We start from the raw sequence: 113,836 nt of genomic DNA, 5'->3' as shown, positions 1-113,836 counted from the left end.
TCCGTCCCCTCTGGAAGACGGGCCACCCACACAGATTCTGTCCACCTCCCAGGGGAGGCTCAGACAGGAGAGTGCCACCGTCACACATTAGCGCGCCTGTCGTCCGTTTGCAAGCGGAAGAGGGGATCACATAGTCTGCTCAGCCGTCGGAGCCGCTGAAGGGCGCTGGGCCACGGGGCCCCACGCTGGCGTGCCAGGCGCCCCTCCCAGGCCACGGCCTTGTCACTCACCAGCTGGAAATAATACGGAAATGGAAGCAAGAGGGGCGCCCGGGGGGCTCAGTCAGTGAAGCGTCCGCCTTCGGCTCAGGTCACGATCTCACGGTTCGTGGGTTCGAGCCCCGTGTCGGGCTCTGTGCTGACGGCTCGGAGCCTGGAGCCCGCTTCGGATTCCATGTCTCCCTCTCTCTCTGATCTTCCCTGCTTGCTCTGTCTCTCTCTCAAAAATAAACATTAGAAAAAGATTTTTTAATGGAAGCGAGAAATTCATGGAAGGAAAACCACAAATAGCTAAGGAACGTGTGAATATCATTTTTTTTAATTCAATAAAAAATAAAAATAGGAATAGCACGTTGCTAGTCAGGGTTGCCTTCTCTAACTCTCTGTGCTCATTGTATCCCCCTCAATTTCGGATTTTCCAAGTCTTGACCTCTTTTATTCCTCTGGAAAGAGATTATCCGTAGTGGCTTTTGAAGCTTTGACTACGAGCTACGGTAAGAAATGCATTCATCGTGTGCCGGGGTGCGCCCACACACATACAGTTAAACCTTGGTTTGCAAGCATAATTCATTCCGGAAACACGCTTGTCATCCAAATCACTTGTAAATCAAAGCGAATTTCCAGAAGCAGTGGCTCAGTTGTGATCATGTGGCGTTCGGTGTCACATGCGACCCGTGTTGCAAGACATCGCTCGTTTATCAAGTTAAAATGTTTACTCCTCTTGCAGAACCCTCGCAGAACAAGTTTGTCGCAGTCCGAGGTTTTACTGTAATTGAAACAGAAGTTTTGGAAAATAGTGTTTCCTGTTTCCCTTCTCCGGTGCAACACCTCTCTTTCTGATTGGATTCTACTTCATCTTTTAAAATGCTGGCCATGACACCTTCAAGAGTGATTTCGGGATCCAACAGTGATTTGAAAACCTGGGCTGGAGAAAAGTACAGAGTTGAAGGATGTACACCACCCATGTCCGACCCCTACTTTGAAGTTACAGCAAATCAAGACTGTATTATTGGGGAAAGAACAGAGAGATCGATGGAACACAACAGAGCACCCAGAAGTAGACCCCCCCCATCAATATCATCAACTGATCTTGGGGCGCCTGGGGGTGCTCAGTGGGTTGAGCGTCCAACTATGGCTCAGGTCATGATCTCGCGGTTTGTGGGTTCGAGCCCCGTGTCGGGCTCTGTGCTGACAGCTCAGAGCCTGGAGCCTGCTTCAGATTCTGTGTTTCTCTCTCTCTGCACCTCCTCTGCTCACACTCTCTCTCTCTCTCAAAAATAAATAAAAAATTAAAAATTAAAAAAAATATATATATATAATCAACTGATCTTTGACAAAGGAACAAAAGCAACACAGTAGAGCAAAGATGGTCCCTTCAACTGTTCTTGATGGAACAAGCAGACGTCCATGTGCAAAACAGCAAATCTAGACCCAGTCCCCACACCCTTCCCAAGCGCTAACTCACGGGGACCACAGACCTGAATATAAAATGCAAAACTATAAAACCCCTGAAAGGTAGCATAGGAGAAAATCCAGATGAATATAGAATTTGGTAATGACTTCCTAGCTACGGCAGCAAAGGTGAGATCCGTGAAGGTAAGAATCGACAAGCTAGACTTCAATGACATTTAAAACACTTTTGGAGCGCCTGGGTGGCTCAGCTGGTTGAGAGTCTGACTCCTGACTTTGGCTCAGGTCATGATCTCAGGGTTGTGAGATCAAGCCCTGCGTTGGGCTCCACACAGTGTGGAGCCTGCTTGGGATTCTCTCTCCCTCTGCCCCTGCATCTCTGTCTCTCTCTCTCTCTCTCTCTCTCTCTCTCTCAAGAAATATAAATAAAAAACCCTCTGCTCTGCAAAAAAACACAAAACTGATCTTCTCACCAGCTCCTAAGCTAAGTGGCTTTTCCAGGAAAACTCAACATTGGTTCTGACATTGTAACTCTTCCTATCAGAGGGTCACCTGGGACCCAGACAACCATAACCCTAACTCGAAAGGCCAAACATTGGCGATGTGGAACTGCATCACCCAAGGAGCTCATCCACTGGGGAGACTGGCGTGGGTCTGCTGCCCTATCTCATCAGGAGATGGCAGTGGCCAACTGCTCTCTACATGTAGCTCGGCCACTTCTGGGCTTAGAATTTGATGGTCATGCCTCAAACCACTCATGCTAGAGGGGCGGGAAGCTGTGCGTCGCAGAAATGTCACAGAGCTGCCCAAGTGGACGTGCGTGCCTGGTTCCGTCTGGAAGCAGCAGCTGAAAGCTTGTGGGCATCGTGGCGGCCTTGGACAAGTGTGCCTGAACTCAACTGAGTAGCACAAGGTTCTTGCTGGGATAGAATCAGCCCGCGATCCTGGCGGGACGATCTCTGGAGCCAGTACCCCCACCATATGCAGCTCTTAACAACGATGGTGACTCATGAGCCACTGGACCAGGCCCTCCAGCTGCAGGGTCAGAGCACCCGTTCCCCGCCCCACCCCCCGTAGGTGGGTCCTCTGCCAACACACATTCTGACTGGTTACTTTGTGCTCCCTTGCCAGGCAAGCTTTCCTTTGACAGACACCTTTCTTCGGATGCGTGTTTTCTTTTACCAAGTCAGGCGTCTTGTTAAAGGTGCTTCTCCATGTCAATGCACACCTGTGCGCTCACTTCAAGGACACTGTCACTCTGTAGCGAACGTCACAGTGGACACGCGACTTGCCACTCACTGGGAGAGGGCTGCCTCGCCTGAACGGGCTCTTGAGCTCCGAGCTGCGGCGTGAAGTTGAAAACGCGTTCTCTTGAAACGCGTGAGTTCGGGTGGCAGAATGACAACTACCTGAGATTTACATCCTCCTGTGAACACACCTCCAAAGCAGACACGTAAATACAAGACTTCGTGGAGGGACGATGCCAGATGCCGTCCACGACTTAGTACCTCTCTCAGCACACAGCTGCCGACGCCCGTGACTCTGCCATGGGCTGTCCCCGATCACCAGCGCTGGCTCTGCAGATGTGAGGGGTGTTCAGGGGGAACGACCCCCCCCCCACCAGGGGAATGTCTTGTACCGACTTCTGGAGTCCCAAAGGCACATTTCAGCTCGAGCTGTGCACACTGGTGACCGGTGTGAAAACGGGCCCTGTACTGACCTCCTTTGCCCTTCCCGGGGCTCTATATGGTCACCCACAAAATAAACTGGTGCTGGAGGGACTCCAGACTCACACGAGACAGGATCGAAGTTAGTCTGGACAGGAAGACTTCCATTCCCGGGGGCCAGTTCTCCACAACATTAGGTGTTAATATTCTTCCAACCCGCATCTCACCGTGATGTTTCTTAGTGTAAGTTTTTAAAATTTATTTTGAGAGAGATAGAGAGCAGGCAGGAGAGGGGGAGAGAGAGAGAGAGAGAGAGAGAGAGAGGGAGGGAGACGGAGAGAAAGATAATCCCAAGCAGTCTTTGCTCTGTCAGCACAAAGCCTGCTGCGGAACCCACGATTCGTGAGATCATGACCTGAGCCGAAATAAGGAGTCAGACACTTAACCAACTGAGCCACCCAGGCGCCCCTCACCATGATTTTTTAGTGTACCAACAAATGATTTGAGAGTTCCTCTCCAAAGAGAAATATGTGAAAGCACGGAATTTTTTTTTTTTTTTAGGGGAAACTGATAAGGGAACTCTTGTCCTTCGAATTATCCCAATTCTTTATTAAGCGAGAACGTTTACATAGTGAGGCACCACCATGTAACTGAATGGACGATTCAGAACAGCAACAAGCTCAAGAGACAGCAAGATGAGAGGAGATGATGATTTCAAAAATAATGTCGGGAGAACTGGTTTCACGTGGTTATGGTATCTTGTCAAGTGGCGGAAAGCAGGTTGCGAAAAGCATACGCGGTTTTGCCGCCCTCCGGTTAACACATTTGCAGACACCGAAAACTCGAAGGCTAATGTCGACTCCCCATGTTGACATCAGCGCTCTGTCTGCAGTAGGATTATGGACGAAAGTGTTCGTTTTTGCTCTCGTTTCCTCGAGGGACGTTCGCCAGTTTGGGGAGCATCGTCAGATGACTTCTGTATGGAGAACTGACGTGCCCTGTGTACGGAGATCAGTAGAATGTCCTTAGGATGTAGAAGGTTCTGCCACCCGGCTAAGACACACATCTGAAGAGAGATATTGATCAAGGGAAGGGACGGTGTCCCATGAAAGAAAATCATATGCAGATTTCCTTAAGCTGAAGGAGCCTTGAGACCAAGGGAAAAGGCCATCCGGTCCAGTATGACCAGAAATGGTCTAAGAGGGAGGCTTACAGACCAAAGTATGTCCTGGGTGGGTGCAAGATGAGTAGATCTCTGCAGCCCACCTCCCATGAGACCGGCTTCTGTAGCCCTAGAGGCGGTGGGGGTGGTGGTGCTGGGGGACCCCCCGGAGGAGGTGTTGGAGAATAGGGGTGAGTCATAGCCATGTATCCAGAACAGATCACAGACGTTCTGTCCCCAGGGACTACCAAGTGAAATTGCTTGTGTGGTTAAACAAAAATCAAGAATGGGGGGGGTCTGTGCCCAAGGAGTCTTCAGGTCACAGAGTGATCATCATGGCAGATTTGTCCGAGATGATGGCTGGCCGGTTGGTCAGGTCGGCCAGCAGGAAGGCACAAAATAAACCCCAGGGTTGTGTGTTGGCAGGTAGGCACCGGTGGGGAAGGAGGTGCCCTGAGGTCATCTGACCAAAATTCTGGGCTGATCCCTGCTCAACAAGAATTTTTCACCTGTCACCTAAATCCCTTGTACGTTTGTCTCCTGGTGGAGAAGCTTGCTGAAAGTGACATTGCCACATCTCTGTCTTCCTGTAACGTGGGAACTTGTGCACCCTTCTCCCTCACGTGTGTGCGTGTGCGTGTGCGTGCGCTCTCTCTTTGGGTGCTTTTATCCAGTCTTGTTGCTTCAAGTACCGTTTAAACCACTCTGTCCACTCGTAACTACATGTCCTGTCTGGACTGCTTCTGTGACATCAGACCCCTACCTGGAAAAGTTCCCTGGACATCTCCACCGAATGCTCTGTGTCTGTGTGTGAGTGTGTGTGTGTGTGTGTGTGTGTGTGTGTGTGTGTGTGAGGTGTCTAGAATTTAATTCCCAAGCCAAACTCTGTCTCTGGCCGGCTAAGCTGGCCCCCCACTGGGCACTTTTTCCCAGTCCACGAGAATCACCGTCCACCCAGTGGCCTCAGGTCTGTGAACTCATCCTGATTCCTGACGCGTCCTCTTCCCAGCAGCCTCCTGACACCCACGCGTGCATGTGCACATGTGCACACACACATGTAGATGCACATGAACACACACATGCACACACATGCACAGGCACACGCACGCACGCATGCACAAGTACACACATATGCACACACATGCAGGTGCACGTGAACACGCACACACACACATGCACAAGTGCACACAGACACACACAGACACATGCACAAGCACACGTGCAGATGCACGTGAACACATGGACAAGTCCACGCGCACATGGACGAATACGCATGCACGCACGCACACACACATACACTTGCACAAGTACATGTGCACAAGCATGCACATGCACAAGCACGCACGCACAAGAACACACTTGCACAAGCACACATGCACATGTGTGCACACACACAACTCCCTTCCCTCCCCCAGCCCACCCCAACTCCCACCGTGTTCCTTGGGTTTCTGCTCCTTCCTGCAAATCAGGAGCGTAGAGACAGGTTTTACTCTCGTCCCGCTGGTCCATTTTGCACACGAGGGCCAGAGTGATCTTAACTCAGATGTACACAAGCTAAGGTCAGACTTTCCAGAAACGCTTCAGTGCCTTCTGTCGCAGTTGGAGGAAGTACAAATTATGAACCGTGGCTCAAAAGACCCCCTGCTTTATGTGATCCTTGCGGGGTGGGGGCGGAGGGACTTCTTTCAGGGCTCGAGATACTCTTTCTAGCCTCAGCACCTTCACAGATGCCGTTCCCCAGAGGGAGCCCTTCCCTCACTCTTCCCCTACAAAGACGGTTACTTCTACGGTGTCAGCTGACGTCAGGCTGCACATGAAGCAGTGAGTGGGCGTCCCTGTAGGACCCACGTGGCCCCTCCCTCTCCTTCCTTTCCTCCAGTGGCTCTTGTACCGGTTTGGAATCTTCTCAGTGTCACTCTGCTGAGCCTCACTGACCACGAACAGAATGCTGGGTCCCCGCCCCCCTCCACCCCGCCCCGGGCTGGCCCTGCCTCCAGGGACGGGACACGGAGACCTCTTCCCTTCTCCAGCCTGTGACAAGCGCCTCGAGCCACAACCGTCCTGTCCTCCCTGTGTGTGCCCAGTCCTCGACGAACGGCCCAAAACGCGGCCTCACACCCCCTCGGCCCTTTGTACCTGCCGGAGCCCCGAGCCCAGAGCACCTGCAGGGTGGCCACCAAGGTCAGCCCCCACGCTCCTTGCAGACCTTCTCTGCATGTTCTCCGTGCCTCCTCTCAGCCCTGCTCTCTGTCCCAAGAAAATCCTCTCGCCTGGGGTTTTTCTGTACGTCCGCCGCAATCTCGGCCGTGGCATTATTCTCCTCCGCATCGTCACCATCGTTTCAGCAGTTGGGGAAGGAAGAGCTAGGGCATGCAGGCTCCATGTGGGGGCCCCCGAGAAGGCTTCCTGTGCTGCAAGGCTGGACCTTACGGGACGACCTGATGAGGCGAAATCTTGAAACTGGGGCTCTTGGGGATAATGGAGGGATCTGGCGACTGGGCTAAGTCGGTGGTGAGAGGGATCCAAGCTGTTCAGGGCTGTAGAGGAAGGGAGCCCTCCCTGGAGGTTTCTCAAGACTTCTGTGACCTTTATCACCAGCAGGAATTAATGTTTAACCAGCACAGCAGGCTGAACAAGGAAGGACAGGGAACCTGTGGATTTCAAGCTACACGGAGTGATCTGTCCCAGAGCCAGCGGGTCTCATGAAGAATAAGCCCAGAAGGAAGTAGGATTCTCAGCAAGTAAGTCCCTGGCTTCATACTTCACTGGATTATTATTGTTGGAAACGGCGACATCTGTACCTCGACTCTTGGTCCCCAGGTGCTGACCGCTTGCCCGAGGTTAACTCCCCTGAGGACTGGAAGTCACTGTTGGTCCAATGCTCTTAGGCTGGCGTCTCGTGGGGCTGTCGGTGACACGGGGGCTGACAGGAGGTGCTCACGCGTGCACGGTCACTTGTGCGGCTCCTGTGTGACGAGGGAGGTGCCGGGGATGATTTGCTGCCTGTCACTCGGGAGCCAAAGCAGGACAGATGTGGGCAACGTCCTGTCCTTACCCCCTGCTTCCCATGTGCTTTGGGACCCCTCATTCCCCTGAGCCTCTGTTGAGCCTCTGTTTCTTCGTCTCTACAATGGGGATTTTAATAGTACCTACCTTGTTAGGCAACTGGGATGATTAAATCCCATAATGCACTGGGTGTTGTATGGAAACCAATTTGACATTAAATTATATTTAAATTTTTTAAAAATAAATCCCATGGGGCGCCTGGGTGGCTCAGTCGGTCGAGCGTCCAGTTCTTGATTTCTGCTCAGGTCATGATCTCACGGCCATGGGATCGAGCCCTGAGTCCAGTTATGATTACAGAGTCTGGTTGGGATTGTCTCTCTCCTTGCCCCTTCCCCCGCTTACACGAGCCCTCTCTCTCTCTCTCTCTCTCTCTCTCTCTCTCTCAAAAATAAATAAAAATACACACTAAAGGGGCGCCTGGGTGGCGCAGTCGGTTAAGCGTCCGACTTCAGCCAGGTCACGATCTCGCGGTCCGTGAGTTCGAGCCCCGCGTCGGGCTCTGGGCTGATGGCTCAGAGCCTGGAGCCTGTTTCCGATTCTGTGTCTCCCTCTCTCTCTGCCCCTCCCCCGTTCATGCTCTGTCTCTCTCTGTCCCAAAAATAAATAAACGTTGAAAAAAAAAATTAAAAAAAAAATACACACTAAAAAATCATCATAAGAAGATACCATCCTTGAGAAGATTGCTCTTCTCCATCGGGCCTGAGTTAATGCTTCTGAGAGTTTAGCATGTGCTGTGGTTAACCTTCGTCTTTAATCGTATCCTCGTTTGACACGTGTGAAACCATGTCGGGAGAGGTGAGGACGGTCAGGCAAGACCTCCTAGCCTGTGAGCATGAAATCAGCACTTAGATGTTGTTATGTCACAGCCCGGCACCTGGCCCCCTGCCATTCTGGGAAAACGCCACGTTTTCAAAGCACTTACCATGTCCCAGGCACTAGAGTAGTCACACGAGCCCTTGGAGAGCCCCTGTCTGGAGGGACAGGACTGGAGATTCGGGACCGTTGGCAGGAGGGGGATGGGGAGGGTGGAGATGGGGAGTGTCAGGGCACAGCTGGAAAGTGGCAAGTGCAGGACTGGGCACAGGGAGGAAGGCTCTGGGCTTCCAAGGTGGTGTGAGGGCACAGGAGGCATTGTCTAGACAGGTCTCCCCATGCACGACCTTGGGGGACCCAGTGCTCCCACTCCTGAGTGTCTCTTAGCAGAGCAGGCTGAACCCGGGCTGGCACTCTGCCCTGTTCTCGGACAGCCTAGCAATCCAGTGTGTTGGGCCCAGGAGGTGAGAGGTGGTGCTCTTGTTGCTGGGGGAAGTCCTTCCAGGGGTCAACCTTGTAGGTGCTCTTAGGGCTCATGTGCGCGGAAGTCTGGGACAGGGGGGCACCCTAGAACTTTCACTCTGGCTGTCCTCACCGACTGGATTTTGAAACGAGGAACATGTTGGGGCTCCTCAAAATGTAAATCATAACTTCCAGGCTTCTAAAAGTCACTAAATGGCGTGTGAAGAGACATCGCCATCTGCACGGGATGCCATCCCCGAGTTTTGCTGCACCCCGGCCTCTGGTGGCAGGGGGCGGGCTCGAAAACACCGACGGTAGGCGAGACTGACAAAGAACGACAGTGTGTCCACGCTGAACCAGGTCATCAACAAGTGATCTATTTATGTAGTTTGCTACTGTATAAACCTGATGGAAGAACGCAAGTATACCTGAAGTATAATAAGCAAATCTTGGCACAAGTGTGAGGACGGATCAACAAATTCACCATCATGATGGAAAGTTCTAACACACCATTAGTAATGATAGTAAACTGAAAGGCTCATCAAGGCAACAAAAATAGTAGAGATTTGGAAAATCTCAACAAGTAACCATCTTGGTTTATTGGGCATAACTAGAGCCCCGCGCCGGATAGTTAGAAAATGCTTTCTTTGGGGCGCCTGGGTGGCGCAGTCGGTTAAGCGTCCGACTTCAGCCAGGTCACGATCTAGCGGTCCGTGAGTTCGAGCCCCGCGTCGGGCTCTGGGCTGATGGCTCAGAGCCTGGAGCCTGTTTCCGATTCTGTGTCTCCCTCTCTCTCTGCCCCTCCCCCGTTCATGCTCTGTCTCTCTCTGTTCCAAAAATAAATAAAAACGTTGAAAAGAAGAAAAAAGAAAAAAAAAAAAAAGAAAATGCTTTCTTCTCAAGTGCACCTGAAACGTTACAAAAATTGAGGATGTATCAGTAGCAGACTTAAGTCTGAACACCTGTCACAGAATCGCTATCAAACCAGCGTGTCCTCTCCCCAGTTCAGTTCTATTCCGTTCAATTCCATTCCATTCAAGTCAATTCAAGTCAATTCAGTTCAGTTCAATTCAATTCAATTCAATTTATATTAAAAAAAAAAAGTGAAAATTGCTATACATGTCTGGAGTTCTTTTAAGTTTATTTATTTTGAGGGAGAGAGAGCGCTGACACATGAGCAGGCTACAGGAAGAGAGAGATGGAGAGAGAGAGAGAGAGAGAGAGAGAGAGAGAAAGGGAGCAGGGGAGGGGCAGAGAGAGAAGGAGAGAGAGAATCCCAAGCAGGCTCTGAGCTGTCAGTGCCGAGTCCGACGCAGAAAGGGATCCCACAAACCCTGTAATCGTGGCCTGAGCTGAAACCAAGAGTAGGACACCTAACCAACTAAGCCAGCCCGGTGCCCCGAAAGCATCTAGTTTTAAATGCTGATATTGGATGTTGAAAAAGGACAGAAATCGAGCCAATCACTCAGCTAAAGGTGGTAGAAACATCACAACAGAATGAAGATAAGTTGAACGCAGGCAATAATTCAGCTTAAGAGGAAAAATCAACGAAAAAGAAAATAAAGGTAGATTGGGACAGACCAACAAAGCCGCAAGTTTTTTTTTAAGACTAATAAACTAAAAGCAACTCTGCGAACCTTAACCAACGAAGAAAAGGGAGGGAAATAAATAAATAAATAAATAAATAAATAAATAAATAATATTGTAAGGAAAGGGGACCTCATTGTAGATTCAACCAAGCAAAATGGTAACGCGTGTATTATTAAAACAGACAAACCCTTGTCCTGAAATTTAAAAATTTGCTGACATAGCACGAAGGGGAAATAGAAATCTTACTGAATGGTCCCAAATGATAAATAAATTGATTTGTTAAAAATATTTCCTCAAACATAGGAGGAGGGGCAAGTAATTTTTACATGTGACTTGTCACACTGTGATTGGATAATGCCAAATTTCAGAATTATACAAACTGCTTCAGAGAATTTAAAAAAAGAAGGGATTATCCCCAATCTGTGTGACCACAGAATCTGACCCTAAAACCAGAGAAAATCCACGTTAGCAGGAAAAATTACAGTGTTATTCGTGAGAAAGAAGTACAAATTCATGCAAACAGTTAACTCGCCATAGTTTTATCCCAAGAATAAATGGATGTTTGAAAATTAGAAAACTTGTTAATGACATTTATCATATTAACAATTTAGAGGAGGAAAACCATGTGAGTTTCTCTTTAGATGCAGAAACTATTTTGATACAACTGAACATCAATTTATTATAATAAAAGTAGGAATAGAAGAAACCTCCTAATAATGAATTTCCAATAAAACCCTGTCATTTAGTGAAATGTTAGAAGCATTCTTTTTAAAGCCCACAAGGTGAGGACATTCACCACAACTGCTTCTGTTCAACAGTGTCACAGAGGGACATCTAGGAAATAGGGCCAGCCACATATAGAACCTGAAATTTTAAGTTTTCCAGTAGTCACATTTAAAATTTTTTAAAAATCCAAAAAAAAAATTAAAAAAAAATCTACATGCACTGCAGTAGAATGAAAGATTTTATGTAACACAACAAAGTGAAATGTAGTCCTACATTCAAATCGTGTAACAGGGAACATTTTTACACTGCTTCGGTTTTGAGATTTGAATGTAAATGATTACATAAAATTAAATGAAACATTTGTTTTCTCAGTGGCACTGGCTGTGTTTCAAGGGGCCCTTAGGCAGGTGCGGCTTGTGCCTATGACACTGGAGAGCACAGTCCTAGGCAGTGTAATCAGGCAAGAAAAATAAATAAGAAAAAGGACTCGAAAGAACGTTATCACAGTTCACAGATGATATGGTCCTTTGCAATGAAATCCACCTTGAATTAACAGACAAATTATTACAACTTTTTTTTAAATTTTTTTAACGTTTATTTATTTTTGAGACAGAGAGAGACAGAATATGAATGGGGGAGGGACAGAGAGAGAGGGAGACACAGAATGGGAAGCAGGCTCCAGGTTCTGAGCCATCAGCCCAGAGCCCGACGCGGGGCTCGAACTCACGGACCGCGAGATCTTGACCTGAGCTGAAGTCGGACGCTTAACCGACTGAGCCACCCAGGCGCCCCAAATTATTACAACTTTTAAGAGAATGTCGTTAGGTGGCCGGAAAAAGGATGAAACATACAAAATCAATTGTAACTCTATACTTTACCAATAAACAGTTACCTTCTTTTCTCACTAACAAGAAAGATCATCTTTCTACATATTTAGGAGACATTTCCTTTACGTTGCAGATATGTGCTTGTATTTCTATTGAGTTGTCTTTCTTTTATTGAAATGTCTTCTTAATTTTATGAAGCCTAACCCGTAATTAGCAATATGCATCTTAAATGCCTCCCTCCTCTTTCTAATTTATACAGTTTGCAGAATAGATATTCTCAACAGCAATGTAGTGACCCTTGGTGATCTTTTATGGTTAGCTGGCTAAGTGAATCATTTATGAAATCGTTCCCCTCCAAGGCCATAAATATATATTTCTGTTGTCCTAAAAATTTTGCCTTTCACAGGCTTTAATCTATCAGAAACCCATTTTTTGTATATGGATTGAGGAGCAGGTTTAATTTCATTTTTTCCAAGTAGTTGACCAGTTGCCCGGCACCGTTTCATAACGTGTTCTCTATCAATCTACAATACCACGTTTGTCAATTCTCCATTATCTTTCCGGGATTTTTTTTTCCAGGCTGTCTATTCTGTTTAATTGGTCAGGTGTCTACCTTTGCAATCAAAACCATGACATTTTTCCAGCTTCCTCAGTCATAAGTGTAGAGCAAGACTGTAATGTCCTTTCTCGACAGTGTGCTGGCCGTTCTTAGACCTTTGCTTTTGCATTTATATACCTTTTAAATTTTTCTGATGTTTATTTATTATTGAGAGAGAGAGAGAGAGAGACATAGAATCCAAAGCAGGCTCTAGGCTCCGAGCTGTCAGCACAGAGCCCGACGCGGGGCTCGAACCCACGAACTGCAAGACCATGACCTGAGCTGAAGTCGGACGCTTACCCGACTGAACCACCCAGGCGCCCCTTGCATTTATATTTTGTCGTCAGATATCTGTGTTGGGATTTAGATTCTGATGGCATCGAATCTGCAAATCGGTTTGAGGAAAGTGGATGTTTCTATGCGTGAACAGACATCAGTTCCCATCTGTTTAGATCTACTGTAATGGCTCCTGTCGATTTTTATAAGTTTCTTCATCCGGTTTTGCACGTCTTTTGTTAGGTTTTGTTAGATTTTCTCCTGTCTTCCGATTCCTACTGTAAGTCCTGTCTCGCCACGATCACTGTGGACGGGCGAAGAAGCTGGCCGCCGAGAATACCTCACAGGCGGTGGAGACAGGTGCAAGCCCAGTGTAGCCCGTGGGCAACGATGTTTTGAAGCCAGGGCCCTGCCTTAAACCTTCGGGCGACTGCTTTCTCTGCAAACGTTGGCTGGGTCCCCGGCTTCCAGCCTCCTGTCTGGGCTGTGCCCTCTTCTCGAGCTTTGTAGCGCTGGTCACCATTGATTGACAACTATGGATTTCTCCCTCTGTCTATTCTTTCACGGTCTGCCTCCCAGCAAGTAGGTTTGCCGTGTCCAGCATGAGGGCAGGCTGGCCCGCTGGCAAGGAAGATGCTTGCTGGGTGACCCTGCCTCATGGCCTAACCTCTCTGGGCCTCAGCTTCTCCATCCATGCAATGGCGATGAGAATGTCTACCTTGTAAAGTAGTTGAGAGGGAATGAATGATTTTCTGTAGAAATCCCTGTAACGAAGCCTTTATAAGTGCTAGGTGTTATGAGGGTGACTCTTTACGGAATGGAAGATTTCACTCGATTCTCACACCCCCTTGGCCAGAGGTCCGTGCTGGGGTCAGCCCCTCACCATACCTGTATCCTTCTCTGCATCGCCTCCTGTCTTCACCCAGGGTTTACCAAGCAGGGTGCTGGGAGTGGCCCTCTCTAGACCCCTTGCTGGGTCTCCAGACCCCAGGCCCCTTGCTGGAGCCCCTGTGCGTGAAGCCACCTGCCGTGGGCCCGGCCAGCTTTGTCCAGCTTGCCGCTCCCTCTGCCCGCAGAGCGCCGGGTCCCGCCTGCCTCTTGTCTGCAGGGGCACATCTCAGTGCCGGGGGATGAACAGCCTCCTGTCCTCACCGAGCCACCGAGGGAGGGTGGGAGCCTCGCACCGGGCACGGAGCTCCTCGCCAGCCCCCCACAGCCCCGCTGCCCTCCTGCCGCAGGCTTCAAGGCCTCTGCCCCTGACCGTGAGCTGTATGTATATGCGTGCGGTGGACGCATGTGCATGCACGCATGTGTCGTAGGAGCAGACAGTCCTGCCTGCCCCTCCTGATCTGAGTGAGCTCTGCCAGGCCCCTTTCCAAGGTTCCCAGGGCTCTGCGCACACCGCGATAGAGAAACGAACCCTGTTCCTCGTGTTTCACTGACCAGCCTGCCTGAGGGGGCGGAGAAGAAAGGGAGCCCGAGAACTCTTGCCTCTTGTAACAGCGTGGATGGACCTTAAGGCGTTATGCTAAGTGAAATAAGCCGCGCAGAGAAAGATAAATAACCACATGATCTCATTAACATGTGGAATCTGGAAACCAAGCCAAACAGAACGCAGACTCATAGATACAGAGAGCAGACTGGCATTTCCAGAAGGGAGGGGGTGCTGGAGGAGGGAGCATGGACGAAGGGGGTCCGGAAATGCAAACTCTGAGCTGCGCATAGGGATGTAACTCACCGCGTGGGGGCTCACAGTCGGTTGCATTGTAGCAACTTGGTGTGCGACACCCGTAACTAGACTCATCCCTGGTGGTCATTTCACAATGGCTGCAAATGTCCCATCGCTACATGGTACACCTGAAAGGATCATATACTTTGGGATGTCAACTATACCTCAATTTTTAAAAAAAGCCAAGTGCATTACTCTACACCATGACAAAGCATTAGAAAATATATCTTGGGGTGCCTGGGTGGCTCAGTCGGTTAAGGGTCCGACTTCGGCTCAGGTTATGCTCTCAAGGTTGGTGGGTTCGAGCCCCGCGTCGGACTCTGTGCTGACAGCTCGGAGCCTGGAGCCTGCTTCGGATTCTGTGTCTCCCTCTCTCTCTGCCTCTCCCCGGCTCACGCTCCGTCTCTCTCTCTCAAAAGTAAATAAACATTAAAAAAATTTAAAAAAAAAATACAGAGAGAGAATGAGAGAGAACAGGGTTTTGAATCCCAGGAACCTGGCTCAAATCCTCACCTCCCCGGCTTCTCTCTGATCTGGACTACACTGATGGCCCAGGGCTGGCCTGAAAGCATCCTCCTGACTCATCTTGCCTACCCTGGGTCTTTCCTCGCCCCGAGAAAGAGCCAGGGAGCCTGCAGTTTCCCAGGGGGTTGCCTTGAGGGTGTGCGGGAGTCCGGGTCGAACACAGAGCACTGGGAACATAGAGCCCTTTCCCTGTGGCCTCTCGCCGCTGGCCCCTGCAAGGTTCCGCTGTGTCCTTTGGCCCTGGTCCGCCCCCACCCAGCCCTCGAGTCTGGGGTGGAGAGCAGGAGGGCGGGAGGGGTTGCAAGATGTTGCTGCCGGGTAAATAGGCAGAGCAAGCCGCTCTGATTGGCTTTGGGGAGGCGGACACTGTCTATATAAATGGTGATTGCATCCTCTGTGCCTTTTAACTGTCACGGAGGAGAGGAGAGAGAAGGCTGCCTGTGAGTACTGCTCTTTGTCCTTAGAGCCTGGGGTCACCAGAGCCCCTGGAGAATTCCAGCTCCTGGATGGCTGTGACCCTGGGGTGGGGTGGGGGTGGGGGGCTGGACGTGGCTTGTTCATTCCAGCCTGGTTGATTTCCTCTGGCCGGGACGGCTTGGCATCGGGCGGTGAGCCGGTGGGGCACACCAGAGGGACTTTTTCTTGAAATGGGTGCCAACCTAAGTCACCTGCCTTTTCGTGTGTCTCCGAGCAACAGGTCAGGTAAAGAGACAGAAACTTCGGATGGTTTTTTTAGCCGGTGTTCTCTGAGCCGTAACAAAGTGAGTGGAAATGAGTTTCCGGGCTGGTTCGTGGTGTATGTGGAGCCCACGGAGGCTCGGGTGGGGTGGGGTGGGGAAGGAGGACCCTGTCTGCATGGCAGGCAAAACACGTCCCCCCCACCCCCAGGCTCCTGCCCTCAGTGCCAAGGACCGCTAACAGTCCTCCCTCAAAATGCTTATAAACACCGGCTCTGATGTTTGTCAGCGGCCCCTGGGGAATACAGTAGGCGGTCAATAATGAGAGCTATAGAATTAATCAGCACGCCAACTGCAGGTGGGAATGCCCCTGCCCGGGATGTATTATTTTCTCCGGTTTCCGAGGGACATCCGAGCAAAGGATATGAGTCCCCCCCGCCCAATCCTATTCCTCTCTTAAAGGCTTCAAGCCCTGGGTGCTTGTGCTTGGTTTCTCATTCATATCAGTAGGATCTCGCCTCCGGAAGAGAACGAAGGCTAAGGTCCCATTGCGACATCAAAGCTGGTCTCTGTGGGTTTCCAGGGTGCCAACGAGACACAGGCTCTTTCTGCCCGAGGGTGGCCCGTGAGGCCCCCGGGCAAAGACAGGTGACATCTAGGACAGTTAACATGGAGGCAAGCTGAGGAGGGCGGTTCTGAAAGGGAAAAAATCGTGTCCTTGACTGTGGCCGCTCCCTCTCTTCTGGGCACGCGGTGAGTCTGCCTCCGGCAGCAGCCAGTTTGATGATAATAATTACAAAAAAAACCCCCACAAAAACCAAAAAACCAAGATCCTGCCAACCCCCTACAAATTCAAATAAACGGGTGGGGGGTGGTTATTTATGTTTCCCCCTCTTCAAGGTGTTGATCCTTCTGAAGGTTTTCCCCTGTGACGTTTGGAAACTCCGTTTACGTCTGGTGGCGAGTTTGGGGAAAGACTCCAGGAAAATTAAGAGTCTGTGGATATCTTATTTATTTGTTTATTTATTTATTTTCAGAGAGAGAAAGCACAAGTAGGGGAGGGGCAGAGAGGGAAGGAGGGGGAGAGAGAGAGAGAGAGAGAGAGAGAGAGATAGAACCAGGCAGACTCTGAGCTGTCAGCACGGGCACGGAGCCCAGCGCAGGGCTTGAACCCACAAACCGTGAGATCATGACCTGAGCTGAAGTCAGACGCTTAACCGACTGAGCCCCCCAGGCGCCCCACGACTCTGTGGATATTTGAGGAGAGAGGTCCTGAAATTTTCAAGGTGCTCATCCACGTTTCTGGACGGGCAGGCTCGGGCCACGAGGGGGCCGTCAGAGGGACCCGTCCGGGCTTCTGAGTGCACACACCCACGAGTAAAACTACCTGTGAGCCATGTGGGCTTCCCTGAGCCCTCTTCCTCCTTTCCAGAGCAGGGATAGTCTTGCTACTTTGCAAAGCCATCGTGAGGATTGAGAGCACAGAGTTTCAGTGCTCACGCCAGTGCCCTGTGTGTAGTGACAGTCTCAGCATTTGCTCGGGGGCACGGGGGACCGCAGATCTGGTACAGCCTCTGCCCGTTTCTGTCTCAGCTGGGCTGAGCCCAGCTGGGGGCTCAGGTCAGACACCGCCTATCACACGTGGTGAACGGGGAACACCCAGACCACACTCTGGGGGGGGGGGGGCAGGCGCCGCCTCCCCAGCCTGGCCCAGAGCCCCCTCTGGGTGGGCACAGGGAGGGGGCCGTGCAGGAGCCTATGGCCACCCGGCCACAGAGGTCAGGGGAGGAGGCTGGCTTCAGCATCAGAAACGCCAGCACCCGCTGCTCCCGTGATGGGTTGTTTGGCCGTGATCAGGGGCACCAGCCCCCCTGAGCCTTGGTCACACAGCAGCAGTAACACTCTGGGCAGGATCATCGACATTGCTAAATGACATAAGGCATATGACAAATTGAGCAGAACTTAGGCAACAGAGATTCATCTGGTTTCTCTGAACATAGGATGTGGCAACTGAGGGGCAGCATTTTCTGGGCTTTGAACTCGGGGTAACCTCAAACACAGGTTTCTTAGCAACACCGGGGACAGGCCAGCGGCCACCCCCCAGGAGTAATGGGGAGTTCACAGTGAATTGAGGACTCAGGATTTACCACTGAACTGATTTGTGAGGGGTGGGGGGACGGAATGGAGGCTTCCCAAACTGTGCCAAAACATACTGAATCGACTCACAGTGGCAGGTGTCATATATTTGGAATAGATGATAAATCAATATGTGATGTGGCCACGGGATGCGACCGCTGTAATGAAAAGAAGCAACCAGCTAGAATGGCACTGAATAGTCTCAGGTCTATGGAAAAGGGCAGATGGCTGTGGCCTTTTGTGAACTGCTAATGTGGCTGCAAGAGAGTAAGAGGAAAGGGGGTGAGGATTTTAAGGGGGAGGAGAGGCGCTTTCCCTTAAGGAAGAGTTTCTTCTGGAATTGCACTGAAATAAAATGGAAAACGAGGGGAGGTAGTTAAAGTGGGACTCACTGGCTCTTTCTTGCATAAAACCGTTTGATAGCAAACACAGAGGGTATTATGCTAAGTGAAATAAGTCAGGGAGAAGACAGAGATCATATGATTTTACTCAGATGTGGGATTTAAGAAGCACCACGGATGAACACGGGGAAGGGATGGAAAAATAAGATTAAAGAGAGGAGACAAACCATACGAGACTCTTAAAAAGAACAAATGGGGGGGTGCTGCTGGAGGGGAGGTGGGGGCATGGGCTAAGTGGGGGACGGGCATTAAGGAGGGCACTTGTCGGGATGAGCGCTGGGCGTTGCATGTAAGTGATGCATGACCGGGTTCTACCCCTGAAATCATTATGACATTATGTAATGACATTATATATTAACTAACTTGGAGTTAAATTTAAAAAAAACAAAAAGTTGGAAGCAGAAACAGACGTGAACAAATGAGAAAAGCTAGCGGAGATGGGGTGTTCGTGCTTGCCAAGGCTGATGGCAGGTGGGTGACGTTTCTGTGTCATCCTGGGTCTTCCGGAAAGAAATGGACAATGTGCAAAAGATCCGAACGCGTTACACCTCCTGATTTCCATTCGGGGATTGACATCTCTGGGGGACAAATTCAGTAGGAAAAGGAAGCGACATGCCATTTTTCACGGCAATGCCACCTTCACGCAGACAAGGGACAGAGCACGTGGGAGGTGGGACAGTGTTCGGGGACACCGTGAGCCCTGCCCGGCAGGTGTTACTAAGAGGAGAGTGTGCGCTTTTTTTTTTCTTTTTGTATTATGACCAAATAATACACGTACCTTGATGACAACTGTACGAATTATCTGAGGTCAGGACACTGTAATAATATCAACAGGTTTGTGGCCAACATGTTTTTTCCCTCTGAAGTCGCGTAGGGTATTCGATTTCTCAGTTGGCTGTTTATTACGTCGCGATACGTTTGCACAGGTGTAGGTGGAAGCAGCAGTGTCTGACCACGGGACTAAAAGTGAAATCGTGGCATGCATGGCTGCTATCCGTACAGAACTGGCAGGCCAGGAAAACACTTGGACAGGTGTTCTTTAGCCAGCGCATGATCGAGAAGCCGCTCAAAGTTCCCTCCTCTTTCCCGTCCAAGGAGCGAGGCCGTCCCCGCAGCTGGATCTGTCCCGGGTGGGGATTTCCTCCCATTTCTCCCACGCTGCGCTGGGGTTCTGTCACCGCCAGATATTCCGAACGGGCCGGGACTCCTTTCACACGTGCTGATTTCCCACCATCAGTGGCAACAGATGGCAGACGCAGACAGCCTTAGAGACTGCCCGCAGCGTCCCGTGGCCCTGCCCGGTTGACAGGGGAGGGAGCAGGTGCAGAGAGACCAGGAATCTGGTGTCAGTGGCGCAGCCTCTTTACAGCAGAACCAGGATTCAAGCCCGTCTACTCTGATCCCGGATGCACGTTCTTTCTCCTGCCCACGGCTGCTAGGGAGGAAGGGCACAGCCCGTGGAATTGCAAGTTGAAAAACCCGATTCTGCACAGTGTAGCAGGGCAAGTCTCTAAGGCGGGCCGCGCTGGCCAGACAGGAGGAAGAGGCTTCCTGGGCATCCGAACTGACCTGGTAGAAAGCCCCCTGCCCGCCAGCTCAGGGCCCTTGCCAGATTAATGATTATGCAGCCTGCTTAGAATTCTCAGGATCACTGCCATCCAATAAACTGAAGATGCGGGGGGTGGGGGGGGAGGGTCAGCCTCCAGCAGAGAGCCGCGATGAGTGTGTGTCCTGTCATGACCACCAGCTAAGCCGGGGAGGCCCCGTGCGAGCTGCCTTGATCCCTACGGCCTCTGGGAAATCTTTATCGGGAGCTCAGAGAGAGGAGACGGGTTTCCTGAATTTTAGTCCCACGTGTTTCCGGGTTTGTCAAGCCCTACTCTGGCCCAAGCCCTACTCTGGCCAGGGCTGTGGGGGACAGGCCGAGCCCGAGTCCGAATCCACTACATTCATTAGGGACCAGGTCAGAGTGCAGGGCCCAGCTGTGTCCCTAGCCTCTCGGTGCCAAGGCCTGGCCATGTGCTCCAGGCATGGTCATGGTCCCAACGAGGTTATTGAGAAGATTAAGAAGAGAATAGACGCTAAGAGCTTCCCACGGTGCTTGGTACCCGTGAGCTAATATAGATGCTGACCATTCTCTAAACCAGGGAGAGTCCCGGGCACCTGGTTGAGCGTCCGACTTCAGCTCAGGTCACGATCTCACGGTCTGTGGGTTCGAGCCCCGTGTCGGGCTCTGTGCTGACAGCTCGGAGCCTGGAGCCTGCTACGGATTCTGTGTCTCCCTCTCGCTCTGTCCCTCCCCTGCTTGTGCTCTCTTTCTCTCTCTCTCTCAAAAATAAATGTTAAAAACAATTAAACCAGCGCGAGTCCCTCTTTCAACAAGGACACCCCAATTTACATGGAAGTAACTGCACGTGTGGAAGACAGAGGTGTGTGTGTAATAGGGAGTACCGGACTTCATTCCTGGAACCGCAGGGAAGGGCGCTTTGGCGTGAAGGACGGAGTGCTTGGAAGGACACGGCTTTGTGCCTGAGCTTTGCCACCACTAGTTTCACATCTGGGAAGGGCCCTGACACCTCTGAGCCCTGACCTTTCACATTTCCCACCTGCAAAACTAGGGCGGCTCTGAGCACGGAGCCTGACATGGGGCTCGATCCCGTGAACCATGAGATCGTGACCTAAATCGAAACCAAGAGGCGGATGCTTCATGGACTGAGCCACCCGGACGAGCCCCCACCCAAACCCCTATTTTTTTAAGAAAAAGTTTTACCTGAGCGCCAGCTCCATATGGGGCGTGTATCTCCCAGGGGCGCTCCGAGGTGGGCATTTTCACCCGGCTCCTTTGTGCCGGGCTGAGAGGGAGCCTCGGGAAGGGCAAGGAGATACCGCGGCATCTTTGTGACAGAAGAGGTGACCTCGGGGCCTCTCAGGGGCTGTTGGGATGCTTCATGTGCTGCATAGTCCCTGAAGAAGACGCTAATTTAAAGGACGTAAAGCTCCCACATGGCTTGTTAACTAGAGTCCTGAGTTACAGAGGCGCGTTCGGGGTCTCTTTTAAGGCAAATTGAGAGCTAGTCGCCCTTATTGCTGGAAGGCTCTCATCGCTAGGAACTTCCTCATGCTCTCGGCTAGAAGCGTTCCTCTTGTTGGCTGGATGTATGCTCTTGTGCCCACAGAGAAAACATTCGTCAAGAAACCAGGTGACTCGGGAAAATCTGCCCAATTACTTTTGTGCCCACATTGATAGTGATGTACTTGGGGGAAAAGAGACAAAACCTCATGGGCCCGGAGGCAGAAGGGTTTGTTTGTTCTTCATCATAATTATGGTTCGTTTTCCCTAGAATAGTATAAAAAAAGTGTAAACCCTTCATTGTATCAAGTTTCCTGGAAGGTCAGGAAAGGTTGACTGAGTGCCCAGCCCCCCCGGGGTTTGAAAAGACCATGGCTTGGGAGCACCAGCAGGTAGGACCACGGACAGACACAGAGCACCTTGTCCCGGCCCGTCTCCAGCCCTCCCAGAGGGACAGGCACCCCCCGGCACCCCAACTGCCGACTTGGTTGGTCCTGTCAGTTCAAGTGCATCATCACTGCAGTCCCACGGGTGCCCGGCCACCCTACCCTGTACCTGTGAGACACCGCCTAGGGCCTGGCTTGGGTTCTGGCCAAACCACCATGGCCAAGGCTGATCCGTGGTCTGCGGGGGCTGCTGGGGCCAGAGGAGAGGGAAGCTGAAGTCCAAGGTGAAAAGTCAGGGTCTAGGCTGGGGAAATAGAGTCGTTATTGAGGCTGGAGGGCCCGAGGCTAGGCATGACCTGGACATTAGGGACGAAGGTGGGGGTGGGTCAGGGTTTCTCGGGGGAGGGGCCCGTTGTTCCTGAGCAATTGTCTCTTGTGGCAGATACGTGGTCATGGGCTCATGGTTACAGCTGTCTTAAAGGTAGAGAGTAGGGTACCATATATCATATTTCAAAACCCAAATGTTTAGAGGGCCAGAAGATTTTCCATTCATCTGCTCATGTATTCCTTCATTCATTCCTCACTCAGCAAGCATTTGAGGCCAGGTCACTGGCCCTGGGTCAGTGATTGGTCCTGAGAAAGCAAAAAATCAACAGCTGAGGACTGTGCGTGGAGAAGCCCCAGTTAGCAGCGGATGTCAGGGGAATGAGAAATCACAAAACCAAGCAACCCCTGGCTCAGGCAGGAGGCATGAGGGGCAGCAGGGGGCTCATATCTTCCTGAGTGTGTGGGGCCGGAGATGGGCACTGACCCAGGGGCTGGGGAGTCAGAAGTTCAGGGATAGGCCGGGCTTGTCCGCACACAACACAGCAGGGACGGAGGCAGCCGGCCAGCCCTATGATCGGCTTATGTCCACGGAAGAGCTTCCGAGGGCCAGGAAAGACATGAGACACAAACTCTGTCATTGTCTACACCTCCCAGCCAATATTTGCCCGGCTTGGGGGCATGAAATATCAAACCGCTTCAAAACAAGCACAAGATTCTCTGTGGCTTTGCACTAAGAGCCTTCTGGAGAGATCTCAGGGGGACACAGTTGGCAAGTAAGTGGCAAAACGGCTGGAAAATAGCGACTGGCTCTCATCTTATAGGTGGAAGAGGACGATTTCTTTTGGGGGCGAGCCGGGGTGTGTGTGTCTGTTTTTCCTGAGGCATCTCTTGTTGGCCGTCCGTCTGTGCCATTTCGTTCCCACTGGAAAGGAGCAGCCGATTCTCTGAGAACCGAAGCATCTTTCCCCATCCTTCCCAGGTCCCCGTGCTGGGTCTCCAGCTTGTGCACGTGCCTCCGCTCAGCAGTGCAAGTTCCCCGAACATTTACTTCGCAAGGCGTTTTTCGTAGTCATTCGCCCAGGACGAATCATAAAGGCAAAGATACTGAGATTTGATTACCTAAAAAGTGAAATCCTCATAGTCAGAAGAAAATTACTAGCAAAATTAGGTCAGACAAAAAATGAAGAGAATGTCTGCAAAAGGTATCACCGACCTGAGGCCGAGCCAATTATAGTAGAGCTTTTGCGATGAAATGAACAGGGGTGCCTGGACGGCTCAGTCGGTTACGTGTCTGACTTCAGCTCCATGAGCCGGTCCATGAGTTCGAGGCCCGCATCGGGCTCTGTGCTCACAGCTCGGAGCCTGGAGCCTGCTTCGGATCCTGTGTCTCCCTCTCTCTCTGCCCCTCCCATGCTCATGCTCTGTCTCTCTCTCTCTCCTCAAAAGGAATAAACTGTTGAAAAACAGTCCTTTGAGGTAGTGCTGTTACTGTCACGATTTTTTTTTTAGATGACATTTGCCACTGTGGCACTTTCCACCAGGTAGTGCAGCCAATGACACCTGAGTCAGAGGCCTTTGGCTCTCAATCCTGCCATGTTGGCCAATGGGTTGCACCAACTCTTTCTCCTAAGTCAGGGGAAAATGGGAGCGACCCAAATGTTCACGGTGGAAGTGCATTGTGAATGTAGCACAGACAAGCTGTGAACTACGATACAAGCGTGAGAAATCACATGGTAGAAAAACATGTATCTACATGGGGCATGCGCTCATAATTGCTCAGCAAGAAAGCAAGCTGGCAGAAAGGTCTGCAAATCCATACAGTTTTAGTTGAATTCAAATCATGTCAAGCTGAACTCCTTTGATCCGGGGTAAAAACCAAGTTTTATTCTCTGTGCAGTATTTGAGATAATCAGCCGCTCCCAACGAAAAATGAAGTTCAAAGCCTGCAGGGCCAGGGAATGATAAACCGGAAGATGAAGCTTTGTGGCTTTGCACTCAGAGCCGTTGGAAAGTCTGGCCATGATATTCTGGATGATAAGCAGAACCTTCCTTGGCCCTGAGCTTATGAAACGCAAAGGTGTGCTGGGACTTTGGGCGATCACTGTGGTTTGTTCGCATTCACTCTTGCTAGAACTTGGAACCTTACTTTATATCGCAGTCACTGCCACTCGTTCATTAAGGTAAAAAATATATCCCCAAATGATAACACAGATGAGGGTTTGTTCTAACAATCCATCTTGAAGGGAGCTGGAAACTTCCAACGACATCCGTTGGGCCGCTCACACAGTGGGGAGCACCGTGGAGAGAGCACCAAGGAATGGAAAGGCACCCTCAGACTGACTCACCTCTGCTAAGATGCCCTCCTGGCGCGAACTTTCGTCAGGCCTCTGTGGGCGTCTTCGTTCGTGCTCACTTCGGCTTGCTGAGCCCAGGTTTATCGAGGAATCCTGCTAGCTAGCTCGTCGAGGAATGCTCCACCCTCCATATCTTCTTCCCCCACCCTGGACACCATGCCAACGTGTTCTGAGGAACGTTCCATCTACTTCCTACCTCCCTGTCGGCTGTGAGTCCCCACGTGTCCTGGTGCATTACGAGCTAAGCTCTGTCTCCCTCCCCTGTTGCAGTAGTCTTGAAAAAAATCTTCTTGCGTTTAACAAGTGTCCAGGGAATCATTTCTCTTTACCACCTTTTACCTCATACAAATTGTCAAAAAATAAAAAAAAATAAAAAAAAAATCCACAGACACCCAGCATGGACTGCGGGCAACAATGGAAGAAGTTCTGGAGTTGTGACCCCAGGTTCACCGCTGTGCCGTGTGCAGAGGGCCTAGAATCACCCCCCATCCAGCACTTACTCCCCTGGGCAAGTCAGTCGTGAATTATAAAGCTTTCAACTATGGACGGGATTCAGAAATGCACCCCTTGCTCAGCACACAGTGGTCTCTTGGAAATACAGGGAACGTTCTGGAAGGACATGCATCAGAATTCCGAGCGGCGGGATTCCAGGTGAATAGTTTGCTCTGTGTCATCCCAGTTTCCTGCTTTGATCTCACGTGTGCAAATTCACCTACTTGCTAAAACCCGTCTGTAGTCCCCAAATCAACGCTCCTGGCACTTTTCTGACCGCTCCGAATGCGCATGCGTGTAGCCCGATGACACACTTGAGGTGCTCGGTGTGGTCGTTTCCCGCTGGGGTGACCCGCCCTCCACCTTCGTGTGTCAACCAGGGGTCTGTGTTGTGCGAAACCTTTCGTGTTATTAATGCTTCTGTGTTATTCTTGGTAGTGCCACCGTTTACGAAATGGCTCAGAGAGAAGGTGCTGGAGCTGGGCGTAGGGGTTCTCCATGTGCAAGGTGCCGTGCGCCTTCGGGAGAAAACGCCTGTGTTAGGGAAGCTTCGTTCAGGTATGAGTTACAGAGCAGCTGGCCATGAGTCCAAACTTAGCGAATCAATCAATGTCAAATCCAGTGTCTCTAAGAAACACATAAAGGTGCGTCTGGGTGGCTCAGTTGGTCGAGCGTCCAACTCTTGGTTTCTGCTCAGGTCACGATCCCAGGGTTGTGGGAAGGAGCCAAGAGGAGCCTGCTTAAGATTTCCTCTCTCTCCCTGCTCTCTCTAATAATATATATATATTATATATATATATAATATATATATATATATATATTTCTTATAACATAATTATATAACGTGATGTATTGATTGGTTGACAAATGTGACCCGAGACGCAAGACCCTCACCCTGCGTTTCCCCTCAGGAACGGTCCCGTGTTCTCTAATTCAGTGTCCACGGAGACTTTGTGGAACCTAACTACCACGAGTACCCAGAATCGCCCGCGTTTTACTGACATGGTGAGGGAGGACAGCACTGTGTTTGAGAAGCAGGTTGCATACAGGAGTGCGGTCCCTGCTGGGCTGGCATCGTAAGGAAGCAGACACTAGCTGATGGGAACTTGAGCCCCCTGGGCTCCGGGCCGAGGGCCTGATGTGTGCCGGGAGTGCACCTCCACGCCTTCCTGAGGGGTCGGCATTGCCATGTGTGTCTCTCGTGCAGGCAGAGAGGCTCAGAAGGTTACGCTCGCTTGTCCCTGTCCGCTGGCTCGCAAGGGTCGAGGCCGGACTCGGTGGGTCAGTGGTCGTCATCAAGGTTGGGATGGGCCAGGAAAACGGTGTGTACTTCCCGCCCCTTTCACTGCCGCAGACGATGAAAAGTCGGGAGTGGCTGGCGAGTGGTAGAACCAGCGGTCTGCCGCCGTGTCCAAATCTGGTGGTGCGTCCACCCATCTGGACATGGAGGGAGGTGCTCCCGACCCGGGATCTGGGGGTTTCCATCGCTGCCCAGGCGGTCCTAGCAGTCAGCTTGCTGGTAACTGCCCGACCCCAGTTGAGAGGCCGTCCTGTTTGCTAACTGATTTATTTTCTCTCGCGGTGAAGGTCCTGCCCCTGGCGGAGACCACGCACCATGAACTCAAGCGAATTCCGGAGGAGAGGAAAGGAGATGACGGACTTCGTGGCGGACTACTTGGACGGCATCGAGGGACGCCAGGTCTACCCCGACGTGCAGCCTGGCTACCTTCGGTCGCTGGTCCCCTCTACTGCCCCTGAGGAGCCAGATGCGTTTGAGGACATCATCAATGATGTTGAGAGGATAATCATGCCAGGGGTAAGTGTGTCCCCAAGGCTGGAAGAAGGGAGGGCTAGCCGTGAGGTAGCACCTACTGGGCACGGGGCAGGTCACACGTGCTATCCTCCCCGGTCCTCACAGCCCCCTTGCTGGAGAGAGACTTATCATTTCTACTTTGTAGCTGAGGCAACTGACGCCCAGTGAGGTTAGGCGATCAGCCTGAGGTCACACCGCTAGTAAGCCGTGGAGCCAGGACCGCCACCCAGATGGTGTGGGCTCCGAGGGCAGTGAGTATTCTTCCCCCCCCCCATCCCCCTGTAAGCCCCAGGTCAGGTCCCACCCCGGGCCCCTGGTACGTGCGTGTGAGTCATCCGACCTTTGGAGGACACAGGGCCCTGGTGGCTGTTTTCAAGGAAGTTCAGATTGAAGCATATTCCTAATATTCTTGTGTTTAGCAGACGGCACATATTTATTTCACTGGAGATGTGGGAGGCATCTGTTTCTGTGCAGACCCCTGTCCCCTGAAGCCAGTGCGTCCCAGGGCCACTGACCCGGGGCAGGGCTGCTCCTCAAGACCGAGAGCGCCTCTTTCAGACCTGCTGCTCACTTCTCATTCTCCCAGGGGTTTCCTTTGATATTTGTGCTTGGAGGCAAGTGCAGGATCCCAGATCTCGCCCTGAGGTTGTGCAAACACGCTGAGCCCCTCCAGGGGAGGTGTGGTTAAATGTCAGGCCGAGAGGGCGCTCCTGCCAAATGTGCAAACACCCGGGGGCTGAGCGGCTCAGACAACAGAGGTTTGCTTCTAGGGCTGGGCCAGCGGATTTGATTCTTGGGGGGGATTCTCCCCCAGGCTTGCGGATGGCCGCCTTCTGGGCACATTTTCACCTGGCCTTTCCTCCTTGCCCAGGCCCCGCCTCGGGGTCCAATGGAGCCCTAATTGCGCTCCAGAGGCCCCACTCCTAAGACCATCACAGTGCGTGTTAGGGCTTTGGCACAGGAATCTGGGGGCACAAACATGCCATCCATGGGGAAGGTGGGAGACAGCGGAACGTGAAGTCTTGGTATGAAGGGGGGCGGTCAGTGTGCAGAGCCGCGCTGGGCAGTGCAAGGTCCTGGGTCCCTGGGTGGGATTCCAGCCCTCCCAGTGCTCTGTGCGGTTGCAGGGAAAGGAGGTGAGGTCCGGCGGGGTGGGGGTGGGGGGGACTCCGTCTGCAGGTCTGCAGAGCGAGTGCAGGAACATCCATCTCGGGCGTGGGTGCGAGCTTGAGCTGGGAGGCAAAACAAAGTCATTCCTGTCCTTGGCCAGGTGTCCGGGCCGGCAGGGAGGGCACCCAGGGAGGGGCCTCCATGGGGCACTTATCAGTTGCAAAGGCATTGACTTAAAAGAGAACATAGTAGCATTAGGTTAATTTCTTTCCTGGCCCGGAGTGTTTCCTTCTTCTGATTCTTCAAAGAAATGAAAATGTTTTCCGGGCCCCTAAAATTTTCGTGGAGCCTGGACACTGGGCCCGTCTCAGCACCACCACCAGCCTCGGTCGCCTGACCGCCACCACCCACCCCCAGGCTGGGGCTGTGCTCAGCTTCTCACTCGCTCCAGACCATCCACCGTCTTTCACCGTCCCGCCGGCTGGCTTCTCCGTGGCTCTGCTGAGAGCCCCCGGCCACCCCTGCCCCCACCCCAGGCTGAATCGCCTCGTTCTCCCCGGGCTCCTGCTGCTCGTGTCCATCCCTCCACCCCTCAGCGCTCCAGGCGCGTCCCCGCTGCCCCCTCGTCCTCCTCAGGTGCTTGCCTGCGCTCAGCATGCAGACGTGGGGTGGCCTTGGTGGCTGTGGGACCGGTCTTAAGTCCCCAGGAGTCTGCACAAATCCTGTCGGCCGCTCCCAGTTCTCTGAGAGCTCCTGGGCAGCGACCTGCCCGATCAGGGGGTCTCTTGTGTCACGGGGGACCCTGTGGCCAGTTAGTAACTAGTTCCTTAAGGAAACGGGGTTTGCATTTTGCCTCAGACCACGAAAGTGACTCGTGTTGACAGAACACCTCCTCCACCTTTGGGGGTTCGGAGGCAGGCCACGAGAAGGGTAGAGGCGGAAACGCCCCGGTACTCCTTTTGTTTCCACCTGAGGGGGTGTTGGGGGCTCTGAGAGGGGCGGTCACCGGCCTGGGGTAACCCAGAAAATCCGACCGGCCGCCCGATTTGCAGTCCTGGGCACTTTCAACATCCCTGCATTTGCCGCGGGCTGGATGGGGCGGTGCTGGGGTTGGGGGCGGCTGGGGGGCTGGGTCATGTCTCCTGGACACTGATAAAGAGGTGACAACCCCAAGTAGAGACTCCGTGACAATCCCTAGGGGTACAGGGCGTCTTGAGGGCTTTATTCTTTCTGTTGTCGCATGACAGGCATGTCAGCAACAAGAACAAATTAAAGATGCAAGAAGGGCCCCTCCCCCATCTTCTTCCCAAACTCTGGGGTATTCCCAGCCAGTCCTGCACGCCCGCCCCTAGATGTCCCCACTCCCAGTGGCCTTGCTGAGCCCCGGCTCCCCTGATGGGACGTGCCCTTGCACATCTGCTCCCCTCTCCCTGACACCTCGGCCCCGGGCCCCCCCAGCAAGGCTGGAACAGAAGAGACGAGGGGTACAGGGGTGATGGAGCCATGGCTGCTGGAGGGGGCGGCTTGCGTCGGAGACGGAGGAGGAGGGGGGCCAGCTGAAGAATCCTGGAAATGAGGGGCCCTGGGTCCTCCTCACGCGGGGCTGGGCTCTGTCTCCACGCAGGTGACGCACTGGCACAGCCCCTACTTCTTTGCCTACTTCCCCTCGGCCAACTCGTACCCGGCCATGCTCGCGGACATGCTGTGCGGGGCCATCGGCTGCATCGGCTTCTCCTGGGTGAGCTCGGGGGGCTCCTGGGGGCCTCCTGGCAGTGGTGAGGGATCTGCCGTGGGGACCAGCCACCTGTGGGGAGCGGAGAAGGATCCAGCCCTGGACAGAGTGACCCCTAAGGGACTTAGGGACACAGGGAGATACAGCCTCTTTTCCCGGAAGGGTGGCTGTAGGAATTCAAACTGCAACCCAGACCCTGGAAGTGTCTGCAGCCCAAGCCTGGGAATCTGCATTCTGCCAAGCATCCCAGAGCATTTCCGTGAACTCTGCAGCCGCCGGGGTCCTGGCCCATCTGTTGGCAGCCAGGGCTGCCGTGCCTGGAGACGGCCCCTCCAGCCCATCACAAGTGGGCAGCGACACAGGCAGGTGGCCCTGGAAATGGGGCCAGCCCCGGCCTCCATGCCAGCTGTCCCAAGGCCCCCATATCTGGGGACAGAATGCCAGCAGAGCGGCGGGGCCGGCTCTTGCCTGTGGCTCCCTGCCCCCAGCCCCGGAGCTGCTGGAAGGATTCAGCTAGAGCCGTGCGCTGACTGCCTCAGGGGCCCCGGGCTGCCCACACCAGGCTGACATCTTCCAAGGTCAGGGTCTTCCGTTGGCCTTCTGGGTCCAGAGTGCCACCTGGCTCGTGCCTTGCAGCTGAGTGGACACATGGGCGCTGACTCGTGCCGGACTTGGCCTTGAGCATGTGAAGGAGGTGTTAGTTTGCGAATGAGCCGGGCCAAGCAGCAGGACCCAGCACCTGCCGGCTCGCCACTCCGGCAGGCTTGCTGTTTAGACAGGGGCGTCCGTCCATCCGGAGTTGCTGGGGGAGGAAGTCAGCCGCCCAGGAAGGATTGCGGGGGAGCCATCCCTGGCTCCCCTGCCGGGGGTCTCTGGACCGTCCCTCCGCAGGTGCCCCGAGGCCTTCCTCTGCCCCCGGGACAGCAGCCTGGGCACTGACAGGGTGGCCTCGGTGCCCTCCCTGTATCTCTGCCGAGCACACCCCCTTCTGAGGGACGCCTTCTCTTATTAGATGCTGCAGCAGATTTCATTTCCCTCTGCCAGTCCAGAGTCATCGTGTCCCTTCTGGGTGACTCGGCATCTAGCCCATTGCGTGTGCTCTTTCTGAGGACACTCTGGTTTCTCTGGAAGCTTGGAGAACCGCCTCCCTGTCCCTCGCCTGTACTGGCCAGGACACGGGTTCCTCAGTGAGTGCAGGTTCCCAAGCCTGGAGCTGGTCGTAGCTGGGATGGGGTAGGACCTCCCCCGGGGCTGACCAGCTGGCTGTCACCAGCCGTGCATCATGGTGTGCACGTGGCCCTGGCACCCCAGTGAGACCCACCTGGCGAGAGGTGCTCCGTGCATCCTCGGTGGAAACCAGGCCAACCTGCCCCATCCCCTGTGCAATGACAGGGGACAGTCCGGAATAGTAGAGCACCAGCTCGAGCTCCTAAAAGGCAAGGTCAGCGACCTGCCCCCAGGGGCTCCCAGAGGACACGGGCCACCTAGAACCCACCTCCCCGACTCCGTCCAGTCTCACCGCACTCACTTGTGACTACGGAGGAGGGTCCACCGGTGCATCTTTCTAGATCCTTCTGTAAATACACAGATAACTAAACGGGGACACACGAGGTGCTGGTGGAATGCAGCACAGGACGGTAGGGGCATTATGGGCTCTGCCTTCCTTCCCGGCCATTCTCCCAGGAGTCCTGGGCAGAGAGCACATGTTTGACGCTCATCCAGGCTTTTGAATAGCATCTGGGACTGGACCTTTTTTTTTAATGTTTATTTCTTTTTGACAGAGAGAGAGAGGGGGGGGGAGAGAGAGGGAGAGCGTGTGTGCACGAGCGGGGGAGGGGCAGAGAGAGAGGGAGACACAGAATCCGAAGCAGGCTCGAGGCTCTAGGCTCTGAGCTGTCAGCACAAAGCCCGACTCGGGGCTTGAACCCATGAGCCATGAGATCATGACCTGAGCCGAAGTCGGACGCTCAACCAATTGAGCCACCCAGGTGCCCCCGGGGCAGGGGCACTAAACCCATCTGCTCCCGAAATTCTGCAAGACTGGGCCCCTTGCTCTGACGCCAGCCTCTAGAGATTTGTGGCAGAGAAGGGTGGGTGAGAGGGGGTGACGTCCCCAGGGAGCCGAGTCTGTGGGTGGAGGACGGTGAGGTCACCGAGAGGGCCACGCAAACCCTTGTCCCTCCTGGGGCACCTCTGGGATCTGGGGAGCGTGGCTGCGTCCGTCCTTCCAGGGCGAGACAGAACAGGGGTGTGGCGTGTGACGTGGCCAGGGTGGCCCTCGGTGGTGCTTCAGAGCTGGCAGCGTGAGGGGTCCCGCTGTGGTGCTCACTCCGGGGGTCCCCGTCTCGGCTGGGCTGCCTCTTCTGCCCGGAACTGCCAGCGGGGAGAGCACAGTAATCCCGCCCAGAGACGGGCCTTTTGAAAATGCTGAAGGCTGTTGTGAAACCGATAGCGTCCAAGGGACAGAAGTGAGGAAGCGGGCCGCCTCGCGTCCCCATGGGTCACGGGCCGGCCGGTGGCTGATTCCTTTCCTCCCGCCCCGCTAGGCCGCGAGTCCGGCGTGCACGGAGCTGGAGACGGTGATGATGGACTGGCTGGGGAAGATGCTGAAGCTGCCAGAGGCATTTTTGGCCGGGGAAGCGGGCGAAGGGGGTGGAGTGATCCAGGTAAGGCGGCGGGGGAGGGGCGTCCAGCGTTCCGGGGGGGCTTGGGCTCCACGCCGGGGCCACAGCTGCAGGTGGACGAGAGAGGCCCTTGAACTTCCCGTGCGTCCTCGGACGCCTCCTGGAGAACCAGCATGGCTGAGCCCTTAGGAGCCCTCTGGATCTGGATTTGGGTCCCGGCGGTGTCTGTCACTCCCTCCCCCAGGCTCGGTGGATGGAACAGGGGCGGCCCCTGAACACGAGCGGAGGCTCGCGCAGCGTTCCAGGTGCCTGTCACCAGGCCTGAGCCCTCTGCGGGCATCAGCTCGTCTGATCCTACAAAAGCCTGGGAATCGGGCTGTTTTAACGCCCTTTTACAGGCCGGGGGACTGAGGCGTAGACCCGCAGGTGACTTGCCCGCCGGCCCCTGCCGGGAAGTCCCGGAGCCGGGGTCTGAGCCCACGTCTGCCGTGGAGCCGTGACCTCCACCACCGCTGAGCGCCGTCCTCCGGGCGGTGAGTGCAGCCGTGACCACGTCCTTCCAAGGCTCCTAGAAACCACTACATCAGTGAGAGCCGAGGTTCCCCGAAGATGCTGCCTTTGTTCCGTACCCTCTAATTCGTTCTCCCCATTGGACAAGTACCACTGACAGCGACCATGTGCCGGGGCGTGCCTCGAGGACATGACGGGTGCAAGTGACAGTCAGAGGTCTGTCCCACCAGGAGCCTCAGGGCAGATGCCACAGAGGAGACATGGGTTTTGGGCTTTTCTTATTTCCTAGCCTGGACCATGGACTCTGTGGAAGCCACCACCCTCCCTGACTTCATTTTCCTCCGGTCAAGTGCCCGGTCGTGAGATTGAGAATTGAGAGTCAGTTATGGCAGCTGCTATTCTGCCCAGCGGCCCACGGAGACACGGAGACACGGGGGCATGTGTGGGCAGTCAGCCGCTCACGTGGCCAAAGTCGCGTAGGAAGCAAGGGGTCCTGGGACCGCCCACCCAGATGGGGGCTTCTGACCTTCCGCGTGTCAGTTTTCGTTTGCTGCTGTAAATTTTGTTAGCTCCAAACGGCACAGACCTATTATCTTACAATTCTTTTTTTTTTTTAATGTTGATTTATTTTTTGAGAGAGATAGAGCATGAGCGGGGGAGGGGCAGAGAGAGAGGGAGACACAGAATCTGAAACAGGCTCCAGGCTCTGAGCTGTCAGCACCGAGCCCGACGCGGGGCTCGAACTCACAGACGGCGAGATCATGACCTGAGCCGAAGTCGGGCTTTGTGCTGACAGCGCAGAGCCTGCTTGGGGTTCTCCTCTCTCTCTCTCTCTCTCTCTCTCTCTCTGCCCCTCCCCGACTCCCTCTGTCTCTGTCTCTCTCAAACTTAACAAACTTAACAAAATAATAATACTGTACATGACTTACATTGTATCAAATCGTTCCCTTTATCAATAACACGTCAGAAAATACTCTTTTAGGTCAAGGGGTGACAATATTCTAAAAAGATTATCAGCTTCCTCCTGGGGCTGTCCGGGCTGAGTCCAAATTCAGGATTCATGCTCCACCAAAAAAATCAAAATAAAACAAAAATAAAGAGTGTTTCTGGGGTGTCAGATCTTACAACCAAAGCCATTTCTCATTCCCCTCCTTTCAGCTGTCCAAGATGATTCTCGTAATTTGATACTTCTCACCAAGCTTACAAATACCCCGTAATCTCAGGCGTGCCCTTCACACTAATAGCAGCTTTTTGCCAAATGCCCACTATGACCTATACTTATTCCTTGGGCTTCATGTGATCTTTTTTCAACCTCCAAGGGGTGGTGAGGGTTGCTTGCTTTGTTTACTGCAGACATTACTTTTTTGAACGTTTCTTTCTTTTGAGAGAGAGAAAGAGAGGGCGAGCAGGGGAGGGGCAGAGGGAGGGAGAGAGAGAGAATCCCGAGCAGGCTCCACGCTGTCAGCACGGAGCCTGTTCGAGCAGAGCTCGAACTAGCAAACTGTGAGCCGAAATCAAGAGTCAGATGCGTGAAGGACTGAGCCACCCAGGCGCCCCAGAGCGTGGATGGCTTTAGTGATGACTTTTTTCATAGGCGAGGAAGCTGGGGCCAAGAATGGGGGCGTGTGGTGTCCTAGGGCACAAGCTCGCCAGAGACAAGGCTAGGATAATGGCGGGCTGGACCGTTTGCTTGGGTCAGAGTCTCCAGAGGTGTGCATGCTGGCCTGGGTTCAGTCTTTCCATGATCTCTACTTTAAAGACCGTGAGACCCTGGCAATCCCAACATTGCTTGGGGCTAATCCCGGCATCTCTCTGCCCTTGGAGTCAAGTCCTCTTTGGAGCCCAAGTTTTGCAGAATGGAAGCAGACACCCGCGTGTGTTTGCAGCAGGAGGCAACTGACAAGGTTGATTGTCTGTAATTTGTGAGGCCCCGGGGAGCACCCTAGCTTGGTGACAGCCGTGGGGCTGGGCTGCGGGGGGAGGCTGCACCCAGCCCCCCCCCCCCCCCCCACCGAGCCACAATCCCAGCTACTAGATGTCCACGCGGTGACAGGCAACAGAGTCAGACGGCAAGTCGTCATGTGAGCTGCCCAAACCGGGCTGGAAAATGGTCTCTTAATTGGGTTTGAAAGCTCTTGTGGAAGAAAAGCCAATGCCTCGCCGTGTGCGGGGTGACACTTGAAAGGACATTTCTGGTCCCAGCGTCGGCTGTCACAGCATCTCTCTCTGCCGCGTAGCCGGCTTGCCATGGCAACTTTTGTCCGCTGCAGGGAAGAGGTGTCATTACGCGGCCCGAGCCCCGGAACAGACCCCCGGCTTTCTGCCCGCTCCTCCCTCCGTTGGCTTCCCACAAAGGGCCAGAAATCTGCTCGAATTCCTGATCCACGGCAGGAGCTGGAACATGTGGGCTGCCCTGGGCCTCTGAGCTCGGGACTCCTCACTGGCAATTTCTCCCGTTGGGCAATTTGTGTGTTCAGTCACTTTCGGCAGCGTGGAGGGGGGGACTTTTGTCTCAGCGCAAGGACGGAGAAGAAAGGCGACCCCAGGAGGAATCCGGTTGGTGATTCAAAGCCTTTCATTAGCATGTGGCTCAGGGGAGAACAGAGGTTGCGGGGAAGGTGCGTTTCAAGGCCTCAGGCAGAGGGTGGCACACAGGGAGGGGGCTGTGATCCCACGTGAGTGTTGGGGACAGAACCAGGCAGATGGATTCCAGCACCCGGACGCCGTGCCTTTCAAAAAGCTTTGCGCGGTCCACTTCGGACGCAGAGTAGACACTGGACCCAGGAGACACACGCCGTGGGGCACAGGAGGAAGCCCCCCACCCTGGAGCGGGAGACCCCGTGCCTGCTTTCAGGGAGCTTGGATTCCCTGCTTCTGCTGATCTAGCATCGCCAGCCCATGTTGACTGTTGATTTCGGCTCAGGTCAGGATCTCACGGTTCGTGAGTTCGAGCCCTGCGTCCTGCCCTGCACTGACAGCATGGAGCCTGCTTCAAATTCTCTGTCTCCCTCTCTCTCTGCCCCTCCTCCCCCCTCTCAAAATAAATAAACAAACTTAAAAAAATACTACAATAAAATGACCGCTGGTGACAATATGGCCCGAAGAAATGTAAAACCCACCCGAGAGGCCGGGTTAAGAAGATTGTATGTGTATATTTGAGTCCATGCATTTGAGCGGCAAAACTCCGAGTAAATGTATTTATGTTCGAACTTCACCTGTCTCCCCGGAGGATCTGAATTGGCTTAAAAGAATAAGTAAAAGCATTGAAATGGTAAAATAGAACAGGAAATCGGGTCAGCGAAGGGAAATGAGGATAAAAGGAAGTTAGCGGGGGAAGTTGGCCTAATTATTTTATTGTGTATTTCTCTGCAAAATTCTCAAATCTTACAAATCTCTCATAGTCGACCCAGATCTACCTTCTTTTATTTTTTTTTCCTTTCTAACATTAATACTGTTCAATTTGTTGGTTTCCTCTAGGATTTACTTAAGAGGTGGAGATTATGAGCAGTAGATGGGGAGGCATCGCTTCTAAATGTGGGGAGGCCCCCGTCCCCCTGCCACTTGCTAGAAGTTAGTTCCCCTCTTTCTTAGCATCCATTGTCCCACCTGACAATGACTGAATTTAAAAACAAGGTTCTACCAGGGCACCTGGGTGGCTCAGTCGGCTAAGCGTCTGACATTGGCTCAGATCATGATCTCACAGTTCGTGGGTTCGAGCCCCACGTCGGTCTCTCTGCTGTCAGCAGGGAGCCCACTTCAGATCTTCCGTCTCCCTGTCTCTCTGCCTCTCCCCCACTCACGCTCTCTGCCTCTCAAACATTAAAAAAATTTTTTTTAAATACATAAAAATAAAAACAGGGTTATTTTGCAAATTCTGCGGAACAGCATGGCGGGTGCTGAGTCCGTGTTATCTTTAACCCACTTGCAGCCCCCAAGGAGTGAAGACTGAGCCTTTCTTTAGTTCTTTGCCAGGGTAAGTTGTTGCATTAGTCCGCTGGGCCGCCCTAACACAACACCACGGACCGGCAGCTTTAACAATAGACATTTATTGTGTCCCAGTCCCGCAGGCTGGAAGTCGCCATCAGCGAGTGGGGAGCCATGGTGCCTCCTGATGCCTCTCTCCCTGGCTTGTAGAAGGCCGTCTCCTCCCCGTGTCCTCCCATGGCCTTTTCTCTGTGTGCGTGAATGTCTGGTGGCCTATGAGGACACCAGTCGGACCTTTCAACCTAACGACATCTTCAGATGCCTTATCTCCAAATACGGTTACATTCTGGCGGACTCGGGGTGAGGGCTTCAGCGTGCTGGATTGGGAAGGACGTAACGAACCCTGTGACATTAGTAACCAAGGGAGCACCTCCGAGGGCATTTCTGAATCTGGAGGGAAAGGCATCCCATTTTGTAAACCAATACAAGTTTCTCTGCGTGAGTGGTTGTGAGTGGCTGGGCTGAGTGGCCGGTACCCTGAGTCCCGGTCTCCTCCTCTGGTGGACGTAGGACCAGCCCTCATTGGCCAGCCTGGGAGAACTCCATGGAAAAATGCATGCAAAGTGGGTCTTGCACTTGCTGCGAGCTGAGTGCTCGGAAGGGCCGGCCAACAGATTACATAAAATAGACAAAGCAATGAATGATAAAGCTGAATGAATCTTAAGACCTGCGGGCTGGGGGCATCTGGGTGGCTCAGTCGGTTAAGCGTCCGACTTCGGCTCAGGTCATGATCTCACAGTCTGTGAGTTCAAGCCCCGCGTAGGGCTCTGTGCTGACAGCCCAGAGCCCGGAGCCTGCTTCAGATTCTGTGTCTCCCTCTCCCTCTCTCTGCCCCTCCCGGCTCACGCTCTGTCTCTCTCTCTCTCTCTCAAATGTAAATAAAAAAATAAAAAAAGAACTGAAATGATTGTCACAGGTTGTTCCGATCTTTCCTGGGCGAAGGAGGATAAGCTTTGCAATTTCAGACTCCTCTTTTAAGAACAGTATGGACAATAATGTCTCCCAGCAGTTTAGAGATTGATTTCTTAGCTGCACTTTGAAGCTCATTTCGACCCTTTCTTTGATCTAGGGAAGTGCCAGTGAGGCCACTCTGATGGCCCTGCTGGCCGCTCGAACCAAAGTGACCCGCCGCCTGCAGGCCGCCTCCCCCGGGCTGACGCAGGGCGCCATCACGGAAAAGCTAGTGGCTTACTCATCGGATCAGGTGAGTGTGTTGGCTGAGCGTGTTGGTCCAAAGGCCCCCTGAGTCTCCAAGATCTGAATGTCTTGTTGAAGGTCAAATCAGATCAAAACAATACCGTGCAACCTGTCAGTCATTTTTATAACTGTGCTTGGAAGTGGACGTTCGTTATTTTCTCAGTGTGCACGTGAGGTCTTGGAGGTCCACTGAGGTCACGGGGGAAGGGCCTGGAGTCCCCCCAGGCCCTCAGGTCTAGCGATCCTGCAACTGCTGTCGCCAACTGGGAGCTGGGTCCCCATACCGCAGAGGTCCAGACCCCAGGATGGAGTCAAGTAGGAGACGGTGGAGGTGGGGGCCGCAGGGCAGCGAGGGGGAGCTGTCAGTAAGAACTGGCCTTCCTGGGGGCTCCTGAGACCCACCATCCAGGAACGATGCTGTGTCGTTGGCTTCTTCGCTCCAGACACCACGCACTGAACTTGGCCCCCGAGCTGCCCAAAGCCCCATGGTAAGAGGAACCCCCAGACAAGAAGCCGGGTGTGCTACCTCTACTTCAGACTTTATTTTGCTGCTCGTTCACTAAACCACAAAGCGAGATTCCAGAATCAGGTGCAGGGTGGGGGGGGCGCTGTGCAGCCCTGGAAGCTCTCTGCAGAGCCAGGGGCTCTGTCTCCCACACAGAACACGCACGCAAGAATCTAACTCTGCCGCTTTCTTTCCAGGCACACTCCTCAGTGGAAAGAGCCGGATTAATTGGAGGAGTGAAAATGAAAGCCATCCCTTCTGACGGCAAGTTTGCTATGCGTGGTTCTGCCCTGCAGGAAGCTATGGAGAGAGACAAGGCGGAGGGCCTGATTCCTTTCTTTGTAAGTCAACTATGCCTCTCGGGTAGGGCCCCCTGGGGGTCTCAGAGCCCTGCTTGGGTCTGGGGCAGGGTGCCATGCTGGTCACAAGGTAGGCGGTTCATGCATCATCAGCTGACTGCTCCTTGAGGAACGCTGGAGCATGACTCCATTTACATTTTTTTAATGTTTATTCATTTTTGACAGAGAGAGAGAGAGCAAGCAGGGGAGGGGCAGAGAGGGGGTGGGGGACAGAGGATCCATAGCAGGTTCTGTGCTGACAGCAACGGAGCCCGATGTGGGGCTCAAACTCATGAACTGTGAGATCATGACCCTAGCTCCAGTTGGACGCTCAACCGACTGAGCCACCGAGGCACCCCAGGAGCGTGACTCCCATTTATTTGTGCCTCCGCCTGCCTAGTCTCAGAAAGAAGTAAGCAGAGCACCCAGCCTGGAGGATCCTGGTTAAGCCAACAAGCCTTGTTTCTGCTCCTGTTAAATGCGACACCGTATGGTTGTCCCTTGACAGCACTCTGTGCCTTGGTAGGTGCTCTGTCGTGAGGAGGGCATGATGGACCCAGTGAACCACGTTAACAATAAAACACAGAAAGCCTTGGCCACCCAGACCGGTATTCTTAGCAGATACCAAGATGCATCACAAGCGATAGGTTGCAAACCAGCACTGACTAATTCTAGGTAAAATACATAACTGGCCAAATAGCACCAGGTTTTCTTGTGCACAGATGGGCATTTTCTAGCAGGGAAGAAATAGGTAGTGTTACAGCGAGAGCCTGGAGTTGTCACATCCGACACGGCCATGGCAGCGTGCAGAGCTGAGGACTGACGCGTCACGCATGATGACAATTAAGACATGATCGTGGCCCCAGGCTGGTGGTGTCCAACCTGGCTGTATACTGGAGTTACCGGGGGAGCTCTGAAAACACGGTCACACCTTGGTTTGCGAGCATAATTCGTTCCGGAAACACGCTCGTCATCCAAAGCGCTCGTATATCAAAGCGAATTTCAAGAACCTTTAGCTCAGTTGTGATCATGTGACGTTCGGCATCACGTACGACTTGTATTGCAAGGCATCGCTCATTCATCAAGTTAAAATTTGCTAGAAACGTTTGCTCGTCTTGTGGAACATTCGCAGAACGAGTTACGCGCAGTCCGGGGTGTTACCGTATACTGATGCCCAGGCCCTGCCCCAGTTACTTTTACCAGAAGTTCTGGGAAGGGAGCTTTTCGAACAAACTGGGGAGATTTTAGAAACAAATCAAGATCCTCAGGTACCTCTTGAACATATCTGAGCATCTCCTACTTGTTAGAACAATCTAGGTGCGACAGACTTTATGGACCTCGTGTGAATCATGCCCACTCTTTTTTATTTAAGAATTAATCTTCGAGACAAGCTTTTATTCTCAAAAAAAAAAAAAATTGTTTTCATCGATTTGAATCAACCACCACTCGTTGAATACCTAACGTGTGACCTGGGGAAGGCACGGAAGGCATGATTTGATACAAACTTGGATCCCCACTTGTGGAGTTTCCACGGGAATCACTGTAGGAGTGAGCAGATTCAGACGTAGCTGGTGGGAGGGACTGACGGCCAAGGCAGCTGTCAGCCTGCAATAGGCTGAGCCAGAGGTCACCTTAGTCACCCCGTCCTGCTTCATTTTCCCATCTTGCATGAAATACACGTTTATTTGTATAGTTGTTACTGCCTCCCTCCTCCCGCCACACTGTGAGCTACACGGAGGGCGGGTCTGGTTAATAGTCGCTTTATCCAGCTCCTTGAACCTGACCTGCCCCTTAGCAGAAGCACAATAAATATTTGTCATATAAAGATTTGGAAGGAAGATCCTTCTAGTTAGAAGGAAAGACTACCTTTAAAATTCCGACAGACAATCCCCTGATGGTCTGAAAGCATTCCTTTTACACAAGGTAAACTTTTATGCACCTATGCCGTCACTAAGACTCACCAGAATATCCTATCTCGGGAAAAATAAATACATTAAAACCCACTCTTGCAGATTTGAAGAACGAAGGCAATGGAATACACCACATAAAACGATGAGAAGATTTCATTTCATGAAAACCACAGGACTCGTAAACAAAACAAAAGGGCAAACGCTGGCAGGAAATACAGTACATATTATAAAGCAAATCTTAAAAGAAGGCTCAGATTTTCGAGAAGTCAAAGGACAACATTCCATTGGGAAAACAGACAAAATAGAAAAACAGTTGGTTCCCAGGTCAAGCCCAAGAAAGTGAGGACACAAAATCAATTTCAATCTTGTAACGACCAGGGCAATGCAACTTGTCTCCTTAGGGACGACTGGGAACATCTCAGCTGTGGCTTATAGACCTGCCCATGGCTTGTTTTATGTTTGACCCGGGTGTAGTTGACAGATTTTGAAGTTTCCGTACCCAGCTGCACACGCGTCTAGAATCGTCAAACCTTCCCGCCGAACGACCCATTCGTCACTGCAAAATGCTCTCTTTATCTCTATGAAATCTGCATACAGTGAGGTCACTGCAGTTACATCCGGTTTCTATGGGTTAGTGGTCAGGGGATACGTTTTCCCAGTGTCTTCCTTTCCTTTTCTGTTCTCTTACACCTAAAATGAGTCTCCTGTGTGCAGGCTACAGTTGCTGCTCGTTTCTTTTTTTTTTCTTTTTCATTTGTTTATAAGTCCAACATGATAATTTTTCTCAAATTTGTCCATTTACTTAAAGTAATTGTTGACACACTGAAGTGCATAGCTGTCTATCTGGTCCGCCTCTTATATTATGGTTTTTCTCTGCTTTCTTGTCTTTTTTTTTTTTAATGTTTATTCATTTTTGGAGAGAGACAGCATGGGACAGGGGCAGGGAGAGAGGGAGAGACAGAATCTGAAGCAGGATCCAGGCTCTGAGCCGTCAGCACAGAGCCTGACGTGGGGCTCAAATCCATGAACCGTGAGATCATGACCTGAGCTGAAGTCGGACTGAGCCACTGAGGCACCCTGGTATTAACTCTCCTTTAAATGTTTAGTAGAACTCACGTGTGATGTCATCTGGTCTTGACTTTTACTTGTTGGGCATTTTTTGATTACGGATTCAATTTTGTTACTAGTAATCAGTCTATTCAAATTTTCTATTTCCTTCTAAGTTAGTTTTGGAAGATTGTGTGTTTCTAGGAATTTGCCCATTTCTTCTAGGTTGTCCAATTTGTTGGCATGTCATTTTTCATAGCATTCCAATACAATCCTTTTTATTTCTGTGGTATAGTTGTTACTTCTCTCTAATTTATGATGTATTTGGGTTTTCTCCCTTTTTTTACTTATGGGTCTGGCTAAAAGGTTATCAATTTTGTTCATGTTTTCAAAGAACCAGCTCCTAGTTTTATTGATCCTTTCTTTCCTATTTTCTTTTTTTTTGGGGGGGGAGGTCTCTATTTCATTTATTTCTACTTTAATCTTTATTATTTCCTTCCTTCCACTAACTTTACATTTTGTTTTTTTCTTTTTCTAGATCTTTTAGGTGTTAGATGGTTTGAGTTTTTCTTATTTCCTTTTTTTAATTATTATTTTTAATGTTTGTTTTGAGAGAGGGATAGAGTGTGGGTGGGGGAGGGGCAGGGAGAGAGAGAGAGAGAGAGAGAGAGAGAGACAGAATCCGAAGCAGGATCCAGGCTCTGAGCCATCAGCACAGAGCCTGATGAGGGGCTTAAACCCACAAACCATGAGATCATGACCTGAGCTGAAGTCGGACACCCAACCGACTGAGCCACCCAGGCGCCCTGCCATTGATCTTTCTTTCCTATGTTTTCTTATTTTCACCTGGAATCATTTTTTTTTTCTGTCTGAAAAACTATCTTTATAATTTCTTTCCTATTTTGATACAATTCCCTCTGTTCTTGTTTCTCTGAAAACGTCTTTATGTTGCCTTCCCCTTTCAATATTTTTGCTGGGTCTAGAGTTCCAGGCTAGACGTTCTCTTCCTTTGGCAGATTAAATGCATAAGCCCATTGGCATCCTTCTCCCATCACCTCTGGTGGGATGTCACTCATCAGTCTCACTGTGACTTTTAGAGGTAATGTGGCAATGTGACTTCTTTCGCCCTCTGATTGCTTGCAGTATTTGCCTTCTGTCTTGGCGTCTAGGCAGTTTTACCAGGACGAAAGTAGATTGCTTCTTCGTGCTTATTCTCCTTGGGTTTCACAGAGCTTCCAGAATCTGTAACTTGTCACTTGTCCTCAGTGTAGGGAAAGTCTTACTCATCATCTCTCCAAAGTTTGCTTCTGCACATTCTTCCCTCCCCTTCTGGGACTCTGCACAGGTGTTGGGTTGTCCCTCCCGGCGCCCATGACCTCTGATGTTCTTCTGTATACCTGCCACCCATTCTTTTTTGTTTTTAATTTTTTTTAATGTTTATTTGTTTTTGAGACTGAGAGAGACAGAGCATGAGTGGGGGAGGGGCACAGAAAGGGAGGGAGACACAGAATCCGAAGCAGGCTCCAGGCTCTGAGCTGTCAGCACAGAACCTGACTCGGGGCTTGAACTCGTCAACTGCGAGATCATGACCTGAGCCAAAGTCGGATGCTCAACCGACTGACCCACCCAGGCTCCCCCCACTTCCCTCCATTCTTAAAATCCCTATGCTCAATCCCTATGTACAATTTACCCCTATTTATCGTTCATCAAGTCTTTCTCTAGTTATGTCTGGCCGATACATGAACATGTCATGTTCTTGGTTTAAAATATTGGAAGGTTTTAAGTTCTTATTTTGAACACTTGTAAAGAGAAAATAACAAGGTTCATATGCGGAGACCCCCCTCGTCCCTTTCACCCAGTTTCCCCCCGTTGTTACAGCTTGCACACGATAGTGCAGTAACAGAACCCGGAAGCTGACATTGCTATGTGTGCGTGTAGTCTTATGTCATTGTCACGGGTGTAAGTTCACGTCACCTCCCCCCACCCCCGCAGCCAGGATGCAGAACTTCTCCATCACCACAAAGATGTCCCCTCCCCACCTCTTCACACACGATAACGCCCTGCTGTCCTCACTTTGAGCGTGTTATACACACGCAATCACAAAGCCTGTCGCCTTTTGCAGCCGGCTTTTCTCACTCGGCATAATGACCTTGAGGTCTGTCCAGAGTGCGGCATGAATCGATACACGGTTATTTTTACTGACTCACCACAGCAGTTTGGCACCACCTTCTTGGTAACCCAGCCTGTTTAACCGTTTACCTACTGAGGACATCGGAGTTGTTTCCAGGGTTGGGTGATTGCACATAAAGAGTCCAAAAACACAAAACTGAAAATAAAGCTTCCGTGACCATTTACACACAGGTATTTGGGCGAACGTATGTTTTCATTTCTCTGGCAAAAATTCCCAAGAACGCAATTGAGTGTGATATGCTAGCTGTGAGTTTATATACCTTTTCAAGAAACTGTCAAACTGTTTTCCAAAGAGACTGTACCATTTTATGCCTCTACCAACGATGTGTGAGGAATTAAGGCTGTGCATCCTCAACAGCATTTGTTATTGTCACTATTTTTAAATTCTAGGTGTTTTGGTAGGAGAGTAGGGATATCATCGTTTGCATTTCCCTGATGACTAATGATGTCAAACATCTTTCGGTGTGTTTCTTTGCCACCCATATGGCCTTGGCAGTGAAATGTGTCTTCATGTCCTTTGCCCATGTTTAATTGGATGGATTAATTTAAAAAAAAAAATTAACGTTTATTCATTTTTGAGAGACAGAGAGAGACAGAGCGTGAGCAGGGCAGGGGCAGAGAGAGGGAGACACAGAATTAGAAGCAGGCTCCAGTCTCTGAGCTGTCAGCGCAGAGCCCGATGCAGGGCTTGAACCCATGAACCGTGAGATCATGACCTGAGCCGAAGTCAGATGCTCAACTGACTGAGCCACCCAGGTGCACCAGCTCTCTCTTTTTTTTTAAATCACCAAATAGTATCTCATTGTTTGGACGTACCTATTGAAGGACATTAATATCCCGCACCCACCTCTGACTCAGAGGTTTTCCAGTACCATTGAACAATTACCTCGATTCTGATACTATCTACCTGGATAGTGGACCATTCGATCCCAGTCTTACAAGACTGCCTCACTTCAGTTGCCAGTTGTAACTCCAGGTTGTCACCTGTCACCTGACCAACTGCTATAGATCAGAAATTCCAGCGACCCCCTCCCTTGGGTTTGATTAATTTGTTAGAGCAGCTCACAGAACTCAGACATCTTACTTGCTAAATCACTGGTTCGTTAGAGAAGGATAAAACTCAGGAAGGACCAGGTGGAGGAAACGTGGGGGGGCAAGATCTGGGGGAGGGGCATGGAACTTCCATGTCCTCTCCTGGTCCCACTGTCCCCAAATCTCCACCTGTTCACTGGCCCTCAGGTTCTACCAACCCGCTTTTGGGGTGTTATGGAGGCTTCATTACATAGGCATGACGGGTTGAATCACGGATCATTGGTGATTGAACTCAATCTTCAACGCCCTCCCCTCCCTGGAGGTCAGGGGTGGGACTTAACAGTTCCAATGCTCCAGTAACAGGATCGGTTCCCTTGAGAGCCAGTCAGCATCCTTAGGTGACCTAGCCGCTTCTCATTAACATGACAAAAGATGCCTTTATGTACTTCCTGGCTTATTCAGTTCCAAGGGTTTTAGGAGCTCTGTGCTGGAAATGGGGACAAAGACCAAATATATATATATTTCTTATTATAAATGACAATATCACAGACATCTCGGTTGCTTCCGAATTTCGGCAATTATTTGAAGAGTGCTATGAGCATCACGTGCAGGTTTTTGTGTGGACACAAGTTTTCAACTCATCTGGGTAAATGAATAGGAACCCACATAATTGCTTGGTCGTATGGTAAGAGAACATTTGGTTTTTATGAGAAACTGCCAGACTCTTCCAAAGCAGCTGTACCATTTTGCATTTCTACGAGCCATGAAATCAGAGTTACTGTTTTGCCACATCCGCACTGGCATTTGGTGTTGTCGGTGTTTTCGATTTTAGCCGTTCCCATAGGTGTCTGTTGGTATCTGAAAGTTGTTTTCATTTCAGACTCCCTACCGACGTACCCCGTAGAAGATTTTGTCATATGCTTATCTGACGTTTGAATATCTTCTTTGGCGAGGTGTCAGTTCCGATCTTTTGCCCCTGTGTTAGTTGGGTTGTTTATTTTCTTGTTGGGTTTGAGGACTTCCTTTTATAATTTGGATACCAGTCCTTTATCAAGAGATGCGTTTGGCAAATATATTCTCCCAATGGGTAGCTTTTCATTCTCTGCAATGTCTTTTGTGGAGCAGGAGTTTCTGATTTTCCTCAAGTCTGTCTCATCAATGTTTTCTTTCTTGGATCCCGCCTTTGGTGTGGTGACCACAAACTCATCGCCACACCCAAGAGGATGTAGGTTTTCTCCCGTGTCATCATTTAGGCATTTTACATTTTACATTTAGGTCTGTGATCTACTTTGAGTTCGTTTTTGTGGGGGGGTAAGGTCGGTCGCCAGATGCAGTTGTGTTTTGGGCTTTGAATGTCCAGTCATTCCAACACGATTCGCTAATGGCAGGGATATTAGTGGGAGGCAGATGATGTATTATTTATCCAAAATGTTCCCTGCTCCCTTTTGCCCATTTATGTGCTCCTTCATTAGGATGTGAGCCTTTACTTACACTAGAATTAACATTTTAATTACAGTCTTATATGTACCCGGCTACATGATTAGTTAATTCTGTGTGTCTTATAACGGCAATACCAAAAACCAATGGTGTACTGAATGATAAGATCCCCCTCACCCATTTCCTCACCAACATCAAAACCTCTAATTTCTCTTAGTGCTTTTTTTCTTCATCTTTGATGGAAATCCAGATAGGTCTATGGAGTGATACAGTGATCCAGAACGTTTTAGGGACGAGAGGTAAGGAAAGACTGAGTTTCATCTTATTTCATATAGATTTTTGTGGTCTTCCCTCGGGAATCGTGAGAAAAAAAATTCGTGTTGTCCTTATTTGAATATGTTCTACAGGATGTTGTCCTGAACACATATGTATTCATCACATATTCGTGATTCTGCACCAAGGAAGGGAGATCAGAACATGCGTTCATAATTCAGTGGTGGAATTTCGGAAGGCAGCGTAGCATTTCACTTTGGCCACTGCTCTGTGCCCGTGACTTTGCGAGGACTTTGCAACAAGGCATCCTTTGGAGGCATTTCAGAGGGACCGAAGCCTTTGTCGGGACATTTTAGGAGGCAACTACCCTGAGTACATTTTATAACCCTTGTCAGTGGGCTCTCAGGCAAATGGTGGACCAAATCGTGGTCTTAGCAGCAGGTGCTGGATATGTCCACTCGTTGTATTTCACAACTTACCCTGATGGGATGTGTAATAGTCGCCGATTCATTCACGTGTATTGGGTAACCGCTGCATGCCGGGCCTGTGGGCTGCGGATGACGGGGCCCTCGAGGATCTTATGGGTCAGACAGAGACGCTAAGTGAACAGTCATTCGCAGAAGGTGCAGCGTGATCAGCGAAACAAGCAAGCCAGTCGTTGTCACCATGGGAACACGGGGATCAGGAAAGAGTTGCTATGGGAGCCACAGTCTTGGAAAAGTGAGGGATGTAGGCTGAGCTGGGGCGGGGGTGGGGTGGGGGTGCTGTTCATGGGCTGCTTGGGTCACGCACTCCAGGGAAAGGAAATAGCGATGAGAATGTATTGCATCCCAGCAGACCGAAGGGCAAGACAGGCTCAGAACTTGCTAGAGCCATGAAGGTTGCACTGTGACGTGATCCCAGAGTTCCCGCTTCACGCACCGTGTTGCACTGCTGTCCGCAGGAGGGCGGGGAGATCACGGATGTGAGGTCCCAGAAGCTGCGAGGGTCTTCACCGCCCGGCACAGGAGTGCACGGAGGGGTGTGAAGGGAGGGGTGTAGGAGGCGGGCTGCAGAGGCAGTGGTGAGGAGATCATGAGGGGACCAGCGTGAGGAAGACGGGCCTTCCCTAAGGGCAACACGTAGTCACTAAGGGAGTTTTTAGCTGAAGAGAGACACAGGCTGATGAGTATTTTCAGAACCCCTCTGGTGGCGGAGAGGCTCAGGTGGGTTTGAAGCCTGGTGGGCAGAGCTCGGTGATGAATTGGCCTCCGGTGGTCTGTCCGTTATCACAGAGGCCTCAGACTGGGTGACTGGGTAACAATTCAAAGTTACCCTACAAAACGACCCCCACACACGGCAGTGGCCTCCCCGGGGAGGGGGTGAGGTGGTGCAGAACACGGCGGGTGTGCAGAAATGAGCCCAAAGTGTGTGCCTACACTCAGGGAAGAGGCCTGGTAAGAAGGGGAGATCCAAGTATTTGAGGGAAGACCACTCAGCGTCAGGAAGAACACACCCCAGTTTTATTTTCCTGAAGGGAGACTGGGCACCCGACAGAGGCGCCATGTTGGAATTTAGCTCTCGAGCCCAAGATTCCGGCTAACGTTTGAGGGCCCCTGTGGCGGTCTGGCAGGAGCCGCAGACGCGGGCTGATCCCGTGTTTCAGAGCACAGGCAGGTTTGCAGGCCCCTCCATAGGCACCTCCCTCTCTGTCCAGCGAAGGTCTGGGCCTTTAGGCCACGCGTGTGTCGGCCCCTCGGGGACCAATGAAGGGTGGGTCCCTTTCCCGAGGGAGTGGTTCTTGGTGGGAAGGTACATGTTCCCCAGTCTCTGCACTCTCTGGTCAGCGCTATACACGCAGAGGGAAGGGGTGTGATTAACCCTCCAGGGGAGACGGGAGAACGCTTTGGCTAAGAGATCGCAGGTTAAGCCGTGTGCTTAGGGGATAACGCAGGCAGCGCTGACGGGCACAGTCCCCTTCTTGTGGAAGAAAAGATTACGACAAAGGCACAGAGGCCTGAGAGGTCACAGGAGGCTCGAGGACCTGCAGTAGGTTTGGTATCTTAAACGGATCCCTCAACCACGGGACCCCGAAGCCAGAGAGAGATCTAGAAGGGCTGCAGCTTGGACTTGGACGTATCGCCCGGTTGTTCCGTTGAAGCCGTCCATCCGGTGGGTCACAATTCTGAATAACAACCACGTGCATAATTCTGAGATGCAGACGCAACGCCTTCCGTACGTTTGCGAAGTGACTGCAGACGTCTCAGGATCCGGGGACCTCTGCTGAGAGCACGGGCACATTTGGCAGGTCTGCACCGGGGCCGCTCCACGGACTTGCGTGGGGCTTGTAACAGTCTCCCTTTCTTCCCCGTGGGGGTTTGCGGTCCTTAGAGCCGACTTGACAAGGTCCGGCCATGGGCAGAGGGCTGTGCCCCCCAGTGCGTGTCAGAGCCACGGCAACGAGGGCGGGGAGGCAGGTCTGCCCCCGAAGGGGACGTGCGCCTGGGGTCGCAGAACCGCTGCGGGCTCTCAGGGGAGGGGTGCCTGCACCGTCCCCGCCCTCCCTCCCCCTGCACAAATGTGATTATGGCGCCACGGCACAGCCCAAATCAGGTTAGCGTCACTGAGCTGAGCCGGGGTAATCAGACCCCGGAGCGGAGCAGGTGCTGGGAATTAGGACGAGCTGACTGTAGCCATCTAGAACACAGCAGGCCGGGCCCTGCCACCCGCCAGCCCGGTCCTCACCGCCCATCCACGGGCTGGGTCAGCGGGGGGCAGGGGGGGCCCGGCCCGGCTCAGGGCGCTGGGCTCTTTCGGTAGCTGGCAGGACGAGAGTTCATCACACCGGGGTTCATAATGCTGATCTGTTCCCACCCCTCTGTGTGTCCACGATCCCCCGGCAAGGACTCACTTAAGCCAACTGTAAAGTACAGATCGTAGACCTACCCAGCTCCTGCCGCTGTTGAGGCCCCTGTGTATACTCTGCAGAGCCCCAGGCGGGGCCTAGTCAGTGCTCAGCACACCCACCCGCTTGCCTCCCAACTGAGGTCGCGTCCAGGACGAGGCAGGATTTTATTGTTTTTTTTTTTTTTTTTTTTTTTTTGGTTTTTTTTTTTTTTTACGGAAATGCTCCATACTCAGGACAAAAACATCAAGAATGAAAGTTTACCTTATGGGACCGAAAAATCGCATCTTAAGACACAAGCACTATTGGGGCGCCTGGGGGGGGAGCTGAGTCGATTAAGCGTCCAACTTCAGCTCAGGTCGGGATCTCATGGTTCGTGGGTTCGAGCCCCATATTGGGCTCTGTGCTGACAGTTCGGAGCCTGGAGCCTGCTTCCGATTCTGTGTCTCCCTCTCTCTCTCTCTCTCTCTCTCTCTCTCTCTGCCCCTCCTCTGCTCGCACTCTGTCTCTCTAGAAAAAAATAAATAAACATTAAAAAAAAAGTTTAAGAGACAAGCACCATTAATATTTGGTGGATATCATCTCAGACACTCTCCTGTGCAAATGGTCACAGATAGAAAATAATTCTCACAAGGAGATATTTACCATATATGTTGTCTTTTTTTAAAAAATGTTTTTTAATGTTTATTTATTTTCAAGAGGGAGAGAGGGAGAGAGGGAGAGAGGGAGAGAGCGCAAGCAGGGGAGGGCAGAGAGAAGGAGACACAGAATCCAAAGCAGGCTCCAGGCTCTGAGCTGTCAGCACAGAGCCTGATGCGGGGCTTGAACTCCTGAACCGTGAGATCATGACCTGAGCTGAAGTTGGACGCTTAACCGGCTGAGCCACCCAGGCGCCCCCTGTCGTCTTAAAAACACAAGTGATTGCATTTATTTCGGTTAGAATTTGTGGAAAACCAGATGAAACTGAAGGCACTGCTGAACGAGAGATAGGTCGTTCCTAAGAGATGGTTAAGATTGAGAAAAATACGTGACACGCAATAGCTGGATGGTTGAGCCATTCTGTGGGTTTTTTAATCTGTATAATTGTTTGTTACTCCTTTAGCGACACGAAGCCTTTTAAGCGTCTCGGGTTCTATTTGCCAAACTGGGTGCCTTAGATGAAGCATTTTGGTCTTCAGTTTTAAATCAGGAAGAAAGTGCAAATACAAGGGGAAAAGAGAACGCTGACCTGAAGTCCCATTAAATGAGTCATCTCGCGAAAATGAGGCGACGCGGAGGGTGGGTGACGAGGAGGCGCGTGCGGCGGTGGGAAGGAAGGGGGCTGAGACACCACGATGTGGTGCATCTAGACCCGGTGGGACCCTGTAGGCTGGGCAGGCCCACCCCCGATGCCTTTGTGCTGTAAGTGGGCAAACAGAAGTCCGGCTGGCTGCAGGTGAGAGGCAGAGGTGGGCCTCCAACCCAGGTGTTTTTGCCCCAAGTGCATGGCTTAAATGTCGGTGTATTCATCGTGCATTTTTGTTTTCTGTATGTCTGAGGCTTTGACATCTTAAGGACCTTGCTGACCCTGCAGGGACAGCCCCTCCCAGGACTAGCCAATTCCTGGAGATGGTAATGGGTTGCCTTTCACCAAACTAACCAACTCAGCCGCCTGAGCCACCCAGGCGCGCCTGCCGAACTCTCCTTGTATTTGCAATAGCACACATCTCATTAGCTTGAAGTGCACAAGCCCAGAAGGTGGCCCTAACTGGACAAGAGCTGAGCTTGGCTGAACCTGTACCTACACACTGTCTCCAAGAAAAGGTCCTTCCGTGCGTACGGAAGGGCTGCAAGGTTACGCCACCTAAGGGAATAAACTCGAACTCTTGAGCGAGTCCCCCAAGGCTCATGGGGAGCCTTTCAGTTAAGGCTTTCAGTTAAGTCTGACGTGTCTTCTTCTGGAATGACTGGAAGCAGTGAAGCAAATGACCTAACGTGCGTAAGCAAATCAACACCAAAACCCTGGATTTCTCCGGAGAAGAATCTGCTTCCTGTGCTCTTCGGGGCCGCTCTCCCTTCCCCCCCTCACCTACAGCACACAAGTGGTTTCCTGGGGATGATATTTCAGAGACTCCGAAAGATAGAACGTGAGTAAGGGCTCTGTTTCTAAAGGTTCCCCTTCCACACTTGTGTGACCAACTGTGCCCGACGCTTTCTTGGAACACAACTTTAAAAATTGTTTTCAGCATCTGTAGGGCTTTCTCATGAATCTAGGTAGAGCAAATCTGCATCTTTGAGGGTTGAAATTCCCTTCGGAGTGGTGCCATTTAGAAGGAAGGCGAGCGCATGAAAGCTGGTGGGCAGGACTCCGGGTCAAACTCTTGGGGTGGCTCTGAGCTGCCCGCGAGGCTGTTCCAGGGTGGTCAGAGCAAGGTTCCTGCTGTTCTGCTGTGCACTCTGCCACACGCACCAGACTAAGACGGAGCTCCACACCTCCCATTCGCAGAAGCAACGATTCGCCGTAACCGTAGTTCATATACACGCTCTTATTGGTCAACCAGAGCACAGGAGACACGGTCCGTGGGGCCAAGGGCTTCATTCCTGGATGCACGGGGAGTCCTGTGCAAATACTGTTTCCAGCCTCACAGCCTAGTTTTCTGTGTGAAGATGTCTCTCCCCCTGCTGGGAAACTTCCGTGCAAAGACTTAAAGGTACATCCACAGATTCGTATCTTTAGCTAGCGGACGCTGATCGAACACGGAATCTGAAGCTCCGGGCTCGACCGGGGTGGGGCAGTGGTCGTGCATGGGTACGTTACGACCGTGCCCAAAAAAAGGGAATAAAAAGAGGTCTGCTTTTTATTCTCCAGGTGGTGGCTACGCTGGGGACCACGTCCTGCTGCTCATTTGACAGTCTCTTAGAAGTGGGTCCGATCTGTAAGTACCTGATGGAGGTTTCTTTCGGAAAATGTTCTCAGTGTAGGAAGATATGAGGGGAACTCCTTCTCTGGGCTCTCCTCCTTCATAATATTAATGACATAAGTCATATGAGAGAATAATATGATTAGAGAGTCCGAGGCATGTTATAATATAATGTAATATGAACATAACAATAACTTAATATGGCGATGGTTTGCCAAACTCTCCTTGGTTTTTTTTAATGTTTAAAATAATTTTTTTAATGTTTATTTATTTTTGAAAGAGAGAGAGACAGCGTGTGAGCAGGGGAGGGGTAGAGAGAGGGGGAGACATAGAACTCGAAGCAGGTTCCAGGCTCCGAGCTGTCAGCACAGAGCCCGACGCAGGGCTCGAACCCACAAACCGTGAGATCACGACCTGAGCCAAAGTCGGACACTCAACCGCCTGAGCCACCCAGGCGCGCCTGCCGAACTCTCCTTGTATTTGCAATAGCACACATCTCATTAGCTTGAAGTGCACAAGCCCAGAAGGTGGCCCTAACTGGACAAGAGCTGAGCTTGGCTGAACCTGTACCTACACACTGTCTCCAAGAAAAGGTCCTTCCGTGCGTACGGAAGGGCTGCAAGGTTACGCCACCTAAGGGAATAAACTCGAACTCTTGAGCGAGTCCCCCAAGGCTCATGGGGAGCCTTTCAGTTAAGGCTTTCAGTTAAGTCTGACGTGTCTTCTTCTGGAATGACTGGAAGCAGTGAAGCAAATGACCTAACGTGCGTAAGCAAATCAACACCAAAACCCTGGATTTCTCCGGAGAAGAATCTGCTTCCTGTGCTCTTCGGGGCCGCTCTCCCTTCCCCCCCTCACCTACAGCACACAAGTGGTCTCCTGGGGATGATATTTCAGAGACTCCGAAAGATAGAACGTGAGTAAGGGCTCTGTTTCTAAAGGTTCCCCTTCCACACGCGGCTCTGGGCACGCAGCAGGCCCAGGAGTGCGCGGTCAGGTGACGGAGACCTTCTCTTGGGCAGGGACACTGGCTCATGACCCCTCCCCCATCCTCGGGGCATGGCCCCCCCACTCCCGTGGCTCTGGGGCAGCTGCCGCCCGCCCCAGGACGGCGGAGCTGATCATCCAAGTGGTCTGGGCTCACATGGAGGCTGTTCAGGGCCCCCGATCACGATCACGTCTTGGTGACTTATGCTAGACAGCACTCCACCTGTGGGCACTAGCCCCCGGCCCGGCCTGCATGACCCCGCCTCTCCTCATGGGGACCCCCCTGTGCCCACACTCACACAGCTGGTGGTAGTGGTGACGGGCACGGCTTCAGGCCGTGGGCCCTCAGTTCCAAGCTTTGTCCCCCCGTCTGTACGGGGGGGGGGGGAGGAAGCAACACTTGTCATCGTCAAGGGTCCAGGTTTCCCTCACAGGGCTCTTTAGAGGGGGCGTTCGTGCCCAGGGATCGGGTGAGACCCAAGGTAACAGGTGTGCTGGGGACCATCCGTGCTGAGGGGTGGCTGGCACGGACGTGCCTGTTCCCACAGGATTTTTCACCACCACAGTGGTGCAGAGCCCGGACTCAGAGGAGGGATTCGACCTACTGGCTCATGCCCGCGGCCAGGGCATGGGCCTCGTGAGCTGCAAACCCTCGTGAGCCGGGCCAAGCCGCCGCCGTGCACACCTCTGACTCAGATGTCGGGCTGGGGACTGGACGTCCCGCACGGGGGCCGGCTGATGTCTCCCGGGGCTCTTGGATTTCGGGGATTGAGGGGTTCGGCAGGGCAGAGCCCACATGGCCCCACAGGCCCTGAGCCCCAGGCTGGCCACCTGCCCACCTGCCCAGGCAGAGGATGGCCCAGCTGGTACAGTGTAGGAAGCCTCATGAGGAAACACGTGGGCGGCGGGGACTCGAGGGGTGGGAAGCCTGAACCTTCCCTTCCGAGGGTGTCCACAACCTCCCGGCCAAAGTTCGGCTCGCTTGGGTGCTGGGTGGACCTTGGCCTGTGACAGGCGGCCCCCATGGCCTGGCCTCGGGGTCTGTGACCGCCTGGCCTCTAGAGATGCCCGTGTTATCTGGAGGCACCAGATCGCTGCCAGCGGTCCCATACAAGACACGGGACGGAGAGCTGGTGCTCTCGGCTCTTTGCCTCCCCGCGGACAGAAGAGAAACTCACCTGGAACTCCCCTTTTCTTGGGCACCCACGAGTTCCTTCTGCGGGAGTTTTGCGCCGACTGCAGGGACAGAGGGATCCTCGTGCCTCCGAGACCACCCTCAGGTTCACTAACCCTCCGGGAAGACTCACAGAATCCTCTGCAAGCATCTCATGGCCACGGTTTATTGCAGGCAGGAGGGGTGTGGGGCACAGTGTGGGGGGCGCCCGAACCCTTGTCCTCTCCCATGAGGTCTGGGTGGCTGGCTTCCCCAGGTATGATGACCGTACACATAGAGTGAGACCCCCCCCTACCAAGGAAGCTGGCCCAGCCCGCGCCAATGGAGTTTTCTTGGGGCTCAGTCACTCGCTGCCCACCTGGTCAACCCTCAGTCTCCAGCTCCTGCTGGAGGTCCAGCTAACACCTGCCGTCACTCGTTCCTGCAGAAGTCAGAACTCATATGGCCCAAGGCCCCCATCATCAGTCACATTGTCGCACCATCAGGGGACCAAAGACCCAGGTGGGAAAGGACTCCTATCAGGCAGGGCCCTCCACGGCTAGCGGTTGCCTCTCTGGAGCCAAGAGCTCTTCTGGACTAAAGTTAAGTCCCTGCTGTGCACCTTCCCCTGGAGGACCCCTGTCCCTGCCCTTCCGAGGACCCGGTCTTTCCCTCCCGCTGCCCCTCTCTGGGTCTCTGATACATTCCGGAGTGGCAGAGTCCTGGGGGCTGGCATCATCCTGGCCCCTTTCTGAGGGCTTGGGCCGAACTTCCTCTCTCTGTCCTGGAGCTGACCCAGCTCACATTGGAGGAGTTGTGGTTTCTTTTTGCTTTCCTTTTTTTTTTTTTTTAATGTTTATTTGTTTTTGAGAGTGGGAGAAAGAGAAAGAGAGGCAGAGCGCGAGGGCAAGATCCCAAGCAGGCTCCTTGCTGTCAGCGCAGAGCCCAATGTGGGGCTCGAACCCCGTGAACCATGAGATCATGACCTGAGCCAAAATCAAGAGTTGGACGCTCAACTGACTGAGTCACCTGGGCGCCCCATGACTTGCGGTTTGTACTCTTACCAAACGGTCCTCTCACGAGGGTGATGGAGAAGTGGAAGAAAAGAGAGCCCTTTCTCTTGCTGCTGGAACCTGGTCCCCACCTCCTACCCTCATGGCTCGTGTCCTTCCTGACTTGGCTGCCTGTTCAGGCCTTGGGGTCCTGCCCTGCCTCACCTCTTCCCTCGACGGTTCTGAACGGAGACACATGGGAGTCTCAAAGTCCCCCGAGGGGCCTCTAACAGAGAAGGAAGTTTCCTGACCAGCGCAAACGGCCCCCTGGAGAGCACAGAGTGGATGTGAGGTTTCATGTCTGTCCTATAAGAGCCTCTGAAGTTTCCACCTGCCCACAGCCTACGGAGCCACAGCAGTCACACGGTAAGCAACGGGAGCACTGTTGTGTTCCAGACTGGCTGAGCGGTGGTTTCCAGGCAGAAATCCCACATCGTCCTGAGGCTCTGTGCTCTCACTGGCTCCCGGCCACATCCACGTGGGGCCCTGTGGTGCCAGGGAGACGGCTCCACAAAGGGACCAGCCCACACGCCCTTCGCCTGTGAGACGTGCCTCCGGGTACACAGAGCTCACCCTCACCGTGACCCTCGGTGGCACTATCGCGTGTCCTTGGAGCGCATTTGGTCTGGATCCAACCGAGTGCTTTGATCCCTCCAATCCCGAAGCTCAGGTGGAATCAAGGCTTTGAAATGCCTCTGAGAACTTGTGTCAGCAGAGCTCAGAGCCACCTGTCCCTCCTCACGGCATCGGGAGTGATTAGCGAGCATCACACATGAGAAAGCGACCCTTGCGCCTGTCAGTCGGCACAGATGCTTTTGGCAGGGGCTGACTGAGCCCCGCAGGCGGTGTCCTGACCCAGTACGGGCAGGGCGCCTCCTCCCCACCGAGACGCCCCAACCTTTTGCGGTTACGTGTCTCGTGAGGTGCTAAGTGCCCAGCACCCACGGAGGGACTCATCGCGATGATCACCCTTGTTTCTCACCACCCCGAACTAGGTGTGGTAATAGGCAGTTACAGGCAGTATCTTGTCTCTCCCTGACGTTACGATGTTTATACCCGTTTGCCTGGGAGGGGACTGAGTTTGAAAGGACATAAGGCCATAGAGCTGCTGGGTCGTTGGAGGCAGGGGTTGAACCCAGACAGTCCCAACTGAGGGAGCAAATTTAATCAGGGTGCTATTCCACCTGTAAAGTCAGACGTGGTCCCTTCCGGCCAGGCTATTCCAGTGCGGTTGGAAAGCAGAAATCGCATCCCAAAGGAGCCTGGGGTGGTTGCGGATGGCCTAAAATAAGCGAGTATGCTTTACGGGGGGATGGAGCGGGGGGGAGGGAGGTCACTGGGGCCGCGCACCCCGCTGATCCCCCAAGACTTTGTGGGGGAAGACTTTAGGATTGCTAATCCAGGAGAATGGGGAGCACATTCCCAGTGGATGAGATGGCGGAAGACAGAGAAAGGCGGTGTGACTGCGATAAAGGCGCCCCAAGGGGTAGGGCGGGCTGAGCCCTTAGACCATGAGCATCCACCTTCAAGTCAAGCAGGGCGGGGGATCCCATTTTCCTTCCTTCAAGTCCACACATTCACTGAGCACCTTGTCTGTGCTCTGCCACAGTCTGGGGCCAGCCACCCTCAGTTTCGTTGCCTTCAGACTCAAGGAGCCAGTTAGGGTCCACCATCGGGCCAGCAAATGCTGTTGATAGACCGTATGCAGTAAGTTATCAGGCCCCCATGAGGAGGGCATCTGTCGGGGAACTCACAGGTCACCTCTTGATTTCAGGTAACAAGGAGGACATGTGGCTGCACATCGACGCTGCCTACGCGGGCAGCTCCTTCATCTGCCCTGAGTTCCGGCATCTTCTGAACGGAGTCGAGGTAGGTCGTGCTCTTTATCTTTAAGAAGATCGCTGTTGAAAAGTGCTCTGCTGTCAGTGACATGTCCTCGCGAGGAGGTGACGTTCCATTTCTCATTGCTGGGGTTCGTTGCAGCAGACGGCATCCAAACACATTCCGCGATCGTCAGAAATTAGACTTCCTTATGATGGCGGTTGAGAATCTTCCCAGTCCTACGGCCGGTCTTCTCAAAATACACCGGACGTTTACAGCCATTTTTCAGTCTGCACGGGTCCTGAGCAAGGGTCTCATGACAGGATAAATGTTAGCACTGTGGGGAAACATTTAGGAAGGAAATAAGATCTTAATGCATTTCAGATCAAGAAGTAATGTACAAGGGCGCCTGGGTGGCTCAGTCGGTGAAACGTCCGGCTTTGGCTCAGGTCGTGGTCTCACGGATCGTGACTTTGAGCCCCGGTTGGGCTCTGCACTGACAGCTCAGAGCCTGGAGCCTGCTTCAGTTTCCGTGTCTCCCTCTCTCTTTCTCTCCCTCTGCCCCTCCCCTGCTCTTTCTCTCTCTCTCTCTCTCTGAAAAATAAACATTTAAACAAGTTTAACAAAAAGAAGTAATGTATAAGGCCAACCTACAACCCTATTCGATCTGGTTCAATATGATAGTCTATTCTGACCATGCAGTGGGCATGGTGTTGACTTATTGAACAAGCAGCCACAGGTGCACTCAAATATCTTCTACTGCTTCTGGAAGTTGTAAAATGTGGCTTGTGATGCCCCTCAAAACACCTGCCGCTTCTGAGAACTAGTAAGCAAAACTATCGGCCAGTGCTCTGCTGCAGAGGGCCATGTGGCACAGACTAGAGGCGAGGACACGACGTGATGGTCGTGCTCTGATGTGTGATTTCAGACTCAAGGAGGATTTCGCTGTTGGCGGAGGCTCAGGGGCCGCAAGTTCCTCTCGGCCAGGAACTCAGTTGTAGCTGCAGTAAAGGGTCCAGAGAGAGCGACTTTGCAGGGAGTCCGGGGGAAGGAGACAGTGAGTCAGTGGGGCCTCAGCGTTGGCTCTGTGCTCGGGGACACGGGTTTCGGGAGCCCTGGGGCCACACGCGGTGCAGGGATTACGGGCACGGCCTTTGTCATTAAGTGACTGTTTGAATCCCAGCTTTACCCTATGACTAGCTGTGTCCCTGCGGGCACGTTAGTACCCTCCCTCCACCTCACAAAGTGGGTTTTGGTAGTGATCCCTCCTCCAAGGGGGTGTTGTAAGGATCAGGAGTTAATCATATTGAAAGGGCTTAAAAAGCAGCGTCTGGCACACGGCAAGGGCTGTGCGTGAGTTGGATTCTGTGATTTCGCCATGGCTGAGCAGACCGTCCCTCCAAACCTCTCTCCGCTCTCGGGCCATGCTGCCCATTCATTTGCTGATTACTCATGTGGATTCTCATGGGGCCATAATACCAGAAAAAGGGGTGTCAGGTATAGAATACCGTGTTCCCCTCTTAGAAAAGAGTACCCCCTTATTACCAATGAATGAAATAGCATTCTGGTTCCTACCTCCTTCACATCACATTCATTTATGTACTCTCTCACTCGGTATTTGCTTATTGATCGCTGAATACGGGCCAGTCCTCAGATCTGTCCTGGGGAGGGAGGGGCACATGGGGCTTCCAAAGGCCCCGATAAATATTGGGGAGGGGGGTTGTGGCCTATGAGGAGTTCTGGTAACCATGCTGACAGCCAGCCCTCTGGGGTTCGCTGCCCGTAGCCGGTTTTGTGGGTGTGTGGGGCTGGGAAACGACAGACAGACCTCTTTACCACCTGCACACCTCGCATCACAGAGATGGTACACATCACTGGCGGGGGAGGGGGTCTGTCCCCGCAGCCTCGGGGGACAGAAGGCAAAGCCATCTTCGGGGATGTGTGTGCCTGTACCCAAGGCCTGGTCTTTCTACATATCAGGTTTAGGATTGCACGATCTTTTCCCTGTGAACCCAGGACTTGGGGCTTTGGCTTTCATGGCAGGGGGCTTGTCGGGGGGGACTGTCAGGCCACCGCGGAGCTGGGCACTCTAGCAAGATCCTATCTTCCAGCGGCAGACGGGATTTCATGCCCGACGCTGAGTCATTTCCGTGTCTCCTTCATTGTTCCCAGCTGGCGAGGGCCTTCCTGCTCGGCTGGTCAGATAAGGGGCCTGCAATATCCTGCAAGGCCCCAGCCCCGAGATAACATCCCGTCGCTCTGCCAACAGGAGGAGCACACAGCGGTCGGGTAATGAAAGACGATCAAACAGACCAGCCCCTCCGGGAGGGAACTAATACAATTCTCGGCAAACAAAGCCCATCTTTCACGTGTTGTCTCCTTTTATCAACAAATGAAACCCGTTGTCCTTTCCCGTGTCTTGCTCCAAGTCACTTTGATTGAAACCTGGAAGGAAATGAATGTCCTCCCCGCCGCCCCGAGTGGGGGTTGACGTGCGAGGCGGCCGTCAGCCGAGCGGACGTCTCCCGGGTGGCGCGGCACCCCCCTGGCCCCTGGTGCCCTCGCTGCCTCCCTGGAACCAAACAGAGAAGAGGCCGGAGGCGGGGAGAGATTTCAGCCGCCTGCCAGACTGGGACCTTTATCTCTGCCGCTGCCTTTAACTCTGCTTCCGCTGGGGATTTATGCGTGTGGCTGCATCCCTGGGCCTCCAGCTGGGCCCAGGTCTGTGCATCAGCCTGACTATAAACCTGGGCACGCCTTTGGAAGGATGTGAGAACTCCCCACTTACGATAGCTCCGTGGAAACACAGAGCGCCCTCCTCAGCCAGTCTCGGTTGTTGAGATCTTATTTTCTGCTTGGAAATGCCGCAGCACCTAAAATTGATGAACTCGGTTATTGCCTTTAAAAATAAAGACGAAGAGGGGCGCCTGGGGGGCTCAGTCGGTTCAGCGTCCGACTTCGGCTCAGGTCATGATCTCGCAGTTCGTGCGTTTGAGCCCCGCATCGGGCTCTGTGCTGACAGCTTGGAGCCTGGAGCCTGCTTCGGATTCTGTCTCTCCCTCCCTCCCTGCCCCTGCCCCACTCATGACTGTCTCTCTCTGTCTCTCATAAATAAATAAATAAATGTTAATTTTTTTTTTTTTTACATTTATTTATTTTTGAGAAACAGAGTGAGACAAAGCGTGAGTGGGGGAGGGGCAGAGAGAGAAGGAGACACAGAATCCGAAGCAGTCCAGGCTATCAGCACAGAGCCCGACGCGAACCCACGAACTATGAGATCATGACCTGAGCCGAAGTTGGACGCTCAATCAACTGAGCCACCCAGGCGCCCCCCAATTTTTTTTTTAAAGACGAAGATGTTTAGGTACACAGGAAGAGTAGTTGGTAATTACGTTGGTGTTGGTGAAAGAACCAACCAGTTAAATAAAAATTGGGGTGATCCCGATTACCGCCAGTTAGGCATGAAGTTTTTACCCTCCCAAAGCTCATGATGATATGCGTGTACCAAGAACTTTGCCAGTTCGTGATGTTGAGGAAGCTGCTGGCAGGACGTGTTTCATAGGCCAGATCGGTACGATGTCCTGGCATAGTACGTGCGAATTAATATTTCACTTATTCCAAATAATCTCGTAGTTTGAAAGGTAGATACATTTTGTTCATTCACTCATTCATTCATTCGCTCATTCATTTATATTTGAGAGAGAGAGAAAGAGGGAGACAGAGAGAGGGCACACACACACAAGAGCGGGGAGAGGGGTTGAGAGAGAGGGAGAGAGAGAATCCCAAGCAGGTTCCACACTCAGCGTGGAGCCCAATGCGGTGCTCAATCCCACGACCCCGAGATCATGACCTGAGCTGAAATCAAGAGTCAGGTGCTCAACTGACTGAGCCCCCCAGGCGCCCTGGTAGATACATTTTATATGACTCCAGACTACATACATTGGAAAGCGTGCGACATAAAATATCGATAACGTCTCATTTTATGAGGAAAAGTCCAACTGTGAGTTTTCCCAATTAAAAATTGGAGCTTTGCTCTGGGGGAGCAGGAGATTCCCCAGAACGCGATCCGGGTCCCGTTGCTGCTAGGGACGGGCGTCCTCCCAGGGCACAGCAACTCTCCACGTCCTTTCTTGGGGTTGCGCTCGGATTATCTTTTGGGAGTCAGCATATTATGAATGATCCAAGGTCCTCAAAGTGCTTCCCTCGTTTCAGATGTGATGGCCCTACCCCAAGTTTAGGATTAGCACGTAAATGAAAGTGCGTGTTCATACGAAGGTTCTCGATTGTCTCATTCCAGCCCCTCACTTATTTCTCGTAGAGTTATTGCACCAAGGGCCCCCGGCCAGACGTGGAAGCTCTGAGGCCAGAGTCTGGGGCTTTTAGTCCAAAGCTCTTTCTGTCCTAAAAAGAATGAGATCCTTCATATCACCCTTCATGCACACACTTTCTGGATTTCTTCCGGGTGCCTGGCACCACGCCCCAAGGAGTGCCAGCAGTCCTGACGGCCTCCATGCCCCACGGCCTCATGCCTCGCTCCGGTTTCCGTGGGGTGACCCTGTGCAGGCAACTCCAGCCGGACTCAGCGAGCACCGCCCCCTCCTCTGAGCAGTGAACCCAAGTCATGGTCCCCGACGCTCACTCTCACGTTGCATTCTGATGACGGCTCTCCGGTCGGACCTTCCCGATTCACCAGGAGCTGTCAGAAGTCCATTGCCGGCCCAGCACCAGGCTGGCTCACCGGCCGCCCATCAGCCAACAGTCACAGCACAGCACAGCACCCGACCTGGCGAGTTTACCCCATGCCAGGAGCTGGGCTGAGGAGTTCGTGGCTGTGATGCCACGATTTCTCCATAAAATAGACATTCCCGTTCCCGTGCACACAGAGTGAGCCGTTGAGCTGGGATCAAACCCCCAAGTGTCTGGCTTCAAAGCTGCCCTCCTCACTTTGGGTGTCAGCCCGCAGTCAGGTCTGTAGCAGCTCGAGGGATCCCGAGTGTGATTTGTTATCCCCATTTAAACATGAATATGAAGACGCGTGTGGAGGTCAGGTGGTCACCCCAGCGGGTTCCAGAGTCCAGACCCTCCCAGCTGTGAATTACTGTGCACGGAGTCTTGTTGTACAACTAGACGTTAGTAACGGAAGTGGCTTCTTTTTGTTATTTCTCCTCGGCAGTTTGCAGACTCATTTAACTTCAATCCACACAAATGGCTGCTGGTGAATTTCGACTGCTCTGCCATGTGGTAAGTTTCCCCGACAGCTACATGTCAGTTACCCCATGCGCACCGCACTTTCCCCAAGTGGCCTTGTGGGAAAGAAGCCTGGCAGGTGAGGAGGATGCCATCGCTGGGCCATCTCACATGTTACCTGCTCACTGCTTGCTTCCATGCTGAACCAGGGGCGGGATTCTTGCCCAACCTTACCTGACTGTGCACTGCTGATGAGAACATATTAGCGAGAGCCATTGGCACAAGGAGAGAAGGTTAATACAGCAAAATCTGTAGTGTGATCTACCTAGTGTTACCAAAAACAACGCAAGGACATTTCAGGACATATTTCTAATTTGGTTGCTTCTGTGTCTTTCTTCGTAGATGGTTAATGAGTCTAAGGGCTTGAACGCATTTGTTAAGGAAAAATAAAAGTAATCCCTTTTCCCATGAGATTCTCTGAAAATTCTTAACAGCGTGCCATAATTATGTTGGTTCTATTTAGAGCATGAAAAAGAATTCAGAAATGAAAGTGGGTGATATTCCATCACGTAGATGATTTTTAAAGAAATAGCGGTCACTGGGAGCGGTGTGGGAACACGGGATAATCGTTCTGCTATGTTCATTGCACTAAGAAGGAGGTAAATCAACCTTTGGACCAGGGGGGGTTTGCATGAATTTTGTGCAAAATCATTCGGCATGTAATTGCATGAATGGGTTCTCACCTTGGAGGGGTGAAGAAAGCAGTTCTCATCTGACCCAACCGAAGTCTGTTCTCCCGGTTTACTGAGCGACCAGTGTGCCCTTTGACTAGTTTGTCTAAAGATTAAACCGTATTTTCAGTGCTTTACTAAAAAATTGGTTCAAATCAATTCTTTTCTGTCTGCCTTGGACCGAAACTTTGATATGTGATTTTAAAGCCCACTGGTGGGCCCATTCTAGACGTGGCTTCGTCCGAAAATATGAGTAAGGATCTATATAAGCTATAGCTGTTATGAACCTCAGTGTTCTTTCGTGTTCTTGTGGCTGCGTTTGTCTATTTTAACCGGAATGCTAAAGAATGGTTCATACGGTGTGTCCTAAGTCCCTCTCTTTGAGCTTTAATTGGCACTGAAATGTAATTCTGCTCTGCTGGTGTGTTTGGTCAGATTGTGGCTCGTGGGCACAGAGCTGGCACAGAGCCAGTAGAGGGCCCTTTCGCCTTTATTTGGGGAGGGGTGGTGGCCTCAGTGTGAGCTGATGCAGGAGCACACAGGGTCCTTAGCTGCCAGTGAGGCATCGGGCCAAGAAAGCCCACAAAAAGACCGGAGGGTTGTCGGGGGTAAAGTGATGGGGACGGCCAGGAGGTGGCGGCCAGAGGGCCTCACAGCATGCCCAGGTGTTTCACTGATGACCTGGGGAAAATAATATCAGAGATGGCTGTTTACATGGGCGGCCCTCAACGCCCTTTCTGTAACATAAATCACTGGGGCTCCGGGGTATCCGGCCCCCTCACGCATGGGGCAACTGAGGCTACGAGGGACCAAAAGCATTTGGGGCCACGATCTGTGATCACACACTGAGAGGTGATAGGGGTGAATATAACAACGTGGCGTCCTGCCCTTGGGTCCAAAGAGCCAGTGAGCCAGTTAAGGACGAGAGAGAACAGCTTTGTCAGCAGCGTGGTTGGGAAGGGCCCAAGCCCCTCACGGGGCATAACCAGGCTGCCGGGGTCACTTGGGAACAAGAACGTCTTGCCCGGTTGAGGCAGCAGCCCGCAAAGGGAAGCCTGACAGAGCGGACGTGATGTGGAGGAGAGACACGGGGCGCACAGGGTGAGGCCACGTCACTGGGAGAAGGACAGAGGGTGAAGCTGATTGTCCGCTGAATAAAATCAAATATAAGATGTAAGGGCGACAGCCAGTGTTTGAGGTTTTACCCCAGAGGAGGGCAGTCAGTTATCCCCGGGGCTGGAGGAGACATGGGAGAGGGTCATGAGTTGAGGCCACATGAACACATGGGTCCAATGTTAAATTGCAATAGAGAATGTGCTTTCCGTGTCCTGAGCCGCTGGGGTCCTGGACGGAATGGTTGTCAAGGATTTTGGGGAGATTGCGTGAGTGTGGGAAAATCGCTCCTACCCCAAACCGGGGGTGCAGACCTTGATTTCACGAGCGTGTGGATTGGGTGACGGAGTTGGATGTGGAAGGATCTGCGTTTCAAGACAAAAATAGCCCCTGCCCGCTGTTTGAGGCACTGTGCCAGGGACGCTGTGACAAACCACCGCGCACCACAGAGACGTATTTCCTCCTCATTCTGGAGGTTGGAAACCAGAGACGGGGGCCCAGGCGGGCGGGTCTCTGCTGATGCCTCTCTACCTGGCATGCCGACGGCCGCCTTCTTTCTGTGTCGGCACTCGGTCTTTCCTCTGTGGGTCCGTGTCCTCTTCTTAGGGACACACTGGTCACGTTGGCTTAGGACCCAGGCATGTGACCTCATTTTAACCTCCTTGCCTCTGTCCCCATGTGGTCACATTCTGAGGTCCTGGGGGTCAGGGCTCCAGCAGGTGAATTGTGGGCTGGGGACACAATTCAGTCCGTGATGGTGCTCGCAAGAAATTACTAGATAAAACCATAAGGCTAACATTTAGGAATTTAAACCAGGTCAGCTTATTTTAAACCATATACTTAACTATGCCACCCACTTCCTGATCGGTTTATTTGATTCTTATCAAACTTGATGTTTTCTTTTGATCTCGCTATACCCAACCACCTGCTTGCTCTCTCTGTCTCTGTCTCTCTCTCTCTTTTTACTATAAAGAAGTTGCTCTCTCCTTTTGGTGGGGACGATGTTTAGCATTGCCCTGCTTGCAGAAGGCCCTTCCCACAGATGTCCTACCCCCACCGGGGGCTGCACTGTGGTGGTGCTGAGGGACCAGGGTCCGAGTTGGGGCAGTGCCATCCAAACCAAGAACAACAAGGAGGAGGAGAGGTCCTGATTGCATTGGAAAGCATTTGATTTTGAGCACCGTGGACCTCACACCAGAGGGCTGTTATCTCTGGGCTCTAGAGGTCTCAGCCGTGGGACAGAGTTTCCGGTAAATGAAATACAGCCAACGTGAAATGAGAAACTGAATAAAATCAAGTCCAGGCCAATGCAGCTTGAGGTCCAGCAGGCGAAGCGCTTGGGAAGAGAGAAGGCAGAGGTTCAGAGAAGCTTGGAAACAACAGGGAGCTGGAAGGCCGAGGGGGAATGTGTGAGTGAGATGCCTCCATGGACCCATTCATTCTCTGCCCGATTGTTGGACACGGAGAGCTCAGGGAAAGCCTATTGGGTGTCGTGGCATTTGACAAAGGGCCACGCGAGGTGACAGAATAAGCAGTGCGCGTACCTGCGCCGGGTGGGTGGTGAGGACCGGCAGTGCAAAGGCCCGGAGACAGATGCGTGCACCCCAGTGAACTCAGGTGAATGCCACTGAAGATCATTCAGGTGGTCGACGTGGATTTAAATTTGTTTTGAGTCTGCTCTCCACATGTAAAAGTTGGCGTTTTTACAGAAAGAGGCAGCTTTTTAATGTGTCACTAATTAATGAGAGCCCTTACAGCACCATTGCTGGGGCTGAGCGCTCGGTCCTGTGGCCAGCGTGACCTTGTGCGCAGGTGAGGCCAGGCTCTCGGAGCACGTGTACTTTAAAGATGATAGCTATACCGCAGCTAAACTAATGTAGGAATTGTTCTTCCTGATTTTACGGATGAGGCAACCGGGATTCTGCTTACGGACACACAACTCTCCTCCATGCCAGAGCCACAAATGTTTAAGAGACGGAGAGAGAAAGAGAATCCCAAGCAGGCTCCGTGTCGTCAGCACAGAGCCTCACGCGGAGCTCAAACTCACGAACTGTGAGATTGTGACCTGAGCCGAAATCCAGAGTCCAATGGTTAACCAACTGAGCCACCCAGGCGCCCCGCGATGAGGTGAGGTTTTAAAGACGGAGTAAAGATCGTCAGATGCAGAATCACGAGTCTCACAGGATGCCAATTAAGAACACACACAGGAAAGCGAACACACGTTTTACAAACACGCATCTAGATGACAGGTATTAGCATTGTTCCGGGTGGATACAGGGGAAACTGGAGAACGAGAGCTGTTCTTTGGGGCAGCTGAGGCAAAATCAGGCCCCGTTGTGTCTCCGTTCTTGTTCGGGCTGATCCCACTTTCCCTCTGACTACTGAAACTAGTCCTGGATTTTAGCCCAGGCATGGACAGCCCAAAGGCCAGACAGGAAGAGATGGACTGAAGCCACCCTCCCCTGTTTGTCTACCTGAGCTGTGGGTCCCGAGCACACTCCCCTGCCCCTCTCCCTGCTCCAAGGTGGGTGGTCCCTCTCCAAGGTGGGTGGCCCCTCTCCAAGATGGGTGGCCCCTCTCCAAGGTGGGTGGTCCCTCTCCAAGGTGGGTGGCCCCTCTCCAAGGTGGGTGGTCCCTCTCCAAGCTGGGTGGCCCCTCTCCAAGGTGGGTGGTCCCTCTCCAAGGTGGGTGGTCCCTCCCCAAGGTGGGTGGTCCCTTCCCAAGGTGGGTGGTCCCTCTCCAAGGTGGGTGGTCCCTCCCCAAGGTGGGTGGTCCCTTCCCAAGGTGGGTGGTCCCTCTCCAAGGTGGGTGGTCCCTCCCCAAGGTGGGTGGTCCCTTCCCAAGGTGGGTGGTCCCTCTCCAAGGTGGGTGGTCCCTCTCCAAGGTGGGTGGTCCCTTCCCAAGGTGGGTGGTCCCTTCCCAAGGTGGGTGGTCCCTCCCCAAGGTGGGTGGTTCTGCTCCAAGGTGGGTGGTCCCTCTCCAAGGTGGGTGGTCCCTCTCCAAGGTGAGTGGTCCCTCGTGCTCATGGGCAGTGTGGTGATGGGCATTGGGCAGACAGTGAAGGCTGAGAGCCTACTCAGAGCCTTCTGTGCACTGTCCTGAACATCCATGGACTCAAATACCTATGTTTGCTATTCTAAGAGGTTATTGCAATAAAATGAGGTATCAACACAACAGAATACAGGTAGCAAGACGCTCGTTAAAAACCAGATTTTGGAAGGGACAGGCATCTCTTTAGACCCCCAAGAGCTGAAAGGAAACAAATCATCCTAAACTGGGAATTTTTTTATAGACGTATTTAAATTTTTTGCTCATACAACAAGTAAGATATAAATGGATTTTTTTTTTGATTGCTCTCACTGGCTGTTTTGTACTTCTTAAAATCAGAAGAGTCTCTCTTTTGTTTAATGAAATTTTACCAGTGGTTAGTCTGTAATTTAAAGTAAATACATTGGTTATTTTCTCTAAATATTGAAATGGACAAGATAATTGGAGTTTCTAAAACCTGCACGTCATTATAAGCACAGTGAATACATTTCATAATGATTTCATTATTCTGTTCATAAGTTTTTTTATTATTCATTTGGTGTTTTGAATCTTTTATATGTAAATATAAGCCGTTCCACTCAGACCTTACTATCTCTTTAGCATCAGATTTTTCTCCAAAGAAAGCCTCAGATTCACCCAGGACATGTTTTAGTCTACCTTTAAAAAGAGGCTTGATGTCTTTTTGCGAATAAAAATTAAATTTTATCACAAATAGTTTCACAGCTTTTGCACACTTCTGTTACACTGGGTTTCTTGGGAAGATGGTCAATCACTGTAGTTATGTAACACTTGATTCTAGAACTTGCTTTATAAGTGCTAATGCACAGTTTTTCTATAGTTATGTAACACTTGATTCTAGAACTTGCTTTATAAGTGCTAATGCACAGTTTTTCTACGTATCTTTTTGGTTTCTTTGCACTTTGGTGCTGTGCCACGTCTTGAAAGTTTTCTTGGTCACCGACTGGCACCAGGACGTACCATGAGCCCTCATTCCGTGAGCCTTACGCGGTATTGTAGGCTTAGAAAAAGACAACGTAGACTCCCAAACAACACAGGAGCCCCTTCCCCCATCGCCCAGGACCCTCCCTCAGGAATATGTCTGGTGGCAGGGGGACAGTTTCTGTCCCATGAGGCCCATTCAGCGGGAGGTGACACGGCCACCTTCACAGGCCGGTTCTGTGTGTGCCCGCGTGTGTGCGTGTGCGTGTGTGCGCATGTGGGGGTGCAGGTGTGTGTGTGTGTGTGCTCTCACACATCTCTCTGTTTAAATAGCCTTCCTTTTTCTAAAAAAATTAAAAACATATTTTTAATGTATATTTATTTTTGAAAGAAAGAGAAAGAGAGGTGGGGGAGGGGCAGCGAGAGGGGGAGACATAGGATCGGAAGCAGGCTCTGGGCTCTGAGCTGTCAGCACAGAGCCAGATGCGGGACTCGAACTCAAGAACTTCTGAGATCGTCACCTGAGCAGAAGTCAGACACTCAACCGACTGAGCCACCCAGGTGCCCTTTAAAAATTTTTTTAAGTGTTTACTTATTTTGGAGAGAGAAAGCACAGAGGAGGGACAGAAAGAGAGGGAGACAGAGTTACCTAGAGCTAAAGTGGGCTTTGTGCTGACAGCAAGAGAGCCCAATACGGGGCTTGAACTCACGAACTGTGAGATCATGACCTGAGCTGAAACCAAAAGTTGGATGCTTAACTGACTGAGCCACTTGGGCACTCCAAACTTCCTTTTTTTTTTTTTTTTTCTTAAAGCAAGAAGCTCTTATTTATTTATTTTTATTTTATTTCATTTTAGAGAGAGGGAGAGAGCGCATGATCGGGGAGAGGGGCACAGGGAGAGAGAATCCCGAGCAGGCTCCACACTCAGCATAGAGCCTGAGGCAGGGCTGGATCTCAAAACCCTGGGATCATGACCTGAGCCGTAATCAAGAGTCGGACACTCAACTGACTGAGACACCCAGCCCTAAATAGCCTTCCTTTTGCAACACTGTCAAACGTCATGCCCAACGTTGCCTACGAATGTCCGCATTCAATGACCACATCAAGCATATGAATATGCTCCAGAATAAATAGAAAAATCCCCCAAATCTTACAGCTATTAAAGGCAATTATATACAGCTACTTTAATATAGCTATATTCGATATAGTTATTAAATTATTGTCAGAAGTTAAATTTCTCACACAACGGAAGCATCCAAATTCTCCTGAGAGCAAACTCTACCAAGCTGTGAAGGCATTTATCAGTCTGATCATAAATGTACCTCACAGGGGCGCCTGGGTGGCGCAGTCGGTTAAGCGTCCGACTTCAGCCAGGTCACGATCTCGCGGTCTGTGAGTTCGAGCCCCGCGTCGGGCTCTGGGCTGATGGCTCGGAGCCTGGAGCCTGTTTCCGATTCTGTGTCTCCCTCTCTCTCTGCCCCTCACCCGTTCATGCTCTGTCTCTCTCTGTCCCAAAAATAAATTAAAAAAAATAAAATAAAATAAAATAAATGTACCTCACAGAAAACAGTAAGGAGGACATACTCCCACTGTCATATCATAAGTTAGGCCATCTTGGATTCCAAAACCAGATGAGAGGCTGAGGGAACAAAAAAGGTATGGAGAAAGAAAAGAAAAGAAAACAAAAGAAAACAAAGAAAAACAAAGTTTGTTTCACTCACAAATTCCAATATGAAAATTTTGAAGTCAAATATTAGCATGTAGTGATGTTTAAGGAAAACGAGATAGTATATCATGACCAAATGTGTTTATTCCAGCTACTCTGGGGTGGTTCACAGCTATTAGAAGGTTTTGAAATGTCACGTGGCATGTAAAGAGTCAAGGAGGGAAGAGTCATCATTGTATTAGATGCAGAAAAAGCATCAGGTGAAATTCTACATCCCCACGAAACAGAAGTTTTAGTAAAATAGGAACAGAAGGGAACTTTCTCAATCTGATGAGAGATATCTACCAAAAATATTACAGGAAACCTATTCTTTTTTTTTAATGTTTATTTATTTATTTTGAGAGACAGAGAGGCAGGAGAGAGAGAGAAAGAAGCCCAAGCAGGTTCCACACTCAGAGCCCAATGTGGGGCTCGGCCTCACAGACCGTGAGATCATGACCGGAGCCAAAATCAAGAGTCAGACGCTTAACCGACTGAGCCACCCAGGCGCCCCCTGATGTGATTTATCTTTGAGCAACTTATTAGAAACCATTTAGAAACGTGCACCATTTAGAAATGTGCAAAACAACACCATAGGTTATGAAGGAATTTGTGCAGAGAATTCTGTAGAACTCTCTGGGAGTGGCGGACCCACATGCGGCCCCGTAGCCTCCTCCAAGGACGGCAAGGCGAGGGACCCACAGATTTAACAGTGCTCGGGTTTTGTGTCATACTCAGCGAGCTGCGGGTATTATTATTTACACTTTTTTGCATGGCTTTAACATGGCGCAAATGTTTTGATTAAAAACACACGGGCTCCGGGGTCATCGCTGGCCTCAGTGGGAAGGAGAATGTGATCTTCATTTACAAAGGACGGAGTTCTACCCCCTTCTCTCTCGCTGTCCCTCTTTAAGGCTACGCACAGAGCGTTCCCCGGTACAGAGAGACCAAAGGGAGCTGTGCCAGGGCTCCCTTGTATACTGCCCAGAATGTACTAGAATTCCTAGATGCCCGTGCATAAGGTCAGGCGCAATCCATTTTCTCACACAGGTCAAAGGCCAAGCCAGCCCCTGACAGCTTATTATTGCTTACTGACATAGTCTGCCTTCTAACTCTTTGAAGAAATAACACTTCAATTACTTTTCCTGAGTACATCTGGGCTCTTGGTCCTTCCTCGTTGTGGCTGAGTCACATCCCGACGTGCTATTTCATGCTTTCTGGTTTTCTCTCACACGGACTCGTCCACACGGTATTTGCTTTCAAGCCCAAGCTACTGTCAGACGGACGTTTCTTCCCCGGTTTGCCCTAAGGATGGTCCATTTGCCATAAAATTGCTTTGAGACGGTGTCCATGCTGCCAGATGAGGCAGAGAGGCGATTATCGTCAGGCTCAGACCTCAAACCCCAGCCCAGAGGAGAGTGGTGACCTGGGTTATCCGGGACCATCATTTGTACCGAATCTGAGGGTGGTTCGTGGTAGGAACGCCTCACCTCTGGCCCCTGTTCATCCCGCACACGCTGGTGATGCCTGCCAGTGGCCCGATGCCAAGCCTGGACCGACAGAGGGGACAAATGTTCCCCTGTTGGGTTTTGCTTCCTGATGCCAGTTCACCAGCTCTCTGGACACCAACTGGGCGTCCCGTAATGGGACTCCATTCTGACGCTAACCATCTGGAGTCCCCACAGACCCCACAGGTAGAGGGGCTCGGTCCCACAAGGTCCAAAGGTCCCCGCCCTTCTGTCCAGCTTGCTGTAAAGTTGGGGGTTCCCGCGAACCCCCTGCTCCTTCAGATTTGATAATTTGCTAATAGCTTTGAGCGCTCAGAAAGTCGCGCGACTTACATTTGCTGATTTGTCACAAAGGAAACGAGCGAGCAGCCAGAGGGAAGGGATGTGCAGGACAAGGTATGGGTGTGGGTAGAGGACACAGAGCCTCCCTGTCCTCCCCGGCTGTGGCTCCGTCCTAGCACATTGATGTATCACCAACCCCGTCCTTCACCGCGTAGGTATGGTTGATTGCATCGTTGGTCATTGGTGGTTAACTCAGTCTCAAGTCCCTCCCTCGCCTGTGACCCCCCCCCCCCCACCCCAGAGACTGGGGGTAGGGCTCAGAGTTCCAGCCTCAAATCTCCTTGGTTTCCCTGGCAACCGGCCCCCAGGGGGCCCTGAAGCTCCCCAGGGGCAGGGGGAGGACAGTCACCTGTCCTCTCCTTGGCTTACCAAAGCCATTCTTCACCCTCCAAGAGATTCCAAGGGTTTTAAGAGTTGTGTGCCAGGAACCAGGGATGGAAAGCAAAGATTTATTTTTTATGATGCCGCCCCCTCAGGTGCTGGGGTCCTGTGGGTGTCGGGCACCCAGGTGAGGGATGCGCTGGCAGAGCGGGGTCCCAGGGAAGCGTCCCAAAGCGGGTGTGCCTGTGCTGAGCCTGCTGGAAGAGGGACCAGGAGGGAGGGGCTGTGGGGGGCTTGTCCCAGTGGCTTCCTCATTAAGCCCCACCCTGTGTTCTGTCAAACCAGGGTGAAAAAGAGGACAGACCTAATCGGAGCCTTTAAGCTGGACCCTGTCTACTTAAAGCACAGCCATCAGGACTCAGGTACTCTGCGGGGGGGGGGGGGGTCCCTGCTTTCTCAGTGTTCTGGTTTTGTTTTCAGAGTGCCCTTTCTGCCAGGAGCCAGAGAGGAAGGTTCCAGTCCACAGAGACCAGACCATGGGAGCTGCCTCCCCAGGAGGGTGGTGGGGGGTGGGGAGGGCTGCCCGGTGCCCCCCCCCCCACTCCAGAACTGCTCAGTGCAGGAGCCGGGGAGGGCAACCACACAGCCAGGGGGCACAGCTTTCCATGTGGGGTGGACACCTCCTGGGTAGAATCCTTAAAAAGAATGATTGCCCTCGTGTCTGAGAACGTATGTCTGCTTATACCCATACCACCATGGGGGAAGAGACTTTAGGGGGACGGGGTGGGGAGGTGCTGGGGGTTCAGGGAGTGAAGGGAAAACCGGATGACTCCCGGGCAGGGTCCACACGGCCGTGTGCCTCTCATCTGTTGGACTTGCAGACCTGCCCTCTGTGCGGGACATGAGCCACCTCTGTGCCTACGGAGTCCGGCGGGGAAGCCTGGGCAGGTAGCTCTCCGAGGCCACAGTGGGGCTCAGACACAGATGCTGGAGGGATTCCTCCAGGGCCTCCTCGTGCAATAACCTGTCATGAAACACAATTCCTAGAAAACACAAAACAGCCCCTTCATTTTCATTAGAGAGAGAGAGAGAGAGAGAGAGAGAGAGAGAGAATCCCAGGCAGGCTCTATGTTCAGAGCAGAGCCCAATGCAAGGCTCGATCCCACGGCCCTGGGATCATGACCTGAGCTGAAATCGAGAGTCGGACACTCAACCGGCTGAGCCACCCAGGTGCCCCTCTCTGAGATTCTTGTCAAAGAAATAAGAGTTGCATATTGAGAAGAATGATCCCAGCAATACAAAAGTTGTTTGGTTTTTTAGTGCAGGGAATAAAAATTTTCCAAATGTAAATAATACTTATAGCTGGATGGTATAATGTCTTGTGAATTTTCCTAATTTCCTCTACATTTTTGCAGTTTAAAAAAAAATTTTTTTTGAACATTTATTTATTCTTGAGAGACAAAGAGAGACAGAGCACGAGCCGGGGAGGGGCAGAGAGAGAGGGAGACACAGAATCGGAAGCAGGCTCCAGGCTCTGAGCTGTCAGTACAGAGCCCGAGGCGGGCTCGAACTTACAAACTCGAACTCATGACCTGAGCTGAAGTCGGACGCTTAACCAACAAGATACGCAGGCGCCCCTACATTTCTGTAGTTTTAAAAACATACGTAGAACTACTACTTTTAAATGTCAGTGTTCTCAGGTCTAGTACAAACACTCACCCCATTGCTATTTACAGTTTCTACATACCTGCTCCGTTTTGCTCAGGACCTAAAAAGCCCTAAAATTAAAAAAATAAAGTCTAGTTTTTAAAGAATTGAATCGGCATGAAACAGTGTGAAATAATGAACCAACTGCCAAGCTCTTATATTTAAAAATATGTATTTCATGTTCGGATCATGAAAATCTTTGCAATCATGACAGTTAAAAAGCAAAATGTTGCCCTTAAACCATGAAGTGATCCTTGGAATGACTTTACGCCAAGGGCATCTGAGGAAAGCTTATTACTCTAGACGTACAATAAATTATTTTATTCCGCTTTTATAGAAAGGCTCTTTCCTATTGAAATATTGGCTATGGCTGTTAGAGATGAAAAATATTAGTTATTTGGATTCTTTCCCTAAAAAAACAAACAAAAAACAAAAAAAACCCACAAAAACCTCTCTAAGTCAACCAAAACAGTGTCCCGTTTTGCATTTAGCAAGTAGAGCACCAAAAATCAGCTTTAAGCTCTTGTGGCCAGTGGATGTAAGGGCTTATTTAATCTGCGTGGGTTCAGCTCTAATGTTGCTAAGCCCTCTGCTCCTTGAAATGAAACCTTCTTTAGAGTTTTTTTACGGTCCTTTCAGTTCAGTAAAGAAATCTCCTCTTTATTTAACGATTAAAAAAACCACTCATGACTGCCCCGTGGCCCCCTGCTCAGCTCACAGGACCACAGTGGCCCGCTGTCCCCCCTGGGGGTCATTAGGATGCCTCCCTCTCATCACTGGGTTCAGGATGAGAGGTCTTCCCGGGTCTCTGCATGGAGGCAGATGCCCTCCTGTCCCTTCACCCTGTGGCTCCTTCAGGGCACATGACTCTCGCCATACAGCCACCTCGCTCACTGGTTTGTGACTGTTGTCCCTCCGCCTCCCCTGGAACCTCAGATCCAAGTGTCCTGCTGCTGGAACACAGCTGGACCAAGGGGGAGGTGGCCAGCAGTGACAGTGGGACAGCAATGTGAGAGTGGTTGCCTTTCTAGTACATCACCACGTTTCATTCCTGTGTTTATGAGTTTGTCTCACTGGGCGCCTGCCAGCTACGGGTTGACACTGACTTTGAACTAGGACCAAACCATGTGGGATGGTTTATATACAAAACAGACAATCCTGTCACAATGCAGGTGACGGGGAAAAGTGGCCGCACCTGTTACACAGACTTTTCAGACAAACTCTTCCATTATAGAAACTGTACATTTGGGAACTAGAAGCATAAAGCGGGGGGAGCCAGAAAGTCCCCATGACCCCACCCCCCCCCAGTGCAGATGCTATTGTCATGTGGTGTTATTTCTTGCCAGTCTCATGTGGGTTTTATTGTGCCATTTGCAAATTTAGAGGTTGCTCACCCCCTATGTAGCCTCTGTAGCCGTAAAGACTGAGCAGGCACATAAAACTTATTATTTGTTTTGGGGGGGTGCCTGGGTGAGTCAGTCGATTAAGCATCTGACTTCGGCTCAGGTCATGATCTCGCCGTCTGTGGGTTCGAGCCCCGCGTCGGGCTCTGTGCTGCCAGCCCCGAGCCTGGAGACCCCTTCGGATTCTGTCTCCCTCTCTCTCTGCCCCTCCCCCACTGGCACTGTCTCTCTCTCTCTCTCTCCCTCTCTCTCTCTCTCTTTCTCTCAAAAATAAACATTAAAAAAATTTAAAGTTATTATCTGTTTTTTATTAATAATTAATAAATTAATTTTTATTAATAAATTATTTATTTATAAATAAATCATAATATAATATATATTTATATAATTATAATTATAATTTTTATAATTTATATAATTATATAATTTATATGATTATAATTATAATATAATATAAATAAATAACAATAAATTAATTATCTATTAATAAATTAATAAATTAATTATTAACAAATTAATAATTAATAATAAAGTTATTATTGCTATTTTGGGGAGAGCACAATCAGGGGAGGCAGAAAGAGGGGGACAGAAGATTCCAAGTAGGCTCTGTGCGCTGACAGGCTGCCCGCACAGAGCCCGACGTGGGGCTCGAACTAACAAACCTCGAGATCATGACCTGAGCTGAAGGTGGATATTCAACCGACTGAGCCCCCCAGGTGCCCCAAAGAGCTCAGTTTTTAATTGTATTTCACTGGAATGACATTTGAATGGCCACGCGTGGCTGGTGGCTATGGGGATGGCACCATGACATAAACTAAAAGGGAGGGACATTCATCTCCATTCACGACGTCATCTGGCGTCATCTGGTTCTTAACAGACTCTTACTGAGTGCTCCTTGTGCGCCACATATATTTTGGGTGCTGTTATGTTATGTCTGCTGGTGTCTATGCCTCCCTGTCAGGCCACTTCCGGTGACCCTGCTGTTGATGTTTGACAACCCCATTTCACATGGTGCAGAGAGTGGTGGCTGGGAGTTGACCTGGGCTGTGTGACCTTGGGCTTTCATCACAGGGTCCCTCCTAAGATTAGGGGGTGGGACCTGGCACAGTGGCCCTGAATGTTCTCCCATCTCTACCATCTTATGACCCTAAATAAGAAAACGCCTGGAGGGCTCAGTCGGGTAAGCATCTGACTTCAGCTCAGGTCACGATCTCACGGTTCGTGGGTTCGAGCCCTGCGTCGGGCTCTGTGCTGACAGCTCGGAGCCTGGAGCCTGCTTCGGATCCTGCGTCTCCCTCTCTTTCTGCCCCTCCCCTGCTCACACTCTGTCTTTATCTCTCTCTCTCAAAACTAAATAAACATTTGAAAAAAAAAAAAAGAACAGAAAAGAAAATGCCTACTGTCTCCAGATGATAGTCAAAAAATCAATAAGTGGCGACTTTAGATTTCCTTGTAAGTATAGTGTAGACCCGTCTACACAGCGGGTGAAGAGCCAGCTGTGACAGGGGGTGTGCATTGCATCAGACTCCGAGCCGTCAGCACAGAGCCCGGCACGGGGCTCGAACTCACGAACCGCGAGATCGTGACCTGAGCCGAAGTCGGATGCTTAACCGAGGGAGCCACCCAGGCATCCCTTAACAATCCATTTTTTGTAACCACTATGAAGCCATTTGAATCCAGGATAACGACATTGATCGAATGTACACTCAGGTATCTGCTCCATGCCAGACTCTGTACTAAGATCCGAGAATACAGACATGAACACTCATCAAAAGTTTGATTCCTTTTTTTTAAGTTTATTGATTTTGAGAGAGAGAGAGAGAGAGAGAGAGAGAGAGAGGATCCCAGGCCAAGCAGCTTCACACTGTCCTCACAGAGCCCGATGTGGAGGCTTGATCTCACAAACCATGAGATCATGACCTGAGCCAAGATCAAGAGTCGGACGCTTAACCGACTGAGCCACCCAGGCGCCCTAAAAGTTAGATTCTTGTCTGATATCCTACTCACTCTGTATATCACAAATTCACCTTCCTGCGCATGAATGAGTGCACAAGGAAGGCTTCACGTGCTCCGAATGCCGTTACCAGAAGATAGCTCGGGTTTTGTGCTTCTGTAACCATAGAAAGTGAAGCCAATGGGAATCCAGTTGTAATCCGGCATTTCCAATTTGTCCTGGGAACCCCGCTCTCTTGGAAAGCCCCTTGGATCTGGTACCTTGGGAAGTGCCCCCCAAACACCCAGCCTCCTGCCTTCTGCTGGTGCAGGAGGTGAGGGACGGGACACAGGAAGTTTACCTTGAAGGTGAGAAGGAATAGATGTGAAATCGACCAGTGTGTCTGATGGCTTCTCTTTTCTATTTCTTTCTCTTTTCCAGGGCTTATCACCGACTATCGGGTAAGTGGGAGATTTGACGCGCTGAGTCCAGGGCTCAGGTGATCGGAAGTGTGAACACAGAGAGGGGCCTGTCATGGGCTGTAACTCCCGCTGCCCTCCTGTTCCGCTCAGGCTCAGAGTCACCCTAGAGGACACCTTCTAGCTGGGTCCTAAGGCAGGCCACAGACAGCTGTGCTGAGCCCACCGACTCCGGGTCTCGGATCAGGAGGAAATGATCTTGCCTGCGCCCCTCGGAAGGAGGCAGAAACTTCTGCCCCCAGAATCCTCTGTAAGAACAGGTGTTATCCTTAGACCACACGGCCCGTCCATTCCGCACGGCTGCCATGTGCCTGGGGCGCACACTCTCCCCTTAGGGCAGTGGGAGATCAGAGTCAGAGACCACAGCGGTGCTCGGATGGCCCTCTTTGTCAGCCGGGAGCTACGCACGGCTCTGGCAGCTTCTCAGAGATGAGTGAGGCCCCATGCCTCCCTCCCGGACCCCCAGGCTACCGAGAGAGACAGGGGCACAGATGGCCGCACACGAGGGGATAACCGTTCTGCACACCGCTGTGAACTGCCGTGCTGAGACAGATTTGGAACACGCCGCTCCTTGCTGCTGGCTGTTTCCGGCCCGAGGGAACACGTTCCAGCTGGTCAGCTAGGGCCCCGCTAGCTTCATTTAGACTCTCCTTGTGCTGTTTATGAGAACCAAGTCCCAGGCATCATATGCCGGCAGCCTATGAACTGTAGGTCGTGTGCGGGCAGCTTCGGGTTGGTCCACCTGCTGTTTGGGAAGGACTGGATCCAGGCAGGCGTGCGGCACTGTGGCAGCCCACCCTCGTGGCCATCCGCCCTGGCTTGCGAGGTCATCTTGGATAACCGCGCTTTATGTCCTGCTGTGCGCGCCCGCGGAGAGAGCCAGGGGGCAGGCGCGTAGTGTATTCTCCGCAGGCATCTCGTGGTCCGTGAATAAGCAGATGAAATTCGTGGAGGAGCAAATTGGAAGGATGGGGAAATTATTCTGGAGCGGAGAGTCCTCTAAAAACTGATGCGCATAAGTGAGTCCTTAGAAAAACAGCGCCACAAAGTAGGAGAGGTCAAGTGGGGGCAGATGCAGGGCATTCCCACCAGGAAAGAATACGCAGGTCGGTGGGAGCCTCAGCAGGGGAGCCTGTGTCTGGGCCCTGGCTGTGCAAAGGGCCTGGGGCACCAGTCTTGCCCTATGAGTGTTGTTCCTTCCATCCACTCCTCACAAGTACGTGTCACCCGCCTCCCACCCTGACCCCCTTCCCTGTGCCACAGCCCTAGAGAGCCCCTGACCGTATTTTCTGGCAGTTTTACTGCTCTCTTAGCTAGAATGTAGGGATATCTTTCCTTTTTGATGCACATATAGGTACTTCTGGAGCTCTTTTATGGTTTCTTCCTTTAGAGTAAAGTCTGGGCAAATGCCCTGGGGCCCGGGCTGTTCTTGACGAGGGAGTGCTGGGCTCAGCAGATGAAAAAATATATATATATATCACAGACATCATCATCATTTTGTTCAAAGATGATGGAAACTTCAACCTGAGGTGGTCATGGCCTCCAGGCTGCAGAGGAGGCCCCCCCTCCGGGGATTCTAGGCCCCTGACCAGGCCAGTCTGGGAAGTGTAGGGTGAAAGGCATGAGCAGCCCCTGGCAGGATGGTCAGCCCTCAAGGGATGGGGGCACAAGGGCAGACTCAGCACCAGGAGGAGGGAGTGGGAACACCTTGGCAAAGGGGGTTTTACACCATGTCTGCTTGTGAATGACCAAAGAGGGAACTGTAGCAGCATTTACCTACCATTTATTTACCTGGTCTTAGGCAAAGTGGGCATCATTATACCCATTTCACAGATGTGGAAACAAGAGGTTCGAGGTCAAAGAATTTGCTGAACCTAATTTAAAGAGAGCCAAGAGCCTGGGTCAAAAGCCCACTCACTGAGCCTCACAGCCCCCATGCTATCTGAGTGAGGAAAATACATCTTCTGGTCCATTTCGGTTGGTTATCAAGAATGGGATGACACACAGGACAGCCTGGAGATAAGGTTTTAAAATTTTCAGTTGTGGAGGGAAAAGTACCCAGAAATAGCTCCTTTGGTGTCCAAGAAACCTCGAGTAGTGACTGACTTCTACATGCAGAATCATTTTAGGTGGCCCGTGTATGTGGATTTTCCTCCTGACTAAGTACAGTGGTCAACAATATTCCATAAAGCCTTATGACATGTCCTGTCACCTCTGAACTTACAGGCTGGGTGCAAAGGGAATTTCTCTTCCGGGGGACGTCTACCCCGGTCCTGCCCCAGGCTCAGGACAGGTGGTGACAGCATTCTAGGGACACGTTTGAATCAGCGCTCGATTAAACTGTGCGCATTTTTACTCCAGGACCGCAGAAATTAAGTTAGGTCCCAAGCCATTCCTCCCGGTGTAAAGGTTAACTAAGCCGTTCATGATTCGTTAGTGAGGCTATTCCTCCGAGTGTTAGACCTCAGTCCCGTCTTGATCTCCAGGACGTTCGCTGACAACGGTGGGGAATGATTTTGGAATGCAGCGTCTGTGGTGAACAATGGGAAGAAAGCACTGCCCATCACTAGTTAGGGGGGGTGGTAGGCTTTCTGACTTTCCAGAAAGGCCAGTGAGTTCGGTTTTCCCCCAACAACCTGCAGACGTGCTGTCCCTTAGGGTGGATCTGTGTCCGCGGGGGCCATCCGGGCTCTGGGGCATCGCACGTGGCCCCCTAGCCTCTCCACGCCTGCTGTCCTCCCGTAAGATGAAGACATGAGCCCCGGCTTCATAGGCGTGAGGGTGATGGGGTGAAATGCTGCGTGAACCTGCTGGGCACAGTGCCTGGTGGACACAGGGTGACACCGGGTCCGATGCCTCTGAGTGTCAGTAGCGGGCCCCTGTTTCTCTTTGCAACTTGAGGGGCTTCCGTGAAGCCCTTGCTGGGACCCCCTGGTGATGCATTTGCCCTTCAGAAGCGGCGTGGCCTGGGCATGCTCAGCACGAAGGTTCAAACCCACCCGCACGCTGTACTACAGAGGGAGCAGGGCCCGGACTGCCCCACTGTGCCCATCACGGATGCGCTAGGGGAGGGTCCGGGCTGTGCCCTCTGCCCCACTGCAGTCCTCCGCAAGCCCTGCCCTGCAGGGAAGGTCCAGGGAACAGAGAGGGAGCCTGAAGTGCCCTCAGCATCTTCTCTGTAGGTGATAGAACCTGACCATTTGAAAAGTCACATTGAAGTGCCCGTTTTATGGTCCCAGAAGGCCCCCTTGCGCTCCCTCCCTTCTGGGTCCTTTCTTGCTGGCTTTCGTGCATTTGCAGCCATTGGGGGGCCCCCACAGCTGGTGGAGTGCCAGCCGGCTGACAGATTGAGGAAAAACTAGAGAAAGCTTATTGGAGGACCGGCATGTCGGGGTTGTATTTTCTAGTGACCGTCTTGCGGGTCATTCTGTGGCAGTGGGGGGCGGGGGAGGAAGAGAACCCCTATTGTTCTAGAAAAGGGTGCCGGAACAGCACAGGGAACACGCTGAGCCGAAGGGGTGGGTTTCGGCCTTCTCCTGCCCGCAGTTGCAGACGCCCGTGCCCCCACTGGCTGGTGAGCTCCATCCGTGCGCAACCTGCACGCATCTGCTCCGAGAACACAGTGCCTTCCCAGGAAGCAGGCTGGTCCGTCCTCGTCTGTCTCGGGGCTCTGCAAAGAGAGCCTCCAGCCGTGGGCTTTGCTCAGTCCGCATGGTGGCCGGACGGGGAGGGGAGGCCTCCAGGGAATCAGCTGTCTCCAAGAGAAACAGGTGCCCCAGGAGCCAGAGGAAAACCAGCTCGCGGTACCTTCCTCCCTGACGCAGCGTTTTCTGTTCTGTTTCAGCACTGGCAGTTGCCGCTGGGCCGAAGGTTTCGCTCTCTGAAGATGTGGTTTGTTTTTAGGATGTACGGCGTCAAGGGACTGCAGGCTTACATCCGCAAGGTGACTGTGCTTTCAGTACTTAGCTGGGGAATGTTAGGCAGGCCTTGGACACTAGACATGGAGGAAGATGGCTTAATAAGCAAATACATGATAAAGGTTCATTTGCGTTACTGAGGGTTGGCCATTCACAGGATGGTCAGTGCGTGATTATGGACCTTCTGGACGCTTCCATGAAGACCACAGGCCGTCAGGTCCAGGGGACTGCAAAGTGAGTACACCACACGGCCGGGACTGTGGCCACACCTCACCTGCAGCAGGTGCAATGACAGCAGGGCAGTCATGAGAACACAGTACGTTTCCCTCCGAACACTGCCAGCACGGCAGAACCTTGGAGCTTCTGGAAACAGATAGTCTCCAGCCTAGGGTTTCTCAGTGTGTCCCCGACCAGCAGCACATGCATGGCCTTGTACTCTCGGGTGGGTCCCGGCAACCTGTGTTGCTATAAGTGAACCAGGCCGCCGTGATGAGCTCTACAATGTGAGAACAACTGGTCTACTTCAAGCCCCATCACCCTGCCATTTTTTTTTTTAAAGCAGTTGAAGAAACTGAGGCCAGAGTATGTGCTGGGACTCCCCCAAGGCCCACCCACTTAGCTGGCTGCAGAGAGCTGCCGATTCCCAGCTGGTCCCTCCCATGCTGGCGTCCTTCCTCAGCCAAGATGGCACCATCTTGCTGGACAGAGGACCTTGGGCTTCATGGGAGCAGGGATGCCTGTGGTCTCTGACTAGTGACCGTGACAGTTTGGGTCCTGGTGCCTCAGCTTAGTCTGTGGTGCAGCTGTGGGCAGCACACAGTGGCTCCAGGCTCTTCCTGTGTGCGGGGCACATGGCCTATGGAATACCACACGGTGGCATCTGTCTACCTTATGTGGCCCGTGGGGGCCCGTGGGAGCTGGTAGTCACCAGGAGGATCTGTGAGGTAGGGAACTAGGAAAGGAGTGTTTGCGTGTGAGTTTATGGGTGCAAGATCCCCTTCCCCATGTGAGAACATGCTCTCAAATATAATAAGGATTCAACTTTGACAAAAATCAAGTGGTCTTTGTCACCATAGCTTAAGGCTCTGGGGCCCTTGGGTGTAATTAAGCTGCTTCCTGTAAAAACACTCCATGCCTCTTATATTTGTGGGTCTGTTTCTGGGTTCTCTGTTCTGTTCCACTGATCTGTGTGTCTGTTTTGTACCAATACCATACTGTCTTGATGATTACAGCTTTGTAATACAAGCTAAAGTCTGGGATTGTGATGCCTCCCGCTTTGGTTTTCTTTTCCAACATTGCTTTGGTCATTCGGGGACTTTTCTGGTTCCGTACAAACCTTAGGATTGTTTGTTCTAGCTCTGTGAAGAATGCTGGTGCAATTTTGATTGGGATTGCATCGAATACGTAGAGTGCTTTGGGTAGTATCAGCATTTTAACAATATTTCTTCTTCCAATCCATGAGCATGGAATGTTTTCCCATCTCTTTGTGCCTTCTTCAATGTCCTTCATAAGCTTTCTATAGTTTTCAGAGTACAGGTCTTTTACATCTTTGGCTGGGAATTTCCTAGGTTATTTTATGGTTTTTGATGCAATTGTACCTGGGATCGATTCTCCGATGTCTCTGTTGCTTCATTATTGGCGTATAGCAATGCAACCGATTTCTCTATGTTGATTTCATATCCTGTGACTTTGCTGAATTCATCTATCAGTTCTAGCAGCTTTTTGGCGGAGTCTTTAGGATTTTTCACGTAGAGTATCATGTCATCTGCGAAGAGTGAAAGTTTGACTCCTTCTTTGCCAATGTGGATGCCTTTTATTTCATTTTGTTGTCTGACTGCCGATGCTTGGACTTCAAACACTGTGTTAAACAACAGTGGTGAGAGTGGACATCCCTGTCGTGCTCCTGATCTCAGGGGGAAAGCTCTCAGTTTTTTCCCATTGAGGATATTAGTTGTGGGTCTTTCATACATGATTTTTATGATGTCAGGGTATGTTGCTTCTATCTCGACTTTCTTGAGGGTTTTCATTAGGAAAGGAGGCTGTATTTTGTCAAAAGCCTTTTCTGCATCTATTCACAGGATCCTATGGTTTCATCCTTTCTTCTATTCATGTGATGGACACACTGATTGATTAGTGAATACTGAGCCAGGCTTGCAGCCCAGAAATGAATCCCAAACTAAGGGTTGATCGGGGCGGGGAAAATGGATGATGGACATTAAGAAGGGCCCCTGTAGGCATGAGCATTGGGTGTTATGTGTAAGTGATGAATTACTGGGTTCTATTCCTGAAGCCAAGACTATGCTGCATGTTAACTAAGTTGAGAATAGAAAGAAAGGAAGAAAGAAAGAAGACAAAAACACAACAACAACAACAACAAAAAACAAAAAACACTCCATGCCTCACCCTGAGAGGGCTCCCATCCAGCCTGACAGGAAGGGACCAGGATGGTCAAAGCCTGTCCCCAGGCAGGTGGACCAGGGAGGGAAACAGCACCTGCCAGCACGAAGTCTTTGGTGCCCTCTAGTGGCACCATATTTATTAAGGGACGGAGCCACACAGTCCGATGAGACTTCCTTCCCAACAACACTCCCCAGCGGGGCTTCTGCTCAGAGTTCCCCCCCACCCCCCGCCCCCAACCCCGGCCCCCAGCACCTACTTGAGAGCACCGAGCACCTAGCACTGAGCACCGAGCCGGGCGTCTGGGTGTGGAATGAGCAACACGCACGCAGACCGTGGCGAGCTTGTTCTCCGTTCACATACTATACGAATCCCCTTTTGCGCTCCACGAACCCCTACAAGTCAAATAAGATGGTGAATGCAGAGAGAGGGAGGCATTTATCGAACGTGACGGGAACTGTCATTCTCTTCTCTTGGTGGCAAGCGCTGTTGGATAACAGCACTGCAGAACCGAAGCTTTGGTGACGGGCAGCTGTGTATGTCACTGTCACACCCTCGGTTTCCTTATCTGTAAAGTGGGCATAACCGTGGCAGTGCCTACCCCATGGGCTGCATGGGGACAGTAGGATGGCGGGGACCTTGGCGCTCAGCACAGGGCTTCTCAGTAGTGGCTAGCTACCTTGCCTTTACCAGAATGTTCAAATAAGATTTGAGATTATAACTGATTGTTCTGGTGAGATTAAAACAGTCCCCTGAACAAAAGACAATGGCAGTGTCTTTCTGAAGACACTCATCCTTCCCTCCTGGTAAACGGGATTTTTTTCCTAACCGGCTGGTGTGGAGGAACGTACGTGCTCGAAGAAAATGGTTGAGAGCATGTGAATGAATTATGCATGGGCCGTCTAATGAGGTTTTCTAGGTGGTTAAGTCCTGAGCTGAGTGGTGTTGGGAAACTCAGATGCCCTTCCCTTTCCAGCACGTCCAGCTGGCCCACGAGTTTGAACATCTGCTGCACCAGGACCCTCGCTTTGAAATCTGTGCGGAGGTCACTCTGGGGCTGGTCTGTTTTCGGCTCAAGGTACGTTTGTCTCCTTTAGTCTCCTTCATGGTCCATGACGGTGACCGGCGAGAGAGTATCGTTCATTGCCTCCGAGCACAAGACCGGCAGTTGAGCTCCCCAGAAACCACGGAACTCAGCACGCATTTTCCAGTCTTTGCTGTTTGCCCCTCCAGGCCCTGCCCCAGCCTGACTGCCCGCTGGGCCCCGAGCACTCTTCTCCAGGAGCCGTCTTCTGCCGTTCCTCGAGCAGACTGAGGCTTCTCGCTTGTGTAGACCCTTGGCCCTGGAGTGCCCTCCCCTTTCTCCATGCATGTATCTCCACCACCGGGGAATGCTCTGGGCGCTGGCCCGTGTACACACTCACTGATGCGAGTGTCGTCCCCTGACCGGCTCCAGCCGCAGCCCAGACCTGCAGACTCTGCACCTTAACCAGCCCCTGCGGGCTGCTGGGTGCACACAGGGGTATAAGTTCTGGGTACTCTGCCGCCTGACGACGAGTGCGTTCACCGTGGGAGGGGGAGCTTCCCCGGAGCGCGGCGGGCACCAGCCATTGAGGCTGGGAATCGTGACCACATTTCTCAAAAGGCCCGGAAAGGTGCGGGATGGGCAGATGCCTTATTAGTCTAGCTCATGACCGAGGCTGGATGGGGGCCTCACACTGACAGCTCTCAAGCTGGCCATGCATTCCAGAACCTACTTTTCCCACAGGCCTCCTTGTTCACAACCACGGAGGCCATCGGGAGAAGCAGGGGTGGGCCCGGCTGCACCGTCCACGTGCTGTAATCACCAGGTGGCCCTCTGCTCACCATATCCTCCCCTCTGCTTCTCAGAGCTTCTGGGTGGCTATGAGAACCAGAGAGAAAGCTTGGACTCTACACAGTTAGTGGGGTGCTGGGGTTCTGGTGCAGGGCTTGGCGACGGGGCCATGCACTCTGTGCAGAGTGCAAAGTGGGGAGACCCTACGGGGCACCTGGGAGGTTCAGTTGGTTGAGCGTCCGACTTCGGCTCAGGTCACGATCTCGTGGTTCCTGAGTTCAAGCCCCGCATCGGGGCTCGCTGCTGTCAGCACAGAGCCTGCTTCAGATCCTCTGTCCCTCGCTCTCTGCCCCTCCCCCACTGATGCTCTCCCAAAAATAAATAACTTTTTTTTAATTAAGAAAATAAAAACAAAGTGGAGAGACCCTAGAGAAAGTGTGCAGAGGGCAGAGGGGCACACACATGCCGGGTGGACACAGGGGAAATCTCAGAGCACGGGTGTCCCAGCCGCAGGGTCCCCCAGATTGGCCTCGGGTCACGGTTCCGGAGGCACTGGTGTTGACAGTGTGTTTTGCCGTGTTCACCACGGACAGACGTTTTGTTCTGTTTTGACTGCCAGTGTTCTGGCAGGACTTTCACTTTTTAACTTTCATGGTTTTATTGAGATGCAACCCACACACCACACACTTTGTCCGTTTAAAGCACAGTGAGGGAGTTAGGGGCCCAGCCCCCCACAAAATGGAAAATCCACTTCTGAATTCCCCAAAACTTAACTGCTAACAGCCTACTATTGCCCAGAAGCCTTACTGATAACACAGTCGATTATCACATATTCTGTATGTTCTGTGTATTACACACAGTGTACTTACAAGAAAGTAAGCTAGAGGACAGAAAATGTTATTTTTATCTTTAAAAAACTTTTTTTTAGAGAGAGGGCGAATTGGGCAGATGCAGAGCGGGAGGGAGAGAGAGAGAATTCCAAGCAGGCTCCGAGCTGTCAGCATAGAGACTGATGTGGGGCTCGATCCCACCAACCTTGAGATGTGACTTGAGCTGAAATCAAGAGTCGGATGCTTGGGGAGGCTGGGTGGCTCAGTCGGTTAAATGTCCGACTTGGGCTCAGGTCATGATCTCACGGTTCACGAGTTCGAGCCCCACATCGGGCTCTGTGCTGACAGCTCAGAGCCTGGAATCTGCTTCAGATTCTGTGTCTCCCTCTCGCTCTCTGCCCCTCCCCCGGTCATACTCTGCCTCTTTCTCAAAAATAAATAAAACATTAAGAAAATTAAAAAAAAAAAAAAAAAGAGTAGGACGCTTAATGGCCTGAGCCACCCAGGCAGCCCAGACAATGCTATTAACAAAATCATAAGAAAGAGAAAATACATTCCTAGGGCTGTGCTGGATTCATAGAAAAAGTTCCACCCATAAGCGGACCCGAGCAGCTCAAACTGGAGCGGTGGGAGGGTCAGATGAACACACGATGAGGATTTCAGCAGAAGCCAGGGTCACAGCCACTGCCAGGATCTCAGATCCTCGTCCTCCCCAGAGTGGTGTCCCCAACGCCATCCTTCAGTGCCACCCATCTGCTTTCGGGCTCTACGGCTGGTCCAACACGCGCATTCCCACAAGTGGAATTGCCAGCTGGGGGCATCTCAGCCTGACCCAGGTCCCCGACAGGCGCCACCTGCGGTGGCCCCGCCCCTTGCGCACGCGCAGCACAGGGAACACCCCCTCCCTGTTCCGGAAGCCCAGGGCGCTTTGCAGCCCTTAGAGGTTTCTTCCTGAGCACACTTGCTTGCTGTCTCCATTCCAGGGATCCTGGTTCTTCTCCGGGAAGTATCTTGTTCGGGCTTGTGGTTCATTTCTCTATCTCCATGCCTACCACCTGGTCCTTCCTTTCTTCTCTCTGTCCCGTTCTTCTCCGGTCTGGATTTCGTGTTCTCTTCATCATCGACGGCTTCAGCGCACATAGTATGACTTTCTTTAACGCCCAGCACATAAACTGTAGCTACTGCGTCCTTGGTTTTCCGTCCTTCACCCCAGTTCATCTCAACCACTCCTGCTCATTCGGTGTCCTCACTCAGCCCGTTTTTCTTCTCCTTATTCTCTTTCTTCCTCTCCGTCCTCCCTTCTCCCTCCCCACCACCCTCCTTCTCCTCCTCACTCCCCCTCTTCCTCCTCCCCTCCCCCTCCCCTTGATGGCCCTCCCCCTCTTCCTGCTTTTCTCCTCCCTCTCCCTACTCCTGTAAAGTGGCACAGAGCAGTGTCGCCTAATGCTGGCCTTGCGCGGTGCTCAGCTGAAGTCCGAGTCCTCGGGGACCTGAGCACGCCCCCCCCCCCCCTCCGTCTCTGCAGGGTTCCAACAAGCTGAATGAAGCTCTTCTGGAAAGAATAAACGGCACCAAAAAAATCCACTTGGTTCCATGTCACCTGAGGGACAAGTTCGTGCTTCGTTTTGCCATCTGCTCCCGCACCGTGGAATCTGCACACGTGCGGCTGGCCTGGGAGCACATCAGCCAGCTGGCCAGCGACCTGCTGGGTGCAGAGAAGGAATAGAAGCCCGGCCCCAGGTAAGCTGCCCTCCCGGCCCCGCCACGCAGCGCTGCTGGGCCTGGATTTCCTCCAAGGCGAGAAGGGGCAGGACCCTTGCGCTGCGAGGATTCCTTAGGGACCTTGACCCATTCTTCCGACTTTGCATTCTTTTACATGTGACAATCAGTCCCGCACCTGTCGTTTGCCCTCGGAGTTCACGAGGCAGCTTACTAGCATAACAAGCTTCTATATTAAACTGGCAGACTGCGGATAAATAAAGATGAAAGAGAACATTACAAAGGGAATTTGACACGACCGAGGATTTATGTTTCGCTCTCTCTCTTTGTCCTTGTTGCCCCATTACCCATATATCACAACCCACGGAGGATGTGACACAGTTTTACCTTGTTCGCTTTTTTTTTAATGTTTGTTTTTTATTTTTAAGAGAGAGAGCATGAGCAGGAGAGGGACAGAGAGAGAGAGAGAGAGGGAGACACAGAATCCGAAGCAACTCCAGGCTCGGAGCTGTCAGCACAGAGCCCGATGCGGGGCTCGAACACACGAACCGTGAGAGCATGACCTGAGCCGAAGTCAGATGCGGAGGGGGCATAACTGCTGTTCCACAAAAGGAAACCATATCAGGCAAACACTCCTGATTAACCTTTCCACAGCCCTGTGTTTGCACAAATCTCATCAGGATGTAGCATAGCAGGATTCTGTTCCCATGTGCCCACAACAACACAGAGAGAGGCTGTCACCCTAAAAAATTAGCAGAAGCAAAGTCGCATTTCTGACAGAAGTCACAATTACTGTGAAGTCATATGTTATCAATCCAAAAGGTACAAATGAGATTATTTTTTTTTTTTTTAATATAGGACACAATAGGGGCACCCGAGTGGCTCAGTCGGTTAAGTGTCTGACTTTGGCTCAGGTTGTCATATCACAGTTGGTGAGTTCGAGCCCCACGTCGGGCTCTGTGCTGACAGCTCAGAGCCTGGAACCTGCTTCGGATTCTGTGTCTCCCTGTCTCTCTGCCCCTCCCCCGCTGGTGCTCTTTCTCTCTTTCAAAAATAAATAAACATTAAAAATATATACATATAGGACACAATAGTGACTCATAACACATGGAATTTTGGGGGCCAGGTTAATTAGAGCCATGAAAGTCTGAATGCATGGGCTTCACTTGGGCTCCCTTGAGATAATCACATCAAATCCACATGGCCACAATTCTAGGGAAAGAAGGAACTATTCCTATTTCACAGAGGGTGGTAGGAAACTGGGCACAGATTCTGGCTGGCATTGATCAAATGTGCTGGAGAGAAGCCAGATCGGTCATTCAGTCTCATTTCTGACAAGTCATATTCATCTATATTACATGGTTCCCTCCAGCTCCCTGGAGAAATGGCATCTTCCTTCTGTGTGTTCTAGAGAAACATACGAGATACGGATTCTTCCTTTTTTTTTTTTTTTTTGAATGTAGCCTTATGTTCATGTTATTTTTTTCCCCTGTAGCGATCAAAAGTTGAAAAGAAATATATCTGAACACCGTGGAAGAAAATAGAAGCATGCTAGCTCCGTGGACCCACACCCACGTGTGGCCTCATGTTTCCTTCTCTGAAGTTCTCCAGAGCCTTGTGTTTCTGTCTGCTCACCATCTAATCAAGGAAGAAATATTATTTGCTATGTGAAAAGTTAATCCAGTGGATGTAGCTTTTGTTCATTATTTGGCTGTGACTTTTGTTGATTCAAAAATCATAGGTTTTCATGCTCTTGAAAATGTCAGTGGTAGGAGAAGCTTACTGAACTATTTTCCAGGGCATTCTAGGATCGTGGGACTTGAGATTATACCTTTAAATTGTGGCCTTTAAATTGTTCCATCCTGTGGCTCAATGCTTAATAAACAATTTCGAGTGCGGTGGCCATTGTGTCTGGTAAGCATTCTTTTTGGTTGCACGTTGTACCCAGTTGCTTGTTGTGATATGGACTTAACCTTTCAAAACAGCTAAAGATGTGGTATCCCCGGATATTTTTAAATGGCGCTCATTGCCATTCATTAAATGAATGTTCATGGAGTGCCTAGTAGATGTCAGGCACTAGATGCATTAACAACACACAAGTTTTACTCGGAGAGGACTCCAATTCTTGAAGAAATAAATTCCACAGACCAAGTACTACTGGCATGATGGGAAAGACTAACCTCCAGGGTTTCAGATTCCTCGTCTGATCAGTCCCTCTGCCCTGTGGGATTGTGACTGATAAACACAGTGCTCGGGTGCCTGGGTGGCTCAGTTAAGTGTCCGCCTTCAGCTCAGGTCATGATCTCCCAGTTTGTGGGTTCAAGCCCCACGTCGGGCTCTGTGCTGACGGCTCAGAGCCTAGAGCCTGCTTTGGATTCTGTGTCTCCCTCTCTCTGCCCCTCCCCTGCTCGTGCTCTGTGTCTCTCAAAGATAAATAAATATAAAACAAAAACATAAATAACCAGAATGCTCTTAGGAACCTAAATACCAACAACATGCCGTATTTCCTCAAATAGCCTATCTTTGTCTGAAACCATTTTTGCTGGTGGAAACACCTGCATGCTAATCCCAAGATGAGGGCTTGTCCTTTAAGAGCCAAAGTGCTTGTTCTTTAAGAGCCAATAGAACTACTGAAACCAAAGCACTCTTGAAAAGAGCCCTCAGGCTATTAATAAGTCTATTTGTATTTCATAGACCTCAGATCCTTAAATGCAATTAAATTACCTGTCTTTCAGAAATCTGGCAATATACCAGATGCCATGGAGTTCTCCATCCCACGTGGTCAGGTCATTCCTTCTCTACCCATCTGTGAACAGTCACAGCCCGTGATCCGTGCCAGGCGCTGTTATAAATATTTTAAAAATATTAACCTGTTTAATACTTATTTTAAAACTCTGTTATTATTCCCACGTGACAGATGGGAATACTGGGTTTTCTCAAGATGGTTAGTGGCTTGTCCCAAGGTCCTGCTGTTAGTTGGTGGCCGAGCCAGGACTGGAACTCAGGAAGTCTGGTTCTAGAACCCACACCTTTGCCCACTTAAGTGTGTTGCCCAATATGCTGTCTGCTCTCCAGGATGAACCGTTTCTCAGGATAACTGGCAGTGAGGACATTCATCTTCTCTTCTGGGAAAAACTCGTTTTCCCCTCGCAGGTAGAGTCTTGGGACCCCAACCTGACAACCCCCAAATAGTCCCATAGTTTAAAAAGGTCTGGAACATTCTGCCGAATCGTTGGTCAATGTATAGCATCTTTTTTTCTCAATATATGAAATTTATTTATTTATTTATTTATTTTTAATTTTTTTTTTCAACGTTTATTTATTTTTGGGACAGAGAGAGACAGAGCATGAACGGGGGAGGGGCAGAGAGAGAGGGAGACACAGAATCGGAAACAGGCTCCAGGCTCTGAGCCATCAGCCCAGAGCCCGACGCGGGGCTCGAACTCACGGACCGCGAGATCGTGACCTGGCTGAAGTCGGACGCCTAACCGACTGCGCCACCCAGGCGCCCCTCAATATATGAAATTTATTGTCAAATTGGTTTCCATACAACACCCAGTGCTCATCCCAAAAGGTGCCCTCCTCAATACCCATCACCCACCCTCCCCTCCCTCCCACCCCCCATCAACCCTCAGTTTGTTCTCAGTTTTTAACAGTCTCCTATGTCAATGTATAGCATCTTTACATAAATATATGTTCAGTTTGGCATCACGACATAGTTCATAGACCACTGCTGGTACTGGAACTCGATGCAAACCCTATTGCCTTCTGGCATCTGATAATGGTACCTCCTGCTGAGTGTTGGAAAAACCCAGGCAGATCTGGACACAACCGAATCCTGGTACCCAAACTGTTTTTAGTCACCATACTTCTGACACCAAATGAGAAGACCGTACCCCCCACCCCCTGCCCCGGTTCCAAATAGCGATATCTCTTCCAACACCACCTCTCCAACTCTGTGACACGATCTAACTGGAGTTAAGTGTCAGATCCCACAGTTCAGGGCTCAGAACCGCAAGACCACCCTCCACCTTAGAGGCCAGTCACAGTCCCGGGCCTCCCGTACTTCTGACCGGCCATAAAGCAGGGGTTCCCGTGACCTCCTCCTTTGGTTCGATACTCTGCCAGAACAGTTCACAGACTCAAGATGTCATCTCACTTGTGTTTACCGCTTTATAATAAAGGACACAGCTCGAGAACAACAAACCAGGAGAGCTGCACGGGGCAAGGGAAGGGAAAAGGGGGCTGGAGCTTGCCAGAAGAAAGCCCTGGGAGAATAAGTTGCTTGCGTCAACTGGAGAAATCTGGAACTCCTATTTTAGAGAAACTTGTGTGTGGTTCTGCAAAGCAGAGATGTGAAATGGATGGTCGAGGGAAGAGAGAAGAGGAAGAAACAGAGTAGGCTCACTTACAGGAGACCACGTGAGTCCAAGAGTGTCCAGAATGCAGACCCCAGACCTTGCCGTTTATGGTGATGCCCTCCCCCCCACCCCCACCGCCATCAGAGAGATGCTGAGTCACGTGAGGAGGGTTATGAGTGAAAGCCTCACGCAGGGGGAAAGACTCAGAGAGGAAGGACCTGGTGCCCGTATTCAAATGCACTCTCACCTCAGCACGAAGAGTCTTTGCGCCTCCAGATTGACCGACAGAGGCAGGTTTGGCTTCAATGTGGAGAACCCAAAAGTCAGCCTGTCGGCGACCAGAACGTGCCATCTCACAGGGCAGTGAGTTCTCCACCCCAGCGGGGGGTTCAAGTGAAGATAGGAAAACGAAGAGCTGAGAGATGGCAAAGGAAACTCCAGTATGAGACAGAAAACCTGAAGACCTCTGAGCCCTCTTCTACATCTGAGGTTCAAGAGCCTATGAAAACAAGAGAAGTTGGGCTGGTTTATTAAAGGGCAAGGTCAAGGAGCACAAAAAATTGTGCTCCTGCACCCAGGAGGGGGCGTTCTTCAGTGATAAGCTCTACCCAGGGCAACCTGCGTTTTGTGACCGGAATAGTGCCCAGCACGTGAGTGGTGCTTACTGGGGCCACTCTGGTCTAAATGCTCTTCAGTTATCAACTGGGTTTATCCCCCTCAGTCACTCCCTTAGGTAGCTGGTGTGTAGGGTAGCTGGGATTTGAACCCTGGAGAGCTGATTCCATGGGGCCATGCTCCTAATTACCCCATCACCCTACCCCTAAGATCGTAAGAATACAGTCTACTCATTTCCTCGGGCTGTTGGACCATTCACTGGGAATCTTAAGACAACAGAAGTTTATTCTCTCAGAGTTCTGGAGGCCAGAATCCCAAAATGAAGGGCTATGCTGCCTCCACAGTCTCTAGGGGAGGGTCCCTCCACACCTCTCCAGCTTCTGGTGGCCCCCCGTGCTCCTTGGTTTATGAGTGGATTACTCCAATCTCCATTTCCCCTCTGTACGTCTCTTCTTTATAAGTCATCATTTACATTGGATGAAGGCCCGCTCTAGTCCAATATGACCTCATCTTAACTCGACTGCATCTGCAAAGACCCTAGATCCCCAAACCGTCCCATTCCCTGACAATGGAGGTGACGACTTCAATACATCTTTTGGGGATACGATTCAGCACACAACTTACAGTGTCAGACAAGAGGCACCTACAAGTGCTAACTCAGGTTGGCTGTGAGGTTCTGGAGGAAAACGGCCACAGCAGATGGCTCCTCTCAGCTCTGCCCGCGCCAGTTCAGGGGAGGGCCCCCACCTGCCCTCTCGCCAGCTCTGTTTACCATGGCGATGCCACAGGGGCCTATCCACCGCCCCTGTGATCCATCCAATGTGGCCCATGAAAGCCCTTTCTGGAACCATGCATGGCATTCTGTGTCCATACAAGTCTGTCGTCTCCAATGGAGGGCAGGAATACTTTCTTGTCACTGAACTGGGGAACCACAAGACTGGAAGTCCATCAGAATCCAGCCACACTTGGGAATCTCCCCATGAAGGAACGGAGTTAAGATTTGGTGGTTCAACCTGACTCTTGTCCTATCTGCTTCCTTGTCCCCTCAGACCATCCACCTCCCTGCCACCTCCCAGATACACTGACAGACACACCTCTTTTCAACTCAGGGAGAGTAACTTTCCCGGCACACAGGGATGCACATTATTTGGGGCCACATTCTCCCGCTGCTCAAGAGCAAATGAGATCACTGAAGTGTACCCTGGTGTTTATTGGAGACCGTGTTTATAATATTCATGAATATGGAAATAAGCAGCCATCTCCCAGAATCCCTCATGCAAAGAACTGCCTGGCCCTCAGTTTGCGGTGGAAACCGCTTCCCTTGCGAGTTCAAAAATTTCTACCCAGGAGAAGAAAGACCAGCTTCTATGATCTTGAAAGGAAAGTTTATCGGCAGAGCTCAAGTAGCAAACTCTTCCACAGGCTAAACTATTAGGTAGGATTCTAAAATATCTCAATTGTAAAAGATGAAACGTCTTGATATGGTGTAAGGGTCTGAATCCGAATGACAGCGTTAGTATAGCAGTAAACACAACACAGCATCACGGCTTCTGTTGAATGTACCAGCTGCTGCTCTGATGATTTATGATATCTCCTATTAATTGTAATCCTTAGAACAGCTTCCTGAGTTAGAGAAGTTTATTCGCCTTTCATCGATGAGGAGGGGGCTGAGTTCAGACAGGGTACAGCCCTGCAGGGAGATGGAAACGGCTGGACTAGGAAATACTTTTGTATCAAAAGGCACAACAGTGAGGCAGTAATGGCTAGCTGTCACTTGATGAAAAACAGTTAGCTCTGGTGACCGTAACTATAATTCGGTATTTGAACAAAAGACTCTTAGGAGGGAAAGAGAGTGGTTTCTGGGAATTCTCCAAACGCTATCATTAAAATGTTAGTGATGAAACTCACCCAGAATTGCCAATTACCCTCACAGCATTTACATGGCGGCTTCTATACACCAGCAGAAAAAACAGGTAGTAAACATACAACTGAGCCAGCCTGCTGATAACAGTTTTCATTTTCTTTTCTTTTTATTCTATGTATTTTGGGTAATTAGGATAATTATAAAATTAGCTAAGAAATTATGAACAATTCGAATAAAAAAGTCTTTGGTTACTACGTAAGCCAAGAAACCAGCTGTGAGCGGTTTTCACTGTACCTCTTGCCTATTTAAAAAATACATATATTGTCCAATCCCTTTTATTCTGTGCCCATTTTAAAAACTGTTAAAAGTCTTGGAAAATTTTTTTTGCCTCGAATTTCTTCATATGTTGCGTCTCTTACTTGCTACTCAACATTCTCTCCCTCCCTGTGCAGATATTCACTTTCTCAGCGAGGATCAACCCAGGACCCATGAGCCAAGGAGAGGAAGAGGAAGGCCACTCCACAGCTTTCTGGGAAAAGGCTTCTTCCCTTTTCCGAAAGGGAAGTATTCGCGGGTGAAAAGTCCTTTTTCCCGTGTTAATTAGGGCTGTGAGAGGCTGCGATCCTTGGCCTGTGGAGGTCCCCTTGGAACAGTGAGGTGACAAGTCTGGAGGGGAAAATCACACGGAAGTGGGGCGAGATGGCAGAATGGAAACATGACTCCTCAGGACATCCTTAGGGGGTGTGATCAGACCCAGAGCTGTCTCCAAAATCACTATGTGACTTGATGACATTAATTACAACGTAGGTCACTGCCAGTGTCTATTCTGTTTCTTGGTCTGAAAACTCAGTTCACTGAGCCCTGCTCCAATACAAAATCTGAGGCAATAATGGAGTGTTTTCCGAAGGCGTCCTTCCACGAAAGTGTCCTCCCTAAAGAGCACAGGGCAGGGGAAAGGGGTGCGTTGGCTGAGGGATAGATCGGAATTGCGAGGCTCAGGCAGAGCCCTTATTCTGTCTTTAAAACGCACGTCGATTTGCACGCGCCTCTACTCAATCGTCTTAACCAGGGGGCAACCTTCCCGGAGCACCCACCTGCTAACGTGCAGAACAGACGGGGCAGGGCCTGGGCCTCCCCTCGCTCGGAGGAGGGGTGCCGGCCCCCTCCCCACCGCTCCATTGTCAAAAAGACCTAACCACCTGCCCGCGCCCGGCCAGCAGCTGGATCCCCGGCCCTGAGCTGCCCAGGTGAGCGCGGGTAAAGGCGCCTTCAGCGGGAATCCTCTGAACTGGATTCAAATCCCCAGCGCCCCCGAGTCTTTACTTCGGAGGACTCTGAATAGGAGGCGCAGGTGCAACAAAACCATGCTCATCCCTCTCTGCGAACCCGTCGTGGAGAACTTCCGCATGCAGCCCCCGCCGCCCCGCGCCCCCGCCTCCCCAGCCAGAGGCCTCCCTCCAGGCCCGCCATCCCCAGCAACCCCCACCCTGCAACCCGCCATGCCCCTCGCGCACGCCCCCACCCTCGCCAGCACTCCCGCGCGCTCTCGCGGCGCCCTCCTGGCCAGCCCCCTGTGCCGGTAGCGCCCCTCCGCCCTTTTCCCCGCGCGCACCCCTCCGCGCCACCCGGAGCCCCTGCCCGAACCCCGCACGCCCACGCCGTCCCCCCACCTCCGTCTCTAACCACCGCTCCCCGCGCGCCCCCGTCACGTACACGCACTCACGCACGGCGCGGGCCCGAGCACGTAAGCAGTACGCAGGCGCACATCGGGACGCGCGCTTTTCGGAGGCCACAGGTCGGTTGGGAGGCGGGGAAGCGCGGGTAGGCCGGGTCCGAGGCCCGGGCGGGGGTCGCGGAGGGCTCGGGGGGCAGGGTCCGTAGGGCCCGGGGGCAGAGGCAGCGCGGGGGACCGGGCGGCCCGGCTGGGGGAAGGCCGGAGCCCCGGAGTGTGTCCCGCAGGGGGCGTGGCCGCGGCGCCCGCCGGTTTAGGTGAAGGTCTTCTAGGGGAGGGGCGTCCGGCCGGCGCGGGGGCAGCGGGGTCCCGCACCTCCCGGGCCGGTGACGGGCTGCTCTTGCAGGGGGTGGTCCGCGGCCCGGCCCTCGGGGTGGGGGGGAGGCTGTGGTGGGGCTGCGGCCAAGGGACCCTGCGCTCCGGCGTCCCCGGCCAGTGCGCCCGCCCCCTTGGAGGGCGTATTGCGAGGGCTGAGGACGCGGAGCATTTGGTCGAGTCTGTTCTAAGTGCTGAGAACCGTTCTGAGTGCTTTGCAGGATTTAAAGCCCCTGTTAGCTAAGTCGCGTTGGCTGCTCATGGTCAAAGTCGTGGCTGGTGGGCAGTGGAGCCAGACTTCAGACACTGTGCCTTTCTGCTTCTGGGGCGGGCCCAGCGTCTGCAACGCGGTGGGAGCTGCGTGGGGATTTCAGTAGTTTTTATTCCAGTGGATACCCAGAAACCCAACTATTTATTTAGATAAATATCACATTCTTACAATAAGCAGAAAATGATCAAAATAAAAATAAAAGATTGAAATGCAGCTCATATGTAAGTGTTAATTAGCCATAAGTTTTAATTTTTTTTTAACGTTTATATTTTAGAGAGAGTGTTCGGGCGCACAAGCGGGGCATGGTCAGGGAGAGAGGGAGACCAGGCTCCAGGCTCTGAGCTGTCAGCACAGAAGCCAACCCAGGGCTTGAACTCACCAGCCTTGAGATCATGACCTGAGCTGAAGTCAGAGGCTTAGGCGCCTGACCAGGCGCCCCTGACCGTAAGTTTTAGGTAGAAGAAATGCCATAACAAAGTGACAGAAATGGTACCTGTGGTCGATGTTTGTGTCATTGATCAGTGCTGGCGAAACAGGTGTTTGGGTATTCATGTCCATATTTGTTGGGTAAATGGTTGAGTTGACAGGAAGGAGACTGGGAAGGTGAATTTCAAAGACAGTGGTGAAGGTGGAAAGGAAAGGAAGGTATCCTGGGAACAGGGAGACTGGAGCTCTGAGCTGTTGGAGGAATCCCAGGATTGCAGATGCTAATAGGGGGATGAAGCCATGGAGAGGAAGAGGGTGTTCCTCCTGAGGAGAAGGTTGGTGATCAGTGTTTTCCAAGTTCCCTCTCAGGTTCTCACTTCCAGTATTGGATCAAAGAGGCTAAGCTAAAATGGTATAGTGGGAAGAGGGGTGGCGGCTTGTCAGAAGTCAGTTCTACTTTTGACTCGTTTATTTAGCTTTATTGCTTGAAGCAAATTAGAATCTCACTGGATCTTAAGGCTTTTTATTTTTTTTTCTGAACAAAGATTTATGAACACTTACCTATGATGTGACAGGTTCTTTGTAGGGTATTATGGGAGATACACAGCTGTATTAAACATGGCTTATACAATAAAGGGACCCACAGATTATTATTAAGCTATATTTATGGCAGTTTGGGAGGTAGATTTTTTTTTAATGTTTATTTATTCTTGAGCAAGAGACAGAGTATGAGCAGGGGAGGGGCAGAGAGAGAGAGAGAGAGAAAGGGAGACACAGAATCTGAAGCAGTCTGTAGGCTCTGAGCTGTCAGCACAGGGCCTGATGCAGGGCTCAAACCCACGAAACGTGAGATCATGACCTGAGTCGAAGTCAGACACTCAACCAACAGAGCCACCCAGGCGCCCTGGGAGGTAGACTTTAAAATACAGAAGTTCTTAGTTTTTACAACACTCCTTTATTGCAGTATTCCTCGGAAACTCAGGAGTTTTCTTATAGATCGAGAGGTAAATTCTACACATCTAGCAAAACATGATTACAATCATCTGTAATTCTGGTAAAATAATTTTGACTTAATGTAGGGAGGCTTATAAAAATAACGAGAGAAGAAGCCTAAAATAAAAGCACTTTACTGGCAGACTGTTTAGACATAGAGTGTTTGTATGTTAGCAGACTTGTTCTCATAATGACAGTTCCACTTTTTAAAAATTTGTCTTAATGTTTTAATTTATTTTCAGAGAGAGAGAGAGAGAGAGAGAGAGAGAGAGAGTGAGTGAGTGAGCAGGGAAGGGGCACAGGGAGAGGGAGAGAGAGAATCCCGAGAAGGGTCTGTGAGTTAGCACAGAGCCTGACATGGGGCTCAAACTCACAAACGGCGAGATCATGACGTGAGCTGAAACCGAGAGTTGGATGCTTAACGGACTAAGCCATCCAAGCGCCCAGACAGTTTCACTTTTAGCACTTGATGTGAACTTGGAAAATTGTGAGACACAATTGGGCATCCTGTTTCCCGTGCTCATTCTTGAGTAAGTCCCTAAGGACAGTTAGTGTAGGATGGCTGCTGCTGATTATGATCCGTGCTGCTGTGACCTTTGGGGGCAGCAGCTGGCGGGGCCTGTGCGTGGCACCCACTCCCTGCGTGAGTATGCCCGAGGGCGAATTCCGGCCTGTTGCAGGCTCGCTCTGTGATCTCCGGTGAGGTCTCGACCTTAGCCTCAGCTTCTGTATTTGTGTCATAGGCATGAGAATGGTAGTTTTCACCATATTTTCATTTTCATTATTTGACTTGATTCTTATGATTTCTCTCACAAAGCCGAGGGCTCAGTGATAGAGGCTTGGCTCAGATCATCTGCTTTTTCCTAAGGACGGAGCTGAAAACCTCTGCCTGGTTTGTCCCGATTTGTTCGTCTGTGGTTCCATGGCTCTAACGTGTTGCCTTTCCTCTACTGATGAATTTTAAACCGTTTTCCATCAAAACGTCATGAATGTTTTCCCTGTGTGCAGGGAAAATTATATGACTAAAACCATCTCACCCATAACAAAGCATTATTGAGTCAGCTCTTAATCTTGAATGCTTGACATCTCTGATTCACTAGCTATTTCTCTTACAAATAGCCTGTCCTCATAAATGAGAAGTCCGGCATACTTCCCGAGATGAGCAGAGATTTAAAAAGTATGCCTACAGTATTGATTGCGTCCTTGCTTCCTTCTTGGTACTGATTCCGTTTCATTTTTGTCGGTTGTTACAGAACCTCCAGCATGCAGGCCCCCAGCTCCAGGTCTGTGCACCTGAGTGAATGGCAGAAGAATTACTTTGCCATTACATCCGGCATATGTACATCAGGACAGAAGGCGGACGCATACCGGGCACAGATACTACGCATTCAGTACGCGTGGGCAAACGCGGAGATCTCCCAGCTCGGTGCCGCCGTGCTGTTCAAAAAATATGCAGAGAAATACTCTGCAGTTATTGATTCTGACAACGTCGAGACCGGCTTGAATAACTATGCGGAAAGCATTTTAACGTTAGCAAGATCTCAGCAAACTGACAGTGACAGGTGGCAGTCTGGATTGTCAATAAATAATGTTTTCAAAATGAGTAACGTACAGGAGATGATGCAAGCTGGCCAGAAAGCCAGAGAGTCTCTGTTGGCACCTGCCGACGCGTCAGTATTAATCCATAAAGAGGCCGCTGTCCTCAATCCTCCTAAGTTTAGTGTTTGTGGTGGTTCTGGGGACAGGGGCCCGATAACTGACTCGGCTCATAATACAAACGGGACCCAAGACATCCCAGAGGGCACTCCTTCGACGTGCCCTCTGAATGCCCGGCCACCTGCGCTGACTAACACCAGTAAGACGTGTCCTACGTCCTTAACACCTTCCGGTGAACTTGCTACCGCAAAATTCCATGCCACACCACTGTTCGGAAGTGTCAAAAAGGAAAATAACAGCTCTCCCACAGCCAACATAGGACTGAACAAGTCCTCACCTAATCAGTCTTGTTTGCCCTCTGGCTGTGAAAATCCATGGGCGCAGAAAGCTTTTTATGGTTCTGGCATCATCGATGCACTTTCCACCCCAATAGTGAATAAGGCTTTTAGTAAAACAGAAGATAACGGCCAGAGAGAAGAGAGTAGCCTGCCTGCTTTTAAAACTGCAAAAGAACAATTATGGATAGATCAGCAGAAAAAGAACCCCCAGCCCCAGCGTGTATCAGGGTCATCGTATGGCGGTGTAAAGAAGTCTCTGGGAGCCAGTAGGTCCCGAGGCATATTTGGGAAGTTCGTTCCTCCTGTACCTAAGCAGGACGGGGGAGAGCAGCTTGGGGGAATGCAGTGTAAGCCTTCGGGCACAGGCCCTGCAGAACCAGCACACATAGCTGACGAGCGTCTGAAGAACCTGGAGCCGAAGATGATCGAACTTATTATGAACGAGATAATGGATCACGGGCCGCCGGTAAATTGGGACGATATCGCAGGAATAGAATTTGCCAAAGCCACAATAAAGGAGATAGTTGTGTGGCCCATGATGAGACCGGACATCTTTACTGGTTTACGAGGACCCCCTAAAGGAATTCTGCTCTTCGGGCCTCCGGGGACTGGCAAAACTCTGATCGGCAAGTGCATTGCTAGCCAGTCGGGGGCAACGTTCTTTAGTATCTCCGCTTCCTCCTTGACTTCTAAATGGGTGGGAGAGGGGGAGAAAATGGTCCGGGCGTTGTTTGCCGTCGCAAGGTGCCAGCAGCCAGCTGTGATATTTATTGATGAAATCGATTCCCTGTTGTCTCAGCGAGCAGATGGTGAACACGAGTCTTCTAGACGGATAAAAACGGAGTTTCTGGTTCAGCTAGATGGAGCAGCCACCTGTTCCGAAGACCGTATTCTGGTGGTGGGGGCGACCAACCGGCCCCAAGAAATTGACGAGGCCGCCCGGAGAAGGTTGGTGAAAAGGCTCTATATCCCTCTGCCAGAAGCTTCAGCTAGGAGACAGATGGTGATGAAGCTGATGTCCAGGGAGCGGTGTTGCCTGAGCGAGGAGGAGGTCAGCCTGGTGGTCCGGCAGTCTGATGGCTTCTCGGGGGCTGACGTGACACAGCTGTGCAGGGAAGCGTCGCTTGGGCCCATCCGCAGTTTACAAGCTGCTGACATCGCCACCGTGACACCAGATCAAGTCCGACCAATAGCTTATATCGATTTTGAAAATGCTTTCAGAACCGTGCGGCCCAGCGTGTCTCCTAAAGATTTAGAGCTTTACGAAAACTGGAACAGAACCTTTGGTTGTGGGCGGTAGACGGGACACTTGAAGTTTGAAGAGGGCACCTTGGTAACGCGCCCTTTCCCACTTTGTAGCTTGGGAAACTGGGGGGTTATTCATTGTACTCTCAGTGTGTATTTTGAATTCTACACCTCAGAAAAAATAGAGTAGTAATAGTTGCAATTTTACAATTGATCGGCTTAGCCCCTGTTAATAGAAGCTTGGGTTTCACTCCAGTTACTGCCTGATGTGCGAGCCTATTTGTACAAAATATGAATGAACGTGTTTCTTTTGTTCAAAGCGGGTCTTTGTTTTCAAGGTGGACAGTATGATGACTAGTGAGCTCACACCGAAACTAGGTTCTCATTTGTATGTGAGGAGGCATCTGATGGGTGCGCGTCTCCCGCTGAAGAAGGTTCCTTCTGCCGACCACGTGACTCGCGCGTTGGCCGGTGTGGTGGTTTACATTTGAAGCCGCTTCGCTTGGTGTGCAGTGGATTTAAGGTCTCCCCAAACAGCTGAATGAGAGTGCCAGTTTTTTGTTCTTCGTCACTGCGTTAACAGTTGCCTCCTGTTACCAGGGCTGCCTGCGGGAGACACATTCAGCGGTAGCCAGGTGTAATCTGGTATCAGAGACGTGTCCATGGACTTGAAGGATGAAGAAGGTGCATTTTCCCAGGGGGGGAGAATGTGTTTAAGATTAATATTTTATTTGGTAGTACTTCACAGCCTGTAGCATCGGTCTCTCAAAAGTGAACGTCTGCAGGTTTCTACGTGGGACCCTTTTGTAAGTAATAGATGTTCATTGTCGAAATACCAGGGCAGAGAGCTGAATAAGACGAAGAGGAGGAAGATTGCGGTCATCCCAGCCAGCACTTTGGGGAGCATGCTGTCCGTTCTTGCAGACATCTTCTGCAGGGTGGGGCTGTACGGTCGCCTCCGTAGCCTACCTCTCTGTCACCGTCGCTTCCCGTGTGAATGTGCTCTGTTTACAACATCCTCCCTCAGGATCCCACGCTGGATGGACTGTAATTTATCCAGTCCTCTGCTCGGGGATGCTCAGGGCAGGACACAAGCCGGTTTCCCCTTTGTTCATTGTACACCAAAACACGTTGAATGCCTTAGGGATCTTTTTTAAAAACAAATACGCCTTTCCTGAGTAAAATTCTTGCATTAAATTCTTGCACGTTTTTAAGGCTGTTGGCACATGTCCTGAATTGTCCCTTAGAAAAGTCATGCATATGTGGGATTCCTCTCCACAGGAAGCCACCGTGCCTCCTTACCTGTCCCGTGTGGACATTGGGTCCCCACAGTTTTTGTTAGTGTTCTGCTCACATCCGTCCGTTCTAACGGTGCTGGATGCCAGCCGGTGTTCTGGGCGCTGAGAGCAGAGCGGTGAACAGTAGGCAAAGAGCCTTGGTCTTACGTAGGTGACATTCAAGTTGTAATGTTTTCTCTTGACAGTGCAGTTGAAGACGGAATTTGACAGGTGACTTTAGACCGTTGTTTTCATTTTTGTTCTTGGCTCGCCTTTTATTTCTGTACTCCCTTGAAAGCTTTGTTTTTCCATCTGTGAGTTTTTCCCTTTGAAACATGCCATTGCCTTTTATTAGAATTTGGATGTTAAACTGCTCGTCTCTGGTTTTAGGTAAATATTTTAAAGTGTAAAGCACGTCACGTTATTAAAATGTAAAGCACGTCTCTGTCTTGTTTCATTTCTGCGTAAACAGCACTACAAGTAACCTGGGATTCCTAGGTGTTGATGTCCAGGAATTTCTGTGGGTTCTTCCCTGAATCCTCTCCCAGATCAACCCTCCCCTTTGGGTTTTACTCTTGCCACAGCTGACTAGGTCATCCGCAGTCGCCCAGGAGGTGTTTGTGTCTTACTGAGCTCTATAGCTTGGTCGTAATGTTGACAGTCGTTTTTTTCTTAACAGCCACTCCTGCCAGCCCCCACCTTCAGCAGCCTTGGTCACCAGCCACGGGCCCCTTCTCTTTGTGGAACTGAGCTGGGATTATGTCCAAGACAAAAATCTCTGGGTGGCTCAGCTCGTCTCGACTCAGGCGGAGCCCACGTCTCTCTCTCCAGAGTTAAGCTCTGCTCTGTTCAAGTGAGAATCTAATCCTGACGGGAAGGAGGCAGGAGGTTCTGAAGCTGGAGAGAAAGTTTGAGCTGGGGAATCCCTGCGTGGTCGTTTCAGGCTTCTGCCTCATGGAAGTGTTCTTCCTCTCCCGCCTTCTGGGATTCGGAGTATGCCTTCGGGTAGGAAATTTCCAGAAACTTAGAGATGTCTTTGTATCTCCACGTTATGATTAGATATGAAAATCTTCGGCTGAATTCTTCCCTCCTGAGGGTTTTGTTTCTGCTGCAGTGTCTTTAGCCATATTGTTTCATTAGAGAAGTGGACACTCACCCGGGTTTTCACGTCTTTGGAAGATACATTTCCTTCATGGAAATACACGCACGGTTTTACCAGTGCATGTAACTTGTTTGTGCATTCGTGTCTAAATGAGTTGGTAGGAATACAGTGATTAATGGGAATTTTTAAATATCAGTCCTTTTAACATGTTGGGGTTGCACATACAATTTCTTTCGTTGTGTGTTCTTCAGGAAATTCTGTTCCAATCTGTGGTCTTCTCTCATTTTGAAATTCGAATTCATCTTCTCAATTCTAGACTTTTGTCCAGTTGGCCTCCACCCTGACCCCTGATGAGGTTGGAGTCCGGGGAAAGGACCTGGGCTTTGGAGCCGCGTGGGCCTGCTGCTGGAGTCTGACTCTGGGCCACCTAATTGTTCAGGCTCCCTTCTAACGTGAGGGTGTCTACACCTACCCTGTTGGAAAGTGAGGGTCAAATAGTCCAATACAGGTGGGAAAGGCCTGGATCGTGGTTGCTCAACAACGTGGACGTGGTGCGTCCTTCTGTCTGCCCTGACTCTGCCCATGTTGACCTGCAGGGGGCATTTTCTTCTCGGCTGTTTTGCATGCCTGTCTATTCTAGCACGTTCTGCTTCGTGTTTGTGATACTCGTGTTTCATCGTACATACTGTGTCGTCTAAACTTACAGAGTAAATCTAATTAAATAAGTGTCTTTTAGTTTTGTTACTCTTTTGAGACTTCAGAACTTTTACCTAGATCCCAGATTATGATTTTCCACTTACTCATCTTTAAGTCCTATTTCTTGGCCTCCAGAATTACTCCCCGGTGTTTTTAATTAAAACCCACCTCCAGAGAGCTGATTGGAAGATAGGATTCTGTCCAGGTCTATGGCAAGAGGGCAGGTCAGATAAGGATACTTTTTTTTTTTTTTTTTGAGGCTTTGGTTTAAATTTTAAAATTTCGGTTAGTTAAAATGTAGTATATTAGTTTCAGATGTACAGTACAGTGATTCAACTCTTAGGTACATCACCCGGTGCTCGTCACAGCAAGTGCATTATTATTTTTTTTTTTTTGAGAGATGCTTATTTTTTTGTTAATGCTTATTTTATTTTTGAGAGAGAAACAGAGCATAAACAGGGGAGGGGCAAGAGAGGGAGACACAGAACCCGAAGCAGGCTCCAGGCTTCGAGCTGTCAGCACAGAGCCCGACGCGGGGCTCAAACTCTCGAACCACAAGTTCATGACCTGAGCCGAAGTCCGATGCTCAACTGGCTGAGCCCCCCCAGGCGCCCCAGAAAGTGCTGTCCTTAATCTCCATCACCTATCCCTCCCCCCCGACTTCCTGTCTAGTAACCATCAGTGTGGTTTCTAGAGTTTAAGCATTTGTTTCTTGGTTTGACTCTCTATCTTAATGACACTTTTAACTTTTATCATGGATTCCTGGCTTTTGACCTCAAATCTGGAGTTGGTGGTGAGCAAGCCAGTGGAATAATTGTTTAAAGTCTACCCAGCTGCCTGTCCTTAAATAAAACTTATTATTTTCCAACTTGCAGTTTATAATGGAGAGAGTTTTGGGGCACCTGGGTGGCTCAGGCAGTTAAGTGACTTCCACTCAGGTCATGATCTTGCGGTTTGTGGGTTTGAGCCCCAGCATCGGGCTCTGTGCTGACAGCTCGGAGCCTAGAGCCTGCTCCAGATTCTGTGTCTCCCTCTCTCTCTACTCCTCCCCGCCCCCCCACTCAAAAATAAACATTAACAAAATTTGTATAATGGAGAGAAATTTGCAATGGGCTTTAGAAAAAGACAAGTGACTGATCTTGAATAGTTTGTAATACATTCTCAGGCAATTGCTTTCTTAGTCATAAAAGTAAGGATGTCCTATTAGATAATCCCAAAGACACACCCAGATCTGCTCTTCTGTTATCAGTTACCAAATATTTATCAATTAGACAAGTGCTTACAGAGTACCAGGTGTTGGGTACTATGGGAAGAATTGGAAAAAAATGTAGTTCTGCAAACTGTTACCTGCTTACTGTCACTAATTTGGCTCATGATAGAAACTGGGGGTGGGGGGGGCATCTGGCTTGCTCAGCTGCCGATGGTTGAGCATCCGACTCTTGGTTTCGGCTGAGTTCATGATCCCAGGGTCATGAGATCGAGCCCTGAATCCAGCTCTGCGCTGACGGTGTGAAGTCAGCTTGGGATTCTCCCTCTCCCTCGTCCTCTCTTTCTTGCTCGCTCTCTCTGCCCCACCCCCACTCTCTCTCTCAAATAAATAAACTTTTTAAAAAAATCTTAGAAACTGGGAAGACGTGAAGGCTCTCGAGAGCTTTGGTGACGAGTCAAGTCAGCAAAATGTACTAGTGAATGTATGAATCATTTAAGAGAAGGGGAAATATTTTTCAAATTAGGAATTCAGTGGCGTCGGAGGCAGGACGCTGTGGCTAACGAGGCACCGGACCCCGGGTGTTTTGTCCCGGCCTGCTCAGGCGTCTCAGCAACCCGCAAGGTACCTGTGACCACTGGGGCCAGGCCCGAGGAGCCCTTCGAGCTGTCCTGATCTGTTCGGCTCTGAAAGATTGACCTGGGCTAAAATTAGTCTCTGCTTCCTTAGATTTGGCCAGAGCAAGCATCCTGCCGAGCAGAACCCGTGGGCTCTGCTCTCCCCTCCACCCACGGCCTGGACCTCCTCCCAGCGACCCCAGAGCAGGCCTTGCTATCTTGCTGGTCCCATCCTCCCAGGTCAGAGGGTTGCTCCCTATGTCTGTATCTAACATCTGCCCAGTCGCCCTTAAAACGCATGTAGAGAAAAAAAAAAACTACACCAGCTTTTTTTTTTTTCCTCCTAGAACAAAATAATAGCTTCATAAGAAAAGGCACAATAGGGAGCTTTTCATTTAAAATAGCGGACTAGGCCACACATTCATCTTTCCCGCCTACTTGTGCAAAAGTCTGTACTGAAAGGCCAAAGGCAGAAGTGAGCCTGACTCCAGTACGGTGTTGGAGGAGAGGGGGAACACCCCCACAGAAGCAGACGGGCCCGGTCTTGTGACCACGTGGAACCGGATTCTGCCAAGGACCTTGAATGGGCCTGGAGGTGTGTCCCCCGCAGACATCCCTGGTGAGAGCCCGGGCAAGCCGACACCTTGATTTCAGCCGTGTTCAGGCAGCCGCCACCGCCCCGCCCGCCCCCGATGGCCAGATGATAGATTTGAGTTGCTCTCACTGTTAAGTTTGTGGTGACGCGTGAGGGCAGCCATCGGACGCTGATACAGGCAGCCGGGGCCTTCACACCCTCTGCTCCCCATGTCCTCCTGGTTGGTGCCTCACGTACAGTGTCTTTAGAAAGGCCCTCCCTGAGCCCCATGTAGGGCAGCCCCACGGACTCCCAGCCTGAGTCCACCCACCCCTGCCCCGACTCCTGGCTTTAACTGGTGAACGTCACTAACTGGAGTATTTACGCTTACTGTCCTTATGTCCCTGACACCTGCCGGCCTCCCCATCACAGCCACAAAGAGTTCCTAACAGCCGGGCATTTTCTCGTTCCCCCCAGAACCACACGGGATTCACCAGACATCTCAGAAGACCCCGCAGCTGGGGAGACACCCAGAGAAGCAGGACAGCTCATTCCCAGGAAGCCTGCAAGTGCTCAAGACTGAGCACAGCCTGGAAAACTCCTGACCCCAGAAGACACGGTGGCCACGAAATAAAAACAGACAGCTATGCCATTACAGGAGTTACTACAGCGGGGTAACTATCTCGCCACAAACACAGTGGCATAAAACCGCCCATGTGAATGATCTCCATCTCCGTGGGCCAGGCCTGGCCGGGCCTCTCTGGGGGGCACTCACAGGCCTGCCCTGGAGGTGTCGGCAGGAGCTGCGGGCTCAGCTGAGGCTCGACTGGGGAAGGGGCTCCTTCCAGGCTCCTGGGTTGCTGGCAGCGGGCAGGACTGACGACCTTGGGGTCTTGCTGTCGGCTGGCCCCCGCTCCTGGTCATGCACGCCTTCCCAAGTGGCTGCTTGCTTCTCAAAACCAGCCAGGGAGGGAGTCTGCCAGCAAAACAGGCATCAGAGGCACCCATGGCACGGAGACACCAGTGGCCCTTCATGCCCCTGCTGGACCCACTGGGTCACGGGCACCACAGCTGTGAGATAAAGACTCAGGAAGCAGGAAGGACTCCTAACTGTCCAAATAAAAATCTTAGCGGAGGGACAGAAGTGTAAACTGAAAAAAGGCTGAAACCAACCTAGTGACGTGGGAAAGCGACTTGCGGGACTACTTTGGACCGTCAAGCAGAAGGACGAAGAGAAGGAAACTGGGAGTTAAGTGGAATGAAAGATAGATTCCAGGAAATTAATCTCCACGTAAGGGGAATCTTACGGAAAAGGAAAAGGAGAGAGGGGCGTCGAGAGTCACATTAATAAGAGGAGGTTTTTCCTGAGCTAAATACCTGAGAATTCACGTAAAATTAAAAAAAGTCCACTGAGTACCCAGCAAGAATTGAGGTTGGGGAAGGAATGCTGAGGCATCTCTGAGGGTATTAGGGCTCTCCAGAGAGATGGCCCAGCAGCATAACAGAGAGGTACAGGAGACTGATGGTAGGAATTGGCTCCGTGGAGCTGTGGAGACTGTGGAGGCTGAGACACCCCATGATCTGTAGGAAATAACAGGTCAGTCAGGGCTCACAAAGTTCTGGGGGAAATGATTTTAAGATCACAGCTGTAAACCCAGGCTGTTACATGTAGGACTGAAAGTCAGACCCAGCAGACCCAGCAGACCCTAAATTATCACTCACACGTTCTTTATGGGAACAGGAAAACAAGCCCTCAAGGACACGTGAGGCAGAATGAAAAGGTGGTCCGGATGCGGAAGTTAACAAAAGGAAATACGCTGCATGTAACTCACAGCCGTGAGCAAGGGAACCAGCAAAATGGTGTTTGCAAATGGACCTGTAAGGTTTAATGAAACTGCTAAAAAGCATTCCTAAAAATAAGAGCATGATGTTAAGAATTATCCACGGCTAGTGTTACAGGTGATTGCAACAAACAGGTGAGGGGAAACAAAAATGGAACACTGCTGGTTTTTTTATTGTGCGTTTTGTTCTGTTTGAGGGAGTTAGGTACGTATTCTGGTTAAGTTTTAATGGTGACGGACAACATCTGGGTTCAAGGTCCAGGCTGCACGCAGACCCCACGGCAGGCCCATGGGGAGTGATTTGAGGTTCAAGTGTGGTGGGCTGGAGAGCAGGGGGCTCAGACTCCTGCCACGTGGCACCAGGGGCTGGGGTAGCCACGCAGGCTACCGGGTGAGGACGTCTGGGGAACTTCATCCCCTAAGCTTTGGGGACAGTGGAGAAAACAGACAGTGGGCCCAGATTTCTTTCTGGAATAGATAATATGGTCAGGATACCGGAATATTACTGTCCAAATACGAGGACCAAAAGAAAAAGTCAGGATTTTTAGGGAGCACTTAGGGTGAGTTGTTATAAACTCCTAAGGCCCTGAGCACTGAGAGGGTGGGATTCGTGTTTTGTGCAAAACCGGAGGGAATCCAGAGTCAGAAACTCGGCCAGTGGTGGCATCCCTGGGCCTTTTGATGAATTTGGAACCTTCGCTAACCACTAAACCAAAGGAAGGCAGCCACAGTGTTGCCAGGATACCATCTGTCTCAGTAAACAGAAGGGAGACTGTCTCCCATGTTCTCAGAGATACGCAGCTGAAGACCCTGTAATGGGGTTAGTCTCCGCAGGCCTGGGACAGTCGCGGCTGCTGTCATGGTGGAATTTGGGGGTTCCAGGCAAAGCATAACCAGCGCACGGACTCTGAGCAGCGTGGAGTCTGTTCTGGAAAGAACCTGCTGTCAATGACCGCTCTTGGGAAATGGTTTCTCTGTCGTAGTCCCAGTTTTCCGGCCTTTCGTCTCCCGAGTGGGTGTAGGAATTCTAGAACAGAGCTGTCCAATAGATATGCACCGTGGGAACCAGCTGTGTGATCTTAAGTGTCCTAGTAGCAACATTAAAAAGCAAAACTAAGAAAGAAACAAGTGACATTAACACCCAGTTCTGTCTTTCCAGCATGTAATCGATGTAAGGGTTCTTTATGAGATATTTCACTTTTTTTTTTTCTCATACTGAATCTTTGAAATCCGGTGAGGATTTTACATTCACAGCACATCTCAATAGAAGTGACCACAGTCAAGTGCTTGACGGTCACAGGTGGTTAGTGGCCGCCATCGTGGAAGGGGCAGGTCCAGAAGGTTGTATCATCAGCCCATGCTTGTAACTAAGTTAAGCAGTTTCCCTTAAAACTCTGTGCGATATATACACAGGCAGCCTTTTGGAGTAGGAAATCATTTAATTTCTACACCATTAGAGTGAACATTAAGAATCCAGCTTCTAGAATTAGTGAGCTTTGTGGAAACTGACTCCTGACCCAACGCTGTCCTAACACTGCTACCCCAGGGTAGCTATGAGTTTTGACACTGATCTTTAAACATGCCCAGTCTTCCTTGTCACTGTATCTTGCTTCAGCCCAAGCTCACTCCGTCACCTGCAATCATGTGATGAGAATTATACGATAGAAATCATTGTCATAGGAAAAGGTAAATGGCATTTTATCTATGAGTAATTTAGAAGTACTATGTATTGAGGGAGCAAAAAAAAAGGGAGGGAAAAGCTATATAAAAGTAGAAATACTTGACCTTTAAAAATGTCTTTAAGATTGTTAATATCGAAGTTTGGAACTCACACAGTAGCGTTTAATATTGCATTATAACTTGCTGGATCGTGTCCTTACATTCTGCTTCACTTGGGACAGATGACTGCATGTTTGTGACCGATCATCAACTGTTTCTCATGAAATAAGTCCTTTAGAATAATTAAATAATTAGTATTCGGGGCCCCTGGGTGGCTCAGTCGGGTAAGTGTCAGACTTCAGCTCAAGTCATGATCTCACGGTTTGTGGGTTTGAGCCCCGCATCGGGCTCTGTGCTGACAGCTCGGAGCCTGGAGCCTGCTTTGGATTCTGTGTCTCCCTCTCTCTCTGCCCCTCGCCTACTCATGCTCTCTCTCTCTTGCTGTCTCTCTCTCTCAAAAATAAATAAATATTAAAAAAAATTTTTTAATTAGTATTTGATCTACGTTGATTAAACATCTAGATATGTAATATATGAGTATATGCATATTTAAATATATGTATGTCCCATTAAATTAAGGTAACAACAAAATGAATACACATGATGCATATGTATGCATATATGAGTTATGTATATGTGTTTCCCTAAATTTGTTGGTCTAAAATGTAAGTGAAAACGTTAGTAAAATAGAAATAGGGTGTAGATCAGAAAAGAGATGTGGAACTTCCGGATCACAAGAGAGAAAAATAAAAACAAAGAAAATCTGCTCAATCCAAAGGAAAGAGGAAAAAAGATTTTTTTTAAAAAGGCTGAAGAGGGGCGCCTGGGTGGCTCAGTAAGTTGAGCGTCCGGCTTCGGCTCAGGTCATGATCTTACCGTTCATGAGTTCAAGCCCCGCGTCGGGCTCTGTGCTGACAGCTCAGGGCCTGGAGCCTGCTTGGGATTCTGTGTCTCCCTCTCCCTCTGCCCCTCCCCTGCTCACGCTCTCTCTGTCTTTCAATAATAAATAAATGTTAAAAGCAAATTAAAAAAAAAAAGACAGTAGGGAGCTTCTCAGGGCACCTGGGTGGATCAGTCAGTTAAACGTCTGACTTCCGCTCAGGTCATGATCTCGCGGTTTGTGAGTTGAGCCCCGCATCCGGCTCTGAGCTGACAGCTCGGAGCCTGGAGCCTGCTTCGGATTCTGTGTCTCCCTCTCTCTCTGCTCCTCCCCCACTCGTGCTCTGTCTCTCTCTCAAAAATAAACATTAAACAAAAATTTTTTTAAATAAAAAAAAAGGCTGAAGAGAAAAAAAGTTTAATAATAACAGAAAACCTAAAGATGTCAGGAAAAGGATTAAATATCTCAGGGTTCACTCTGAATGTGAAGAACTCCCCAGTTAATAGAGCCTCATGGATTAGGCAAAAAGGCAAAGGTCAGTTATCTTTGCAAAATGGACAGAGAGATTGGAAAGAAAGGGAGGGGGCAGGACGGGAGCCAGAAGCGCTGACAGTGGGCGAGCAGGATAAACACCTTTCATTCCAGAATCAGGGTCAGAAGCAACCCACTGAATTAGGAAATACATTTTATGCACATAAAAGTTTACTACCTTTCATGCCCAACACAAGCCTTTATACACTGAGCCTTAAGCAGCAACATGAAAAACTCAAAGCCAAAAATGATGAATACACTAGCAAAAATTGGAAAATACCAATGGCGCCCAGCCCTGGGGAGGGTTTGGAGAGCAGGGCATTGCAAAACGCTGTTGGGGGGAGGGCGTATCGGGGGGCGTCCAGCCCTTCTTCCAGGCAGTTTGACCCAACCGAACGGTGATTCCACTGCTGGGCGTCTATGCTACATGAAGAAGTTCACGGAAACCTTGTAATGTATGAAGAGATTGCCAGCCGAAATATCCGGCGATGGGGACTCCTCAAATCTGCTCCGTGGGGCTGTCTGCAGTGGTCTGAAAAAACCGAAGTGGATGCATGCTTACACACTGAAGGCTCCAGACACTGCCGTTTAGTGAAACATGCAAGTTGCACAGTAATCATACCTGTCGAAGTACAAGAACAGGAATGCAAAAAGGCCCCAGAGGGACATACGACTGCAATTAAGAGGGCTCACCCGCTGCCGCTGGGGGTGGGGGCTGAGGAGTGGGGAGTGAGGAGTTCTCATGTCTGACTTGACACGCACAATATAGTTGTTTCGATTGATTTTGCTTTCTTTGTATTTTTAAAAACTCAGTGAAGTCATATTTTTAAATATGTCAAATAATTAAAGCTGTTTAAAAAAAACACACACACACACACACACACATGATTATAGTCGCCATCAGCTTTGTTCCTAAGTAGTGGAGAGGCGAGGGGAAAGGACCAGAAGCCCCTATTATTCCTCTTAGAAAATGTCATGCATCACATAGGGAAAACGAGGCTGAAGAATGATGATCGGATTGAAAATAAGTCTTTAAAAAACAGTTTGCGAGCATTGATGTTTTGCACAC

At 51.1% G+C, this 113,836-nt stretch overlaps 2 protein-coding genes across 6 annotated transcripts; both read left to right on the top strand.

The window, feature by feature from the left end:
* The first annotated feature begins 26,527 nt into the window (after positions 1 to 26,527).
* Positions 26,528 to 88,514, top strand: DDC (dopa decarboxylase). 5 transcript variants are annotated; one of them, XM_047096747.1, is made up of 13 exons: positions 26,528 to 26,728; positions 29,460 to 29,573; positions 32,114 to 32,233; positions 37,755 to 37,889; positions 38,585 to 38,728; positions 52,347 to 52,413; positions 57,365 to 57,459; positions 62,585 to 62,652; positions 72,652 to 72,728; positions 77,791 to 77,810; positions 81,673 to 81,771; positions 85,119 to 85,220; positions 88,314 to 88,514. In XM_047096747.1, exons 1-13 carry the CDS (start codon positions 26,528 to 26,530, stop codon positions 88,512 to 88,514), a joined length of 1,443 nt encoding a protein of 480 aa, XP_046952703.1. The 5 variants fall into 5 exon arrangements, with proteins under 5 accessions (XP_046952703.1, XP_046952704.1, XP_046952705.1 ...); XM_047096748.1 differs by lacking the exon at positions 29,460 to 29,573; XM_047096749.1 differs by lacking the exon at positions 38,585 to 38,728.
* Positions 88,515 to 100,347: 11,833 nt separating this feature from the next.
* FIGNL1 (fidgetin like 1) lies at positions 100,348 to 104,035 on the top strand. Its single transcript, XM_047097530.1, has one exon. The coding sequence runs from the start codon at positions 100,348 to 100,350 to the stop codon at positions 102,376 to 102,378; it is 2,031 nt and encodes a 676-aa protein (XP_046953486.1). The 3' UTR covers positions 102,379 to 104,035.
* The last annotated feature ends 9,801 nt before the right edge of the window (positions 104,036 to 113,836 follow it).

This window comes from Lynx rufus, unplaced genomic scaffold, assembly GCF_022079265.1.
Source record: "Lynx rufus isolate CCGP_SWC_20201006 ecotype Redwood Valley unplaced genomic scaffold, mLynRuf1.p SCAF_4, whole genome shotgun sequence".
Taxonomy (NCBI): Eukaryota; Metazoa; Chordata; class Mammalia; order Carnivora; family Felidae; genus Lynx; species Lynx rufus.
This window is presented reverse-complemented; position numbering and strand designations above follow the sequence as displayed.

What these genes read in the sequence shown, in the direction of transcription:
- DDC (XM_047096747.1), top strand. Translation starts at nt 26,528, where the DNA reads ATGAACTCAAGCGAATTCCGGAGGAGAGGAAAGGAGATGACGGACTTC. An exon ending in TTCGACTGCTCTGCCATGTG is followed by an intron (nt 62,653 to 72,651) that starts GTAAGTTTCCCC and finishes CTGTCAAACCAG; the next exon opens with GGTGAAAAAGAGGACAGACC. An exon ending in GCACAGCCATCAGGACTCAG is followed by an intron (nt 72,729 to 77,790) that starts GTACTCTGCGGG and finishes TCTCTTTTCCAG; the next exon opens with GGCTTATCACCGACTATCGG.
- FIGNL1 (XM_047097530.1), top strand. Translation starts at nt 100,348, where the DNA reads ATGCAGGCCCCCAGCTCCAGGTCTGTGCACCTGAGTGAATGGCAGAAG.